The sequence below is a fragment of the Notamacropus eugenii genome, chromosome 4 (assembly GCF_028372415.1).
Source record: "Notamacropus eugenii isolate mMacEug1 chromosome 4, mMacEug1.pri_v2, whole genome shotgun sequence".
NCBI lineage: Eukaryota > Metazoa > Chordata > Mammalia > Diprotodontia > Macropodidae > Notamacropus > Notamacropus eugenii.
Window position 1 is genome coordinate 139446010 of NC_092875.1, and position 125270 is coordinate 139571279.

General features: G+C 37.5%; 1 protein-coding gene across 7 annotated transcripts; it reads left to right on the forward strand.

The window, feature by feature from the left end:
• The first annotated feature begins 8663 nt into the window (after positions 1-8663).
• Positions 8664-110199, forward strand: SYBU (syntabulin). 7 transcript variants are annotated; one of them, XM_072603255.1, is made up of 8 exons: positions 8664-8730; positions 12962-13044; positions 14755-14959; positions 49861-50058; positions 90216-90324; positions 102363-102563; positions 104718-104867; positions 107747-110199. In XM_072603255.1, the coding sequence occupies exons 2-8, from the start codon at positions 13021-13023 to the stop codon at positions 108858-108860; spliced, it is 2001 nt and encodes a 666-aa protein (XP_072459356.1). In that variant the 5' UTR covers positions 8664-8730; positions 12962-13020; the 3' UTR covers positions 108861-110199. The 7 variants fall into 7 exon arrangements, with proteins under 7 accessions (XP_072459356.1, XP_072459355.1, XP_072459362.1 ...); XM_072603254.1 differs by lacking the exon at positions 8664-8730 and adding an exon at positions 12281-12648; XM_072603261.1 differs by lacking the exon at positions 8664-8730 and adding an exon at positions 51672-51793 and having other exon boundaries at positions 12850-13044; positions 49861-50056.
• Positions 110200-125270: the final 15071 nt, after the last annotated feature.

A 125270-nucleotide genomic window follows, 5' to 3' on the forward strand; every position in this document is an offset into this window, starting at 1 on the left:
CAGCGCGAAGGACCCCCCGTGAGAGGTTTGCAGGTCTCTCCGGGACAGAAATCTCCCTCGCTCCAATATTCTGTGGTTTCTGGGTGCAGAATTCACCCTGGGTTAGTCCCCTCTGCCGTTCTGTGGTTTGTGGGTTCGGAGCTATGTGTATGTGCGTCTTTCTACTTCGCCATCTTGGCTCCGCCCCCCGTGTCTCATTTCTGATTTACTTGGAAAAACTGCAACCTCCCTTCCATTTCCTCCAATCCATCACTTGTCTTCCCCAACAAATCAATTAGTTCTGCTAAATCCCAGGGTTTCACATGCTAATTGATCGTTGAGATCAGCACTTTTAATACTGAACATCTTGATCAACACTACCTTCACCTAGCCTGAAATATGAAGCCACAAAAATCCATTGTTGTAATCAATTAACAGCAAGTTTCCCTGTCTCAGTCTACTTTTAATTGTATTTAAATGTATTCATTACCAATTCAGAATCACACAATGCCAAATTTGGAGAGGGCCAAAGAGGCTATCTAGAGCATTCCATACCTGAGAGAGGACTGCACTACAACATCCTTAAAAAATCATTATTCATCTTTTTCTTGAAGACTACAGTTAATGTGAACCTTCCACTCCTCCCATCTCACCCCCATGGGTGAATAGCTCTAATTTTTAGAAAGGTCTTCCTTTCTAAAAGAAATATCAAGAATAAATTTGCTCTTGCCAACTTCCACTGATTGTTCCTATTTCTATTTATTCAATCCACTTCCAGAAAAAATTTAATCCCATTTCCAAGTGATATCCCTTAATACCCTTTAAGATAGCTATCATGTTCACCACTTGTCTTTTCTCCTCCAGGTCAAATATCCCAAGTTCCTTAGCATAATATTCACATGGTGGCCCTGCCTTATCCTAATTGCCCTTCTCAGCATTCTCTCCAAGTTGTCAAAGTGCTTTTTAGAACCTTGTGCCCAGGAGCAAACACAGCACTCCAGATGAGATTTGGCCAGAACTTTAGCCCTTTCTAGGTGCACTCTAGGATTCCATTAGCTTTAGCCTGTCACATCACAGTGGTAAGTCACTTCAAGCTTACAGTCCATTAAAATCCCTATATTTTTTTTTCCTGAAGAACTATCATCTAGACCAGAACTTCACAGAACAAATCCCCTTAATAAAAGGATTTCTTCTGTAAAACTTAGGACTCAGTCGAAAGACTGGGGACCTAGAAGGCCACATGGTTCTCCACCCCCATCTAAACATATATCCCATAGCTTATACTATCAAAGTTGATTTTTTGAAAGCCATTTTGACTAGGTATCTATTATTAAATTTCATCTCATCAAATCAAGTGATCATGAGACAGTATTTGTAAAAATCTTATCACAGTGCATGGCATATAGTAGGTACTTAATAAAAACTTGTTCACTTTCTTCTTCCCTTCTTTTTGTCCTTATATTACTAAGCCCAAGTTTCTAACTTGTTGAGATCTGGGGGTAAGTTCTTTGGGAGATCTTACTCTATCATTCAGTTCAATACAACATACATTTATCAAGTGCTTACTATGAGTAAGATGCTATGTTAGATACTGGAGACACACAAATAAAAGTACCTGTCTCTAGGGAGCTTACATTTTACTGGAGGGATGAGATACATAAAAATCAGTAGACATGAAGTAATGCCACTAATGATTCCACAACAGCAGCATAAAGTCTTGTCCCTGTCGATGATGAAGCATTTAGTCCCTTCTGTACGTATCTTTTCTTTTGTTTTTCCCATAGAAGCCAAGGGAAGAGAGAACTTGAGGTGTGAATGACAGCAGCAAAAACTGCTGAGATGTTATATAGACTCCGAATCTAGATAAAGTAATTGGATTTAGCAGTTAAGAGATTGTTGGTAACATTACATAAAGCAGTTTCAGTCTACAGGTGGAATAGGAAACCACATTATTAGAAGGTGAGGAGTGAGAAGTGAAGAAATGGAAGTATTAAATATAGATCCTTACGCACAGAGCAAAAGAAGAATGAGAGAATACATAGATGCCTTTGGGATGTAAATTAGGGGATGAAAGAATTTATAACGAATAACCTTTTTCTCAATAAAGAATCACATAAAGTCATTTACTGAGAGGCAGGAGGCAAACACAACATACAGGGTTTGAGGAAAGAAATGTTTGGAATAGCAACCATAAAGAGTGAGTTATGTTCATCTTTCATTGCCAAAGAAGACCATGCCATCAGAGAAATAATGACATGACTTGCACTAAACTTTGTTTTGAGTGAGGAAGGGCTGTGGAGGTCACCAGCCTCACTTCTCCTCCAGAGTCATCTGAATCCAGTGACCAGATATTCATCAGGATGACTGAAGATGACCCAGGATGAGGCAATTGGGGTTAAGTGACTTGCCCAAGGTCACACAGCTAGTGAGTGTCGAGTGTCTGAGGTGAGATTTGAACTCAGGTCCTCCTCACTCCTGCACTGGTGCTCTATCCACTGTACCACCTAGCTGCCCATGAAGAGTGAGGTAGTCAAGTATTGAGTAATAATAAGAAAATACTATTCAAGAATGGGAGTCCAGTTGAGATTTGATAGCATAAATTTGCATTGGACTCAGTCTCCACAGTTACATAACTTTTTCCACCAACACACCCATAGGAGAGAGAAAGCAAATGTTAAGGGTATTCAAGGCATGGAAATTTGTAGAGTGTGACAGACATGAGAATACAGCGGCAAGGTGTTCAAAGATAGGAATATACAATTGAACTGGGCCCCAACTGAGAAGGAAGAAAAGTGAGGCCAGAAGAATGTTGACTAAATGTGAGAACAGGGAGATGTAGAGACACTGTAGGTCACAATAAAGATGTAGAATAATGTAGTACTCCTTGCAAGGCTACTTCCCCAATTACTACTCAAGTTGATGAATCAGGTCCCCAAAAGTAGCTAACTATATCCCTTATTAGGGTTCTACAGGCACCTCTAGGGGGATGAATTTTCTAGTACTTTTGCTCATGAGCCCCAACAATGTGCTTCCCATTGATTATCAGTTAGACTTAATTAGCTTTTGGAAAGGATATCTAACAAGGAAGTACAACAAGAGCAATTGTTAAAACAATTCTCACAAACAATACTCTCCCTTTTCACACATACGTCCCCTGGGCTCAAATTTGTGGGGAAACGGAGAGAAACACAGGAGAGAACCAACGGACAAAGGGTAATTCACAGCTCATTTTCATTCTTCTTGGTCCTCATGAAATTCTCTTTGAGTCACTTTCTATTCTGTTCCAAGGATCATGCCTGTGCAGACTCCAAATAGCCTGTAACTCTCTACGTACCAAAGGGTCACATTATATGAAGTTGCCATCACTGTGTCTAGTTTTTCTCATTTGCCAACACAGATGGTACCAGAAACCAGAGGCTGCTCTGGGGACATTGCTACCTACCAACAGGAACTGCGGTTCTTACAACCCTTTTAAGATTATGACCTTCAGATGAGTATGGGGAGGAAGAAAGAAAAGTTATTTCCTTTCCCTCAGCCTACCCACAAAATAAATCCCTTTCTAGGAGTTCTTCATTACTGGATTTGACCATGACCATGTCTCCAAACTATCTTTCTGGTTTATAGTGTAAATCACTGGCTGATTCACATTTTGTATGCTTAATTTTGGAGGCAGGGTAGAAGTGCGGAGTACTCTGTTTCTTTTTTAAAATTGATTAAGGACCTGTTCTTATCCAGTTCAGACTTTTGATTGACTCACTCTAGTTGCCATGGTATTAGCTGCCATAGTATTCTCTGACCTCTTTTGGATGGAAACCCAATCTTACAAAAAGTTTAGAAGGAGTAAGGAAGAGGGAAAGTTGGAAGAGTAGAGGTTACTATGATCAGGGAAAGGAATTTCAGAAATCTGGACTCAAGGGTACTAAATTTGAAGTCAGAGGACTTGGATTCAGATTCTAGCTTTACTTGCTACCTGTGTGACCTTGAGACAAAAGTCCTTGAACCTCAATTTCCTCATTTGAAAAATGTGGAGGTTGGACCAGATGACCTCTAAGTTACCTTTCAGTTTTATGAGTGATGGTCAGCTCAATGCTATGACTATCCCTATGGGCTGACTAAAGTGGAGTGAAGATGTAGGTTTGGGAATTGGCTTTGATGAATTGAAAAGTGTGGTAGTTAAGGGAACATCAATATGAATACTGAACTCCTTGAAAAGGAAAAGAATGAGCTAGAGGCTGAAATGTGATTCTGACCAGACTCTGAACCATCAAAGACTAATGGAGTGAAGCTTAAAGTTAGAGGGGTTGTTGAGTACTGGTTGCAAAGGGATGGTCTAGAAGTGGCAGAAAAAAACAGGGACCATGCATATTCATCATCCTAACTCATAGTATCAGGGAGTAAAAGAGCAGGAACCAGTACTGATAAAAGTACTTATGTATTCAGTGTCTTCCAGAGAAAGTCAGATATTTGTTAATCCAAATATGTGTATATTTAAATAAATAAACAAATAAAAATTAAATACACATATACATGTGTGTGTATGATCAAATGAAAAAAATTCAGAATGCCATGTTGAGGGAGAGGGGATGTTGTTAACAAGACAATAATTCATTGCAAAGGATATAGTGGAATGGGAAGAAGATGGAAGATATGGACTACAGAATAAGAGGGCCATAGTTGAGAGGGATGAAAGTAAGGAAGAGATAGCAAGGGGGAAAAGATTTTTGTAGACTTAAAGGTAGCAGTACCTAAGCATTTGACCATCACAATATGGGAGAATAACCAAATGATCAGGATTTCTACCTTTCAGAGTATTATGGTGACTAAGCAAGAAGTCTCTGATTGAGTAGTCAGTACCTTATGAGGTTGCCAACATTTCTTTCCCAATAATCTATGACTCATGATTGCTGATAATCATATCTGGAACAAAAAATTCCATCATTCTTTTTTTAAATTTTATTTATTTTATTCTGAACTTGAAAAAATAAAACAAGCATTTTCATAACAGTAGAAGAGGAAAAAAAGATGACTATACCTGAAATTTCAAATCTATTATGTACAACTTGCTATTCCTTTTAAATGTATAATAAAGTTGTCATGTAACTTTATCTTTTTTTCTCCCCCCCCATCATGGCTACCATTAGACACAAATGTGTGTGTGTGTGTGTGTGTGTGTGTGTGTGTGTATGAAATCATTTTATACATACTTCTATTTATCTGATCTTTCTCTGGATGCAGATAACATCTTCCTTCATGGGTCCTTTGTAGTTAACTTGGGTAGTTATAATCATCAAAATGACTTAGTCCAGAAGTAGGGCACTAACATTTGTTCTGTGAAGTTTGGATTCAGTCAAAGGGGCACATGAGACCTCAAGGCCACAGGCTTTCACTCCTGATTTAATCTCTCAAAGTTGTTTTTGAAACAATATTTTGTTGTTGTACACATTCTCTCTCCCCCCAATCTTCTAAAAAGTAAAAAAAAAGCAAAAAATCAGTTGTCTTCTATCAATACAATGAACTTTATCGCCCTAAGAAGAGCTGCCCCTCTTCGTTGACAGTATTGTCCAATCGAGGATGAAGTATCCCAATTCTCCCAATGAGAAATGCCATCCAAAGCTGATCATCTGCAAAGGTGGAGGGCTACTTCTTAAAGATCAAATCATGATGACAAAATAAAAATCCTGAATAATAAATGAAGATGCTTACAGAATAAAGGGAACACCTTTGATGAGTTGCTGCTACAAGGACCATAGTCATTTGTAAAGGTCATTCTTGATACCACATTACAAGGACAATTCTTGTAACTGTTACCCCAACCTATAATACTTTTTCCCACAGAAAAGGGGGAGAGAGCATTATCAACACTTATATCCTTGCTATAATTTGTGAGAAAGGTTCTCATTGCTAGACTAAGTCTGAGTGTGAAGAATCAGATGTGTGACCCTACAGGATTTATCATTTTCCTTTCTTGCTTCCAAACAATACAAGAACTTGGGTAGAAAAAGGATAGACAAGGAAATATAAACACATCTCATAAGATGATTTCCTGACTGCCCTCCTTGGGGAGTTGACAGTCAAGCCCACATAACACAATTCTGTGGGATGTGGGAAAGCAAACCCCAATTCACTACAGCCAACCATTGCATATGTCTTTTCCTACTCTCTAACATATCTTACTATGATTCCCGGAGACTTACTTTTTGCTCACTCAGTCCTTTGCAATGTGGCTTCTCTAGCACTCTTGAAATTGTGCTCTTGAAAGTCACCAATGTCATACCAAATCATCACATCTAATGGCATTTTCCCAGCCCTCATTCTTTTTGATCTCTGTATAACAGATGATACTGCTGACCACACCTTCCTTCTGGTTATCCTCTCTTCTCTTGGCTTCTGTTCCCATATTTCTCCTCTTAAGTATCTTAGCATACCTCTATTTCCTTTGCTGGCCCGTTGTCTTCTCCCCTTACCTCTTAAGGTAGGTGTTTTTAAAATTCTGTCTCTGGTTTTCTTCTCTCCACTATGTTTTCTTTCACAGTAATCTTCACTTCCACAGCTTCAACCTTCACATATATACATCCGTATCTCAACCAATAATCTTTCTATCAAACTCCTGATCCTCATCTTCAAATTCCTGTTGACAGGCACTACTTGGATATACTATATGACCTCAGACTCAACAAGAGTTCCTAAATTGAATTCATTTTTTCCTCCAGACCTGCTCTTCTATCTAATCTTACTATTTCTTTCTGTGATAATGCCACCATTCATTTGGTTTTCCATGTTTCAAAACAAAAGAAATAAAAACAACCTAGGGTTTATCTTTATTCTGCTTAGGCCTACATACTATACCACCTTGGAAGATGAGAAAGAAAATGGCAAGCTCATCTGAGCCTCGCCACCTGTCAACTTTATTATTTTCTTCTATATCATACCATGCTTCTTGAAAAGGATGGGCATATTAACAAATCCTGTGGATTCCACCTGCACCACATTTTTTTTTCCTGAAACTTGGACAATAAGAAAAGAAAAAGCAACATATTATAAACTTAAATTCAAAATAAGAAAAGAAAAAAAATCATGTCATGAGCAAAACATAAAAGGATTTAAAATATATAGCAATAAATTTCCATATCAAAAAAGCCTATATAATAAATACTCTGTATTATGTTGAGAACTGTCCATCTTTTCTTTGCCATCTTGTTAGTTTTCTTTTGTTTTCTGCTGTGCACATTTTACTTTGTTCTTTTTTCCTCATCCCTCCCCCTGAAGACTACAATTAAGCACACATATATTTATATATAGATATATAGTTAAATATATACATATATACAGACATACACAGTAGACATATGCTCTCCCTAACAAATTCTATTTGTACAACATCTCTTGCATTCATATACTCATCTCTTTTCCCACTACCACCACCCTAGTAAGGTCCTTATGTTCACCCACCTGGACTACTGCAATAGAGTCCATAAAAGTCTTTCTGACTGGACTTTCTTCCTGCTCCAGACCATCCTTCACACTGTGGTCAGATCTAACATTCTCATACCTAAATCTAGTTATTTTGTGTATTTCCAGTGTTGTGGGCATGCAGCAAGAGAAGCAAGAGAAGCTTCTCCCCCTCATGTGTGGAAGATTCCTGGGGCATTTAGATAAAAAGAGAGCCATTTCCATAGAACAGGAGACTTCAATAGACCAGAGTCTTAGGCAAAGAAAGAAGCTGCTAGAAGACAGTGACTTCTCTCAATAAGGACCTGAAAAATAGTCTGCACACTTGTATGAACCTAGCCCTCTGACAGTTGGAATCTCTGACTTCAAAGCCCATGCTCTTTCCACTGTAGCCTACTGACCCTCTTTTAACAGATGAGGAAAATGAGACTCAGGGAGGTTAAGTGATTTGCCTAAGGCAGCAAAGAACAGAGCTTGAATTAAAATCCCAGTCCTCTGATTCCCAAGAAAATTTCTTTTAAAATGACCTTTCAACTAATCCACACTGCCACTCCATGTGCTTTACTCCACAGTTTACTTACAGCTTTCTTCCATTCGTCTCCCTTCCACGTACCCAGTGCTCCAGCCACATGGAACTTTGTGCTCTCCTCTCATGCATTTTTCTCTTTTATTCTAGATAGTCCTTATATATAAATATACCTGGAATGCTCTCCATCCCTCTCCCTTCCACTTGTCGAATACATATGTACCCTTTAAAGCCCAGTTCAAATACAGTGCCATCCTTTCCAAGAGCCCTTCCTCATCCTCTCATTCTTAGTAGCTTCAGTTCCCTCTTGTATGTCTGCCTGTTTGTACCTCTCATACATTTATATATTGTCTTTTGCAATAGCTACTATATCCATTTCTAGCTATAGCTGCAAAGGAATAGAGGATGTATTTTATCTAAATTTTTTACCACAACCACTATCAGTCCCAAGACTATGCATACAGTTGGTGATTAGCAAATATTTGTCACATTGACTGCCAAAAGATGAAGAACGTAGTCAGAAAACAGAAAAAAAAATACAATCTACTAAAAAGAAAAAAAAAACCTGGCATGGCTTAGATTGCAATACTTTTCATGTCGATGATGTAAACCCTGTCAGCTGATCTGTGCTTCTGTGCCAACAGCAGGTTAAATACAGAGACAGGAGACACACACACACACACACACACACACACACACACACACACACACACACACACAGAGCTAGTGTTTCATCAGGGCTGAGAGAGTCCAGGAAGAGACTCCAGCACAAGCAGGTAAGATTTGATGGAGAAATATTTGTGCTTGGGTGGGGCAGGGAGGAAGGAGGAAGAGCAAGGATACATTTAAGTTTTATGATATGCAGGTTTTATTTGTTTTGCTGTACATTTTGTATTCTTTCTCCTGGAAAGTCAGGGTTCTGGGGGTATTTTATCAGTAACAGGCTTTCCTTACTCGGCTTCAAGATGCCTTCAAACTACACCTCTCAGAGTTATTGCAAGGCTCAAATAAAATACTGAATAGGAAAAAAGTGCTATGTACATGCATGGGAATGTGCTGTTAAGATTGATTGACTGACAGACCCACTGCTATCTATAAATGCACATCGAGAAGATCCTGGGATCTGGAGCTGCATTGTATTTGTCACACCCAAGTCCCAAGGTTCTACATTCCCTAAACCTTCCCAGGATTTGGTGTCAGCTATTTTTTAACTAAATTTGGCAAAATTTAAGGGAGCTAATCTTTGGCAGCAGCTGATCTTTTGTATTTTCTAAAATGAGAAATTAATCTGGCTTAAATATAATTCTTAAAATTATAACCTGTACTGTAAAAACAGCCATTGCAATCAGAAAGATTCTAGACAAGACTTCTTAAAGACATGGAAAAGATGAATCTGATTTTTGATATTGGATTATATATTTTTTTATGGTTATAGTTCTAATAACTGTTAGCCATTTTATCTAGTGACATTAAGGAACACTTGAATGAGTATAAAGACCAAAAAGCTATTATTGCTTGTCCAATTTGCACTTTAGGAAAAGAAGCAAATATAGGTTCCCAAACTACAGCACTAAGAAGGCTCTGACTACTGAATCATGTCCCTTTTCCTTGGCAGGGTTGCTATGGTGACAAGCTCGCTGCTGCAAAGCCTCTCTGATGCCTGCACTTCTGCAGTAAAAGCTTCCACTGAACACATGTTATTTGCTAGGCACATACGCCCCATCGTCAAATAGAAAGGCATATTTGATTCATTTTCAAAATGGAAATTAAGCCCGTGTGCTTTAGCATACCAATAGTCTCCTCAATTCTTCTTTCTTGGACTTTTTTACATTTTGGAGATTCTATTTAACCACTGGGGAAATTTCGGACTTCCTTTTGCATTTTGTTTTAAAACTCTTCATACAATCAAAATAACTTGTCAATGCCTCATAGATTATTAGAATTGGAAGGAACCTTAGAGATTATTTAATCTATTCTATTCTCTGTCCTGACACTGTTCTCCCCATTTCACAGATATATAAACTGAGAATATTCTGATGAAGTAGAAAGAACACTGTTATCTAAGGTCTGAGAACTTGGGTTTGAATCCTGGGTCTGCTTCTTAGAATCGGTGTGACCTTGAATAAGTCACTGTATGTAAATGACCTCTTATATTCCATTATTATTGCTGTTATTTTTTAACTCCAATTCCCTAGCATCTCCCAGCTTCAGGTGCTGATTTTCCTCAAACATGTTTATGTCACTGTGCTCATAAACTCCACCTTGGACTCTTCTCAAATTTATAGTAATTAGCTCCAGGCTTGGGAAGGACACTGTTGTATATATAGTAGATAGAGTCAGTCTCAGAAAGGAAATAAGAATTTATTAAGTGCCTACTATGTACCAGGAACTGTGCTAAGCACTTTACAAAAATTACTGTACATCCTCACAGTGACCTTGGGAGATAGATGCTATTACTACTCCTATTTTGCAGTGGAGGAAACTGACACAGAAGTTAAATGATTTGCCCAAAGTCACACAGTTAAATAAATTTCTGAGGATGGATTGGAACTCAGATCTTCCTGTCTCCAATCTGAGCCTTCTATTCACTGCACCACTTAGCTGTTTCTTACCTTGGTGTCAGTAAGATGTGGCTTCTAGTTATGCCTTTAAAGTAGTCTAGGATTTGTCTAAGGACTATAAGTTAGAGCTGAGTTATTATCTGCATTGGTGATTAAAACTTTATCAAAATATCTACAGGTTTTCATTTTTAGAAATACTGAATTATATGATTCATGATGGGCCATCATTTTTATTAAAGCATTTTCTAGCATTGTTATATCAAGTATGTATTACACCAATGGCAAAAATTCTAGACCTCACTTAAGTCATAGATTTAGATTTCATAAAGACTTTAAAGATAATCTAATCCAGTGCCCTTTTTTTACAGATGAGCAATGAGGCCCCAAAAGTAACTTGCTCAAGGTCACTCTGGCATACATGTATGCATAACAGAACCAAGATTTAAATCTACAGTGGAAAAGGCACTGACCTGGAATTAGAAGACTTGGGTTTAAATCCTAGTTCTGACAGTATCTATATGACCTTGTACAAGTATCTACTTCTCAGGGCCTCAGTTTCCTATTCCATGATATAAGACTGGCCTAGATAATCCCTCAAGTCCTTTCCAGCTCTAAATCCATGATCCAATGGCCAAAATCCATCTGTTTCTCCTTATCCATTCTTGCACCAGGAAACCCAAATATATGGGCCAGTAGAGACGTATTGCTCAGAGTTAGTGGGAAGAGATTGGACAGGGCATTCTTTTTCATTAGCTTTATTTTTTCCCCTCCTCTCCCTTTTCCCTTTCTGTTTCTCCCACAACAAATCTAATGTCCTGCGTGGTTGCCTGAAGAACTGAAAGTAGAAAGAAACATAAATTATTCCTGGGAAACACAGAAAGGCTGCAACGCTTCCAAGGACACAAGGAAGTTAAAGACCAGTTAACGTCTGTCCACTATCTATCACTAACAAAAGTCACCTGAAATTCCCAAACCATACATCAAAACAAGTATAACCAAGCCCATCCGTAAGAAATAATAACTATTATAATTCAGGAGTTTGGTAAGAGTGGAACATTTAATACCTCTGTCCTGCAAACCTATACACACACACACACACACACACACACACACACACACACTCCTCACCCCACTGTCATTTCTGGAAAAGAATTCGTTATTAACAAGATTCTACCACAACCAAACCATTACATAGTCCACAGGACTTCATTCAGTATTTCATACCTTCCTTGTTCTTCATTTAGCAGAACACTAGCTTGGAAAGGGAAATTACATCATTTTCTACTTTACCCACCTCTTAAAAATAATGTTTAAACAAAAGTGCCTGGAGTACAGTTGGACAGTTTATACTGATGTAGAAGAGAAGGCCTGGGCCTTGCCCCTGGTGATGTGGACTACATAGCTGAAGAGTTGAGTGAAAAAAGCCACTAACCCACCTCTTCATCTAGTCCTGTTTTCTCCTCTTTAGAAACTACTAGCACTTTTTCAGGAGACAATGCCAAGGAACCAAGGGCCGCTTGGTTTAAAAGGATTTGTGGGGATAGGAGAATTGAGCTGTTGTCAAGTCTGCAGCACAGATTTGGGTAGGAGCAGACTTTGGACAGGGAGAAAGATTCCTTACCCTCTCTTGGATGAAGAGATCATCCCAAGTGGATAAACAGTAAATGTCCGGGGCGGGGAGTAAGGAAAAAGGAGGGAGAGGAGAGGGACGAGGCTGGGGAGAAGACAGAAGAGAGGAGGGAGGAGACAGAGGAAGGAGCAGAAAGCAAAGGAGGCAGAGGACAGTGTGGAGGGAGAGAGAACTGAGCATTTAATCGCCTTTTCTACATTGCAAGTAGAAGTGTTGCTGAACATTTATCTCCTCCTTCTACTCGCACCCATCTTTCTCCCTCTCCCCCAAAAAGAAGTACTGAGAGACAGGAGCGAGTGAGAATAGCACCTCTTCTTAAGAGCGCTCCCTCTCCATCACACCTCCCATTTCAACTTCGGCACCGACCGCAGAGCAAGAGCGGCAGCCCTTGTAGCCTGGTTGTGCCAAATCCCCCAGTCTGGCAGCGGCGCTGGGCACGGGAACCCAGAAAGTTCCCTTGCCCTGGAAGCAGCTTTCCGGAGGAGCACCGAGCTCCCTGCCAGGTGGGGAAGAGGCTGCCCGCTGCCCTGGGCGCTGCTGGGTCCTTGGGTCCCCAGGCGGCCGCGCTGACGGCAGCTGCAGCTGTGGCTCGGGGGGAGCCGCGGTGCCTCTGGTAGGTGACGGTGGCGCCCTCAGCAGTGGCAGTGGCGGCACCACGTGTCCGAGCCGGGGCGGGCAGGCGGGGGTGGGACGGGCTGGACTCTCAATCACTCACAGGGTGAGCCAGAAGAGCGGCGGGCATCCGCCGCGGAGTCCTCTCTGCCGCAGCCCCTTGCCCGTCTCAGAGTGGCGTCTCCTCTTCTCTGATGTCCTCAGGTGTCTCCTCCTTGGCTGCAGAGACATAAGAAGCGAGGCCGGGCAGTGGCAGCGGCGGGATGGGGCCCCTCCGGGAGACCAAGGTAGGAGACATCCGAGAGAGGCGGGCCCCGGGCGGCGGGGAGTGGGCACTGAGCCAGGGGTCACCTGGCAGGGCAGGTGGGCGGGGGCCCAGGTAAGGCCCTGCAGAGTATGGGGCGGGGTTTGGGGAAGGGGCGGATAGGGAAGGTGAGAGGCACTGAGTAATGGTCAGAGATGAGAGGCAGTAGGGTTAAAGCGGATGAAGAGTGATTTTTCAGGTGATGAAATTTAAGGAAGTGAGGCCAGGTAGGATAGGAAAAGATTTGGGGCTGGACATCAGAAAAGTCTCATAGCATTGAGGAAAATTATTAGTGGCCCCAAACGGTTTTTCGAAGTCGGTAGATAACTCGTTGTAATGGTTTGTAGGAATACCTTTCTGTACATTAATAATATCACATAAATTACTGGGGAATAAGGATTTAGAACATTATTGACATTTCACGTTTATTGAGCGAGCTAGGCATCCTGCAGAACGCAAAAACACTGATTGACAAGCTGATTTGGCGCACTGATCCTGAGACCACAGAAAGTCTCAGGAGAGGATGCTTTGGCACAGGATGGGATAGCATGAGTAGGAGGAATCAGGAGCTTATTGAGGCCTGGGACTTTCCTTTGAATTCCTACTTTGTATTACGCTCCCAAGGCTGCCCCTTGTTTATCTTGGCATTGACCCTAGTTAGCCCATGTTGGAAATAAGCAGGAGGTCATGTTGTGAAATGCTGTTGATTTCCTAATCTGATTTTTTTTTTTTTTTTGCCTTTCAGTGGAATGGTTGAAGGAAATCAGTGGTTTTCCTTTTTAAAAAAATCTTTATAGGAGTATAGTGCCAGAGATGGTTGCAGGAATTTTGTACAAATGAGACTCCAGAAATATGAAACACATGAAAATGGGCTACCTCATAAGTAACTGGGGGAGAATCCAGCTGGTGCCTAGGCAACCCAAATGGGGACAGTGCTCCCAAATGCCCCAGTCTAGTTATGGTCCTGTGTAGGGTATTTGTGAAAAAACTCAGTCTTTATAATTAATGTTTTTTTAGTCATCTGTAGCTATGCATTTGATCCTATAAAGAAAGCAGAGGAGAAATTCACTTCTCATGAGCATAATATAAAGCAAATAATCCTAAAACCTGAGATAAAATGCTAAAGTAGGTATTGGATTTTTGTTTTGTTTTGTTTTCATCTTGGCCCAGAGCCTTGAGTACCAGGATATTAATGAATAATTGAAAGGTTAGCCAGAAGAAGGGGGATTTGAAAGATAATGTTGCATTATAGATCAGGTGAGGGAGGGGGTAGAAGGGTGGAGTTAGGGAAAATATATGGAGAGAAAACTGAGAAGGGAGAAAGCAGATGACACAGCTAAGGCAAGGCAAGCAAAATGAGAGGAAATTAGAATGATAAACCATTGTACAGAATTTAGGAAGAGGGAAAGCTTGAATTTCATATAAAATGACAGAATGGGAAGAGGAGGAGGGCATAAAGTTGAATGGCCTTCTTAGCAAGATGTAACAATGAAATCATTCCACATGAACAGTTAGTAGGAATGGCTGCTGGAGTAAGTCAAACTTAATGCCTTTCTTGAATAACTAACATAAGAAGAAATAATTTCCTTCTTCAGTTGATTCTGTATTCAGAAATGCCATTTCTCAAAGGGGACAAGAGCTTGTGGGGAGAAACTGTCTTCTTTTTGTTTTCATTTTTATGTCCAATTTTGAGAAGGTGCACAGAGGGCAGCATCACGAGAAGGAGATTTCCCGAAGTCGAATTCCCCGTTTGATCCTTCGGCCTCACCTGCCCCAGCAGCAGCAGAAAGTATCTCCAGCATCTGAATCTCCCTTCTCTGAGGAGGAGAGCAGAGAATTCAATCCCAGCAGCTCTGGGCGTTCAGCAAGGACCATTAGTAGCAACAGCTTCTGCTCAGGTACCCATTAGACTTTCACTTACACCCTACTAAAGCAAATATGTGTACAAGAAATGCAGACTGAATAGGCTATGAATCAGCTTGAGATATCAACTCTTTTTTCTTACTGGAATTTTGCTTTTGCTTTAATATGAATTTCTCTCCATAACAACATACTTGGGAATTTTAGAGTTACTCTTCTATGAATACTTAGATAACTGCTTTGGAGGAGTTTCCCTCAGCTATGCCTAGGAAAGATGTTAGCTTGAAATCCTTATAATTTTGTGTGTTTAAAAATTGAAGAAAGCCCTTAATCAAGAAATCCATATTCATTTAGGTCTAGATTCTGGAAGGAGACATTATGACACGTTAGTGTAAACCTGATGAAGAAAATGGTTTTTATCATTATGAAAGCAACTTGAAGTTACTTTATCACAAGTGCCTGAAGAATCTTTGTTGAATAGAGGATGATACAAGGGAAAGGATGTTAGATTTGGGGTCAGAGACCCTGTTTTCAGCTTTGGTTCTGTGACTTATAACTTGTATGATCTTGGGCAAGTCACTATCTCTCAGCCTCACTTTCCTCATTTGTGAAATGAACAAGTTGGTGTAAGTGACTACTGAGATTCCTTCCAGTTCTGAGTTGTGGTTCCATGGTTTGATTTCTAGCCAAGAAGTCATCTTTTAGAAAAACATTGTACTGAGTTGGGATGGAAGGGGTAACTTCTATATAATCCATCTCTGATTTGAGAGGAATGTTTCACTATAATTCATCTTTTAGGACTTATTTGGGGGAAACTGAATTGAAAAGATGGGCCTCTAATGAGAAGTCATGAGAATCAGTACTACATACAAAGTGTACAGCCTTAATTTGATCCTTTTAACTGGATTCAAAAATAACTTCAAAGAAGCATTTATTGAGCACCTACCATACATTCAAGGCACTGTGCTAGTCTTCCAGATTATAAGGATGAATGAGACATAGTCCCTGACCAACAGAAAATTAAAATTAGTAAGGGAGATAAGTAAAATAACTACTATACATATTAGAGCATAATAAATGTATAGGAAAGGGGCCAACCAAGTGGTGGCAGAGATCCAGAGCAGGAAGAGTGCAAAATTCTGTTCCATTGACAATAATGTCTGGTATTCATTTAGATTTACAAAATGCTTTATAGAAATGATCTCATGTGATCCTCATAACAATCCTATGGGGTAGGTACTACTATTTATCACCATTTTCCTGCTCTTAAACTAATAATATCATAGATTTAGAACTTAAGTTAACTTTAGTGACCATCTAGTCCAGCTCCCTCAATTTACAAATAAAATAACTGAGACTCAGAGAGCATTAGAGACCTGCCCAGTATTATAGAGCTAGTATAGGTTTGAGGCATGATGGAAACCCAGTTCTTCCTAACTCCAAGTTCAGCATTCTGTCCTATGGGGCAAGTTAGCTTTGTCTCTCCTCACTTTTTAGTGTGTCCCTCTTTTAACTCCACCCTCCTGTATTCATATAATGAAAATAATTTAAAAGAAGTTTGAGTGGGATATTTTGCTGGTATAGCATTAAATTAATTACATAGAATCATCTGAATTTTTTCTTTGCTCTTTATTTTAAAAAAATACTTTCTTTTCCTAGTTATTTAAGGTATGTTAATTGAGCATCTTCAGATTCCCTGTTTCATTCTAAAAATATTTTCTTTCTGAAGATTGCTTTTCTTACTTGAATATGTCTGAATTGAGATCAAAAGGAAAACCTACTGCTCAATTGACATGATGCTCCCACAGTGGGACGAGGAAAACAAAGTTCCTGGGGCCTGGGTAATATTTTCAGAATGTTAGTGTTTACTTTAACTGTGTTTTGGTCCTCAACATTCTGTGTGTGAAAGAACTCTAGAATCATCACTTCAAATCTGCAGAATGAACCCTCCTTTTCTATGACTTTATTTATATGACTAAATCTTTGGAGTGAAATTTTAAATTTATTCATGATATGTACTCTAAATAAGGCAATTTCACTAGGCTAGACTTCAGGCCTACCTTCAGCTTGAAAAGTCAGCTACATTTTCAAAAGTTAAAACAAAGGACAAACCCATAAAATGGTGAATATTATTCATTAATCATTCTACCCAGGACCCATCTCCAGAACAGCCTTGTCTTACATTAGGACTTGTCTTCTATTTACATTATAATGTTGTACAAGAAAGCCAAAAGAAGAAATTGATCCTTCTACTATTAACTAGCTGGGACTGGAGTGACAAGAGCTTACAATTATTAGCCTTGACAAACCCACTTCTCCATCTTTAGCCTTGCCTCTGTCCTCTTTATCAGATTTGCCTAATGTCTCCAAACAGAATTATTTCCCATCTCCAGGCCTAACTTTGTCTGGATCTCTCACACTGATTCCTTAAGGTTTGAGTCTTATGCTTTTTTCTTGTTCTTCTTGACTGTCCCCGCTTCTCATATGACCCAAGAAGGTTTCCAGTGCTTTTCTTACTAAAACTGACAGGAGCATATCATACTGGGACATTGTTAATAATGCTTAAGGAGGTCAGATGTTGCATAGAAAGTAAATGGGTTGAGTGTGATGGGTAACTGTAGGCAGTGAAACAGAGAATATAAAATATGTCCAGAGTAAAGGGAAAAAGTTGTTTTTTAAAAAAATTTCTTCTGCCTCAACATAGAGAAGATAAATGTCCTTATCATCTGATCATGCTAGTTCAGTCAGAAAACATGGTATGTAAAAATGAGTTTAGCAGTCACTTTTTATGAAATAACAATATTACAATTTACAAGTCATATTATCCCATAATTTAATCTACTACTTATAATGCAGCATGAACATTCTGCATTAACTTTTCAGATTTGCAAATTATTGTATTCATCAATAAAAAAAAGGGTGATTTGACTATGTTAAGGGTTGTTTTGAGGGATTTTGGAGTTTTTCTACCCAGTTTCTCCTCTGTTTTAGGCCCTCTTTGACTTGGAAATAAGCCACAGGTTCCAGAATCATACTGTATAACATCTAGGTACAAAGTTGACTACTTAAATATCCCTTGGCCATATTGTTCTTTTACTTTGTTCTTCTTTTACTTCTGATGCCTACTATGGTCATGAGACTAGTGTATGCAAGCATGCACTTGTGTATGAGTGCTGAGCACACAATGAACTTCCACACTGGTAGAAGGTACCATTCCTAAATGTTTACCTACAGAAATTGGGGCAGCTAGGTGGTACAGTGGATAGAGCATCAGTGCAGGAGTCAGGAGGACCTGAGTTCAAATCTCACCTCAGACACTCACTAGCTGTGTGACCATGGGCAAGTCATTTAACCCCAGCTGCCTCAGCCTGGGTCATCTTCAGTCATCCTGATGAATATCTGGTCACTGGATTCAGATGACTCTGGAGGAGAAGTGAGGCTGGTGACCTGCACAGCCCTCCCTCACTCAAAACAAAGTCAAGTGCAAGTCATGTCATTATTTCTCTGATGGCATGGTCTTCTTTGGCAACGAAGGAGGAACATACACACACACACACACACACACACACACACACACACACACCTATAGAAATACCTTGCTTAATAATAAGAGTTCCAGAAGAGTAGCCTACAGAATAATTTCTTACATTTGTGTCAGAGTTACTGTCTAGGATGATACATACCCCAAAGAGTTTTTTTAAGCTTTATCAATATACCTATACTATGTTAATTTCTTTGTTTTTTCTGTGCTACCCACCCCTTACTCCATTTTCCTACTTTCCTCATTGCCATCTTCAGGCTTGAAAAATGCTGTCTTGTTATAATCTTTTTTCCTGAGTTCTATATAATTCTCAGTTCCATTTTTTGCTTTTTTCCCCCAAAACCATTTTCTAAGCTATTTCTAAGGTCATTTTGTGTGCTTCCCTGAAGAGTTTTCTTTTAAAAGGCTTTCACTGTACCAAGAAGGTACATTGTTCATTGCTTTTTTAAAATTTATTTTATTCTGAATTTAAGAAATAAAACAAGCATTTCTATAATGAAGTGGGATAGAAAAACAAAGGATTGTATGTGAAATTACAGGGCCATTATGTACAACTTACTATTCCTTTAAAATATATAACAAAGTAATCACATAACTTTCTTTTTTCCCTGTCCCCATCCCAAATTTTGAGATGGCTACCATTCGACACAAATCTGTATGTGTAAATGTATATGTATATACATATGCATATGTATATATACACATACACATACATGCATGTGTGTGAGTTCTTTTTATGGATTCAAATAGCATCTTCCTTCATAGGATCTTTTCAGTTAATTTAGATCTTTATAATTGAATGACTTGGTCGCTCAAGGTTGTTTTTAAAACAATACTGTTCCTGTATACAATGTTATCTTGATTCTGCTCTCTTTGCACTTCATTATTTCATAGAAGTCTCTCTATGCTTTTCTAAAATGATTGAGCACCCCATTTCTTAAAGCAGAGTAATATTCCATTGTGAATGTATGCCACAATTTGTTTAGCCATTCCCCAATTGACAGGGATCCCAGCAATTTTCAGTTCTTTGCCACCACAAAGAGAGTTGCTCTCAATATTTTAGAACATATAGTTTCTTTTACATTTTTGATAATCACCTTGTGAAACAGATCTAATAGTGGTATGACTAGGTCACAGGTTATAGGCAGTTTAATAAATCTTTGGGCATAGTTCCAAATCTTTCTCCAAAATGATTGGATCACCAACAGATCCACCAACAATGAATTAAGGTCCTAATTTTTCCACATCCCCTCCAATAATTTCCCCTTTAATCATTTTAGCCAATTTGATAGATTTAAAATGACATCTCAAGGTTGTTTTAATTTGTAGTTCTCTAATCAATAATGATTTAGAGTTTTTTTATATGATTATAAATTGTTTTGGTTTCGTCATTCAGAAAATTGTCTGATCGTGTCCTCTGACCATTCATCAATTGGAGAATGACTTGCATTCTTAAAGATTTGGCAAAATTCTTTATATATTTGAGATATGAGACCCATTTTATCTGAGGAACTGTCTATAAAATTTTTTTGCACAGTTTTTTGCTTTCCTTCTGATCTTGGCTACATTTGTTTTATTTGTGCAAAACTTTTTTAATTTAATGTGATCAAGATTATCCATTTTATATCTCACAACACTATCTCTTGTTTGTTCATAAATTGTTCACCTATCCATAAATATGATAGGTAGTATCTTCCATGTTTTTCAAAGTTTCTTGCAATATCTCCCTTTATATCTAGGTTGTGCATCCATTTTGACCTTATTTTGGTAAATAAGATATTGATCTTTGCCCAATTTTTGCTAGACTGCTTTTCCGCTTTCTCAACAATTTTCACCAAATAATAAGTTCTTAGTCCAAAAACCTAAGTCTTTACGTTTATCAAACATTGGGTTACTATATTAGTTTGTTGCTGGAGATTGCATGTCTACTCTGTACACTGATGTACTGTCCAGGGCTTTCTTCACTAATTTAAATATCCCAGGCTCCTTTCACTTATTCAAATGTCCCGGGCTCCTTACGCTAACTCTCCCTCCCAGGGCTTCACTTGGAATCTTACCTCAAGATCTAGATCTGGATCTCTGTTGGTCTTCAGGCATCCCTGGCCCCTCCTGTGGGGGAGGGAGATAACTAGACAGAACACCCGAGTTGGCAGCTGTTCACTCTTTAATGGTTAATTCACTCCCCCCGGCATCCCCCCAATGCCCCAGTATATCTTTAGGCACCCGAGCTCCTCCCATGTTCCTCCCCATAGGCGGAGCCTATCCTGTTACTGAGGCGTTCCCAGTAGTACCTCGTAGCTTACTAGACCAGCTACGTAAGCAGGTTAACACCTCCAGGTGTCTCTACTTTCCATACAGGAGGCCACGGTCCAGAGCTGGGCCCCAACAATGTACCTTTCTATTACTTAGCCAGTACCTGTTAATTTAGATAAATATTGTCTTATAATATAGTTTAAACTCTGAAATGATAAACTTCCATGCTTTACATTTTTCCCATTAGTTCCTTAAATAATTGACTTTTTTCTTCCAAATGAATTTTATTATTTTTTCTAGTTCCACAAAATAAATTTTTGATAATTTAATTGGGATGGCACTAAATACATAGATTAATTTTGGTAAAAATTGACATTTTTATTATATTGGCCATACCTACTCATGAACAATTGATATTTTTCCATTTAATTAAATCTGATCACATTTGTGTACAGAGTTTGCTATGGTTTTATTCATATACATGCTGGGTTTACTTTGGTATATATATACCCAGGTGTTTTATACTGTCTAGAGTTATTTTAAATGGAATCCCTCTAGCTATCTCTTCCTGCAGGATCTTGTTGGTGATATATAGGAATACTGATGCTATGTGTTTACTCTATATCTTGCTACTTTGCTAGTTATTTCAACTAACTTTTTAGTTAAGTTTTTAGGATTTCCCAAGTATATCATCATATCATGTGCAAAAAAGAGATAGTTTTATCACCTCATTTCCTATTCTGATTCCTTCTATTTCTTTTTCTTCTCATTCTTATTGTTAGGATTTCCAGTACAATACTGAATAATATTGATGAGTGGGAATCATTGTTTCACACTTGGTCTTACTGGGAAGGCTTCTAACTTATCCTCATTACAAATAATGCTTGATAATGGTTTTAGATAAATGCTTCTTATCAATTTAAGAAAAAGTCCATTTATGCCTGTACTTCATGTGTTTCTACTAGAAATGACTGTCACACTTTATCAAATGCTTTTTCTCCATCTATTAATACAATCATATGATTTTTTTACTTTAATTATTTATATAATCAATTATGTTAATAGTTTTCCTTATGTTAAATCATGCCTGCATTCTTGGTATAAATCCTGCTTAGTGATAATGTTATAATCTTTGTAATATATTGTAATCTTTTACCTAGTGTTTTATTTAGGATTTTGCATCCATATTCATTAATGAAGTTGGTCTATATTTTCATTCTCTGTTTTTACTTTTCCTAGTTGAGGTATCAGGATCATAGTTGTTTCATAAAAGGAACTTGATAGGATCCCTTCTTTGCCTATTATTTCAAATAATTTGTTTAATATTGGAATTAGTTGGTCTTTAAATGTTTGATAGAATTCACTTGTAAATCTGTCTGGTCCTGCTGCTATTTTTCTTAGGAAGGTCATTTATGGTCTGTTCAGTATCTTTTTCTAAAATAGGTCTATTTAGATATTCTATTTCCCCTTCCACTAATCTAGGCAGTTTGTATTTTTGTAAATATTCCTTATTTCACTTAAGTTGTTAAATTATTGGCATATAATAGGGCAAAAAACTCCTTATAATTGCTTTGATTTTATCTTTGTTAGTGATATATTCAGCCTTTTCATTTTTGATACTAGTAATCTGGTTTTCTCTGTCTTTTTTTAAACATATTAACCAATGGTGTATCTATTTTATTGATTTTTTCATAATTTTATTTATTAATTTAATGGTTTTCTTACACTCAATTGTATTAATCTCACCTTTACTTTTTAGGATTTCCAAGTTAGTGTTTAATTGGGAATTTTAAATTTGTTGTTTTTCTAGTTTTTTTAATCGTATGCCCAGTTTGTTGGTCTGCTCTTTCTCTTTTTTACTGATATAAGCACTTAGAGATATAAATTTTCCTCTGATTACTGCCTCTGCTGCATCCCATAGGTCTTGATATATTGTTTCATTATTGTCATTTTCTTTCATGAAATTTCTGATTGTATCTATTATTTGTTCTTTAACTCATACATTCTTGAAGATTAGCTTAAGTCTGTAGTTTTTTTCTGTTTCCACGGTCTCTTATTGAATATAATTTTTTATTGCATTGTGGTCTGTAAAGGAAACATTTAATAATTCTGCTTTTCTGTTTTTACCTATAAAATTTTTTGTGCCCTGATATATGATCAATCTTTGTTAACGTACCATGTGTCTCTGAGAAAAAGCTATATTCCTTTCTATTTTCATTCATTTCTCTCCAGACATCTATCACATCTAGTTTATCTAAAATCCTATTCGCTTCCTTAGCTTCCTTCTTATTTATTATTTTGTTAGATTTGTCTAGTTCTTAAAGGGGAAAATTGACTCTCCCCACTATTATAGTACTATTATCTATTTTCACCTGTAATACATTTAGCTTTTCTTTTAAAAATTTAGATGCTGGAGTATTTGGTGCATATAAGTTTAGTATTGATATTGCTTCATTATCTATGGTACCTTTATTATCATGTAGTTTCCCCATTTATCTCTTTTGGTTAAGTCTATTTTAGCTTTGACTTTGCTATCATGATTGCTACCCCTGCTTTTTTTTTTTGCATCAGCTGAGACCTAATACCCTAGCCCTTTATGTTAACTGTGTGTGTATCTCTTATTTTTAAATGTGTTTCTTATAAACTGAATATTGTTGGGTTCTGATTTTTAATCTATCTTGCTGTTTCTGTTTTATGGGTGAATTCATCCCATTTACATTCAAAATTATAATTATATTTGTGTATTTCCCTCCATCCTATTTTTCCTCATTATTGTTCTTCTCATCCCCTCTTTTTACCCTATCCCTCCTCTAATTTACTTCTAACCAGTACCTCACTATTCCATACCCTTTTAAAAAATCTCTCCCTTATCCTCTCCCCTAACCCTCTTTTTCCTTGTTCTACCCACTCCTCTAAAGGTCTCTCCCTTATCTTCTCACCCCACCTTCCTAAATCTTCATCTATACACCTTCCTAACCACCCCTCACATTCTGTTCCCTCACCCTCTTATTTCTTTATAAATTTAGAAGACTTTTGCACTATTCTAGGTGTATATATTGTTTCCTCTTTAACCCAGATCTGATGAGAGTAGAGTTTCAGCACTACCAGCCCTCCACCCCACCTGATTCCTCTATACCAGTTCTTCCTCTTGTACCTCATTTGCATGCAATAATTGCTCTTTTTACCTTTTCCTATACAATTTTGCTTTTTAGAATCTCTACATCATATTCAGCTCATCCCAATTACTAGTGACAGCTTTAAGAACATGGGTTACATTTCTGGATGTAAAAAGTAAATAGTTTGACCCTATTGAATCCCTTGTAATTGATCTTTGATGTTTACTTTATATTTCTCCTGGATCTTATATGCCAAACTTTCCATTAAGTTCTGGTATTTTTGCAACAAAAACCTGAAAGTCTGTCAATTCATTGAATGTCTATTTTTTTTTTCATTCAGGATTATATTTAACTTTTCTGGGTAATTTATTTTTGGCCACAGCCCCAATTCTTTTGCTCTTCAATATACAGTGTTTCAAGACCTGCAGTCTTTTAGTGTAGCATCTGCTAGGTCTTGTGTGATTCTAATTGTGTATCCACAGTATTTGATTTTTTTTCTTGTTGCATGTTATATATTCTCCTTCACCTGGAGGTTTTAAAATTTGGCTTTGAAATTCCTGTAGGTTTTCCTCCTGGAATTTCTTTCAAGTGGTGATGGGTGGGGTTTTTTCCTATTTCTGTTTTCCCCTCTTATTATAAAACTTCAGGGCAATTTTCTTTTATTCTTTTTTTTTAATCATAGCTTTCAAGTAGTTCAATAATTCTTACATTTTCTCTTCTTGATCCATTCTCCAGAGCAATTGTTTTGCTTATGTTTCATATTCTCTTCTATTTTTTTCATTCTTTTTATTTTGTTTTATTATTTCTTGGCATCTTATAATGCCATTCACTTCCCCTTGCTCAATTCTAGTTTTCAAGGAGTGTTTTTTTCCTTAAGATTCTAGATCTCTTTCCATAATTTTCTTGGTTTTCTTGGATTGTCCTTTTTTTTCCTAATTTTTCCTCAATCTCTCTTACTTGATTTTTAAAGTACTTTTTAACTTCTTCCAAGACCTCTTTTTGGGCATGTGACCATTTGACATTATTCTTTATAGTAGAAAAGACATTTTTTTTGCTTTTGTATCCTCCTCTGAAAATGAATCCAGGTTTTCTCTATCCCTATAGTAACTGTCTGTGGTTGGGTTCTTTCTCCTTTGCTTACTCATTTTCATTTTTTTTTTTATATATTTAGCAGCTTGTTATCATAACCACCTCTAGTCCAGGGGTGTGGGGGATGGTACCTCTGACCTCAGGTCCTTCTTACTTTTATTTTCTGAGCTTTATCTGGGGGCTCAACCTAGGCACTCATTTCCCCCTCCAAGCCACACCTAGGGTCCCCAGCCACACTATGCTGGAAAAAACTCTTGCTTCCTGAGAACCCTCCAGTGGCTGTAACCTTCATTTCTCCCCTCTGGCCTAGAACTCAAACCAGGAGCCCAGCTTTCCTGTAAGTGCCTGTATCCATTAGCATCCCCACCCACTGCTTCTGCATTCACCATGCGTAAGCTCCATCAGCAGCAGCCTGGGACCATGTCTTGAAAGCATAGCTAGGCCTGGTGTCACTTGGCAGCAGAGTGTCCTTCAGTCTTCCCTCCCCCATCCCCTCTCCTCAGATGTCTGTGAGATGAGAATTCCTGTGACTGTGACTGAGGCTGAGGCTCCCAACCCAGCTAACCCCACAGCTTGTTGTTTGTGGTTTCTGGTGGGGTTTGCACTTTCCTCAGGCTGAATCCCTGTCCCTGGGGTCTTTTCTCAGGTCTTCTCCAGTTGTCTCAGGAGAATCACTGATCTGTCCCAACTCTTATTTATTTTTGCCTTTCTATGTTCACCCTGAGGTTCTATTTTATCTTGTTTGTGAAGAAGAGCTTGAAATTTCCTGACCTACTCTGCCATCTTCCCAGAAATCTCCCTCAGCTTTGTTCGTTTCATTAATTTATTTGGTGTCTTTTGTACTTTGGCTTCATTTCATCTTGAAATGATTTTGATCTTTACAATGTATATTTCGCATGCAGTTACTGATACTACCAGCAGTGCAGAAATAATGATTATCTGCTCAGAAGAAGACATTTAAATTTGTGTTGATTTGGAAGCCTTTGTTGTCTGTCTAAGAAAATGTGCACATAGCACCTAATGCATTATCAGCACTTAGTACATGACAAATAAATCCTTTGGGGACCAAAGATTCTCAATGATTAATAAAAAGAGGACCAACTGCTTTAATGGTAAATGGTTTTACAGGAACTTTTAAAAATATATTCATGCTTTTAAAATTCTAATTTTTCTGTACAAAGTCTTTTCACTCTTTTTTCTGTCTTCTTCCTGCATTTAGTATATCCATAAGAAGTACTGACATTTTTTGGGTTGACTTTATAACCTATGGCATATGGGGCTCTGGTCCTCATTTATTAAGGATCATTTTCTGTTGTTTAAATTTCTTTATTGCCCTGTCTTTAGAACAGCTACAAATGATGGAAGCTGATGACCTGTTCGCATTTGGAGGATACGTATCATCATTCATCCGATACAATTTACAACATGCTGTGCATTCCTCCTTCCTTACTATGGAAAATAATTACTCCTTAGAACAATGAGGCATATGGATTGTTGAGAATTAGCTAGTTCTCCTTGGAGGTGCTTTGTAAACATGACAGGCGAAACAAATCTCTTACAATGGAATTTGGTTTTCTTACGACAGATAATTTGAAAGGAGTGTTTGGGATATGTTGGTAAATTCTTCCCTTTCACAAATGATTTATTTTTACTTTCAAGACCTTAATGGCAAAAGAGTTAAGATGAGAAGTATCCTTCCATTCCTAACAGTTACATATATGGGTCTATGATCATTTTTGTTGTTGTTTCAAGTTCTTCCATTTGGGATTTTCTTGGCAAAGATACTAGAGTAGTTTGCTGCTATTTCCTTCTCCCACTGATTTTACAGATGAAAAAACTGAGGCAAATAGGGGTAAGTGACTTTCCCAGAGTCACACAGCTAGTAAGTCTCTGAGGCCAAATTTGAACTCAGAGAGACAGGACTTTCTGACTTCTGGCTGGACACTCTATCCACTGCGCCATTCAGCTATCTTTAAGATCACTAGATTAGGAGTTTGAGGACCAAGGTTTAGATACCGGCTCTGTCACTAAATAAATGTATGACCCTAAGCCAGTCACTTAAACTCTGACTCTCAGTTTTCTCTTCTGCAAAATGGAGATAGTAATGCCTGCCTCACCTATCTCATAGTTTTTATACAGGGGACAAAGGAGATAATATATACGGAAGTATTCTGTAAGAACATTTTTACCATAAAGCTTGGTAAAAATGAAAGATCTCAGTATTCTGGCAATAATGAATGCTTTTTAAAAAGGCACCAAATCAATAAAGAGTATATAGAGCAGTGGAGATTCTGTAAAGTCTCTACAATAAAAGGCTTTATGTGGCATGATCTCAGGGAGTATTTTGATTTTTATATTGTACGTTTAATGGCAGGAAAGATTTTTCTTTCCTTCAGTTTGTGCCAGCACCCTGGAGGGAAGGCCAATTAAAGGAAATTAAAGCTTAATTGGTGACATGCCATGACATGATGATGCCTACAAAAATTTGCCAAGCACATGCCCACCAAAAGTATTCTCGGTATGTTTTTCCTTTTGTCCAGTTGAAGAAGTGGGACATTGGATTGTAATAAACATCTGAATGTGATGTTAGAATTGAGCTAAGCAGCTGAAAGTAAGCTACCTGGCAGGATTCTACTGTAATTAAAAGAATGGCAACTTATTTGTAAGGGGTGGGTGGTCAAAGAATTGTTTTGCTAAGGCTTTTGTGCTATTTTTGGATAGTGATATTTATACACTGTTGCCAAGCATCTACTGTGTGTGTGTGTGTGTGTGTGTGTGTGTGTGTGTATGATCACATACCACAGTCGTAGAAATATCTATCTAACCGGAAAAGTTATAGATAAATAAGAAATATGAAAACAAGTAGTATGTGTGTGCATAATATTTGTGGGAATGTGGCAACAACAGACAGAGAGATGATGGTGATTTTAATTCAGGTTATTTTGGGGTCCTGATCTATGATTTCATTCCCATAAAGAGTGTCTTCACAACCTTCTTTGCAACTTAGAGTTGTCTAGAGGTAATGATCTTCTTAGTGCTATATCACAGAGAGACAGTGAAGGTGGTTAAAGCAATAAGTAACCATTTCAGAAGGTACATTATCATAGCTGATGTTTTCTGTGGTCTGTAAATAGGAAGACTGGTTCATATTTCCACTGTGTAAAGAGATCAAGTACAGATATAAAACTGAGGTAATACCTTCACTCAAGAAGCTTACATTTATTGTGGAGAATACCATATTCCACAGATAAAAAAATACAGGATATATACAAAATTAAGTTATTTGGGGACATATGATAACTAACAACTTGGAGAATAAGGAAAAGCCTCATGAAGGAGGTGATCCTCAAGATTGATCTTGAGGAAAAAGGAATTAGTTGTTCCAAGAGATGGAAGAGAGAAGAGAAAGCATTCTAAACATGAACAGCTTGTGCAAAGAAAAAGGATGGTACATGAGGATAAAAATTAAGACAGTTTGGTCATGAGCAATCAACCTGGAGATGTAGGCCAGAACCAAATTGTGAAGATCTCTAAATGCCAGAAGAAGTGTATTTTATCTTAAAAGTAAAAGGGAGCTACTGAAACTTCTTGAGTAAGAGAGTGACATGATCAGATCTGTGCCTTAAGAATATCAATTTAGCAGCTATTTGGAGGATAAATGCAAGAGGAGAGAGATTGATTTCAAGAACAATTAGGAAGCTATTTCAATTTATTGTGCCAATTAAGAGGCGATGACAGCCTGAAATAGGGTAATTATAGTGTGGGCAGAAAAGAGACAGATCCAAGAAATGTTAAGAAACAGAAGTCAACAATACTTAGCAAATGATTGATTATGGGAGAAGGGTGATTGAGAGCGAAGTCCTAGATTCTGAACCTCAGTGGCTGGAAGAATATGATGCCTTTGACAGAAATAGGGAAGTTAGGAGGAAGGGCAAAAGGTGATTTTATCTTTGGGCATTTTGAATTTGAGATGCCTATGGGATGTCCAGGTGGAGATGTCCAGAAAGATACAGGACTAGATCTCAGGAAAGATTTGAAAACTTTCTATGTAGATTCTGGAGTCATCTGAACAACAGTGATAATTGAATCCATGGGAGAGGATGTAGTGTAGATATAGGAGAGGAAAGGGTATGGTATGGAGCTCTTCAGGATGCTCATGAATGGGGTTGGGACATGGATGGTAACCCTGCAGAAGAAACTGAAAAGGATCAGTTAGACAGGTAGGAGAACCATGAGAGATCAGTCATGAAAACCCATGGAGGAGAGAGTAGGCAGGAGAGGATTATCAAGTGTCAAATAGTTCAGAGAGGTCAAAAAAGAAAGAGAACTGAGGAAAGTACATTAGATTTTTCAATAAGGAGATCACTATTGACTTTGGAAAGAGAAGATTAATTGAGTAGTGAGGACAAACCATATTTCAAGGGACTGAGAAGCAAGTGGCTGATGCAACAATAAAGACAGCTTTTTTCTAAGAGTTGTGCTATGAAAGTGATAAAAGATAAATAGCCTTTGTTTGATACTTACTATGTACCAAAGACCAGAAAAGTGCTGATGATATTAAAATAAACAAAAAGAAAAGCACCCTTTGCCCTCAAGGAACTTGCATTATACTTGAGGAAGGTGACTTATAAAAGGCAGTTTGAAGGAGGGGAGTGAAGAAAGGTGGTACTGCTCAGCGGAAGTGATGGCAAAGTCCTTAAGAATCAGAAGCACAGCTGGGAAGGGAATGAAGCATGGCCAGCCTGAACAGATGTTCAAAATGGAGGAAACCACCAGTGAGAGGACAAGGCCAACATGGTGCAAGGATAGAGCAGGATTAAAAAGCGTCATGTGCTAAGGGAAGTTCCAGAGTGATAGGGCAGCTGAATCTAAAGAGACATAGGATAATAAATTAAGGACATAGTAAGATCAAATAAAGCATGGGGGAAAATCTGGACATGTCTATATGTGGCACAAAAAAAGGAACAAGTAATTATAAAGAGAGATTGAACATTACAGAGTTGTATTTCCTCAAAACCTTTTCTGGTTACTCTTTCCACACCCTCTGGAGTACCCACTCATTTAATAAGCTACCCTTTATCTTTGATCTCTTTTTATATTCTTTGTACCTTTCACTCATGAAAACCTAGCTTTCTTCAAGATAATGCATTTCTAGATACTCTCTTGTATCAGTAAGCACCCCAACATATACAGGGGGTCCTGCTACCACAGGTTCTTAGATCTGCATTCATGAAAAGAAAGCAACTTTCAAGGAGTTAACAATCATTTTAATGAAGCACAGATATTAGAGAAAATCAAAGTCAAAATTACAGAGAAATCAAAACTCCACAGACATGCTTCCAAAATGGCTGACCATCACATACACATAGCTATCAGAGAGGGAAGCATCAACTTCTGGATTTTAAGGCGGGGAGGTGGGCTCCTTAGCGGCTTCCCAGAATCTCTCTGGCCAAAGAAACATTTTCAGTAAGCAAGCCCCAAAGAAACCCCAAAGTAAAACCTCACCCTCAGAGTATTTATAAACTTTTTAGAGCCAGAGGGCATAACCCTGTGACCCAGTGCTTCAATACAAAAAACAAGAGGTACCTGGGATCCTCCCTCTTACCTAACAACTCCCCTAATCAAGCTTTTTTATTTCATTCAGTCTTTATCTTTGTTGCATGATCTACCAGCCTACAGGTCACTCTACCTGCTTTTCTTGGAGTTCCGTCCCTGGCTCAGTCTTTCTCTCCAGCTCAATTACTGCTATCATGCTCAGGGACTCAAAGCACATATTGATGTCCTCTCAAATCATGCTCAGGGACTCAAAGTACACATTGATGTCCCCTCAAGCACACTGTCCTCACAGTTTATTAAATTCCTCGATTCTCATGCCCTACAACTTTATTTTCCTGCCTCTCACACACACACAAAGATGGCTATACCTTGACCTCATGTATTACCTATGTACCAGTTTGAGTATTTTAAATAATGAAGCTCTTCCCTTCTCTGATAATTGCCAGTCATTCCATGTCTCTGGGTTTCACTTCTCCTAACCTAATCTTTGCTTGTTTCTAATTTCTTTGTCATAAAAAACCCCTAAATTGCCTATCCTTTCCCATTCTCCTTAGTCCATCCTCACTTTTCTGCTGTAAGTCTTGACCTTAGTCCCTTAATAGTTAGCAATTCAATTATGTATTGTCCTTTTCCTAATACTACCAATATACAGCCAATTCTCAATTCCAGGCCATCTGCCTTCTCCACACATGCCCCTGAGCTACCACACACCGCTGGAGGAAATGACACAAGCATCCACCTGAGTCCTCTTCAGATTTACACCATCCAGTCTTAAGTGGGCCTTTATTGTTAGGTGGCAAAAAAAAAAAAGTAAAACAAGAAAACCACTTCATTCTTCCCTTATTGACTATCCTTTACTCTTTAGTAACTATTCCAAAACTCCTTTTCTCTCCCTACATCCTCAAGTGCTTCCTCACACCTCCTTCACCACAGAAACCCTTGCCTTCTGTTGAACAGGAAAAGGAGACAATCTCCCTCCTCTCCCCTACTCCATACTTTAGAAATCCTCAAGGTCTTTTCCCATATTCATCTTCTTTGAAGTGAAAATCTCTGAAAAATAGGAGCCATTCTCAAGGTCAATCTCTCTTCCTACGTCCTTAATCTCATCCTCTTCTGCTCTCCTCTGGGAGTGTGCTCCATGGATTATTCCCTTTCCCTCTCTCTCATTTTCATTTTTTATTGTCAAACTCATAAAAAGACTCACCTAAACTCACTGACTCTACTTCCTCAACATCTGCTCCTCAAGTCCTTGCAATCTGACTTCTAACTTCATCATTTAATGGAAACTCATCTGTCCAAGTTAACTTAGAATCTCACTGCTGAGTTCCATGACTTCTTCTCAGTTCTCCTCCTCTGTGACTTTTCTGCAGATTTTGATGACAATGACTAGCCCTTCCCTCCTAGATACTCTGTCCTCCCTAGGCTTCTGTGACACAGCTCTATCCTAGTTTTCTTCCTAGCTGACTAGTTCTCAGCCTCCTTTGCTGTTTTTATTTTCTATCTTTTGCCCCCAATTCTGAGTGTCTCTAAAGGCTCTCCTCTGGGCTCTCTCCTTTCTCATTCTCTCCCCTTTTGTTACTTCCTTTATGCTCTCTCCTCTCTCTCCTTGAAATATTTTCATTGTACAGATGACTCACAATTTGTACAATAGCCCTAATCTCTCTTTAACTCCAGCCTATGTGACCAGCTGCCTAATGGTCCACCTCCACTTGAATATCCTATAGCAGGGGAGTGATGTGGACAATCTTGTGCCTTATTTTGAGAATCTCATATACAACATGTTCAAAACAGAACTTATTATCTCCCTCAAAGCTTGTCCTTCCTCCAAACTTCCTATTCCTGTTGAGCAGTATACTTTTATTAAAGTATTTTTATAATCTCAGAGTAATCTTTAGTACTTCTTTTCCTTTCACTTATCATATCTAATCAGATACCAAAGTCTGACTGATTCTATGACCAGATCTGTCATACACCTCTTTCTCTCCAATCATAGAGCCACCACTCTTGCAGGCCCTTATCATGTCTCACCTGGACTACTATAATAGCCTTCTAATTCATCTCCCTGTTTCCAGCCTCTCCCCTATCCAATTTTTCCTCCATTTGGCTGCAAAAATCATCTTCCTAAGGCACAAGATTGACCATATCACTCCCTTGTTCAAAAAAAAAAAAACAGCACTCCATGTTGCCTATAGGACAAAAATGTAAATTCCTGCTGTATTTCTGGCTCTCTTCAATCTGACTCCCAATTACCTTTACAATTCTATTTTGTATTTCTCCCTGTTGTGAATGTTTCTTACTATTCCTTTTCATTCCAGCCAAACTACACTACAAGCTATTACCTGAATTTAACACTATAACTCCTCCTATCATATGATCACACAAGCCCCATGTCTGGAATGTATTGCCTCCTCCTTGATAGTTGCCAGACCTAGAGGCCTGTGTGGGCTACCCAAGTCTTCTTACCTCACCTCCGAGGTCTTCGGTTGGCCAAAACCGGATGCTCATATGAGAGAAAGGACGTTCCAGAGTCGAACAAGGGTTGAGCTTTATTTCAGGGTCTAGGTTACAAGTGCAGGGGGTCTTCCTTAGGAGGAAGAGGGGGAGATTTCCTAAGGAGGCTAAGATCTTAAGGGATTGGAAGTAGAAGTACAAGCGGGGAGAGAGGGGGAGGGGAGAGAGGAAAGAAGAAAGTGGAGCCTACTGTCCTCTTGGCTCCTCACGTGCTAAGAGAGCTTTCAGGCTTCCTCAATCCTACTTAACCTTCAGCCGCATAGTTTGCATCTGAATACCGTGCTGTTAGGTAACTAGGTGTGCCCAGATCTGGGACAATCTCGAGGGCAGGGAGATCTCTCTCCCATCACGTTTCTCACGGGAAGAGGCGGAATTACTCGAGATAGCTCGGTTCACCTCGATCCCCTGCCGTTTCCTGGGGGGGTCTCGTGAGAGCTCTAAGATTTAGAAGCTCCCACCTTTACCCGCCCGAGACTGTCCACACGGAATTGAGCTTCCAATCCCAACAGATAGTCTCAGAATCTTGCTTTCTTTCAAAGTTGTATCCCAGGGTTAATACAATGCCTTACACAAAGGTCTTCCCACCTTTTTTTTAACTTGTAAAATTGCAAACAAGGAAATACTATCCGGTCATAAAGGTAGGATAACTAATCAGTAAAAAAAAGAGTGAGGCTATTGTTTGTTTTAGCTTAATGTTTTACTTGTGGCCTTTGGCACCTGTCTTTAATTCCAGAATCTCCTTAATTTAACTTTTGTTTCTGTAGAGCACTTCCTTGTCTTTTAGTGGCTCACATTATAAGTAATGGTACAATTGAAAACTCTCCTCTTTTTAGTTTGGTGAGGGATGTTTTCTCATTTGTTTCATGGTTGTTGAAGGTGGTTATCTGTTTTCATAGTGGTTTAAGAAGACAGAGCTGTGTGCTCTAAGAAAATTATTGGACTTTGGTAATTTTTCCTACATATCTATATTTTTTCAAAGGAACAAAATTTTAAGTTGTGTTTTCATCTTGATATAGTACTATTTCCTGTAAATAACCAAAATTTTGATATTATATTAATAACAGCAATAGTATACATGTGTTATTTATATATATGTATATTTACATACATATACATTTTCAGGGATTTACAGTTACAAGATACTTTTTATATATTGCAATATAATTTTTTGGAAATGGTGAATGAGGGAATTTGTTTTGCCTGATTATGCATATTATGCAAATTTGTTACAAGTGTTTTATTTTCCTTTTTTTCTCCCAATGGGAAAGAGAGGTTGGAGGGAGAGAAAATTGATTTTTGCTAGTTGAAAAAAAATAAGAAATATTGAAAAATTTGAATATTTAAAAAAATAAATTTGCATTTTATAAAATCATAAATAATGCCATTGATACTCAAAACAATTTCATGATTGGGAAGTAGATCAGTGTTCTTACCCTTGCTTTAAGAAGAAACTGAGGCTCAAAGAATATAACTGACTTGTTTAAGTTAATATAGCTCATAAATAGTAGAGTTAGGATTTGAACCCAAATCATATCAGGCCTTTAATCATATGATTCACATGCTGTTGTTTTCTTACCCCTTTTCACTTCTTATCTTGATTCTGTCCTCATGTTCTCCAGATTCAGAGTTTCAGAAAAAAAGGAAGCAGTGTACCCATCTGCGATATCACTTTATGAGAGGTATCAAGGATAATAGACATAGTACTGACCTTGGTCAGAAGACCTCAGTTCAAAATCCAGCTCTATTTGTTTCTTACCCCTGAGGAAAGTCATTTCCACTTTCTGGACCATAAGTTAATTTCTGTAAAATGAGAAGTTTGGACTATGTTCCCTAAGGTCCCTTCCTGTCCTAGTTCCTGTGGTGCTATGTACATTTTCCAGAGGCAGAACTAAGGTAAATGAGGACCTGGAGACTAATCTAACCTCACTCACCATTTTTTAGTGAATCTTAGCTTGATGACTTTAAACCAAGCATAGAAGCCTTGAATAAAATTCAGGAAACACGAGAATGTATGCAGATGATTATCTCTTCTTCAAGGAACAAGATAGTAATCCACCTAATAATTGTTCAGTTAAACATCACTGGTGTAGACACAGCCCAAGAGAGAAATGTGTATTTAGTATAATGAGAATTCAGTCTCTATACTTCATTTTTGTCCATTGCTTTCATAATTCTATATTGATAGAAGAGCCTTGTCAGAGGACCAAAGATTTAGAGCAGGAAATGACCTTAGAGGCCACCAAGATCAACACACTCATTTTGTATTTGATGGCACTGCATCCCTAGAGGTTAAGTGTTCAAGGACACATAGGTAGCATGTAGCAAAGCTAGGATTCAAAGCCAAGTCCTCTGTCCATAGATTCGCCACACTTTCCTCTGTGATTATCAGTTTGTTACTGTTCATGACTGAAAAAAGAAATGATGCATTCGGGTGCAAAGACATAAGCTGAGAACTTTTGCAGTGATGTTCTAGAATCCAAAGGTATCAGAATAGTGAGCATTTCATAACTACAAATGTTGACTTAGGAGTATGAATGGATAAAGAAAGAGCTAGAATCTAAATTGCTGAAAGTTTTCTTTTTCCTCCTCCAAAATGTTTACAATTTCCTCAAGGATTCCTTTTGATGGTTTTAAATTTTGGAATTTCAAAATGGCTGCTGCTTCCTGTTTTGTTGAGCAACTAGCCAAGACTTTTAGGAGGTTTTTAGTGGTATGCTCTGTGAATTGGAAAGAAACTCCATAGATCAGATGTTTGGCTGCTGGGTCTTTTCCTTTTCCCAGTGAACAGCAGCCATCATTAGCCTTCAGGGTGCATATATCTAGGGTGGTATGGGTATAGTCCTCATGCAGCAACTGTCTGTACCAAATGTTCCAACAACAGCTCAGCTGACATAAATAAGAGCCAATGAACTTCAAATGAAGCATGTTTTTTTCACATGTACACACATACCAAGTTATGCTTTTGCTAAAATGGTTTTCAATGTTCATCTCCGTGTTTTTTTTTTAAATCAAGTATTTCAACATCTAGCCATAACTGACTGTTTCAAGATTTTCTGGCCAAGGGGGAAAAAAAAGTTTTTTTCCTCAGTTCCATGTGCTATGGAGAGTAGATAGTGAATTCTATTGTTATTATCTCGTTCCCATCTTAACACGATCTTATGGAAAACCTGTTGAACTCTTAAGTTTGGCATGTGAGTTTTATTCATAAATATAACTAGGTTTCTGAAGAAATGTGAAGCAATTTTTTTGAAGTCTAATATATTATATTATTAAATGACTACATGGGGTAAAAGAATACTACTTCACATCATAAAATTGACTTCAGCAAACAGGACCCACTGTTAATACAGGATGGTTTGGTTCCCAGGAAGTTTCATAGCATCAACAAAATGCATATTACTTTAAACAACTTTCATATATGAAAATGACAATTTATTTAATGGCTAGAATTTATATAGCAATTTAAGGTTGGCAAAGGCTTCTATATATTGTTATCTCATTGGACGTGGGAACAAATCCATGGAAGTTTAAGGACTTGCCCCAGGCTTAGTAACCATCTGCACACCATGTGATATGCCATGTGTACAATAGTTATACTACCAAGCACAGTATAAACATTCGGTAATAGAGATACCCAGTGCAAAGGGAGCTCTGAAGAGGAAGGAGGGAATTCTTGTCTGGAATCAAGGAAGGCTTCACAGACAAAATGCCATTTGAATTGGGGTCTGAAAAATGGGTTAGAGTTGGAAAAGTGTGGGAAAGTAGGAGAAAGAAGGATTTTCTTTATAGCAGAAACAGCTGAAGTAAAAGATTCTGAGGTAGAAAGCCTGGGGTGTGTTCTGGAAACAGTAAGTAATCTGTTTTGACTAAAGCTTAATGTTTATAAAGGGGAGTAGCGGAAGATAGTGCTAGAAATGGGAGTTGGGACCAAATGATAGTGCCTTAAATGACAGAGAGGAGAGAGTTCAGATTTAATTCCAAATATAAGAACAAGTCTTGTTTTTTTTAAAATAAGAGAATGACATGATCATTCTTTAAAAAGATTAATCTGTGTAAGGTAGATTGAAAACTTGGTCAGAGTAGGAAACTATTAAAGTAGTCCAAGTGAGGATGAAAAGAATAGGATGGGGCAGCTATTTTAGAGGAAGGAACAACACCACCCAATGACATGTTAAATGTAGCATGGGGTAGAGTGGAGGAAGAGTAGGCAAAGTGAATTACAACGCTTCAAGGGAGAGAGATTGGGAGAGTGCGGGTGGTGTCATGGCCAGAAACAAGGAGATTTTGATAAATTCAGTTTTGAACATGGTAACCTTGAGATGCTTGTGGGACATTCATGTAGACATAAAAAGGGAGAGTTAAAACTTGCTGGTTTAGCTTTCAGTAGAGTGGTCAGAGTTAAAAATTTAGATTTGATATATTACTCCAAGTTCAAACCATGAGAATGGATGAGATCCAAAAGGGAAAAAAAGAGAAAAAAGAAGGAAGAAACATTTCAAGGTAGAAAGAGTGTCCACTTAGGAGGGATCTAATGGGGAAGTCACTAGAGGATCTGGGGGCTTTTCTAAGGGCAAGTACAAATAATTATATAACTAAATTAGGTCTAAATAGTTGATATAAGGACAGTAAGAAGTGATTTATTAAAAGAATGCTTATTTGATTTTTAAAATTATTTGTTCTGAAGCAGAATAGAAATATTTGTGGAGAAATAGTCACTGAACCACTATTGACAAAGTTGTTTTGTGGTCTCCAGTATTTAGGGCAGCCAGAAAAGCAGAAGTAGAACAAACACAGCCAAGTATTCTGGAAGCCAAGGGAAGAGAAACTCTCAGAAAAGGAGGGGTATGGGCCAGTTGCTCAGCACTTTAGATACTGAAGAGAGATCAAATTGGATTGGGCTAAGAAAGGGCCATTAAATTTAGAGGTCATTGATGACCATATGAGAGACCATTTTCAATGGTTTGCAAAGAGATGGAAGTTAGATTATAAAGGATTAAAGAATGACTGAGGGGAAGGAAAACAAAGGCAATGAGTTCAGATAACTCTTCAGAAATTCAGCAATAAGATAAACAAAGAAAATAGTAATGTAAAGGAAAGAACAGTTTTAGTATAGGTGAGTCCAAAGCATGTTTATAGGTAGAGAGTAAAAAGGTCAGTCAAAACTTGACGATACAAGAGAAGACAATAATTACTCTTCACTGATCTAGCTATGGGAAATCCTTGAGGTCTCTACATGTTCTTTGTAGGGAAAAAAATCATATGTATATATGTTATACATACAGTAAGTGTGTATAAAATTTTTGGAGAGAGAGACCAAAACAGTGAAATAGCAAGGTACAATCAGGAAAGAGATGTCCTTGGCATCAGAGTTGATTTCAAGTTCAGCCTCTCTCAGCTACTCGCCATGTGACCAATGGGCAAGTCATTTAGCAAAACACTCAATACCTCAGGAAACCCTCTAAGACAATAAATTGCAAAACAGATACAGTTTTCATTGGTCAAGAAAGTTTACTAACTGGAACCTTGGACAAGTCAATCTCTCAGGCAACTTCCTGAATTGTCACAGTAAATTTCCAACAGATCTCCATACCATGAAATCATAAGCTTTGGCCCTTTCTATCAAGGACTCTGAAGACAATCCTAAACACACCATTCCCCTACCACCACTCTATTTTAGTCTCTGCTCTTTTTCCTTTCTGTAATCTCATTTAATTTACAACTGATTTTATAAACCCAGGATTATAAAAATCAGAGACTATGAGAGGTAAAAGTTTGCCTAGAGCTATCACCTAGACCAGTTCTCCCATTTTACACATGAGAAAACTGAGGCCCAGAGAGATGATAGGATTTGTCTAAACTGAGACATGCAGTTAGTGGCTAAGGTGGCACTTGAACTCAGGTCTCCTGACTCGAGTCCTTTTTACAACTCTTCTGCTAAATCAGCCAGACTCTACTGATTACCAGAAAACAAGAAAAAATTCTGAAAGGAGGTAAATAGGCTGATTTATAGAAGGTAGTGAATATCAGACCTCTCACTTATAAGAGTTGACCTCTGGGGAAAGGTTACTTTTTAAATGAATGTTGTGATAACCTAGATTTTGCTGGGTGCTAGCCTCATTGCTGTAGCCCAGGGCTAGAAAAAGGAAAGGATTCTAATATGGGCAGAGCGTCAAATCCTTGACCCAGGAAGGAGCACATGCTTACTTTCAAGTGGATTGCACCAAGCAACATGCTTCAAAACATTTAGAGACTGGGAATGTAACCAGCCACAGAATCGTTTGGTGGGGGGAGGGATGGGGAAGGTGGAGAGAGAAAGGAGCCCTATTGCTTTTGTTTCATTTTGTTTTAATTCTACCCTGTTTCTCCTAAGAATAAAATGGAATCAGAGTCTTTAGCAAACCACTTAGTGCCCTTGGCAGAAGAGAAGGAGCTATAAATGTAACTTGATGGCAGGAAAATCCTTAGCTTTGGGAGTTTTTTAAAGAAACTGTACCCTCCCTTTCCTTTAGACTGACAAGTCCCACACACCCTTTTCCTAAGGTCTTGGAACCTTTCTTTATGTCAAATTCAGCTGAAATTTTCTTTTCCAGGCATTCCTCTAGAAATTAGAAGCATCACACCCAATTTTTGTTTCTCAAGTTAGACCTTTCAGCATATCTATAGAATTTTGATATGTCTGACATTTTCTGACCAGGAACAATTTCCTCACAGTGTCATTAAAATGATTTCTCCTTGGCATTCATTCATAACATGATCTGTTAAAAACTAGAGCTGCACGAATTGGGGTAATAAATCTGACAGGGTTTGCTTTTTTTTATGCTATGAAGTTTTTCCTCAATCCATTCGAAACTATTCTTGTGGAGGGAAATATACCACAAAACATCAAAGCTGAAGTGAGCAGAATGTTTTCATTTCCACAGCCCATGAATGTTGTGTACTGCATAGATTTTAGGACCTCGAGGTTTGAGGTCACTCTGTATAATTCCTTCAGGTATGAAGTTATGCAGAATGATGGAGCTTCGTAAATAATTGCTGGCATTACCATTGTTTGAATTTGAATCTCACACCCACATGTCTGAGGTTCTGTGAGTAGAGGATAGATATATTCTCTTTCTCCACACTATATATATATGTGTGTGTGTATGTGTGTGTGTATGTGTGTATGTGTGTGTGTTTTAATATATACATATATAGTGATATATTTTTAAATCTGAATTGTCTATACCTATAATTTAAATGGGGGGGATCTTACCAGAGTGTTTTTCTTCTGTATGAAAAAGGGGAACTGCAAAGGGCCATACCTTTAAAATGTGCCCACTCTTTTTAGTGCAAAAGGAAGACTGGCACTTGCTTATAGGCAAAGCCATAACTAAGCATTTTGATGCCTGGGGTAAATTCCACTGGAGGAAAGGGGAGTATTAGGAAAAAGAAGTAGTAAGAAAGAGAGGAGAAAGCAGAGGACAATCTGCTTCAACCTGGTCTCAGACACTGCAGCACCACTAATGATCCCCAATCTCAAGGATAAAAATGGTAAAGACAGCAAACAAGGGACCTGGAGTTGAAGGAAGGTATTATGAGAGAAGGGTAACACAAGGTACTTACTTTGCAGAATAGTATAACAGAAACAATTATATTCCTTAAATGCTGATGCCCTTGGGCCCCAAACCCTTTGCTCCATCCTTTTTATGGCTCTGTTTTTAACCATTATTTTCAGTTAATATGTATTGAGTGGTTATTTTGTTCATAGCAAATTAGAATTATAGTAAGGCTTTTTTTGTGCCAAAGGAAAGTACCACAACATACATCCTGTATTCCCTATATTATATTAGTTAAAAATTCTCCATGGTCAGTTTACAAGACTGTTTGTTATTTCATGCAATATGTGAAGACCTTGTAATTTGTCTATGGGCTATTTGACATGGCATCAGATTACTTGTGGTTAACCTAACTGCCTCAGAACTCCATAGAGAACCATTCCAGCATCAGCATAACCTGAGGACATTTCATGTAAGGTTTCAAGACCCTGGAAACTATGCCGTATTGAATCAGAACATTCCCTGGTCCATCTGGTCTGACATTCTGCTTCCAGCAATGGTACCGGATGCTGATGAAAAGCCAACTGACAGGCAAAGCTCAACTGAGCCAATTGTTCAAAACTACACAGAAGGAAGCCACACCAAGCACACGACTGGGTGACACCCTGATGAAATTGGCCTCTTTTCCTTTACTGTGGCTTTAGCTTACATACACTCAGATATTCTCCTAGTACAAGGAAAACTGGCATCTTTGCCGTTTCTGGAGCTGGATTGTTTTTTGCAAGTTGAGCTGTGGCCAAAACAGGCAAATGTCACAAGGCTCTGTGAGTAATGGTCTCGACAGATCCTCTTTGGCAAGCAATGTGTTGCTATGCCATCATTGTTGGCATGGTAGTGAGGATTGACTTAAGGACTGAATCACAAAACCAGTAAATCACCAAACCCTTGTTTGTGATCCATTCCTTCCTTTATCTCCTCCCCAGTATCTGGGTACAGTACAGTACTAGACAGCTCTTAAGGGCTCAATAAATGACATTCAAAATTGATTGATTTGAGATAGAGAAGCTCTGATGTGGAAATTAGTTTAACATGACTTCCCGTAAGTAAATATGCGTGCTGATGGTAGGTAATGTGAAACACAGGTAAAAAACTTGTGGAAAAAATTACTATTGAACCTCTATAGACAAGAAAGCATCTTTGTGGTGCTTTTGAGTCTCTTGGCTCAAAGGGGTATTTGAGGGGTAGCCATTCAAGGATGCTAGTTTTCCTAAGAGTATAGGTAAATAACTAAATTAGGTCTAAAGAGGTGATGACATTTTATTTTCCAACAGAAAACTTAGTTTCATTCTATTGAAGAAGTAACAGTGAACAATAAGCCCCAAAATAGAAGTGTAGAAGTGGCCTTGTTTGTTTTTCATTGCATAGAAGACTACGGAAGAAAAAGCTATACTGGAGGCTCAAATCCTATTTCTGCCACTGTCCTTTATGGGACCTTAGACAATTTGCTTGATCCTTATCTTTGCTTGACCCTAAGGCAATGAGTAGATAGAATGCTTGGGCCTGGAGTTAGAAAGACCTGTGTTCACATCCTGCCTACTTATTAGCTGTGTGACCCTGAACAAGTCACTTAAACTTTCTGCCTCACTTTCCCTCAATTATAAAATTAGATTAATTTTATTAATTAATTAATACTTCCCAGGGTAGTTGTCAGGATAAAAGAGAAATGAAATATTAATAAAGCACTGAGCAAAGTGCCTGGCACATAGTAGACACTTAATAAATGCTTGTTTCTTTCTTCTTTTAAAGTAGCTTATAAGAATAATCAGAGTGAAGGCAATAAGTAATTCATTTTCTATTTTAGTTTGTAGATTTGTTCTTTACTAAAGAGTTTAGAGGTATAAAAAAAGGAATTAATAGAAAAATTCCATTTATATTGGTTCCAGGGTCACCTTGTTCCCATAATAAATATTTCATAATAAAAATAGAGTTTATGGTTACTTATTTAGTGTAAATTAAACCAATGAATCAATAATAATCCTTTATTTTAATGGATTCTTATTATACATGTACTTTTGTCAATCCATGGTTTCACTAAATAGGAATTCCCATTTATCCTTTGAAATTCTTGCTTCTTATGGTTGTCAATTTTTTAAACCACAATTCCCCCATTAAGCAACTACCTAATATATCCTAGAAATTTTCCTCTTCTTTTAAAAAAAACAATGGGGTACCAGTGTACCACTAGCTCTGTCCCTCTGTTTGGCAAGAATGTCTACGACAATAAATACCTAACTTATTTTCTTTTCCCGTCATCTGTATCCTCAATTGCAGCTTTTATGCCACTTCTCACATTGATGTTAATATGTTACACATTGTAATCAACCATGTGACTTAATGCTTTCAGCCATTTGTAATTTTAATTCTTCTGAGATCATGATATTCTATGATTCACAGTCATAGCATCACTAGAATAGTGATATTAAATAAAAGAGTTTTTTCAATAGAACACTATTTGGAATCTTTTAAAACTCTGAACAATTTGCTATCAAGTGTCAAACAGGGTGATATATTTTTCCCTGTGTTCAGATATGGAACATATCTTCAGATGGAAGATATCTTTCACAGAAATCTTTTTAAAAAATAAAGAAAAGGTTTTTATTTGGATGATAAGTTTATTCAAATGTTTTTCTTCTCAAACTATGTCATACAGGTTCATGGAACATTTCAACATCTCCTTAGTGAAATCCACTGTAATTTGAAATAGATTGGACTAACCATCCACATGGAAAAAACAAAAGGGATGGAAGCATTTATGTTCCTAACTAGGCAGATACCTTATTGACTCGTGTGTGTGTGTGTGTGTGTGTGTGTGTGTGTGTGTGTGTGTGTGTGTGTGTGTGTGTGTGAGAGAGAGAGAGAGAGAGAGAGAGAGAGAGAGAGAGAGAGAGAGAGAGAGAGAAAGAGAGAAAGAGAGAAAGAGAGTTTGAATGACAGGTTGATTGATAATTAGTTCTAGCCAAAGTTTCAAAATGTTCGCATACTAACAACTGTAACCATCCATGAATTCATTCCTTTCTATCTGGGGCTATCTTGAGATCTCTTTTATTACTTAACCATCTGAGTGGAGTGAAGTCCATTGTTTGGCCACCAGATGACACTCCAGCTATCTTTGAGTAGTTTCCTTCCTCCCCCTCTACTCCATCACTGCTAGCAGCTCTAGCCTTCTTGGCTAGCTAGTGACTGATCTAGTTAGTCCCCAAGTTCAATGGGAATCTAGAAGACATAGCCTGAAATGTACTCAAAATTATCCCACATACAAAATTCTCTCATCAACTTTTTTTTTTTAATTGCCCACAGGCTGAATTCACCTCCTTAGTCATTATCTCCTATAGGATTTGAAAAGTCACCATTAGCAGTCATGAACTCATATTTCAAGGGAGACAGAACACATGAAAATAAGGTTTGGTTTCACTGTATACGGAAAGATCCTAAAAGGGCAGTTATGATACAGATGACAAGGCCCAGGCATCCTTGCATTGTTACATCCTCTGATCAGATGACCGCGCTAAGGAGCTGGAGGACTTAGAAGACTCTGGGAAATTACCCTAGTCTTTTTGGATGGTCTTGTTACCACTGGAGAGAGATAGAGAGACATACAGACATACTATCTATAAAGATAAATATACCTAGCTATATATATGGTACTTTGAGGTTTTCAAAGTGCTTTGCAAATATTATCTCATTTCATCTTCATAACCACTCTAGGAGGTAAGTGCTATCATTATCCCCATTTTACAGATGAGGAAACTGAGGCAGACAGGTTAAGTGACTTGCCCAGAGTCACACAGCTAGTATCTGAGGCTAGATTTGAACTCAGCTTTTATTATAGATAGATCTTAAACAGACATTACATGAGATCAGAATGAATCACATTTGAGAAATTGTGATTTTTTTGTTCAACATTATTATAAATAGAACTGTTTTCATCCAGGTTAATTTCTGGTTTTATGCTTTTCATAAAGAAAATTGTTATTCAACCTCAATTTTTAAAAATAGTTCTTTTTGAATAGATCTTAACTTTTAGGAAGTGTTTTAACTCTCTATTATGAAAATCATGACATCTTATTTGGCTCAAGATTCTATGTAGTCTGAATAGTTAGTGGAAATGAATGTAACTTTTAAAAATGAAATTCTGATAATCATCTTATATAGTTGAACTTCTTAATTAAGTTTCATCTTTTGGTGCTACAGTAAAAGTTTTCAAGAAGAGAATTAGAATGTAGAAGGAAGTCTAGAAAGTTAGTTTGGAAACAGATTGTGGAAAACTGAATGCTATGCTCAGATGTTTGAACTTTAGTAGAAAATGAGGACTCATTGATAATTTTTGGACAAGGCAGTAATAAGAGCTGTGTATTGCACAGTTTACTCTGGTGGTAGTAGAACGGAATGAAACAGGGAAAGAGAAAAGGTAGGAAGATCACCTAAAAGTGTTGTAATAGCCCAGTTAAGTTGAAATTAGAGAATTAATTAATCATGGCCTGAACCATAGAAATGGAACGAAAATGAGGGATTCAAGTCATATTTTAGAGATAAAATCTACAAGAGTTAGTATTTTGGGTGAAACGGGTAGGAAGAAAATGAGAATGTTATGGAGGTTTCAAAAGTTTGAGTTGGGGGAAATAGGATGTTAATCCTGCTTCAGATACATACTAACTATATGACCATGACAAGTCATTCAACTTTTCAGTCTCAGTTTACTCATCTGTGAAATGTGCCTAACAACGCTTCACAGGAATGGTATAATAATCAAATGTGCTAATATGTATGATGTACTGTGCAACTTTAAGGTTCTATATAAATGTTAGTTATTATCATTATTATTATGGGGAGGGGGGAGGTGAGCATTATTTGAAATGGAAAGTTAGGATCCTAAGTATTTTTATTATAACCGTGCCCTTGTTAGCTATTACTGTATTTTTTAAAGAAATCTCTTGGGCACATAAACCAAATCTTACTGTACATGTTCATATTAGAATATGTAATTTCTACCAAATTGGTGCATAGAACAATAGATATAAATTATATGTTCAAGATATTGCAACAAGAAACTTACCTGGTATACTTGTATACTTACTATACAAAGTATACTTGTTTACTTTTTAAGTTGGGTATATTTACTGCACTTTTCCATGGATAAGGACAGTATTCATAAAAAAGATAAAATGATAGCGTTTAAGAGCTAGAAGGGATCTTGGAGAAAATCTAATCCAAACCCTTCTTTATTGAAACCTCTACAGATATTTGAAACATTTGTAAGACATTTTGCTTTAGAACATGCATTTTAAAAACATATCTGAAGGGTCACCATTTTTTCAAAAAAGTTCATTTTCTTTAAATTATATTTTAAAATAGTATGGTTTTTATAACACATGAAAACATTTTTTAAAATGTTCTTTAGTTTAGAAGTATAAAAATTCAGATGCTATCATAGAAAAATGACAGTATAGAATTTGAGGCTTCTGCTGTAATACAGCTCACACAGAAGGAAATCAATTTACTACAGTAAATATTTGACAGAGGACTAATCAAAATGAATAATGCATAATTTAAGCATTTATAATGTTGTTTGTTAAAGACAAGGTATAAAGTTATACCATGTTTTATGCTGGTAGTTTCCAACTTTTTTGAGTATAAAAGCCCCTGTTTCTCATGCCTGCTGCCTAGCACGGAGATGGCACTTAATACATGCTTGTTGATTGTTTGATTGATTGATTAAATAATTTTCCATGCCTTCACACGGTAATGGCTGAACTATTAGTATACATTCAATGAAAAAAAAATAGAGACTTTTGGAACCCTTGCAAAATAACTTCAGTAGCTCAGGTGCACACGACCTTCAGGTCAAGAATTACTGTTTTATACAAGAGAGATGTATTCAAGTTGAAAATATTTAACTAAAATATTATATTAAATCCAGTAGAAGGACTCAATGTTTGAAGGAATTCTATGGAATAAATAGACTTTTTTAGAACAAATAGCCCTTTTCTAACAAAAGTTACCATTCTCCTATGTTCTGTTTTGTAAGCTATTTTAAAATACCCTGCTTTATCAAAATATAAATACAGGACTGTACCATCACGAATACAGTTAAGTGAGTAACCTATGCAGAAGGCATTTACAGGATACAGATGTAAACCTTCTTTTGACTTTGTGTTTGAAAAGGTCTTTACTCATTATATGCGTTAATTTCCAATCGTGAATGTGGTAATAACATACAACTGAGAAAATAAGAAAAGCTTTTTAGTTGAATATAAGCTTCATCATGCTTGTTTACTCCAGATGGCGCTGTGCCTGGTTTTGTGTGTGTGTGTGTGTGTGTGTGTGTGTGTGTGTGTGTGTGTGTGTGTGTGTGTGTGTATGTGTGTGTGTGTGTGTGTGTGTGTGTGTGTGTGTGTGTGTACATATGCATGAGGCAGACATGGGGCTACTTTTTCTTATAAGCAAAAGAAGCAGCTGCCCTGTGTTCTGCAGAGGATTCAGTATGCTTAGTCTAAAAAAGAGCAGGGGATTTAAAAGCAATGCCTTTCAAGCACTAGTAATGAACAGATGACTAAATCTTCTGTTGGCTCACCTAGATTGATAGAGATGGCTAGGTAGTGTGGTGGATAGAACCCAGGGATAAATCTCAGGAAGACTAACATTCAGATTCTTCCCCCAGACACATATGCAATCTCAAGCAAGTTTCTCATTCTATTTCCTTATCTGTAAATAAATAAAAAGCAGCATCTCTCTCTTACGAGGTAAATGTAAGTCAGTGACCATTTATTAAGTGCTTACTATGTACCAGATACTGGGGACACAAAGACAGGCGAAAGACAGTCTCTGGCCTCCAGAAACTCAGTCTAAAGATCAAAAAATCAAAAGAAAGAATATGCCTGACATGCTTTATAAACCGTCAAGCATTATATAAATTTGCCCTATTATGATGACTGTTTGAGTAACGTTGTCTAATGTAGAAATTGCTATGAAGACTTCTCGAAAATTGTTATCGGTTGCTTTAAAACAAACAAAGAAACTTCAACAAGAATGCATTAAGTACTCACTATGTGCCAGAAACTATGTAGTGTGATCAAAGTACAAAGAAACAATTCCCTCCCTTTCTGTGAGTTTCATTTTACTGGGGAAGACAACATGTATCCAAAATAAATACAAGGTAATCTGTGGAGGGATCCCGGAGAAAAGACACTAGCAGTCAGCTAACTAACATTTATTAGGAATCTACTATGTGCCAAGTACTGTGCTCATGGCTGGGGGTGGGGCAGGGAGGGATGGGGGAGGTGCCCCTCTTCATAAAAGCCAGCCTCATCATATCCCAAAGAAATTCATCTTCCTGCAAGATCTCACAGAACCTTTGATATTTACACTCCTCAGTACCCTCTGCTTGGAGGGCAGAATTTCCATGTAACTTCATTTCCTATCCAGCTGCATTTCCTTGTCCTCCTCCACCCTGACTAAGCCAGTTGCCTTCCATCCCCTTCTCCCCACTCCTTCCTTTAATGTGTTCCCTTCTCCCATTAAATTTGTCCCATTAGATTGTAAACTTGAGGGCAGGGACTTTCTTTTTCTTTTTGTATCCCCAGCCCTTAACACAGTGCCTGACACATAGCAGATACTTAATAAAAGTTTATTGCATGAATGAATGAATATAGAAGGTAGTACTTGGACAGTTTTAAGAGTTTTAAGAGAAATCAAGGATTCTAAGAGACTAAGGAGAGGAAAAAGTATATTCAAAGCATGAGGGACAGCTTGTGGCAGGAAAGATAATCGAAAACTTACAAAAGGGAAATTAACCCAAATGGTCTCACATATCATGTGATGAAGGCTAAAATCCAGGGTGTGTTGCTGTTTAGTAGTTCTCGATCATGTCCAATGCTTTGTTAACCCCTTTTGGGGTATTCTTGGTAAAGATCCTGGAGTGGTTTGCTATTACCTTCTCTAGCTCATTTTACAGATGAGGAAACTGAGGCAAACAGGGTTAAGTGACTTGCCCAGGGTCACACAACTAGTAAGAGTTTGAGGCCAGATTTGATCTCAGGTCTTCCTGACTACAGGCCTGCTAGCTGTCCTCAGGGATGTGTTGGTAAATGCTTAACAACTGGCTCTCCAAAAAAAAATACCACGTACTTTTAAGTTAAAGTTGAATTATTAACATTTTCTCCATCACTTAAGTATAGGTAATCAACAAAGCAATTATTAACTTCCAAGCTACAAATGCTCACACTGAAAATTTGATAGCTAAGGCCATATCAGCAATCTCTGACCTAAGGAGATATATGAAAGACTTTACTGTATAGAATAATTAATTATTTGTATGCCAAGAAACCCAGCAAAGAGTTCTTTCAAATACTTTTTAATAATGTATACATTTTCTTTCTAACTTTAGTGGGCTGTTGCTGCTTTATTATAAATTTTTACTTTGTTTCTTGCCTGCTGACATCTCCTTCTACATAACCACAGTTCCAAATCTTTTCTTGTCTCCTGCTCTCCTTTTGTCCTACCTTGACTCCTACTCTATTGAAAATAACAAATGCCAGCATTTTTTATAATGGTCAGCAGGGGTGGGGAACCTGCAGGCTTTAGCCCCCACACATGGCTTTCTAAGTTCTTCTAGTCTAGCCTTTTGACTGAGTCCAAGTTTTACAGAACATATCCTTTTATTAAAGAAATTTGTTCTATGAAGGATGGATTCCATCTAAGGGTTTCACTTGAGGACCTAGAGGGCCACATGTGGCTTCGAGACTTCAGGTTCTCTATTCCTCTAAGATTTTCATGGAAAGCAAGGAAGAAAATATTTTAAAAGAAAATAAAACAAAGATGATCATTCTACAAAATGTGTCCAAGGCTACAATAAGGCTGTATACACATTCACCCATGTGTATCTATACCTCATCTCATTGTGTACTGTTTCCACCGGGGCAGCTAGGTGGTGCAGTGGATAGAACACCAGTGCAAGAGTCAGGAGGACCTGAGTTCAAATATCACCTCAGACACTTGACACTCACTAGCTGTATGACCTTGGGCAAGTCACTTAACCCCAGTTGCCTTATCCTGAGTCATCTCCAGTCATCCTGATGAATATCTGGTCACTGGATTCAGATGGCTCTGGAGGAGAAGTGAGGCTGGTGACCTGCACAGCCCTCCTTCACTCAAAAAACAAAGTCAAGTGCAAGTCATGTCAACATTTCTCTGATGGCATGATCTTCAGCAACAAAGGACTAACATACTGTTTCCACTGTATTCCTTGATTAACTGTCAGCACTTTTTTCTTCTTCTTGTAGATGACACTGGGTGCCCAAGTAGTCAGTCAGTATCTCCTGTGAAGACTCCTTCAGATGCTGGAAATAGTCCAATCAGCTTTTGTCCTGGAAGTGATGAAGATTTTACCAGAAAGAAATTTAATATTGGAATGGTTGTTGAAGGAAATACCCAGTCATCCCGCTATAAGAAGGAACCAAAGACATGCCTCACCAAGCCAGGTATGTGTACACTATGTTATACATTCATAAATGCACAATACATACATATGTATATTTTTTGTGTGTATCTATGTATATGTGTGTATGAATATGTACATACATATATTTCACCATCAAGGCATGACAATTAATTCTAATTAAGCAGTAAACACACATTTTTCTCCCAAGTAATAGAAAATATGTAGGGATCATAAATGATTTCTTTTCTCTTAGAGAAGGAGAATTCAGTGTTAAATTTCCATACTTGCTCCCTGAGGATGAAGTGGGGAAAACAAGATCTAAGGAGCTAAAACTAAATAATACATGAAAGTGACAATGCCATTGAGTCCAGACTTAACTACCCTAAGGTGCCTCATGGCATCATGTAAAATGGATATAATCAGTTATCTGGATGTACATCAGCAGATCAGAATGTACTTGCTATCTGATTAATTTCTCTGTTAATTGAAGTTACAAGATTGTGACAGAGGAGAAAATGAAGAAAGTGAGATGCGGTAACTACCCAAAAAAGCCAATTATCAGCAATAGTTTTTTTTAAAATTTCATTAATTAATACATAGAATGTCAAAATATATAATAATTCTAATTTAAAGGTAGAGGATATCATTAATATTAAAATCTAAAGATCACGTTAGGATTCAGAGGTACAGATCAAATATTTTAGGCATCATTGTGTTTGGTGTCCAAAATGACTTGCATTACCAGTTTGCTTCTCAGCTATGAAAAGTTGATCTATGGTTTGCATGTATCTTCATCAGTTATGGACCATCTCCTGATTTCTGGTTAATGATGATGCTACTGTCTCTGACTATACCTATTTTTGGTTTAAACTCCAAGCATCATTATTTTATTAGGGTCAAAGTAAAATATTATCTGTGGTATATAGTCTTTGCTATCTGCTTCAGTCATTTCCTGAGTAACTGATATTCATGCAAAACTGACTTTCAATTCTCCTTCAAAATCCTTTTGGATACTCAGAAAAAAAGGTAATTTAGTATCATGTATGAAACTTTGCTTGTTCTTTCAATATTTGGATGAAGGCAATTGTTGAAAAAATGTGCAGCTTCTAGCACAGAGATAGGAGTGCTTTAAGGGAGGGCTCAATAATTGTTAATTGAAATGAATTGATTAAAATCAGATGTTTGCAAAGATATAAAATGGAAACGAACATTTGTATAATGGATGTTTGAAAAGAAAAAAGTGTTATTTACATGTAACTGGAGGAAACTAAATACTAAATAAATACACAAAAAAGAAAAATGTAAATGTGACAGGACTATTGGTTAAAACAGTTGAGGAAGTTTATAATCTTCAGGTAGAACAGTGGGAATGAGTTAGGAAGATAAATGAAATAATACCAGAAAGGGAAAGAGTGTCATAGGGGTGGGGGTACAGAGAAAGGTTGGGGGGAATATGTGTTCAATGAAGAAATCAAGGTAGATTACCTAAAAGGAATTGAATGTTACTACTCACATCATTTCTCTACTCAGAAATACTCAGTGGCTCCCTATCACATACTAAATTAGGTTCAAACTCCTTTGTCTGGCAGTGGAGATCCTCTCTAATCTGCCAGAACCCCACATTTCCCTCTTTATCTCAAATTATTCCCCTTGGGCTTTCTATATTCCACCCAAACTGGAATACTGTCTGACCCTGGAATATGCATTGTACTCTCACACTTCCATACCTTTGATCAGTTTCCTGTGCCTGGAACCCCCTCCACTTTGGAAAAATAGTGTATTGTAATAGAAAGAACAGTGGATTACAAGGCAGAAAGATTATTATGAGTCCTAAATTCTCTCCTTTTTTACCATTGTGAACTTGGGCAAATCATTTGACTTCTGTGAGCTTCAGTTTCTTTGCATATAAAATAAGTGGGGTAGGACTAGAAGATCTATAAGATTCTTTCCATATCTGGAGGAAATAATTGGAAGAATATAAGGGCTTAGCACAAAAAGGAGAAAAACAGACTCCATGAAAAAAAAATAGTCCAAGTTAAAATTAATGACTTTCTGAGACAACAAAAAATATTAGAATAAAATCAAAAAGTTGGAAAAACAGAAGAGAATGTAAGGTATGTACCATTAAAAACAAGAAATAAATTAAGAATCACTAGACTCCCTATGGCCATGCCAAAAGCTAAATACCACCTTTCAAGAAGTCATAAATGAAAACTACACAGACCTATTAACAACAAACATAAATAGTAAAAATGGAAAGAATTCACCATTCCCCTTCCTCCAAAATGGGGAAGAGAAAGGAGGGAATAAACATTTATATAGTGTCTGCTATATTTCAAGCTTGCTAAGTGCTTTATAAATATTATCTCATTTAGTCTTCATAACAACCCTGAGTAGTAGGTACTGTTATTACCCTCACTTTGCAATTGAGGAGGCTGACACAGATAGAGATTAAGTGACTTCTCCAAGGTCACATAGCTAGTAAGTGTCTAAGATCAAATTTGAAATCAGGTCTTCTTGACTTCAGACCCATGACGCTATACACTGCAATACCTCACTGCCTAAGGAATAAATTCAATACTCTAAAATTTCCAGGAATGTTACAGTCAATATTTGGAGCTTCCAAGTCAAAGGAAAATACTAAAAACAACCAGATAGAATTTAGATACCAGAGAATGCAGTTGGGGTCACATAAATCTTGGCAGCTGCTATAATAAAAGATATAATGATAATAATAATAATATAATGATAATCATAATAATAATAATAAAAGCTATATGACATGAGGGAGTCATTTAACCTCTGTCTGCCTCAGGTCCTTCATCTATAAAATGAGGTTAATAATAGCACCTACCTCCCAGGGTTCATGAGAGACCAAAAACTTCCTAAAGGAGTTTGTAAATCTTAAAGCAATATACAAATGAGTTAAAGAAAAGTAATATTGTCATCTACAAGTCCTATAGTCAAAAAACAAAATTGTTTCCTTTTGTTGATCATGTATAGAATAAGAAAGAAAGCTTTTTATTGTTGTGTTTTGTGTGGGGAGTGGCGAATGTTGTGAGCTAAAATAAGTACCGTGCCAGCTGCACAGAGATCTCACATTTGGATTTCCTCCCCCACCTGTCTACATACACAGTCCTCCTACCCTGCCAATGAGCCATCTGAAATTTTGGTGTCTGTAATTTTGGCATCCTGTAGCGTTCATAAAAAAAAAATCATCCCCAAAACAAAAATGCAAACAATTTTGCAGTCCCCTAATGTTTGCATATTTTCTGTCTGTTCTCCTGCTTTCAAAACTCCTGTTTGGTTTATGAAGAAGTCACAGATCCATGATGAATTTTTTAAAATATAGAAATTAATAACCTAACTATTGCTACTTTAGTACATTAAGTAATATTCCAGTGTTAGGTTTCACAATGTTAGGCTTCCTTAAGCAACTACTTACTACCCAGAAGTGTCTTATCCCCAGAGACCCTAGTACTCAATACAGTTTAACCAAAACATGTATTATATCAGATATCTACTGGCTCAGTTATACAAAGAGGTGGAAGCAGGCACTAAAGTTAATAAACAAATATTTAGGAAAGGTGGGAAGGAAACAGGTGAAAAGTAAGTACTTTTGCTTAGGCCCACTGTAATTTAAAACACTGCTGCTGCTTTAAAAAAAACATTCAGAAACAAATGTTGAAATCTCCACTTAAATATCAATATTCTAACTCCTTACCATTTAAGCTAAGTCCGTATTTCCCAGTCATCAGATACCACTGCTCTTACTGAAACTGGAGACGGTGCCTAACCCAACATCACCTAGCTTACAACAATAGCTCAAGATATAATCCTTTCACGTTATTTCCCACATTTCACAGGGCATTTGCAAGAAATCTCAGAAAGTCCTCACTAATGATATGATTCATCAACCTCATTTCCTTAAATAGATACAAGCAATTTCACACACTGCAAAAGAATGAGCAGTGATCCTAGTGTCCATATGCTGGGCTTCTATCACTAAAATCTTTGCCACTTCAGTCAGGGCTGATTCATGTGAAATTAAAGTAATGATGCTTCAATTAACGCAGATGCCACTTATCCAACAGCTTCAACTATCCAGAACAGAGCAGCTTGAGCAGGAAGTAAAAAGACATCTAAACAACTAAAATAGAAGTCACAAAGCACTGGTGTCTATGCATATTATTCATGAGAGAGATTTTCAAACCCTCATATAGAGTCTAGTTATACTTTTATTAAATCCAGTTCAGTCAGACTTGGTTATCTGGCTCCTCAGGCCACAGTACATCAGAAGTAAATCTGAAGAAAGAAGAGAACTATGGGAGGCTGAGATCAAGCCCACTGACAAGTAGCTAAGAAGAGAGAGCTAGCTTTCATTCTGAAAAGAAATAGAGACAAAAAATAAAAATAAAAAAACCATTAGAAGTCATTGTACCAAAGGGCCTGTTTGATTTGTATCCCCAGTACATAGTCCTTGCCCCATGATATGCATATAGTAAATATTTGTTGATCTGAATTGAAAAGCAAACATCACAATTCAAAAAGCTGAGAACTCAAGTGCCATTTAGTATCTTACTGTCTTTGATAGCCCAGTAGACCTCAGTAGCCACTAAAGTCACCTATATGACCATGATTATTATAAGCCTGAACTCTCCAAGAAAGGTTCCATACTTTTAGTGTAGCCATTCAGTCAACAAGCATTTATTAAGTACTTAACAATGTGCTAGGAGGCTAAGCACTCCAATCTACCTCTACTGCTTTGCCCAATTTCAATCTCATGGAACAAAATGTCTCCAGTCTGGGTATCCCTAATAGTCCCCCTTCCCTGCTTTTCTGACTCCTTTTGTATGTTATCTCCTCCTATTAAATTGTAAGCTCCCTCAGGGCAGGCACTGTCTTTTTTATTCATTGTATACTTAGCAGAGTTCCTGGCGCATAGTAGGTGCTTAATAAAAAGTTTATTGGATTGGATAGAAACTAAGGCAAAAACACAAGTTTCTGCCCTCAAGAGGGAAGAGAGAAAGAGAGGGAGGGAGAGAAGGAGAGAGAGAGAGAGAGAGAGAGAGAGAGAGAGAGAGAGAGAGAGAGAGAGAGAGAGATCTAGACAGAGAAAACAGATAACCAAACAGATAACCAAGCTTGATTGAATTAGATTTAATAAAAATAATAACCAGGTTCCATGTGAGGGCTTGAGGGATTTGTGTGTGTGTGTACATGTGTACATATATATTGTATACATATGCATGTTAAAGGAGGGAGGTAATATCAGAGGGACTGGAGGGGGACCGAAAAAAAATCTCTAGTAAAAGGAGTAATTTGAGATGTGTCTTAAAGCAAGCCAGGGAAACTAGGTGTCCAAAAAGATGAGGGAGAACGTTCTATATATGTAGGACAGCCAGTGAAAATGCACAATCAGGAGATGGAATGTCCCTTGTGAGGAACAGCAAATCAGCCAGTGTCACTTAATCATAACAGAGTGCATGGATGGGAAAGCAGGATATTGTAGAATACACCTTAGAAATATTTTCACCAAAAGAAATTAAAATAAAGTCTTGATGCCTAAAGGGATAAACTTTAGTTATCTGGAAAGTTCACTTATGCAGACTACCCTGTTCTCTTAATGATGCTGAATAAATGGGGGTATTGCTGTGTTTTCATTCATTGCTATTGATTGGGAGTATCCAGTGTGGTATAAAAATGTAGGCAATCATGTGCTTACAAGAACAGTGCCTGGCACATAGTAGTCACTTAATAATTATGTTTAATTGTAATTGTATTGTAGTATTTACTTTGGATATGAAAAAACTAATGAAAATATTTGTCAAGCAGTATTCCAGTATGTATTTATAGGAAGCTATTGGTAGACCTAGACAAAACGCTTCAATCAAATATTAATAAGCATGTCCTCATTGCAATTAGTAAAGTTATGGCCCACCTCCAAAGGAGAGATTTATAATCCCCAAAGGAAACTATGACAATTAAGAAAGAATAATTTATTTAACAGGTCTTATTTTATGTTTGGAGAGCACAGAGTATCCTGAGATTTATGTATGAAGCTGATGCCATCCATGTTCGAGTTGCTTGCATGCTTCTGACTATGCTATGTTGTTAAATCCCACATATCGTAGAAAATCAGGACTATATGACTGTTAGGACACAAAACAAGTCATATAATGAGCCTAATTGATTTGGGAACAGAGGGGAAGAATTGGCAAGAGCTCTGGTGTTTTCAGTCAGCCTGTCAACAAACATTTGTTCTTACTATGGGCCAGGTACTGTGTTAAGTGCTAGGGATACAAGAGCAAAAACTGGGTCCTGGCCCCGCGAAATTCATAATCTAATGGGAGCAACATGAAAAAAATTATGCTTCTAAGACGTATATGCAGTATAAATGGATGGTGCTGGGGTTAGGTGATTAGGAAGGGCCTCCATAAGAAGGGAGAGAGCTTGAGCTGAGTCTTGAAGGAAGCCAGACAATCCAGGAGGTAGAGGTGAGGAAGGAGACCATTATAGGTCTGGGAGCAGGCAGTAAAAAGGCACAGTCTGAGGTGGTATGTGGTATTCAAGCAACAGCCCAGTGTTGCTGGATCTTAGAGTATATGGAAGGAAGTAAAGTGTACAAATAAGAACACTGGAAAGGTAGATAAAGACTAATTTGTAAAGAGCTTTAAAAGCCAAACAGAGAATTTTATATTTGATTGTGGAAGTGATAGGGAGCCATTAGAGTATACTGAGTGGGGCCTGAGGTGGCATGAGCAGAGCTGAGCTTTAAGAAAATCACATGGTAGTTGAGTTGGGAGTGTCTGGGAGCATGGAGAAGGCTGGAGCAGGGAGAAAATTATTACATGGTAATTTTTCTGTTCATTTTCTGTTTGGGACCAACAGTATTTTGTATGCTTCTCATACATATCGGTAATATTCTTTGACATAGGCTCATTATGCATTTTCACTAATGTTAAGGAGTAGTTTTACATTCCCATTCATATTGATCCCTAAAACTTCAATGCTTTCCTTCTGAGGCATGAAAGTGGTTACTCATTTAATAGTTTTCTCCAGTCGTTTACTTTACAATTTATCACTTGTCTACAAATCTAGGAAATAAGGAACAATTACGGTCTAGAGACCAAATCTACACAATAAGGTGCAATTATGATTTGTGGAACATGGTGTCACAGTTGATCAGCTTACAGTTTTCAGTATCTGATCCCAAGCCATTTTCCTTGTATCTGTAAAGCTCCCAATCAATTTAATGGGTACAAAAGGTACTGTAATAGCTTTTACATAGGAATAAGTATTTCTCAATTCTCATGTCCCTAGAGGTAGAAATCTTTAAAATTCCAGAACTTTGGGGATATATTACATGTATTCTAAAGCACCAAATTGGAGACCTGCAAAATGCTTGTTAAGGGAATTAATGTTTTAAGGACTGAGTAGTACAGGCTACCTGTATATAAGCAGTATACCTCTGCCTGTATGTAAGTCAAGCAGAGGTATACTATATTCAGAAGTAATACAGTGGATTTATCTACTGTCAGCACCCTAGATTATCCTGAAAGGGCCCAAGTCTGCACTTTTACACACCACTCATTTGTTAATACCTATTATTAGCAGGGTTGGTGTGAAGTTGCAGTTTTCTAGGTCATACAGTTTGGGGAGAAGGTTCTTTTAGGAATTTTTTTTTTTGCAAATGCTGTTATTTTTGGAATATTAAGCTCTTCTGTAAGAAAAGGACTGAATCTGTTCTATAGTTCCTGACACAGCAAAATAAATACTTAGATATTTAATGAGGTAATTCTCCCCAGTGTCATTTAAGCAACTACCTATTAGCATTAGGCATCTTTGCAAGTCATGGTAATTCAGGTTGCTGTTTATTAAGTTAATACTTTAGGTAACAAGGTTCTTGTCGCCAGTGACATTTGCCTTTATGTAATGGATGCTGTCTTCCATAACCCCACAGAATTTGTTAATATAGCCCCAAAGAGTTTGACATCCAAACAAAGAGTTATTTGGATTCCGGAAAAATATAGCTTAACAAAAGAAGCAGAGGACAGGTTGTTTGGAGTCATGAGACCTGGGTTCAGATACTGGCTCTGCTAGTTAGTACCTAAGTGACCTTGGACAGGTAACTTAAGTCTTAGTTTCCTTATCTGTAAACTGGAGAGGGGGAAGGGGTTGGACTTTTTTATAAAGCTAATTTTATTTAATTTTCAATATTTACTCTCCCACCCACCCCAACTCTCCATTGGAAAAGAAAAGAAAGGAAAACCATTCCCCCTTGACCATGTCCAAAAACGTACATCTCATTCTTCATCTTGTATCCTTCACCTCTTTATAAAGTGAGTAGTAGGTTTTATCACTGATTCTCTGAAATTGTGGTTAGTTATTGCATTGATCAAAGGTTTTAAGTCTTTCAGAGTTATTTTTCTTTATAATGTTATTTTTTATGTATTAATTGTTCTCCTGGTATGCTTACTTCACTCTGTACCAGTTCATATAACTCAGCCCAGAGTTCTCTGAGACTATCCCTTTCAACACTTATTATGACACAATAATATTTTATTATTGTGACAGATTAATGTGCAATCATTTATTCAGCCATCCTCTAACTGATAAGCACCACCTTTGCCACCACAAAAAGAGCTGCTATAAGTATTTTTGTGCAAATGGGTCCTTTAACTATTTCTTTGATCTCTACTAGACCAAAGGACTTCTAAGATCACTTTTTGCTATAAATCTGTGATAATATTTAAAGATTAAAAATACCTCAAACACATTGTTTTGTCCAGCTGTTTACACCTGTCTAATTAAACAAGTTAACTAGCCAATTAGATAAAGCAAAAAGGTCACATTAGGGAGTAATAAAAAATCAGGAATTAAGTGATGAGGGGCTAGACTATTATTGGCGATGGTGAGAATTGAAAGAATAGGATGATGCTGAGATATAGTGTGATGGAAGAATTTGTAGCACACAAGGTGAATTCAATGTTAGGATTAAGGTAAAGATGAAATTAAAAGTTAACTTGAAGATTTTGAAAATTTCATGGTATTGCCAATGGCAGTAATGAGAAAGGTGTTGGGACAGGGGTTGTAGGTATATACAGATCACTTTTTATTTTTGACCTTGACTTAGTTTTTGTTTCTGTGTCTTCATTTTTGTTTCTTATTTGCTATACTACATACATATGTTCCTTACAAGCAAGATGATTACTATATGTAGATACATGGAAGTAGTGGAATCTTTTTTGACCACCTAATTGGGAAAGACTTCCCAGCTGAAATAATTTAGAAAGTAAGAGAGTAAACTCCTTGAGGGCAGGGACTGGTTTTTCATACTGCCTTTGTATCCCCAGTGCCTGCTACATAATAGGTGCTTAATAAGAGCTTGTTGATTAATTGCATCTTTTCTGTACTGTTTGGGTTTTAGTGTATATGCCACTGAAGTGAAAATACTGGCAAACCACAAGTGGTAGTGACCATGCAACTGGGGAGGAGTAATTTAGGAGCTATCCTAAATAATTAATCAACAAGCATTTTTAAGTGCTTAGTATGTGCTGGTACATAGTGTACTGGTATTAGGTCCTACAAGACAAATGCAAAAAATAAGGCAATCCCTACTCTCAAAAAACTACTGAGCTATTAAGCGATCTTAGTGGTAATCTATTCATGATGAAATGGCCAATTGGGAAAGACTTCTTTCCTGATCTTGCCTAATCTTTCCCATGATACATGGTCAATCCATGCATGAAAAAAAGTCTTCTCTGTAGTATGTTCGACAAGTGGTCATCCAGCCTCTGTGAGGATACTTCTAATGAGGCTGGGGGCGAAGACCTACTGTCTCCCTACACAGCCCTTCCCACTTTTGCATAGCTATTATTGCTAACGATTTTTCCCCCTAACATTCAACCTACATTTACCTCTTTGAAATACAACAGCTAACAACAAGCATTTATTAAGGGCTTATTATATGCCAGTCATTGTACTAAGCATTGGGAAAACAAATATAAGCACAAAGTCAGTTCATACTTTCAAGGAACTCACTTCCATGCTAATTAGGGAGGACAGTATGTAAAAGGAAGTCCTGCTCTTGAGCAGGAAGAAGTTGGGAGAGGAGACGTGAAGATGCTCTGTCATAGAGACATCATAGAGAAAGTCCAGAGAGTCAGAAAGGCAACCTAGGAAGGAATTAAGACATGGTTGGTCTGGACATCCCCCTTAAAATGGGGGTTTGGGAAGGAATCAGTCCATAAGAGGTAAAGGCTGCTTGGGTGAGAGTACATCCAGCATGTAAATGGGATGGATTGAGCTTCCAGGTTAAAGAGGTATTTACAGCATAGAGAAGAAAGTTTAGAAAGTCAGAAATCCATCCTAGAGAGTAATGAATGAATATGGACAGGTTCCTAGCTTTTTGTCAAATAGTAGAAAGAAAATATCGAATTGTCTAAGAGGTTCCTGTACTATTTGTTATCTCCCTTTAAAATTTCCCATCTCTCTTTCTTGAACCATAACTAAACCACTGTAATTCAGATTACAATAGCAATCATCTCTTAACTGATTTCCTTGCCTCTACTCTCACAGTGCTTTTATCCATTCTACATTTTTGGTGTAGTACGTTGGTGGCTTTATTAGTATGGGGACCTCTCAGTGTGCAAGTTCCCTTCACAAAAACAGATTGGCAACTTCTCCATAATTTAGGGTACTAGAGAGCTGCCAAAGCACTGAGAAGTCCCTTCCAGTTCTAAATCTATGATCCTGTGACCGTCTTGCAAAATATTTCCAGATTAATTTTCCCAGTGCATAGCTCAAATAGCAAAACTCCAGTGCTTTAAAATCCCCAGTGCATAGCTCAAATAGCAAAACTCCAGTGCTTTAAAATCTTGAATAACTCACTAGTGCCTCCTGAATAAAGTCCAACCTCCTAAGATTGGTATTCAAGGATTGCCATGATCTCACTCTCATGAATCCTAAAAGCCACATTTTACACCACTGTCCTTTAATATACTCTACATTCTATCTAAATCATGCTCTTCTTCCTCAACAGTTTTGGTTTAATGCCTAGAAGTTTCTCTCCCATATCACTCAATTGAAATCCTACCTATGCTCCAGGACTTGGCTGAAATGCTACCTCTAACCTTGAAGCTTTCTCTGATTCTCCCCGTCAGAAGTTATTGTTCTCCCCACTGAATTCTGATACTGCTTAGTTTCTTTCGTACTTAGGACACTGTTTTGTATTATGTTTCTCTATATAAGTAAATTGTCTCTCTTTAACTTGCCTCCTCCACCCCAACCCCACCCCACCCAAATTAGAGTTTCCTTGAGGTGAGGGATCCTATCCTGATTTTAACTTTTTTTACTTCACTTGTTACTTGATACTTGATTTACTGGATACTTGATAAATGCTTATACAATGAATGAATCAGCTTCTCCTGGTCATTGAATGAGATTCTTTAAGGACATGAAGATGAAAATCATTATGCGAACTAAGGAGCGGCATTAAAAATGCAACCAACTCACTATAGGATTTCAAAGGGTTTTGTTCTTTGGTGTACTCTTACCCTTGTTTATTGTGACTTCTGCTCCAGCTGTCAGGCTGGAAAAACATCCCGCCCCAAATCAGGAAAAAGGTTTGTCTCTCTCTTGGCCAATGCAGCATTTGCTTTCTAGCGCTTTGTTAGAAAATGGTTGGTCTCCATTCATGAAAGCAAACGGTTCATACAGAATACTGCATTCTCCTGGGCGGGTCGGAGAGAATGCACTTTTTACTGATAGGCCCAATCTTACTCTGCCTCCTGTTGCTATGGTGCCGGGCAGATTTGCTTACTTGACCTGCAAATGCAAGGAGGCTCTGTCTCCATGGATACACCACTATGAAACTCCACTCCACTGAGAGATGAAAATGCACATGGTCTATCCCTGCAAAGACAAAGCACCAGAGGTGGCCACAAGGACTTGTTTGCAGTGACCATGTTTGCATTGACAGTCTCTGAAGCTCACCTTTTAAGTAAGTAATGATGCTTGTCGCAAAGTATTCATGTCTGTGGGCAACACCCTGGGTTAAAATCCATACCTGGTAGGGGAAGAATGGAGCTTACAAAGCCAGTTTCTCACTTGTCTTTCAGGAAAGCCCTTTAGCAAGATTCCATATCCGACTTTAAATTCTGGAAATGGTTTTTTTTTTAACCACTTGGGAATATCTTTTGTGTAATTCTAATCTTTTTTTTTTTTTAAAGGAGAGTTTATAAGTGCTTAACATTTTCTAACACTATTTCTGACAATTGTACCTCATGTGTTTGTAGAACCAAAGCCAGCCAAAACCAAACCCAGTGGTACGCGTGCCATGGGGACTACGAGAGCACAGCCATAAAGGATTCTCTTTGGCATTATGTGTGCAAATAATTCACCTAAGGGAAATGGGCCCCTGAGTTGGTTGAGAAGCTACACACCCATTATTAGAGAATAGCCAAGTCATGTGATGGTCTTCAGTTCCGTAGGAAAATTATTCAAAGCAAAATTATCCTGACATCTTCTTGGCTGGTTTTAATTCTAATGTCCTGCCAATCTTCTGGTACAGCCAGTAGAATCTCTGAAAGCCTTTTATGGCCCATGGGATTCACTTACTGATTTGATGTATTGCATTCAATAGCACACTTCCTCTTTGACTATTCACTTCTCTGGCCTGGCTCTTCCAAGTGTGTGAGGTTGGATTGCAAATGTTGTCTAAAACAAATGAGTCATCATAAAGTGTTTTTCATCTGGTAGGCAAATGTCGAATCCCTGAGGCATTCAAATTCATTAATAGAAACAAAAGAAAACGCTGAGGTCCTAGCCTGCTCGTCTATTTTAGAATTTTATGATAAAATGTTTGGATTTAGCCTGTCTATGAAAGATACTTAGTATCTTATAATAAAGAAATAAAATATGCAGCATCTTTTCTGACATTTTCTACTAGATTGTAGGATACATGAGGGCAGGAACCATGTATTACCTAAACTCCATCTCCCTTAGTGCCCAACCCAGTGCTCTTCACACTGTAGGAGCCTGGTAATTGTTTGTTGAATTGAATTGTATGTGAGAGAACATTATTTCAGTAGCATTGGCAAAAACTGGGAATGGAGCTGTTTTTCAGATTGAATTTTTTATAAATATGTATAACCACAGCCATACAAAAGAGAATAAGACTATAGTATGATGTCATCTTTTTTACCCCTGCATTAATTTCCTGCAGTGGAGACAAGGAACAAAACTTTGATTTTGGCAATAGAATTATATTGATAATCAATCTAATTCTGACTTGGTGAGGGGTAATATGGCTTTGTTGTTCAGTCACTTTTAATTGTGTCCCACTCTTCATGACCCCATTTGGAGTTTTCTTGGCAAGGATAGTGGAGTGATTTGTCTTTTCCTTCTCCAGCTTATTTTACAGATGAGGAAACTGAGGCAAACAAGGTTAAGTGACTTGCCCAGAGTCACAGAGCTAGGTAAATGTCTGAGGTCAAATTTGAACTCAGGAAGATGATTCTTCCAGACTCCATGTCTGGCACTCTCCACTGTGCCACCTACTTGCCTTGTATGGCCTAGTAGATAATATACTGGACTTGCAGTCAGGAAGACCCAAGTTTTAATCCATCAAATGTTTACTAGCTATGGGACTTCGGACAATTCACTTGACTCTCTCAGCCTCAATTTCCTTACAATAATGATGATAACAGAGTTGTTGTGGGGAAAAAATGTGTGTATGTATGAATGTATGTATTGTGTATATGTGTGTGTATTATGCATGTCACTTTGAAAACCTTAAAGCTGTATATAAATGTTATGTTGGAACAAATTCTGAGTAAGCAGTTTAAAAATGTGATATTGTCTATACAGGTGACAGAAAGAGTGCTAGGCCTGGAATCAGGAGAGGTTTGGGTTCCAATCCTTCCTCTCTCAATAGTGTTGTATGCCTGAACAAAGCACCTCTCTGAGAATCAATTTCCTCGTCTCTAAAATGGGGATAATAGTGCCTGCCCTGTTGTGAGGATCAAGTATATTATACACATACACACACACACACACACATACACATATATATACAAAGAGAGAATATGAATATATATATATATATAGATGTATATTCTATAATTCTTACAGTACTACATGGTTATTGATCGGTCATTTTTTTCAGTCACATCCAACTCTTCATGACCCCATTAGGGATTTTCTTGGCAAAAATGCTGGAGTGGTTTGTCATTTCCTTTTCCAGCTCATTTTATGGATGAGAAAACTGAGGCAAACAGGGTTAAAGTGCTTTGCCCAGGGTCACACAGCTCATAAGTGACCAAGGTCAAATTTGAACTCACAAAGATGGATCTCCCTGAGCCCAGGCTCCATGCTGTGCCACCTACCAGCCCCCAAAGTGATATATTGATTGCTAGCAATTATTATTTCTAATCAGAATCTTCAATGATAGATGAGGAGGAAAAGGAAGGGAGACTGGATCCCTTTCTTCCACATAGGGCTTAAACCTAGAGGCCCAGGAAACTTGTTAATTGCCTTTACCAGTGTTTCTTGCTTATTTCCTTATTATGTTTCACTATAGTATTTGATATCTATATCATATGCCCTACCAGGATTGACTCTCCTACTGACAAGGAAACTGAGTCAGTTTTTTCTGGCTTTTCCTGAAAAGAAAAAAAAGCATTTAACACTGGTTTATGCCCTCACAACTTTGTGTAGTGGAAAGAATACTAGACTTGGAGAGATACACATCCTGGACTCAAATCTTGGCTCCACAACTTACCTGTTATATGACTTCAGATAGGTCATTTCACCTTAGTGCTGAGTTCCCTCATCTGCAAAATGGATATAATAGGACTCAAAACAGACTACACAGGGTTATTGTGAGGAATGAATGGAATTATGAATCTAAAATGCTTCGTAATCACAAAAGGATTACATGAATAGGGGTTATTGGGACTTATTCACTTGTAGAAGCATGGCTGCAACCCCTAAAATTGGTCCAGCAATTCACTTTACCAAAACATTTTTCCCCTGCTCTTCAGTCACTTTCACTAATATCTGACTCTTTGTGACCCCATTTGGGGTTTCTTGGCAAAGATACTGAAGTGGTTTACCATTTCCTTCTCTATCTCATTTTACAGATAAGGAAACTGAAGCAAACAAGGTTAAATGATTTGTGCAGGGTTACAGAGCTAGTAAGTGTCTGAGGTTAGATGTGAACTCAGGACGATGAGTCTTTCTCACTCCAGGCTATACCAACATTAAGACATGAATACATAGAAAAGGTGAACAGGCAGAGCTTATGATATGTCTCTTTCCCCTTATGTGTGTGACTTCATGGTTTGGTAAATATCCCCTTAATACACTGATCCTACAAGTATAATCCACATTTAATAAAATGTTTGCCCTTATATGATCTTCCTAGAATGATCTTTCAGTGGATTAAAAAAAAGATAAAAAGGGGTTTAAGTCATAACATAGCATGTGCTTAATGTTATTAACTTGCCCTCATAATGTGACAGCTGGATTCTCAATTAAACTTTTAAGCTTACTTCCTCTCCAGAAAGGATTTCTGCCATCAGAGATACTAAAAGCCATGTTGTAAAGGAGTATCACTTTGATTAAGTAAAAAGTCTGTGACAGAACAGGAGATGAAAAATGAGAAGGGATAATTATCAATTGGTGAAACACCATTGCCTCACACAGCCACCCCCAGCCTTCTGAGCCCTCTGCATTTGCATCCATCCAGGATGACATCTGATCCCAGAAAAAATATGAAATCCACACCATATGCACAGACCCTGCTGGTGTTGGTTTAAAAATGCATGAAGAGTTGACCTAGATTATCTTTTGCAATTTTTTTCAAACTTCATTTCCATTTCCCATTTCTCCCTCCTGGCATCATCTGTGCCTTCCATCTGCCTGCCTTGGGATGAGGAACACAGAGCTTGAAGTATCCAGGGTTGCATTGGCTCTGAGACACCAAAGGCATTTTAGCACTGTGGTTTAAATTAAAGCCCTACCACTTGGAAACTTGGATTAGGTTTATTCTCTGTATAGGCCATCTATCTATCCTCTATCTGTCATCTGTCTACAGATATATAGATATAGGTAACTGTACATAGATACAAACATATATAGCACATGGGTGTATATGTATGTGCATATGTATATATTTTCTGCTAAGCATAATTACATATAAAAATAACTTTCAGATCATCTAGTTGGAATACAGCCACTGTAATATTTTAGAAAAAAGCTTAAATATATATCGCATTCCTTCCCTGGCACCTTGACCTTTGGGGCTCATACAACAGGTTTGTGACTAAGCACAACTCAATCTTGTTTGTATTGTAATTACATTGCATATATGTATGATGTCAGTAATGTAATCGGTTATGTGTCATTTGTCACATGCTTGTTGAAGTTTTGGTGTTGCCATTAAGTGGTATTTTTCCTCTCCTTTGTGATGTTGTATGGGCACAATTTTGAGGAATCAATAAATGATTTTACTGGTAATCAGTCCTTATCACTTGAAGGAGCTGGCAGCTGCTACAGTAGGGAGGGTCATCCTGCTTGTATTGTTAACAGAGACACTGTTCTGGGAAACTGGGCCATCTCTTTTGGCCCTTTCTGCACCATTGTGTGACTGATCAATGGTGGAGTAGGCACTTGCCCAATTCTTTGGAAGACTTCATTACTGCATAGGCCACAGATATGTTAGCCTCTTTCATGGTATAGCCTGACCTGGACATCGGGTGACTTGGATCCAACTGCTGACTCTGTGCCTAGTTTATGGCCTAATATTGGAAACTACTGTGCTGTAAGAGATATTCTTTCATTTGTTTTGGGGGGTATTTTTGTGTGTGCTGTAGGAAGATTGTGTTTGAAAAATGACTGGGATTCATTGGCCTGAGATCCTGCCTCATGATCAGATTTTTTTCTGATTTTGTGATTCTCATTAGAAATTGTGGGAGGAAGAAGCAAAGCTGTATGTCACAGACTTAAATACTAGTTCATAAAAGTCATTAGGAAGTACAATTCTATACTATAGAAATCTTGGTACAATGGAAAGATTGGAGATATTTGGTTTCAGATGCTAGCACTAGTACTTTAAGCATCTAGGTGACACCAGAAAACCTTTGAGCTCATTGTGATTCATTTTCCTTTTCTGTAAAATAAGGATAATTATATCTTGCACTACTGTCACACTTTGTAAGCTTTTAAGTGACATATAAATGTGAGCTATTGCCTCATTCATCTTTCATCATCATCATCACCATCCTCATTATTAATGAGGATGATGATGATGACTTGCAGGGATTTGGATGGTAATTTTGAGATTGCTAAGGAGTCAAATTACTTAGCTTCTCCGCCCCTCCAATTCTTCTAACCTCAGCCATTAATAGGTATTAACCCAACTTAAAGCAGTGATCCTGGAGATTTAACTTCTTCATTACTATCACACCTGCTCAAGAGAAGGCCCAGGTAACTGAAAGGTCTACTAAAATGGGTGTACAGGGGGAGAAACATGGCAGATGCCTAATATATTTATATTAAAATTTTAAGATAACTCATTTCACTTTTCTGTTGTCTTTTGGATTTCATGAAGGGACTTGGACCAAAAGATACCTGAGATTCCCTTCAACTCTTAGAATTCTATAATTCTGTGGAATCTGTATTTGACTCTGTGTGTGTGTGTGTGTGTGTGTGTGTGTGTGTGTTTTACAGGTGGATTGGAATATTCTCTTCCTTTGGAGGTATAGAAAACTTAAAAAACTTAAAAACACATTTTTACTATATGTTATACTATACTGTATTGCTGTATCCTACAAAGGATATAGAGTAACATGGAGAAAATAGTTATGTGGAAGGAACAAAAAGTGCCTTTTATGTGCTGCACACCGTATTAAGTGCTTTACAAATATTGTCTCATTTGATCTTTGCAAAAACCCTGGGAGATAGCTACTTTTTTTTAATCCCCATTTTATAATTACAGGCAGAGTTTAAGTGACTTGCCCAGATCACAATGTGCCTGAGGCAGAATTTTAAGTCATCTTCCTGATTCCAGACTCAGCTTTCTATCTACTGAGTCACCTGAGTCACCTAAGTTGCCTCTAGATAGAAGGATGTTGTGGGCCTCATATGTTCAGTAGGATATATGTAACATATGAGATGCAGTGCTGTTTACTGTGTAGAAATCTGGACTTGGAGGCAGGAAGGTCTGAGGTCGTATACCTTCAATATTACCAGCTATGGGACCCAGGGCAGGTCACTTAAGCTCTCTGTCTCTATAAAATGAGAGACTATATGGACTATATGATCTCTAATGTCCCTTTGGGTTCTAAATATACGATCCTATGATATGGATTCGATTAGATGGCCTCTGAGGGCCCTTCTAATTCCCAAATTCTATGACCCCTTATACTTTTTGGTAAGCTTCCTTAGATAAGATACTCAGCCCCTGATGAAAAAGTTCCAAAGGGCAAAGTATTATTCATTTGATCAAGTACTTAGATAGATATACATGGCATGTTTATCAAGGCTATTGATAAGACCACCATACTTTTAGTAACCCATGGTTGGCTGTCAGCCAGACTTGGCACACTCTCCCTTTTCACTTACAAATTTTGGAGTCCCTACCTACCTCCAGTGCTCAACCTGCCTCTTTCCTGACTCTCCCAATTGTCAGCCCTCCCCCAACTCCAGTCACTTTGTGCTATTTATACAGATCCTATATTTATCTATGAGTGAATGTGTCTCTCTCCAGTAGGATGTAAACTTTTTAAGGGTAGGTGGAACAAGGGGTAGCTAAGTGGTATAGCAGATAGAGTGCTAGTTCTGGAGTCAGGAAGACCTGAGTTCAAATTTGGCTTCAGACAGTAATTGTGTGACCCTGGCCAAGCCACTTAACCAGTTTGCCTCAATTTCCTTATTTGTAAAATGGCAATTATAATGATAGGGTCTACCTCCTAAGGTTATTGTGAAGATCCAATAGGATAATAATTATAAAGCACTTAGTACACTACCTGGCACATAGTAAGGACTATATAAATGTGTTACTTTTGATTTTGTATTCTTATACCTAACACTTAGTACCTTGTCTGACACATAGTAGGGACTTAATAAATGCTTTTTAATTAATTTTATTTTAGGATTCTGTAGTGACAAAATTCTGTGAATATTTTATCCTATTTGGGTCTCAGGACAAACCTATGAGGTAATACAGGCAACTAGATGGTATAAATAGAGTTCTTACCCTGGAAACTGGAGGACCTGTATTCAAATCTGGACTCAGACACTTACTAGCTGTTTCTGCCTTAGTTTTCTCATTTGTAAAATAGGTATAATGATATCACCTACCTCTCAGGGTTGTTGTGAAGATAAAATGAAATAATATTTGTAATGAAATTTTTTCATCTTAAGGTACTTTATAGATACTAGCTATTATTATTAATATTATTTGGGTATTAACCTCTTTTAATTATAAGAAAATTGAGACTTAAGAGGGGTTGTGACTTGTAACACAGAACCTATATGTGGCAGAAACAGGAATTAAATCCTAGTCTTCTAACTCCAAGTCACAAATTAAACCTTATTTATGCCATGATCCTACACTGCTTCTCAAAAGGATCTTGACAGTTTAGAACAATGAACCAAATTTATTAAGCTAAAATGAATTAAATGTTAAGTCCTTTAACAGAGGTTCAAAAATTAACTTTCTAGATATGATATCATCAACAGGCATTTATTACACATGCTAAACACATACTATAATATGCCAATTTGATATATGTAATACAATATACCAATATATGTATTATTATATATTAAATTATAATATAGTGTATATATTTAGTATACAGGGGAGAACTGGATGGGTTCTGAGAGATCATCCGATCTAATCTCTTCATTTCACAAATAAAAAAACTGAGAAATCACATCTAGAAAATGGCAAAACAACATCCTGAAGTTCAAAAAGTCTTTGAACTTTAAGTCCAGTTCCATGCTGCCTCTCAAATACTGGACAATGGCTAGACAAATAGATTGCATCAGTGGATCAAATTTAACATTATGAAAATGAATAGGTAAAAATGTAAAAATGTAACTGGAAAAATACTAAGCTCAGTGTATCAACAATGTGGCGTGGTCACCAAAAAACCAAAACATACAAAGAAAAAACATATTTGTATAGACTACATTAGTAGAAATCTACATCCACAATGTAAAGGTGATAGTCCCACTCTCCTCAGACCTGATCAGATTATATCTGGAATACTATGCTCAGTCCTGGAGTACATGTTTTAAGAAGCATGTTAACAATTTGTAATCATCCTGAGCACAGTGGCTGATATGATAATAAAATCCTTGTCATATAAAGAATCATTGAAGTATGATGGACCATTTGTGGAATTTGTTAGGGTACCTGGATTCAAAACCTGGTTCTGCTATACCCCCTTGACCTGAGATCACTTAACTTCTCAGGCTCTCATTTTCTTGCATCTAAAATGAGTTGGAGTAGAAAGCTTCTAAGATCCTTCTAACTCTGAACTGTTTTCCTATAAGGGGAATGCTTAGTTTAGAGAAGTAGTCTGGAATAACTCATGTGAAAATAACCTAGGGGGAGAAACTATTTTTTAAAAAACGTGAAATACAGATGAGATTTATTCGATATAGCTTCAAAGGAAAGAATTAGGAGCTATAGGTGGAAATGATATGCAGGCAGAATTCATTTCAATAAAAGGAGTAATTCCTAACTAAAGCAGCTAAGAAAGGGAATGGGCCACCTTGTCAGTTAGTGACCTTCCTATCAAAAGAGGCTTAGGACTTGGATAACCTCTTGTTGGGGATTCCTATCTCAGATGTTGGACTAGATGACCTCTCAGGTCTTTTCCGTTGCTAAGATATTTTACATTTCATGATTAGACTTCAATGCCAAAGACAAACTTTTTTTTTCCTAAAAGACCCTAACCTTTTGATTTTTCAATTTAGAATTTGAGGAGGGTCAAATTTGGGATGAAGAGATAAAAAAAATTCTAATCCAAGTTGTCGAGCAGAAAACCTTGCAGAATTCTAGCCCTTCTTGTCTCTCTTCCAGCATTCCATTCACTCCAGTCCCCAGCCCCACAATCCTACTTGTACTCATTGTTCCAGGTGAACATTCTTCTGAGTTTGGTCTGTGCTTTCCCACTTTTGTACATAATGTTCAAATTAGACATTATACTACAGTACAATATATTGTTTTATAACTGCTTTTCTGGGAGTTGAGCACTCAATCAAACCCCATTGTTTCCCAGCTACCTGGCATTCTTGCTGTTGAGCATTTTACCTGACATTGTTTCCTTATCCTCTTGTAGCTTAAGTCCCCTGAATGTATATCTGATTTAAAACATATCAATTTAATTCAATTCAATACACCTTTTTAAAGTTCTTTTATGAGCAAGGCACTATACTTGACACTGGAAATATAGATAGAAACAAAAGCAATCCTTGTGCCAACCCCCCCACCTCCCATTGGCTATTGCCTCTCCCCTGCACTTCCCAAATATTTTTAATTTATTTTGTATATACTTATAGGTGTTTCACCCCTCCCACCAGAATCTCCTTAAGTCTAGGAACTATTTGTTCCATTTTTCTTGTATTCCCAAGTACCTACTGGCAATTAATAGGTATTAATAAATGCTTGTTGACTGACAATTTTTCCATAATTAGGGTGCTGTGCTTTTGGGGATTTTTATTCATAGCTGGACGAAGGCATAGGTAGCATGCTCATCAAATTTGCAGATGGGAAAAACCTCAGGCACAAATAGAAAGACACTATAACTTAGAGACAGGATCATAGATTTAGAGCTGGAAGGGATCTTGGAGATCATTTAATTCTCTTAACACAGATGAAGAAAGAAATTAAGGAAGAAAATGGAAGTGGAACGGGAGTGTGATTGATCCCTGTCTCACTAGAGGAAAGTCTTCCAATAAAGAACAATTTATCAGTGATCATAGGATCATAAATCATTGATTTAGAGCTAGAAGAATCTCTAAGATTATCTAGGTCAAATTCTTCCTTTTAGGAATGAAGAACTGGGATTAAGTGATTTGTCCAAATTCATGCAAGTGATAAGTAACTGACACAAGATCTGAATTTAGGTATTCCATCCCCAAATCCTGAATTCTTTCTACTGTGTCAATGTTGGAGAAGTGATTCTTATTTGGAGTTGGTGGCCTCTAAGGCTCCTTCTAACTCTAAGACTGTATTATCATGTTTTCTGTTTTTCTGATTTGTCAAAATAGGTTTGATATTTGTCATGTAAATCCTGACAACTGACAAGATTATCAAATTTATTCAAAGCAACTGTTAGTTTTGTGAAGGGCAATGAATATAATGGGCATGAGCAAACTCCAACATATCACATATGAGGAATTGTTACATAGAAGTGGTAGAAAATATATTACTGCAGAAATACATGACAAAAATTTTAAAAGTGGAGCAGCACATAGCCAGAGCAAAGGTTTGTGTAGAGTCTCTGTGTGTGCTTCATTGGTATCCTCAAAATATCAGGATTATTATTATTAATAGTGATGATGGTGATGATGGCTAGCATTTATATAGAAACTACTATTTGATAGGTACTGTGCTAAGCACTTAACGTATTATTTCATTATTTCATATCTCATGAGAATGCAATTTGGGGTAGACCATCCTTTTCCTTCCATGACAGACTTAGTGAGGACATATATGAGAGTTGTACAGATTAGGTAGACTTGGATAGATTGTGTTCCTGAGTAGTGGAAAGAATTCCCATAGATCTTTTGGTGACAGTCTATTTGTAGCTTAGTGTAAATGAAATAATATTTATGAAACACATAGTAGGTGTTCAATAAATACCTCCTCCCTTCCCTTCTGTGCATGGCAACCACTCTGAGAGAATTTTGAAATTTTCACAAAAGTCATGTTAAGAATAATAATCTTTTATTATGAGTGAATTTTACCTTGAATAAGAGAAAACACAACGTTAGATACTAAATCAGAGATAGGGAGATGAAGAAAAGAGGACAAGAGAGGGGGATGAAGATACATCAAGATCACTTTCACACAAAAGGATATATCTTTGGGGAATATCCAGGTCTTGGGTGAGATAATCATCAGGTCATGAGTGAAAAATCATTTATTAATTATGTACTATGTGCAGAGGCCTTGGAATATAGATAGAAAAACAGAACACTCCCTATTCACAAGGACCACACATTTTAATAATGGAAACAGAACACAAAGCAGAGTTCAGCTACGGGGCAAATGGAAAGCCTTGATGGTCCACAGGTCACAACAGTAAGGTAAATATGTATGTGTATGTGTGTGTGTTTATGTGTGTGTACTGGATTACTTGTACTACATACATACATATGTATGTTTGTATATGTGTGTGTATCCATTTCTGATATTGAACCATTTGGTAGCAACAAGGAATTTGACACTGAGAATTTTTATTTCTTGGCCCTTGGGGCCAACAGAAAAAGCCACATATCCCTATATTCAGTGAGGTTATTTTCCCAGATGGTATTAGAGTACATATGGCTTGGGTGGCATTGCTATTCATTAGTAATTTATTCTTGGGATCCTAGACAATTGCCTCATGGTATAAGTTGGATCCTTAGGCTTATACTGTACTAGAATGACCTTGGTTTTAGTATCATTTCTGAGTATGTATTCATCGGTTAATATTTTGAACAGCAATAAAATAAGAGATTATAATCTACTTGTAGCTACTTAGCTCTTCTGAAACTCGATTAGTGGTTTCAGAATGCTTTTTGCAAGAGCATGACAGTAAACATCTCTGGGGAAAATGAAATGTTGTTTTCCCACATCCTTGGAATTCTATGCTGGCTTAGTTTATTTGCTTCTAAGACATATTACCCATTGTAGAGCTTTTCTTCCATCTTATTTACTGAAATAAGCCATAGACTTTATAATCATAACTTGTTCATGTACTAATATATGTAGTCATTTGTTAAAGTTTTGTTTTTAAAATATTTAGTAACCATTGTCTTCAAAGAAAAAATAGGGTAGACCCAATTTCTTAAGTTTTCATGGATGTCAATGCTTAAAAAGTAAACAGCATAAGATATTTGGTTTGATCTCCATAAGGTCATGGATTTAGAGCTGAAAAGACCCTAGAAACCAAGTATTCTAAACCTTTTTATAGATAAAGCAGCTCAGACTCAGAAAGATTAAATGACTTGATAAAATTTATATTATCCTTAATCAGTTAACAAATATTTATTCAGCCCCTGCTATGTGCCATGTATTCTACTGGACACTGGAGGTACACAAAGAAAGAATAAAACAATTCCTCCCCTCAGTGAGCTGGTATGTTATCCTGAGAAACAAGTACATATAAAAGTATACAGGATAAAAATAACATAGTTAAATACAAGGTAGTCAGAGAGCAGTGGGTAGGGCTTTCCTTGAAAGTAGAGATTTGTTATTTTAATTTTGCACCAAACAGTGCCTAACACTGGCAAATGGTAGGTAGTTAATAAATTCTTATTGATTGTTTGCCCTAGGTCACATAGATAATAGATCACTGAGAAAGGAGTTGAACCCCAGTTCTCTGATGTTAAATTCAGTTTTTCTTTCCATTGTACTGTGCTACCTCTCTATCTCCATCTGAAATGTCTTGACTTATAAATTTACCACCAAAGTACTACTCCACTGTTTTATTGTGGAATGGAGCTAACCCTAATGAAAGGTCTGAAAGGTCCTTCCAAGCTGAAAAAGCTTCCAGTATGAACCCAACAATGGTCCGTGTTTATTTTTCAAGAACTAACCCTGTTAAGTATGGAAGGGCTCATCCTCAAAGGGCTGACTACCCAGCGTTGATTTTTTTTCAGTTACAGCTGCTCATGAAAACTGTTAAGACATGAATTTAGCATCAGAAAGGGAGGGCCTATGCCAGTGAAATCATGGGGCCTTGAACTATTGAAAGATCAGTCTGGACACATCATGCGTAGACTGATTTGCCTCCTAAGTAAAGATTTGCTTGCAATTTCAGCTCCTTGAGGGTGGAGATTGTTTGAATTTTGCCTTTTTTATCTTTAGAGCCTAGCATTCTGCCTTGTACATAGAGGTCATTAAATAAATGTTAATTGAATTGAATCTGACTGTCCTTTCTTGGTTCGCTAATGAGAAGACTAGTGGCATGGCTCGATTTTATAAATTCCTCAAAAGTTCATAACTTGTACTTGCTGAAACCCATATGGTAAAACTAAAAATCTGTTTATATCAGTCTTTTCTATTATAATTACATCTTCAGTAGTGGTCTGGCATCTGACATTCCAAAAGCAAAGATGATGATTAGGTATCCTAGAGAGGATTGATACATGAAAATGCATGATTAATATTTCACCTAATATTATGCCATGTATATTAAACAGAGGACTCTACCTTACATTAGAAATATGCCAACTAAGACTCAAGCCTCCAGAAGGTATGCTATGATGTGTGTTCATGTGTTTCTGATCATAATCAAATCCAACAGTATTGAAGTCTGGAAGGCAACCAGCCCCAAAGCTGAGTTGAGCCTTTTAGTCAGACTGTGAAGGATGAGTGAGAACATGGGATGGTAAATTTAGGAAGCAAAGGGACATGTAAACTAGCTTACAGTGGCATTTTGACCTGAGCTGAGTTTTTCTACTTCTCAACTACTGGCTGAAGTGAAAAAGCCAACTGTAAAATAAATGTTTTCACGAAAGCCATAAAAACACCTCCTTTTCTTTTTATTTCACTGTCTCTCTAGATAAGGACTTTTGCATTGTCAAATTCTTTCAGTGAGACTTAATCCTCTTCAGATGTGGCAGGCGCCTACCTTAGGATTCAGCTTATTTCCTTCACTCTTTCGATCAACCCTGTATTTTAAGTTTGGGGGTCTGTACATGACATTGTAAATGGGACATAGGAACACAACCTAGAGGTCACCAAGGCCAACCATTCCATTTAAGAAATGAGAAAATTGATAAAATAATAACTAACACTTATTTACTATGTGCCAGGCACTGTTCTAAGTGTTTTACAATTTTTATCTCATTTGATCCTCATAATAACCCTGGGAGGTAAGTGCTATTATTATCCTCATTTTACAATGAAGAAACTGAGGCAAACAGGGAATTGAGTGGTTTGTTCAGGGTCACACAGTTAGTAAGTATCTGAGATGTAATTTGAACTCAGGTATTTCTGCCTCAGGAGTAACACTGGGCCATCTAGCTGACTTCTGAAGCAAGCAAGCATCCTTACCCTGAGCCCACTTAGAAGTCACTTCGAGCCATGTCGTTCTTTTCTTGGACAATTTACTTATGTTCTCTGAGCTTCAGTTTCCTCATCTATAAAATGGGAATAACATTTGCACTACATATCTCCTACAGCTGCTGTTTATTTATATGTTCATATTTGTATCTCTTTGAGGTTGGGTTTATTATGTTTTTTACTGGACTTGTGCTTTCCTTAGTAGTGTAGGAAATGGCTGATTGAGGAAACTCTCAGTGCCAAATGCAGATCTTTACATGCTTAACAATTTATAGTCTTAGAGAGTTTCCTGGAGGCATAAAAAGGGTACACAACTTATCAGGATCACACACTTCTTGACTTTCTGGGCTCCTTCTTCAGGGGTTATCTCCCCCAAAACTTAACAAAGTGATGTACACCCAAAATGTGCTTAATGATTTTTGAATTGAATTGAAGGGGAAGGCAATTCTAGGGTATGATAGACAACAGTTCCCAGTAGGGAAGTACTGGTTCAGAGTTTAAAACTGAACTGAAAATATTTTCTTCCTGTTCCCTTTGTATAGTAAATTATCAAGCAAATCCTTGGAAAGTCCTTTCATTGATGTTGCATAAAGTTTCCAACCTAGTCTGAAAACCCTGCAGAACAGACAGCCAGGAAAGAAAAGCATATGTGCCAGCAGTTCCTTTTGTGTAGAAGTTGTGAGGAAGGCAGATTAGATGAACAGTAGGAAGATATACTTCCAAGAAAATCAGGGGGAAATTGGAGAAAATATCCCTTTGAGTTATAGAAGGGCTCTGTTCCTCTCTAGTGAAGAAATGAGTTCATGGTGGACTACCATACTATAATATGTTTCTCAAACTATCCGATGCCTCTTTACAAATGGCAGTGCTCTAAGGATCTTGCTTCTTTTACTCCAAGGTCAGGGGATCTTAACCTTTTTGTATGTCCTAGATTCTTCTGGCAATCTGATGAAACCTATGGACTCCTTCTCAGAATAATGTTTTAAATGTTTATAAAATTAAATATATAGGATTAAAAAGGAAACCAATTAGATTGAAATGCAGTTAGCAAAATGTTTTTAAAAATAAGTTCATGGACTAAAACCCCATAGTGTAAGTTGAGCATTAGACAAAATCATAAATTTCCTATAGCACAAACTTATAAAGTTGCCTAGTTTTTGCCTTAAAACAGTTATATTTCCTTCTCTCTGCTATGGATTATTCTAACAACTATCTAGTGTGGAGGTAAGCAGAGATAAGTGTGTAGTTAGTTTAGGAGAATCTTTAAGATTGATAATCATGAAGTTTTGAAGCATGGACCTAGACAGGGTTTTAGATCAGCACTTAACCTACCACTCTTACCCACGTGGAAATCATATTTACCAAAGTGATAGCTTTTCTTTGACTGAGATTCACAAAGCCCTCTAGGTAAATTTTAGATATCCTATCTCCATTATTTAGTATACCTCAGGGTCTTCCCACTGAGTTGGGAACCTTATGTGATATCAATCAATAAGCATGCTAAAGATTTACTTGCTGATATATATTCCAAAGGGATTGGAGGGTAAGAAATGACCACCTTTTCTCCAAGATATTCTCTACTTAAAGTTTAAACACGACAAGTTGTTCTTTGATGTGGCCTAGGGATATCTGCCATTATTGACTTCTGATGGATGTTAGTTCTGATTTCTTCTCCAGTCCTAAATATGTTTCAGCTTTGTTGAGGGCCTGGCTTCACTGGAGAGTTTCTCTTATTTCCCTAGAATGATTCTGTAGTCTGAGAGATCTTGCCAATTAGTATGCTATTTCATTAATATTTTATGAATTCATTCATTCATTTGACAAACATTTATGGAGTATCTACTCTCCACAGGGTACTGTGTTAAGCACAGCAGCTAGTACAAAGGTTTATAATGAACAGTCTTTATCCTTCAGATAATTATAATCTAATACGGGAGAATAATCGGGGAGATCTATCCCCAAGTAACAACACATTCAAGGTAGAATGTAATAAATGTCCTGTACCTTTATACAACTGAAGTACTACAGGAGTTTAGAGGAAAGAGTGAACACTTCTGGATGAGATGATCAAGGATGACTGTAGAAAAAGTGACATTTAAACTGGTTCTTGAGTTATGGGCAGATGTCAAATTATGGTGGACTCCTATATTGTAATATGGTAGAGATAGTATTTGTATTATGTGAAAAGAATTACATAGAGGTAGTAAGAAGGAGAGAAAAGGACTTCTTGGAGGAGGGAATAGTATAACCAAAGGAAAGAAAGTAGGAAAAAACCAAGTGCTTCTGAAAACAGTAAGTACTATAGTTTTCCTAGATAACTGAGAGGCAAAGATAACTTGGGTGTAGGGGTCCTTAAATGCTGCTTTATTTGGTAAATAATAGGAAACTATTAAAGTTTTCCCAACAAAAGAGATAATAATCAAAGGAGTGCTTTAAGAAGAATGAATTATCATGTGTGTAGGATGGACAGAGTATGTGTATTGGGGTGGGGAGCAGTCTGGAGGCATGGATACCACTATAATCATTCAGGCTTGGAACTAGAACAGTGGTGGTAGGGTAGGTATGAGAGAATCATAAAAGTTGAAAGAAGAGACTTTGGTGGTCATCCAGTCCAACATCCCACTCCATGAGGAATCCTCTCCTCATTTTCCCCCAAGAGATCATCTCTTGTACTTGCTGTACTTGCTGACAGTAGTCAGCAAGAGCTCACTACTTTACAAAATAGTCCATTCCCTTTTAGGATTGCTAGTTATTAGAATTTCATTACTTTGTTTCCCTATAGTATCTGCCTATTGGTCCTAGTTCTGATCTCCTCAGTTATACAGAATAGATCTAGTCTTTCCCTAAAAGCATCCAGTTTTAAAAGACTTCTATCACTCTTTCCATTCCTCCTCTTCCTTCCCTTTCTCCCTCAGCTTACTTCTCTCTGACTTCCTCTCCTCTTTACTCCCCAAACATGTAAAAGTCTCCCAGTATCCCAGTTCCTTTAAATTCCTCATATGACCTATTCTCAATCACTTCCCCCTGGATATATTCCAGTTTGTCATTGTTCCTTTTAAAGGGTGGAACCTAGAATAAAGCTCAGAACTGCAGCCTTTGTCTGACCAGTGAAGGGTACATTGAGAAGTACTACAGTTCTAAGAGGAGAACTGGGTATGTTTGTAGGCAGAGCAAAAGAGGCCAGTGGAGAGGCAATGGAAAATGCCAGAGAAGGGAAATACAAATGATGGGAAAGGGTCAGGGGGGGAAAGATTAAGGAGAGGTGAAAAAGTTAGCTTTGGGAAGAGAATGGACACTTCTTTCCCCTGTGTTTCTTTATTCCAAAAACCTTTCCTCCACCCTGAAGTTCCTTGATGCTATTGTCCTGGAACAGCTGCAAAAAGGTAGGAAATGCTGGAGAATTTCCATTTCTAAATTAAGCTGATCGTCTTAACAGCCTGTTTTTGCTCCTGTGTCTGCATCCTGCAACTTGATTAAGACTGGGGAGAGAATTAGGAGTGTTATTTTGTACCTTCAAGTCATCATTATAAAACTTATCACCAATCTTTGATTATTTGGAGTTTGTCTAGTTTGTCAATAACCAAGCCTTTTGTTTTTTCCTTCTGTCAGTTTTGACCCTAAATATTTGCGAGTGTGTATGGGTGGTGTGTGTGTGTGTGTGTGTGTGTGTGTGTGTGTGTGTGTGTGTATTCTTCACTCCACTATGAAGGAAAAGCCCAATAATTTTTTTTTAATTTTTGAGATAAAATCAGACATAACAGAAGTTTCCAATGTTTCCTCAAGTCAATATATACTAAACCCCACTCCTGTATCTTTTATATTACATGATGAGATTTAATGTACAAAATTATGGTTCTGAGTCAGCCCAGAAAGATAAGATTAAATTATGTTCATCATAAAGTATATATATTTGGGAAACTAAGGGGCATCATGAAGAAAAACAAAGGCAGGGCAATGTCTGTCTAAAAACCATTTCAATAACTTCATAGAGGTCCCTTTGAGATTATAGTGGAAAGGGGTCTGTCTTGGAAGTTAGAAAATCTAGTCTCAGTTTTGCTATTGCTTGTCTGTGTGATCATATGCAAATCCCTTCTCCTCGGTCAGCCTCATTTCCTCCATGTGTAAATGAGTCAAAACCAAATTCTCTTTAAGGACCTTTCCCATCCCCAAATTCTGTTATTCTATTAATTGGTCACAGACATCCCCCTTCTACAAACAGGAATTAAAAGTTATTCATTTTTTTAAATTGTTAGAGGAAACCATCAACAACAGAAATCAAATAAGTATGCACACCAAGGAGTAATAAAGTAAATCAAATGAATTAATAGACAACAGACAAGATACATTTTCTGGGTCTCGTTTTAAGTGCCATTATTATCTTTGGTTCTCTTTCTTTTTTATATACAGTTGTAGCAACTTTTTTAAACAACCACAAGGGCTATTACATTAGTTGTCAGTTTGTATATAGTGATCCCACGTTGTATTTAGTAGAATATTAGCAATTTGAGGACAGGAACCATCTCACTTTTTTACTTAGATCGCAGTACCTTGCACAGTACCTGGTACATAGTAGGCACTTAATAAATGCTTGTTGATTGATTGACTTCAAGCTGATCAATTTCCATGTTTCCATGTATTCTTCATATTTTATCATTCTTATAGTACCATAATATTCCAGAGTGGTTAGAGAGTTAGAAGCCAGGAGGACCTGAGAGCCAGTCATTTAACGTCTTAATGCTCTAGTCCAGGCAACTCTGGTAGCCTTTTGAGTTGCAGAAAAGGTGTTGAGCAACATTGGTAGTGGGAGTTCTCTCTACAATTAAGATCGAAGGTTCACTTCCTATTTTAATATTCCAATAATATTGTGCCTTTAGCTATTTTTCATTTATTAGACATGTAAGCAGTTATCTTGTAAGCAAGAAAATAAATTTCTTATTATAAGATGGAAATGATTATTATGAAGTCATATGTGCTTAATCTACCTTCTCTAGGCAAGGGAAAAACTAGAAAATTAACTTTCTGCATATATCAATTCAGGGAAAGTTATTTCCATTTTTTTTAAAGGGTACCTTTAAATACTTGAAATAGGACATCCTCCTTTGTTTTCTAGCATTTATTTGCAGATTAGGGATTCTCCAGATAAACTTCAAGCTAAAGGGTTTATAGTGTCTATCAATTAAATATCAATTCAGTCCAACAAACTTTTATTAAACACCTCCTATGTTCAGGACTTTGGTGCTAAGGTTTTAAGGAGATTTGGAAATTAATAAAAGAGTGTCCATCTTTGAGGATTTTATACTCTAGTAAAGGAGACAGGAAGAAGTAGCCTGGCATAGGGGATGAACAACCCATCTCCAAGGCAGGATAACTTGTGTTCAAGTCCTGTCTGTGACTTCTAGTCCCTTCTCTAACTCATAGTGGTTGTGTGACAACTTCTCAGGGTCTCAGGAAATGTTCTAACACTGTAGGTTAGTTGCAGAGCAGGTGTTGACATGAATCAGTAGAACTGGCATTCATTATTCCAATGATATCACAGGCCCAGTGTTCGTATGTGTGTAACAGACAGAAACAGAAAGCAAGGCACACACAAAAAGAGACTGACAGAGTCGGAGAATAAACACAAATAATTTTAATACAAAGTGAGTGTAACTAGGTCATGAATGAAATGCAAAGTTCTGTGTGTCCAAGGAAGGAAAAAGGCAATGGGTAAAGTGTGGGGCCTGGAGTTCAAATCTAGTGCAGACACTTATTAGCTCTGTGACCTTGGGCAAGTCACTTAACCTTGTTTACACCAATTTCCTCACCTGTAAAATAATCTGAAGAAGAAAATGGCAAACCACTCCAGTATCTTTACCAAGAAAACTTCAAATGAGGTCATGAAGAGTCAGATATAACTAAAAAAAGTAAACAACACCAAAAGGAAAGAAAAAGTAATTTCTGATTGATGGGAACAAGGACTTTACCTGCGCCAAAGCTTGAAACATAGGTAGGATTTTATCAAGTGGAGATATGAGGAGGCAGAAAGGGCATTCCTGGGCATGAACACAGGAAAGCTCAAGCTATAGAGGAGGACTGGGGAGGATCAATGTGAAGTAAAGTATCTAATATGCTCATGTAAGTGAAAGGAAAATATTTAGCTATGCACACAGTTTTTCAGGAAAGTATATCTGTTCCCTAGAGCAAAGTATACCTCTACGCCTTTATTTAATGATCTTTCTCTTCCTACTTTTCACTGATCTTTTGTTCAAATATTCCCTTTCAAGTCTGTATCCATAAAGAGAGAATTCACTGAGAGACTTTGCAAATAACAGCTCTTTATGCTTTGAAACATTAATCAGAATGTCAGAATGCTTCCCAGAATCCTTTGTAGCTAAGAGTGACTATTGAATCTACATTAAAGCCAAATTATTTTAGCAGCATCCACTGATAATTACGAGTCTGACCACCACTGCAGCTGCTCCTTAATGGTTACTCTTGACTCCTGCAATGCAAATGGGTCCTATCTCTTCCCTAGAGACCTTTAAATAAGGGATGAGCAGAAAACTGGATTGTTTTATGTTCTTTCTTCCTGAAGTTGTATGGCTAGCTTAGATGAATTTGATGGCCTTACTAAGACCTTGGGAAAGGAAGGGTTTAGAATTTTTTGTAAAGGATTATAAAGCACTTTAATTACTTAGGAGATTGATGAGCAAGATTCAGGGTCTTCTGTTCTCCAGACAGAATATAAAGTGGCAGTTGCATACAAAGACTAAATAATATCCAGATGCAAATGGATGTGATAATATTCTCATGGGGAAGCCTCTCCAACCTACAAATTGAATTTATAGTCCATGTATTATTTGTCTAACGTATCATGCAGACCGGTAAGCAACAATCATTTAAATATCTACTGTGTGTCAAACACTACAACACAGTGTTTCATATTCTAGAATCATTTTATTTATTTGTTGACTTCTTTATCTTCCACTAAGATCCCAAAGGGAAGCTCCTAAAGAGGGGAATGCCTGCCTTGATTCTCTAGAGCACCAGCAAGTGTTCCTCTCTATGTTTTAGAAAGCACTTTATATTAGCAGTATACTCAGTGCAAAAGGAACCATACAGTTGAAAGGGACCTTAGAGATCGTGTAGACAAGTACTTCTCAGTGCAAATTATACTGTACCTTAGATAAGCAAACTGTCTAAGTTTTCCACTATGAACTCTTGAATGTGTTAACACTCATTGACTCAGAGTGTGAGATGAGAAACTCTAGAGAAAAAAAAAGGCCAGGAAGAGAAAAATGCAATTTGTTGGACACCCCACAGAGCTGGTCCATATATCTTGGGCAGATAGTGTACATTTTTTGTTTTTGTCATTCAGTCATTTCAGTTGCATCACACTCTTTGTGACCCCATTTTGGAGGCTTTCTTGTCAAAGATACTAGAGCAGTTTGCCATTTCCTTTGCTTTTCCAGCTCATTTTATAGATGTGGAATTGAGACAAACAGGGTTAAATTACTTGCCTAGGGTCACGTTGCTAGTAAGTATCTGAGGTCAGCTTTGAACTAAAAAAGATGAGTCTTCCCAACTCTACGTTTAGAGCTCTGTCCTCTGTGTCACCTAGCTGCCCGAGATAGTGTACATGAATAATGAATAACAGAACTGAACGGGCGGAAGAGAAGGGCTTGGAACACCTTTGGGAAATGATGTATTGCTTTGAATGACCCCAACTTTTTCCCATGAATAAAAAGACCTATTTTTTGCCATTAATATTTGTGAGATGTTTATGATCGTGTAAGGTAAATGTGTCCCATGGATTATCTAAATATGTAGAAACAGTTCATGGGTAGCACAAATAGATATCTCTGGAATCTGGCCCATTCCTCTCCAGAGGAGACTGTAATTTCCACCTTAAGAGGACTACGTGAAAGGCCATAGCTGGACACTTGCTCTTTCTTTCACCTCTTTCCCAAAAGATTATCAAGCCAAGATTTTATGTGTCTGCCTCCTCAAATATTGCTGATCTAGTCTAGGGACATGAATCTGATTCAGAAGGTAAACCACTTCCCTGATTAATCTTAAGAGAAATGGTAGATTATATCCTTCAGCTTAATTCTTTTCCACCAAATTCTAATTACATAGAGGACCATCACAGATAACAGATAGCTAGGAAACCCATTTAACCAAAAAAACAGCAAATAGAAATCAGAGAAGTTATGCAAATTAAAATGTGCCAATGAATATACAAGACTGTATAAGCATTTTAACCAGGAGTGAGATGAGATCTCAGCTCAAATTGAGAGAAAGAGCCAGCTCTCCATTTTGCAGTCTAGTGGAGGATAGAGGGAGAGCTGGAAAGCAAGTATATGTTGAGTAGTCTATTACTACTATCTGTCTACCACTTCAGCTGTTCCTTAATGACTGTTTGGCTCCTTCAATACAAATGGGTTCTCTCTCCTCCTTAAAGACCTTTAAACAAGAGATCAGCAGAAAACTGGACTGTTTTAAGTTCTTTTGTCCTGGAGTTCTATGGCTAACCTAGATGAATTCAATAGCTACTTCTTTCTTCTTGTGTGTCCGTTCTAAAGAGTCTTTAGAACTACATATGTCTTGCCTAGGATACTCTGGCACTAACTGCATTCCTTACACAGATACATTGCATTCAGCATTCTCTCTTTCAGTCCAGAGGCATGTCGTCTTCTGTGTGCATAGTAGCACACAAAATGCTTCAGACTTGGTTGGAAACCTAGTTTCCATATTACATATTCCTAGTTACATATTCTTTTGTGGTACAATGGAAGAAAATGCTGGATTTGGAGCCAGAAGGTCTGGGTTCTTATCCTGGTTTTGCTATTTATTATCTTATTATTATTATTAAACATTATGTTTATTATTAAAACATTTATTCTATTATTATTAAATATACCATATTTAATAAATATTATTATTAAAATATTATTGTTATTATTATTAAACAAATCACTTTACCTCTTTATGCCTCAATTTTCTTAAATGGAAAATAAAGATATTGAAAGAGACTCTAAAGTCCCTTACAACTCAAAAGTTAGGATTCTATAATACTATATGGCATAGAGCCCTGGAATGCCACAGTCCCTGAAGAATTAAAGCTGACAGTCATCCAAAGGACAATGGAGAGGTGCATGGTAGGGATAAGGGTGTTGTAACACATGAACTTCTGTAACCTAGAATTATGCAAGAGAAGTTGTGAAAGGATGTCATTAGAGAAGTGCATGATCAGAAATGTAACTAGACCAGTATGGAAAGAATGAGGCATGACCAATACATTACATATGCTGCATTAATATACGTGAAAAGTCAAGAGATCTAAAGAAAGACTTACCAACACTTTTCAGTGCAGAATATCTGCAAGAGGACATAGACAAGAGTTGTACAGATTTCACAGGAATGGAGGGGTTTGCAACCTATACTGTTTGAGGAAAAACATATCAGTGAGATCACAGGTCCATCAAAGTAAGGTTTTAAAAAATAAAGACTTTCCTTATTTAAAACTGTATGGACCAGTTAAATTAGTTTCACACTGGTGCTGATCCACAGACCAGTGATTGGGGGAGAAAAAAACAACTAACCTCATCTTCCCTGACAGTGCAGAAATCACCTTACATAAATGCCTGATAATTATCAGGTGAAGGGTAGGCTAGTGGGTCATAGTTAGGGGAATGGGCAAAGGCCTAATGCAGCAAATGAATGCAGATTCACTGTGATATCATGCAGATTCACTGTGATATCATGCATATTGTGTTTTACTCATTCACTGACAAATCAGCAAATGTTGCTCACTTAGTTCATTGTTTTGTTTAGTAAATCAAGATAGTGAATTAGTTGCCATATTAAAACATCTTCTCCAGTATTCTTTTAAAATGAGATTATGAAATGCCAGGCAGGGAGGCAATATGGAAGATGCAGTATAGTCTACAACTAGTTTGTCTCTAGGAGGTCTGAGTGTCTTTGGACAAATCATTGACTCTCTCTGCACATCATTTTCTCCATTTGTGCAATGGGGGTAACAAGACCTGCCCTAGCCACTTTATAGAATTGTTTTGAGGATCAAATAAGATGACGCTTGTGATGTTAAGGATTTATATCAGGTGTTACATAAATGTAAAAAATTATTGTCATCTAAACTAGAAATGTTTCATGTATTCTAATACAAGAGGCTAAAGTAGCTTAAAATTAGCATAATGTTTCCCCACCCATTTACCAAGCCACAGCAAAATTAGTTGCTGGTCTATCGACTGATTTTTGTTACAAATCTCTTTCAGATGTGCTGAGGATAAACTAGAAAAGTACTAGTACAACATGATCTTGAACTCAGAAAAGATGACAGGCTATGTTGAGTTCCAGTAATAATATAGATATAGAGCCAATTTATACCCTCAGGGCTTGCAGTTGATGGCAGATCGGGGGCATGATGAGGTAATAATGGATTTTCAGGACTTGTCTATTCCTGTGCTGGGTTTCTCATTTTCTTGCAGACGTTTAAATTATGGTATTTGGGCTTCTGTTTACTTACATTAAGGATGTAAGCAATGTTCAGGCCCTGATTACCTCTCAGCCTGAGCCATTCCCTCCTTACCAGACTCTCCCTGCTTCCAGTGGCTCACTCCTCCTATTCATTGTCCATGCCCCACAAATGAACCTTCCTGACACATAGCTCTGGTCATATTGCCCATTGCTCAGAAACTTATCATGGTCCCAGACTACCTATTAAATAAGAATTTAGCTTGGCATTCAAGGCCTTCCAGAATCCTTATCTCACATTATCTAGCCTTCTCACATACTACATATAGTAATACTGAGGTGTCAAACGCATTGCCATGGGGTCATGCATCTGCAAAACTGCTGAGCACAAATGCTGCCCCAGAACCAAATTAAAATGTAATGGAGAAATGTTCAACAAAATAAAGAAAAATACAGTAAAATATAAGTAATTTGTGATTTTCTAAGAGATACTTATTTACCTTTTCGTGACCTGTTTTCTATTTGAGTTTCTATCATTATTCCTATTTTTTAGAAAAGGAAGCTGAGGCTAAGGTACTAAAAAAAACAAACCATTAATTAACTGATCTAGCCAAACCAGAAGGCCCCTGTTTTCCCACTCTATGCTAACCTCCATGATTATAATGTTTTCTTGCCTTCCCTACCTACCTTTTGAAATCTTACTTTTCCTTCATGAAGTTTTCCCTGATCCTTCCCCATTTTTACCCCTTCCTTTGCCCACCAGTAGTGGTCCCCCTTTGTCTTCTAAGCACATAGCATTCTTTAGTTTTCTAATGCACTTAACATATTTCAATTTGTATTATAGTTATTGGCTTTTTCTTACCTATTAGATTATGAGTTTTTTGAGGGCAAGAACCAATAACTGTATCTTTGTATCTGTCCCAGGCTTAACATAGCAGACTATACATAACTGAACATTAATAAATGTTTGGTGAATGCCATCTCTTAATCTACATGCCTAAAAGAAACAATAGCAATCCTGCTTCTTAGCTATACCTACAGAATTTGCTTTAGACAAATGGGCCAATACAATACAATATACAATATACAATAAAGTACAATACAAATGGGTCATTTAATAAATCCATCTAGTAATAGGATCTGAGACATGGCAGGTTTAATTCAATTAGAGTACATTGCTGGATTTCTGTCAATGCTATAAACCTTTAATCATTAGACTTGTAAGATTTTCCACTTTTGCCAAGGCATTACTCATAGGTAAATGATAAATTAAGTCTTCATCTCATCTAGATATCTCAACTTTAGAGCAGGGCCCTTGCCAGACATTTTACAAAACTAGAGTACACGATCTTTGGGAGATAAGAGGAATGCCAGTCTTTGTAATCTCCCACTTTATTGTTTTTTTTTTTCCTTACTAAGAAATGGGAGGAGAGTTGATGAGCATCATCATGATGTGGTAGGGGGAAGTACATTGGACTTGGGACCCCAATATCATAGAACTAGAGCTGAAAGGGGCCATTTGGTCCAACTGCCTCATTTAAAGATAAAGAAAATGAGGCCCAAAGATCATCTAGGTAGCAAGTTTCAGGGGCATATAAACTATACTCAGAAAAACTGAGTTCAAGCCCTTGTCTGACCCTTCCAATCAAACCATTTAAAATATGCAAGCTACATTTTCCTTACCTGTAAATGAGGCTAATAATCTCTGCACTACCTATTTCCCAGGGTTGATGAGGCAACCTGAAAGCCTCATCAAAATATGAGCTATGATTATCACTTTAACCTCTGCTTAAGTCTGCTCTTGATCTTTTCCCCTACAGTGTGTTTAGACCTATCAAGAGATACTGAAGGGGGAAAAAAATCTCTCTTTCTCCTGCTCCAATGCAGCCCCCTTCAGTTTGGTTTTCAGAGTCAAAGACAGCCCTAGACCTTTGGGCTTGTCTAACTATAACTTTTCCCCACCTAACTCTTGGTTATTCAGGAACTGGTTAGTTATTTTGTGGATTATCAGAGCCATTATTTTTGTTTCTTTCTCTCCTGTTGCCTAACTTCCTACTAACAAGCCACCCCATCTCCCCCCACTCAGATTACTATGGACAGTTGAATACAGCATTGTAAAATTTGCAAAAACACTTTACATGCATTATGTATGACACTGGCTACAACAACCCTGTGGGGTAGGTGGTACTATCATTATTCCTGTTTTTCAGAAAAGGAAGCTGAGGCCAAGGTACTAAAAAAATGTTCATTAGCTCAGTATTTCAGTTTATCTACCTTTGAAAGAGACAAGGTTTGTTGGTTTCACTGTTTTTGTACGTCAATTGCATTTGCTGCTCAACATGTCTCTGTATCTCTTCCCTAGCTCTTAGAGAGATTTTCTATTAAAAATTATTATGATGATGATTTCAAAATATTTCTGTGTTCTACATGGACTCTAAATTTTCATTATTGTGCCATACAGCTTGTTTGCATCACAAGAAGACATCTATAACCCCAACTAGTTCAGTAATCAGAAAAAGGAATTTTTAAACTAAAAAAAAAAAACTCAGCCAACTAATCTTTCCCTCATCCCCCTCCCCCCTCCCCCTAATGCCATCACTACCACCACTAACAAAAACAACTTACCAACTTCACTTTTATTTTATGGGCTTATTTATCCCAGTTCTAAACTTTACGTTCATTCTAGTAGGTTGGGCGGAATAGTAGCAGTTTTCCTTTAAAGAACTGAACCCAGAAAAAAAAAGACGCTACCAGTCAGGGAAAGTCATAATCAGATAGTGCTGTTTCGGGACTAACAACCGAGGAGCTATCTGGAGTCCAGGCATTGTTACTGGCTTGCTTTTTAACTGTTTGCATTATGTCCAAATCCTCACGTTCCAGATTAAAGTATGGCCCGGTGGCTCTAACAGCCTGAAGAGAAATTATCTAGGGGGAAACCCTTACTCTTTGACTGATAAGTATGTTTTTCATTTTAGTTAAAGGGAGGGGAGGCAATTTATTGCTGGCAGCGAGAAAGATTCTAACACTTGCTGGGGAGGGTGGGAGGGTGGTAGAAGAAAAGAAATTCTTATTTCATTGGTGAGAGTGTTGGAAGATTGATATGTGCAGGACATGAGTTGAGCTGTCTTCTTTTAAGCTATGCCTTATGCAGTGAAATCTTCTTGTGCCCGCTTCTTGACTTGTCTGCTTTCTGCAGAATGCTGAAAGACTGGAAGGGGTTGGATTCTTGCCACTTGCCTGTGTTTGCACTTTGAAAACACAGAGAAACAGAAACAGCGAAAGAAAGAAAGGACTGCCGGACTGCCCATTGACAGGGCTCGGCAGAGGCAGCCCTGGGGAGTTGTTTCTTTGGCCAAGCCCAGCCTGAGTATGCTCACTTTGCCATTTCCTTCTTCTTCTCCCTGTTCCCTTTTGTTTTTCAGGTAGCGAGGCTGACTTTAGCTCTTCGGGCAGCACTGGCAGCATCTCGGCTCCCGAGGTCCATATGTCCTCCTCCACTGCTGGAAATAAGCGAGCCTCTTTTCCGCGCAAGTAGGCACCATCCTTTGCTTCTTTCAGTTCCTAAATGACTTTCCTCAGTTTGCTCACCTGTAGCATCGACTGTGTCTCTGAAACTATCAGGACAAGTTTCTTCTTGCAACTTTGGCTTTTTTTCCTTCTGATCACTGAGGTTTCTAAGGGCTTTTTAAAAATAATAAATGCATTTCACTACACCCTGTGATTTCTGACTCAGTCCTTCCTATCTATGGACTGTAACTGTCTTCTATCCACTCGCTCAGTGGCTGTCTGCCATGTAGTTCTGTGTTCTTTCTCTCTCTCATCTGTGTATTCCTCTACTTAACTCCACCTGGACTCTCATCCATTGTCTCCCACCCACCTTGTTTTAGTCATGGATACAATTTTTTACTCTCTTCATATGCTTCATTTCCTTTAGTCCCTAACTGGAATTTCCTGTCTCAAACTTTCACCTATATAACTTTGTAAGTCAAGGTGGGGGAAGGGGAGACTGGGTGGGGAGGGAAGTAGGAGGAAGGGTATGAGTGTGTGAATAAGGATATCAATGTTGACCTCTTGTAGAGGGATCAGGTAAGTAGTTTGGGAGTAGGGCTAAGGGAGAGGCTCTTAATCATTTAGAAGCAGCTAGGTGGCACAGTGAATAGAGCACTGGGCCTAGTTTCAGGAAGACCTGAGTTCAAATATAGCCTTAGACACTTAGTAGCTATGTGATCCTGGGAAAATCACTTAACCCTCTGTCTGCCTCAGTTTCCGCATCTAGTAAAATGGAGATGATAATAATAGCACCTACTTCCCTGGGTTGTTAGGAGGATCAAATGAGATCATATTTGTAAAGTGCCTAACAAAGGGATTTTTAAACTTGTTTTGTGTCATGAACAACACCCCTAAGCCCTCTTTTCTGTCCCCTCCCCTCCACTCCCACCACTAGCTGTCTGGTAAAGTCTATGCATTACTTCTCAGAATAATATTTTAAGAATTCACAAACAAAATACAAAGATTAAGTCTAAAGTCAAGTCAACAAGAATTTATTAAGTTTCATCTACGTGCCAGGCACTGTGCTAAGTGCTGGGGATGCAAAGAAAAGTAAAAATAATCCGTGCTTCCAAGGAGCTCACAGTCTAATGCAAACAACTATGTATAAATCAGATATGTTAAATTGAAAATAAAGTGGAGATAATTTCAAAGGGAAGACACTAGCATTGAGGGAACATCTTATTGCAGAAGATGGGATTTTATCTGAGACTTGAAGGAAGCCAGGGAAGCCAAGAGACAGAATGGAGGAGAGGGAGCATTCTAGGTATGAGGCACAGCCAGTGAAAAGATAGGGAATCTGGAAATGGAATGTTGTGTAAAAGGTCAGTTAGTCAGTCAATAAGTATTTATTAAGCACTTACAATGTTCCAGGCACTGTACTAAACCTTAGGGATACAAAGGAAGGAAAAGACAGACCCTGTCCTTGAAGAGCTCATAATCCAGTGGGGGAGACAACATGCAAACAATTATGTACAAACAAGCTAGGTGAAAGACGAATAGGAAATAATCAACATAGGCAAAACACTAGAATTGGAGGAATTAGGAAAGGTTTCCTGTAAAAGGTGGAATATTTTCTGGGACTATAAGAAAACCAGGAAAGCCAAGAGGCAGAGATAAGAAGGAAGCGTATTGTAGGCATAAAGGACAGACAGAGAAAATGCCCAGAGTGGAAGATAGAAGCCTTGTTCAAGGAATGGTAAGGACGCCATTGTTGCTAGATTTACAGGTACAGGGAGGAGAGCAGGGTAGGATAACTGGAAAGCTAGAAAGGGGTCATGAATTTTGCATTTGATCCTAGTGCTAATAAGGAGCCACTGGAGTTTATTGAATAGAAATAATGTGGTATGGCTAGACCTGTGCTTTAGGAAAATCACTTTGACAGCTCAGTGGAGGATAAAAGTAGAGAAGGGGTAAGAGAGAGTTAGGATAATACTTAGCTTTTGATCTTATGTAACAGGGAATATGGTGGTAATAGGAAATATAGAAAGAGAGGAGTGCAATTTTGAACATGTTGAATTTAAGATGACTAATAAACAGAGAAGAGAAACTAGAGGTCAGGAGACAGGGAGGTTACAAGGGATTGCCATGTGAGATTGGGAGAAGAAGGTCTAGAGCGTAGAGGAACAATCCATAATCAAGATCCCTGGAGAAACAAAAATGTCAGGGAGAGGATGATCAACAGGGTCTAAGGCTTCAGAGAGATCAAGAAAGATGAAGATTAAGGAAAGGCCATTAGATCTGACAATTAAGAAATCATTGGTAACTTTGGAGAGAGTGGTTTTGGTTGAATGATGAGATCAGAAACCAGACTGCAGAGAATTTAGGAGAAAGTGAAAGGAGAAAAAATGGAGGTGCTGACTGTAGACAACTTTCTTGAGGAGTTTAGGAACAAAAGGGAGAAAAATGTAGGAGGTTAGCCAGTGGAGATGGATGGACCATGTGAAGGTTTTTTAATGATAAGTGGAGACATGGGTATGTTTATGGGAAACAATCTGTAGATGGAGTTTGAAGACTAACATGAGAGTGGGAATTGTAGGAAGGGCAATTTGTTAGAGAAGATAAGATAGAATTTGATTAAAGTTTAGAGAAGGGCCACCTCTTGGTGTGAGACACAATTGAAGCTTAGAAGGTTGGGAAAGGGAAGTGCCTCTGGGGGTTTCAGCAGAGACAAAAAGGCTTGGAAAAGTCATTGTGATCAATGGAAGGTATTTTTAAAAATTGCCTTTCTGCAGTGAGGGTTCAGTTGAGATTATGTAATACATTTGTGGTGGACCTAATCAACATGATTTCACAATTTTCTCCAGCTTTGTTCAGCAGTTTATGGATAGGAGCAAAGGCAGTGGAGGGTGAGAGTAATCCAAGGCTGGGGCTTGCCAAGGCATGATCACACAATTGTGGGTAAGGGACTAAAGTGCAGAGGATATGGTAGAGTTGAAAAGGTTCACCAAGCAGTCAAGATGAGAAAGGGAGGAGAGTGCAGTCAAAGATAGCAGTAATGACCTGGAAAATAACTGAGAGGTGGGGGGATTGTGTTACAAATCTATTTCTATTGAAATAAGTATATATATATTTTACCACCTAAGTTCAATGGCTTCTTGAGGGTTTATAGACCCCAGAGTAAAAATCTGTGTTATAGAAGTAATTCATGCCTAGCGTTAGATTTGAACTAAAAGCCCTCTGACATCCCTTCGATTTCTGAGATTTCCTGATTGTAGAGCATAGGAGTCCATAGTCACTATTATCACCATCTGGACGCTTGAAGGAAATGATGAAATAATGAGTGGAGAAAAATAGGGATTTGTCCTAGGGTTCTCATATACTGTGATGTATAAAGAGAAAGGCATCATAATGCAATGAAAAAATATATCAGACAGTGAGCCAGATCTGGATTTGCTATCAATTACTTACATGAACTTAAGCTTATTCCTTTGAATTTTAGTGTCCTCTCTGTAATGATAATGACAGTAATAATAATAATGTATAACAATAATATTAATATGATTTAATTAATGTGAGTAATGTGATTTCATTGATAATAGGAATCTTCTAGGTGAAGAGACATCCCCTGCCAAGTACATGTTGGTACCTTCTGTGTAACTCACAGCCTTAGAGAGTTGCATAGAACAGTGAGAGATTTTTTTTAAATCCTTTTATTAAGGGGATTTGTTCTGTGAAGTTTGGAGTCAGTCAAGGGGCCGCACTTGAGAACCTAGAGGGCCACAGGTTCCCCACCCCAGGATTAAGTGATTTGTCTAAGGTCAAACAGTCAGAGAGACAAGGATTAGTTTTAATATTCAGTGATTCTAGATATAAGGCATTAGAAACATAAAGGCATCATTTCTGGCTAACAGTCATCCAGAAGATATGGACCACCAGAAAGAATGAGATGGCAATATACTGTAGAAGGGAGTGCCAGGCTAAAGGGGTAGTGGGGGTATGGGTGGAGGGAAGATGATGAGACCAAAGCAAGAGACTGATTGATTGTAATGACTTTATGCATGAATGTCATATTTCAAGAGGAATGTCATCTAGAAGAATTTGAAGGATTTCCTTCCAGCCCTGGGTTTCTGTGACTGTCATCCTAATGTTTCTACTTAATATAGAGAAATAATTTAACTTCTCAGAAATTCATTTTCCAGAGCCCAGCAAGAAAATAATGTCTATTATATTTTCCAATGATAAGTATGAAATTTGGTTAATTTTTTTAAAAGGGGGTTGAGATCTGAAGTGCAGGGTATTATTATTCAAAACAAAGCTGGGAACAGACAAAACCTGTAACAGGAGATTGTAGCCTTCCAGAGAAGAGAACATTATCTCACTGCCCCAAACACCCTATGCTTTTGAAATAGTCTCTCTGAGGTCACAGGACAGAAATATAAACTTTTCTGTGTGTCACTTACCAATCAGGCTTATTCTTAAACCGTAACATTCAATTTTAACCTGTTCTAGAAATTAGCACATATCCATGAGACCAGGAACACAGAGAAAGGACAGTTAATAAATATTATTGACTTCTCTTACTTCCTTTGTTGTTTCTGTTGTTACTATTCTTTCTTTTAAAATTTACAAATGAACCTGTATTTTGGATTGTGTCAAGGTGACGTCAGCCAAATGAAGCATCCATGGGATTGTCTTAACTGGCAAACTCTGTTCTCGTTCATTCCATCTCCCATCTCTGAGCCTCTAGACTGCTTCCCCCCTCCCCCCGCCCCTGCCCCATATCTGACTTACCTAGTTTCCCTGGCTTCCTTTAAGTCTCAGCTACTCCCATCTTCTGTAAGAAGCCTTTCCCAGGCCTCTTTTATCTTAATGTGATCTGAAACTATCCTCAATTTATCCTGTATACATTCTGTTTGAACATAGTTATTGGCATGCTATCTCCACCATAAGAACCCCTTGAGAGCATGAGCTAGTCGTTGCCTTTATATACCCAGGACTCAGCACAATGCTTGGCACGTAGTAGGCTCTTAGTAAATACTAGCTGATTTACTGACTTACTGATTGACTGATTTTTTTGTGGTTAAACGATTAAAACATAGCTGAATTCATCTCTCCTTTGAAGAATTGCTGCCTTTCATTAGGTTGCAGAGGACTGTGTTTTCTTAGTCTAGGGCCAGGGGAAAGAATTAGCTAGAGAGGTAAATGGAACAGAAAGAAGTGAAAGTGGCAAGTACGAGTAGATTCAATGAGGATATTTTAGGAAAGGGATTTTTTTTTTTTGAGCTGATGTATACCTCTTCCTGTATGTAAGCTATCTTCAAACATATATCATAAGATCATACATAGCTTTAGAGCTAGACCCCGGGACCTTAGAGGTTATCATGTCCAACTCACATTTTGCAGTTGTGGAACCTGAGGTACAGAGAAGTTAAATGACTTTCCTAGGGTCACACATCTAGTAACTGTCAGATGCACATTTTAGACTTGGGTCTTCTCTATTCCCAAGTGCAGTGTTCTATCCCATATGCCACCCAGCTACCCCTAAGCAGCTCTTTTTCCCAGCTTTCAAGTATACTAAGAGTGTGCTCTCAGGTTATAAATATATATATATATACATATATATATATACACACACACACATACACATACATATATGTATGTATACATACATATATACATATATATACCTATATATATATACATATATATGAAAATGTGTGTGTGTATTTTTTCCCCTGGGGAATGAATGGAAGGCAGATTTTTTAACAATAGAATTGGGGGTTCCAGAAAGCATAGTGAAAGAGGACAATAGACTGGGATAGGAGCATTCAGGAAGCATGGAGTTGACATAGATGGGTATGAGAGAGTGGAGAGCAGTGTCCAGGGAAGTGTCATCCTATATGACCTCTAACTTAGGAGCTCAAGTAATAAAATATATGCACTACATATATATGTATATATGTGTGAATATGTATTTATACATATATGCATATATATGTAAACAGATTAGAGTATGATAAATATGAGAGAACAGATCAAAGAAAAAGGACTTCAGGGAAAGAAGCATGTGAGGAAAGAGGGTAGGGATGCATTTCAGGTATGAGGGACTGTATAAGCAAATGTGCAAGAGTGGGCCCTTCTCAGTCCTCATTCTTCTTGACCTCTCTGTAGAATTTGGCCTTGTTAACTACCCCTCCCTCCTGTACACTCATTCTCTCCTCCTCTGTTTCTCCTTCCAGTTGTCTTCTGGTTTGCCTCCTGCCTATCTACTCTTTTTCTGCTTCCTTTGCTAGATCAAACTACACGTCCCACCCCAAACCACAAGTTAGGGCAGGCCTGTCCTCTGCCTGGGGCCCTCTTGTTTTCATATTTTATGGTCTCTTACTTAGTGACCTCATCATAGTGACCTTGGTGACCTCATAGGTTCAATTATCACCTCTATGCAGTGAGTCCCAAATCTTTATATCTTGCTCTAATCTTTCTCCTGAGAGAAAGTTAAAAGAACTGAATGAATTTGAAAGATGAGAGGTTAGAAGTGATAAGAGTAGGCAAATAATTATATGGAGATAGTGAAGGAGAGAGAAGGATAAAAAATAAGTGGACTCTCCCTCAGCACATACATATATACATATATAAACGTACACAATTCGAGAAGTTGCAGTGAGCTACAATACACATAGAAGGAATAAATATAAAAGATTTTAGTGTACTTATTTGAAGACAAGTGGTAAAAGCAACATTTTAAAACAACTCATTGCTCCACCAGTCATTACAAATGCACCTAGTGACAATTCTTGAAATTTCTATCAAGGCAGCTAGGTAGTATAGTAGACTTAGAATCAGGAAGTGCTTAGTGTTAACTATTTGACTCTGAGTAAATCAAGGTCATAACCTTAAAAATAAAACTCACTTTGCCTCAGTTTCCCCACCTGTATTATTGTTCAGTTCTATCCAGCTCTTCATGACCCACAGGCCATATTATGCATGGTGTTTCTATGGCAAAGATACTAGAGTGATTTGCCATTTCTTTCTCCAGTGGATTAAGGTAAACAGAGGTTAAATGACTTGCCAGGATCATACAGGTAGTAAGTGTCTCAGGCCAAATTTGAAACCAATCTTCCTGACCCCAGATCCAGCATTCTATCCACTGAACCATCCAGCTGCACCAACAAGTTGTATGTCAATCTAATTTTTTTGTGCAGGTAATCATCACAAAGTATAGCTAGAAAGTAGCTTGCCTGAAAAAGATCTGGGGATTTTAAGGAAGCTGAAGCTCAATACGAACTTTAAAGACAAGAATTACTTTCTACTTCTTTTTGTATCCTTAGCATTCAGCAGAGTGCCTGACACAAAGAAGACACTTTATAAATACTTATTGACTTACTGATTGATTATTGTGTGGCTGCTAAGAAAAGTAATGTAGTCTTGGGCCAGAGAGGCCTAGTGCCTGGTAATGAAGTGTCCTGGTATGACCATATCTGAAGTATTGAGCTGGGTTCTGCATTTTAGAAAGGACATTGATTAGCTGGAGAATCTCCAAAGAGACTTAAGTTCATACTGCATGAGCATAAGCTGAAGAAATTAGCAATAGTCAGCCTAAAAGAACAAATTTAGTGGAAACTTGATACTTGCTCCTCTGAGATTTGAAAAGCTGTATGGAATCAGTCAATCCCCAAGCATTTATCGAGTGTATACCAACACTGGCTACACATTATGGACACAAGTCCAAAGAATGAAATAATCCCTATTCAGGAGGAGTTTACGTTCTACTTGGGGAGACAAGTACATTTATAAATTTATATAGAATAAACATAAGGTAATACAAAGTCCTTTCAAACCAGGTAGTTTGGAAGGTGGACAGGCACTCGCAATTGAGAGAATCAGAAAAAAAACTTAATGCAGAGGACAGTGAGTTCTTGAGAGAGGGACCTTATGAAGTAGAATTAAGGAGGATATACATTTTAGAAATATGAGATGGCCAATGGAAAGGCATAGAGGTGGTAAGTGGATGTTATGAATGTTAGTTTGGATGGATCACAGAGAACAGAAAGGGAGTAATATACAAGTAGCAAAGGGCTTTAAAAGCTAAACAGAAAAGTTTACATTTTATTTTAGAAGCACTAGGAAGTCATTGGAGTTAATTGAAAAGGGAGTAATGGGCAGATCTATGCTTAAGAAAAGTCACTTTGGCAGCAATGCATAAGATGGAACAGAATGGAATGGTGAGAGACTTGAGGCAAAGAGGCTAATTAGGAAGCTGTTGCAGTATTAGAGGTGATGAAGGCCTGAACTAAGTTGATAAGTATGAGAGTGGAGAAAAGGGGCTAGATGCAAGAAATTTTGTGAAATCAGAAATGGTAAGACTTAGCAACCCATCAGATATGTGGGGGTGAGGGAAAGTGAAGAACCAAAAGTACTGCTAAGGTTATGAACTCCAAAGATTGAACTTCAATAGAAATAGAGAAATTTGGAAGAGGAATGGGTTTAGAGGGAAAGAAAATTAGTTCAGTTTTGAACATGTTGAGTTTGAGATGGGATATTCAATCTGAAATGCCCATTAGGCAATTAAGGATGCCTTTCTTTGTATCCCCAGAACTTAGCACAGTGCCTGGCATAAATAGGTGCTTAATAAATGTTGGTTGAATGACTGACAGATGCATGACAGAAGCCTACGGAAGGGATTAGGCTGGAAAGATTGAAGGTGGGTTACATTTGTTCTTTTTGGACTCAGAGAACCGGAGGAAGATGTTCAAAGAGAAAAATTTTTGGCTTGATTTAAAGAAAATCTTCCTAATAATTCAAACTATCCAGAAATGGAAAGGGCTGAATCAGAAAATAGTACATTCTTTCTCATTGACGGTTTTCAAGTAAAGGCTAGACAATCATTTGTCAGGCATAATGATAACAGAAGCTAACATTAAGGTTAGCCAAGTGCTTTTCATTCATTATCTCATTTGATCCTCACAACAGCCTTCTGAGATAGAAGATATTATTATCCCAGTTTTATGAGGATATAATGAAACTGAAGCTTAGAGTGGTTAAACGACTTGCCCAGGTTTCAATGTCTGAGTTGGGATTTTAGGAAAGGAATCCAAACCAGGTCTTTCTTACTAAGCCTAATGTCCTGTCTGTAGATTTATTAATATAAATTGAAATAAATGTTTGTTCATTCCTCTTCCAACTCTGAAATTCATGTTTGAACTTCACTAAAGCAGTTTGTTATGCTAAATCCTTTAGTGATGGCATGCAATATTTCTGTAATAAGCCCCTAACTTACCCTTTTAACTCAGGACCACATCTACATCTTCCATTTGGCTTAATGTTGTGTTGCCCAGAGCCCTAAGTCACAGTATTCATCAGCTTTCCTAAATTTAAATGATTTTGCCTGGAAACTTGTCCTGCTTGTGTTAAGAAAGAGCTAGGCTTATTTATGCCAAAATGTAACTGAAACAGGGGGATAATAACCTAAGCCAGAGTGTGCTTTCCTTTTCCTCTCTGCTACTTATAAAGAGCACTTCCCACCATCAGACTCTTAAAGTTGGTTTGTAGAAAAGCCATCAGGCCATCTGTTACAGATAAAGTGTCCCTTCTCACGAGAGGGAGGGGCATGTTCAGGCTGATTTCAAGACAGAGCTTTTTTTGTTTTCCTTTTTGGTGCTGTTTCCATTTATGTGTATTATTATGCATTGCTAGCTAGTTGAATATATTATTGTTTTGTTTTGTTTTTTTTAACACATTTATTTCTGGACTTCCATAGAAACCATATTATGAACATAGGGAAATTTGTGACCAAGATGGTAAAGATAATTGTGAAGCAATAAGCAAGCTAGAATGAAGTTTCCATGAAGTTACTGTAACTCCCTCATTCACATGATGGCATCTTGGAGAGTCAGTACTATAATAAGAATTAGTTTGGTATATAACATAGTGCAAATGGTACTGTGTATGGAGTGAGGAACCCTGAGTTGAAATCTGCCACTTCATTATCTGGATGGCTGTGGACAAGTAGTTTAAACTTTCTAGACCTCAGTTTTCTCACCTATAAAATGAGGGAGTTGAACTACTTTAGTGTTCCCCAACTACTTTGCGTACTTGAAATCCTTTCTTGCAAAAAAATAATTTCACATATCTTTCTTCTGCACCTCCCCCCACATACTTTTTTAATAGTTGTGATATTACTATATACTGATTGAGAAAATTGGTAATGGCAAAAAAAAAACCTTATAAATTCAGTAATGTTTTAAATAAACTTGATTTTTAAAATCAAACATTATCTCTATCTTCTTAAAGACTATAAGTTATCTAGAAACTGTCAATCGGCATTGTTAGAGGGAGTCTCTACATTGGGAATTCTCTGTATCATTGGAAACATAGGTTTGGACTGAGAAAATTTACAAACACAGAAGTGTATGATATGCTTCTCCAATTCACCCAAAGATGTTTGATTATTTATAGATCTGTGTATGGATTCATGGAACCCTTTTCAAAAATTCAGGGGCCATAAGCCCCTAGATTGGGAACCACTGGGCAAAGATATATTCTATAAGGTTCCTTCCAACTCTTAACTTTCTGTGACCTAGGAGATGTTTTCTAGAATAGATTCTTAGAATTTCAACATTATAGAAAGGACCACAGCGGTTGGCAAGAATTGCTCCTTATAGAACAAAAGAATACTAAGATCATCACCTTAGAAGATTAGAAAATGCCAAAATAGAACTTCTTGAGTGTTGGGCACTAAAAACTATACTCATTGGATCAATACAGATATGTTCTAGGACTCCTAGAGCTCATTTAATCAAACGACGGCAACAGAGAAGTACATCAGCATGAACTTTGTCTTATGAGTTAATAAAGAACCATGGGGTTTTACCCAAAGCTTTGTTGTCAACCAAGCCATAATAGCATCAACTGTCTCCCAGTGTTGTCCCAGCCCCCTCCTCGCTGCTCCTGGCTGTTTCTGGGGTAAACTTGTAAAGGTGGGGCACAGTCCTATTTTAAAAAGAAAGATTAGCAGATTTAGCAGTTTTCCTTGGCCAGGGGTCAGTTTGAAACCACCAGGTGTTAAAGAGAGATTAGAAGCTAATAGAGGTTCTCTCCCTGATTATCATAGGAATTGGAAGATTATTGCAAAAGGGATAGCTTTGGGGAGAAGTGTAAGCAGCAGTCCTAAGTATTTTGTGCAGGAATAATCCCACTTTATGCATAAGTCTTTATCATCTGAACAGTGTTTTCAGATTTCCCTATTCAAGGAGAGCTCTGACTATAAACCACATGAATGTGGAGGATATTCTTTATTGCATTGTACTTTGGTTTGGGAGATAAAAAGAATGTATATTTTAAAGAAAAGAAACAAAAACAAGAGAAATTATCTTAAGTCTTTGTCTATCAATAAACAGAAAGTTGAAAAAAATAGGTGATTCAGGATTTGTGCAAGGAATTGAACAAAATTATGACCCTTAAACTAAAATGAATCCCATTAATTTTCCATATCTTTCATTGAGCCATCCCAGATATAAATTGTTTGCTTTTACTGAAACTACTGAATTGGAACAAAATCCCAATATCAATATATTCTTTAGATGGAACCATGGCATTCATTTTGTTAGAGGCCCTGGACTGGGGGGAGATATACTTTAGTTTCTTGGAGGTAGCAGAATTTAAGTCACTATATCACAGATAATTAGTTTACAGATTTACAGATAGGAGGGAATCTTATCTAGTCTCACTCCCCCATTTTATAGTCAAGCAAACAGAGGCACAGAGGGATGACTATATTTCCCATAGGTAGTTAAAGTGGTAGAGCAGGATTTGAAACCAGGCCCTTTGACTTCAAATCTAGCATTCTTTCCACTACTCTGATCTCAAGGAGGCATAGACAATAAATAGTTCCTTGAAGTAAGACTCAGGGACAAAGGAAAATGGGTGAAGGGACCCTGAGAAGGCCTGTTTGACTTGACAGATATATATCCCCTATGCATTGTTAGCAGTTGTTTTTTCTAGTGATAACCAATTTAGTGGAAGAATTAAACAACAGAATTTCATTCAAGTAGCTTGACATTTTTTATAATTGTTCTTTGCAGTCGTGGTCCTCATGGACGGAATAATGGATCTTCATCTTACAAGTCTGGCAACAGCCCACCTTCACGTGAGAAAGACCTCATGTCTGTATTGTGTAGGAATCAACAGAGCCCTGTTAATGTCCATCCAAATTATGGGCCTTCGTCCCCCAGTAGCAGTAACTCTGGCTCATATAAAGGAAGTGATAGCAGCCCAATCATGAGGTGAGCTCTGTTGTCTTTGTTCTAATTCCTTGGTATCCTATTTAGTGCTTTAGTCCTTTTTCTTTTCTTTTCTTCCTTATTCCTTTAAAAAAAAAAAAAAGATACTCTATATTAACCAAATAGCTGCATAATCACAACTCATGCCTTCTGCATGATTAAATATTTTGGGGGTCAGCCAATGAAAATGGGTAGAAAATATGGGTAGAAACATGAGTAGAAAAATGTTCAAGAACATAATGAAAAGGGAAGTCATCTGAAGGTGGGCATTGGGAAAGTCAATCAATTAACAGGCATTTAGCAAGCACCTTAAAAGGAATACAATTAAGAATGAAACAATCCTTATTTTGAGGGGCTTACACTCTAATGGAAGATAAAGTAAATTACATATAAAAGTATATACAAAAGAAATGTAAAGAAAATAAATATAAAGTAGTTGAGTAAAGTGTAAATATTAAATAATAATTGTTTCTCTTTTACCAAGAAACCCTGAGAGTCTTCCCTTCCTAGTTTGATTTTTTTTATTATTATTATTAAAGGGGCCATCCCTTGAGGTCTTTTCATTGAATAAACGTGTCTCATTCAAAGTGAGAATCTTATAAGACCTTAGCCTAAAATGATCTGGGTCTCCCACTGCGTCCTGGGCCATCTCCAGTCATCCTGATGAATATCTGGCCACTGGACCCAGATGGCACAGGAGAAGAAAGTGAGACTGGTGACCTTGCACAGCCCTCCTTCACTCAAATCAAAGTCAGCTGCAAATCATGTCATCATCTCCCTAATGTCATGAACCTCTTCGAGAACAAAGAACAAACTCAACAAATTTGTAAGGGAGGGCACTAATGGTTGAGGGAATCAGGAAAGGATCCCTTCAACGTAAAAGGTGGTGCTAGAGTCAGTCAAAAGTTAATAAGCATTTATTAAGTACCTGCTATGTACCAGGCACCGTGCTAAGTGCTGGAATTGGGTTTTGAAGGAAAACAGGATTCTGTGAGGCAGAGGTAAGGAAAGAGTATATTCCAGGTATACAGGCAGATAGCCAGTGCAAAAGTACAGACAGAGTGTCATGGGTGAAGAACAGAGGTCATATTGAAGGTTTTAAAAGCTAAATAAAAGTTTATATTTTATTGTAGAAACAATAGGGAACCATTGGAATTAAGTAAAGGATTGATAAGGTCAGATCTGCACTTCAGTAAATCCTTTTGGCAGTACTATATAGAAAAGGACTGATGTGAGGAAAGACTTGAGGCAGAGAAACTGCATTCTTTTCCATCTAAGTACGGTAGTCTGTACCTACTTTGTCTCCCAGAGGTAGAATGGGTAGGATCCAAGAGCCCAAATGTCTCTCTCTCTCTCTGAGATTCCCCATTCTGATCAGTGGGCACTCTGCTCACAAAGGAAATATTCAGCTTTGTGCTGGCTCTGGGATCTAGGCTCTGAATTCACCCACGGCTGTCCCACAAGTCAGTGGTGAAGACAGGAACATAGTTGAGGACTCTTGGCTTTCAGTCCACAGATGCATCATAGGACACTCCATGCCTCCCTTTTAAAATTAAACCATTGTGAGAGGGAAATAGCATTTCTGTCCTTCAGAATAAAGGGACTTTCACATGGTAGAAGGAAAAAAAAAATTGTAGCAGAAACCAGTTCTGACCACAGCATGTACCCAGCCCAAGGAACAGTTTCTGAATAATTGGAATTTAGTCCATTAAAAATAGGATCTTTAAAGCAGTGACACTAAGCACTCAGGTCATTCCTTCTCCATCCTCCTCTTTACCCCCCCCCCCCTTTCTTCTCTATTTCATTGTCCTCTTACTATAATAGCATATTGCTTAGCACAGCTGATAGTACTAGCATGGAGACAATTGTACATTATTTTGGATGAGATAATTTCTTGGTATTAGAAAAGCCTATTTTTGCCCCTTAAACCTTAATTTAGTGGATACTGACCAAGGGAGTAGAAAGATTTTTTTGTCCCAAGACTTGCAAATGCATAAACTGTATGCCACCTTTTCAGATAAAGTCATCCATTGTTACAATGCAAGAGGCAAACACAGTAAATCTGTTTTCTTCAAGCTCACATTTTTGTGTTGAAATATTTTTTTACAGGAAAGTAAATAGGACAAAACTAACATTTTTTTACTTGGTTTATTTCAGGCGACCTGGGAGATATATGTCTTGTGGTGAAAATCATGGTGTTAAACCTCCAAACCCAGAGCAATATTTGACTCCCCTACAGCAGAAAGAAGTTACAGTGAGACACCTCAAAACCAAACTGAAAGAATCTGAGAGCAGACTTCAAGAAAGGTATAGTAGGAATATCATTACTGTATTGCCAAGTGTTCGATAGTCATCAATTTTCCTTTAAAAATAAGGCAAATGGAAAAAATAAAAATAGAAGAAAGCCATTTTTTCTTTTATTGAAATATCAAGATTAGCTTTAATTTCTTCATCGTTTCTTTCAAAAATGAGTTACTGCATAATTTGCATGATTCCACTTTTAAAAGTTAAATTTATTAGAGAAAATCCTCAGTTCTTTCTGGGTATGTGCAACTGAGTAATATTGCCAAACCTCAAATTATAGGTTAGCGTAAAGCTATTTTTAAAGTGAATGAATGCTGCAGAGAACAGTCCTGTACTAGGAAATAACAGGCTGAGCACATTATGGTCCAACTAAAGCCCTATTCCCATCTCTGGGGGACTCCTCATTACGTATTTGTATATAATTTGGACAAGTGATATCTTTCTCTGATTTCTGTGCTAAAGGGTAGAAGGTCATTATTTTTGACCAAGCTTCTGATTTAAAAAATATTAAGAGATTTAATTAAGAGAAAGTTAAAAAAAAAAAGATGTTAGACTGATTTTCCCACTTGAGTAGTTTTTTTTTTTTCCCTGAAACATTTAGGAAAGGACTCGGTGGAACTGTGAACCAGAGAGGTAGTTTAGAGTTAAGGTAATTTTAAACAGGATTCAAGGGCCCAAGTCACGTTTTTAACTTTGAAGACACCACCTCTTTCCCCTTTATATAGAAGACCTAAGTATCTTGATTGTATTTGGAATGACTTTAATAATATGAAAACTGTTCTGTCTTGGGCTAGACTCCCTACTTGGTTGCCTCAATGTAGTCCCGAGAGAACTGACTGGATTTGTTAAAATCTTGCATGTGATGGGACCTACTCCAATAGGAGGTTGGGCAAATCATTTGCCCTGGTCTTCAGTTTCCTGGTCCTCAGTTTCCTTATCTGTAAAATGTAAAGGGGTTGAATTGGATGACCTTTGAGATCCTGTCCAGTCCTAGATCTATGATACTATGATCCATAGAAGCTGAGGGATAGGTACAGTTTTCTAGAAATATTCATCTCATAGCAAATTTAATTAAAGATAAAAAGTAAAACCTGTGAGGAAGGATTTGAGGTACCTACGCTCAGGATTATTTAGCCTGAAAAAGAGAAGGCTCAGGACTGTTTAAGAAAATCTTCATATATAAGAAAGGTACTTACAAGAAGATTGAGGCCAGGTGTGTGCTTAAACTGAAGCATGAGGAATTTAGGTTAGGTGTTAAGAAAATTTTCTTCATAATTAAGGAGATAGTTCTGTTCTGTGGGAAGAACACTTGGCTCTAAAATCAGATGCTCTTGGTTCAACTCCTACACTTGACAGCCTTCATGACTTTGGGCAAGTCTCTTACTCTGGGCCTCAGTTTCCTTACCTGTAAAATAAGGGCTAGATGGCCTCTAAGAACTTTTCCAACTCTGTACCTATGATCCTAAGAAGGAAAACTGTGCTATCTCCTGCTCTGAAATTAACATATGTCAGTACTACAAGAATCTGTGATTTCAATGTTATGACACCCCACCAACCCAGTCTAGAGAGATCACAATTCTTTTCTACTGTACTAGATCTCTGGAAGCTACCGTATCCCTAAAATTTATAACAGCCAACATTGTGCTAAGTCTCTCTGAATTTGGCCAGGTGGGTCCTCATCCAATAGACATATGTCCATCATTGGGATTGTACTCAGTCTTTCTACTTCGGTAAACCCTCAAGAACCTGTATGATGAATTAGTGCAGCAGGACTTTGGTGAAGGTTGCTATATTGGATTGAGCGTAGGCTGTACTTTGCCATGTGAAACCTTGGTTCAGAGTATAATTTTTCATTGTATGCCTTTGTTTTTGAAAGGCACTTCTAGAGAGTTGGTGACCATAAAATGATTTTTCAGCTATAGCCATCAATGAAGCCTGTCTCCCAGGAATGGAAGGATTTGCAATCTGTATCAGTGAAGGGAGGGCCCATTCTGATCAAGTCATAGATCTTTGTAATGTAGAAGAACCTGCATTCTTCATTCCCACATGTCAGAGAGATTAGACATGTTCTATTTGGCCATGGAGGATAGGGTTAGGAGCAGTAGGTTCTCGCTTATATTCAATATAAGGGGGAAATATATATATCTGGAGCTGTTCAAAACTGGAACGTACTGCCCAGGGAAAATAATAAGTTCTCTGTCATTGAAATCTTCAATCAGAGATGTTGGAAAACCACTTGGCAGGGATGCTGAAGAAAGGATTCATGCTTTGGGCAGGGTTTTAATTCAGTGGCTTCTTTAGTTCTGTTCAATTCAGCATTTCTTGAACATAAATTTTTTTTCTTTTTTTTTTTCTTTTTTGCTTTTTTGGCAAGGCATTTGGGATTAAGTGACTTGTCCAGGGTCACACAGCTAGTAAGTGTCAAGTGTCTGAGGCTGGATTTGAACTCAAGTCCTCCTGACTCCAGGCTGGTGCTCTAGTCACTGTGACACCAAGCTGCTCCCATATTTTTTTTCCTTTTAAAAAGACCTCATTTTAGAATCGTAGCCTACTTATTCAGGCCAATTTGTTATAGAGAAATAGGATAGTTTCCCATGCTTTAAATGGTTTTCTGCCTAAGAGTTTGAAAGATGGAATAAGTAACCTCTTGTTTCTCTTTACGTTATGTAAATTCAACCTTAACATCTTATAATCATTTCCAAAGTACATCCATAATTTTTCAGTGAGAATTTCAATTTTTTTAAAGGAAGCCTAAAAGTATTAGTCATTGTGTGAATAAAAGGAAGGTAAAAGACTAAGAAAGTGTAACATCTAAGAAGTCGAACTTCAGATATTTGATTTTACCTTGTTGATTTGTTGTTGTTGTTTTTAATTTTGAATAGGGAAACAGAAATTGCAGAACTCAAATCTCAGTTGGCCCGTATGCGAGAGGACTGGATTGAAGAGGAGTGCCATCGAGTGGAAGCTCAGTTGGCCTTAAAGGAGGCAAGAAAAGAGATTAAGCAGCTGAAGCAGGTCATTGAGACCATGAGGAGCAGCCTGGCTGATAAAGACAAGGGAATACAGAAGTACTTTGTAGACATAAACATCCAAAATAAGAAACTAGAATCCTTACTTCAGAGTATGGAGATGGCCCAGAATGGATCTCTGAGGGATGAACAATGTCTAGACTATCTCTGTGATTCCCCAGAGAAAAGTTTACCTCCCAGCACTGCCTATGGAAAAATAGTGGATGCACAGGCTTTGGAAGACCAAACCACAGAAGAAGGAGCTGAGAGTGAGTTACTGGCCATTGAAAGCACAGAGAATAGCACAGATTTGTTTGAAGAGATTATTATGGCTACTACTACAGAGTCTGGTGACCTGTCCCTCTTACAATCCACATCCATTTCCTCACCACTTAAAACAAAGGCATTTGAAATGGCCCCAGTCAGTCAGGAGGAGTGCAGTGTGGTGATAGAACAGGCCATTCAGACTGATGTGGTGCCATATAGTCCTGATGTAGAGCAGCTCATTCAGAATATGCTCAAGTTGCAAGACCCTCTTCCCTCAAGCCCATCATCCCTCGATGAGTCTGAGGCTGACCTGATAGAAGGCTTCCCGGAGGCCACTTCTACTTTGATGATTGATCTCACACCAAGTGATCCAAACTCTGCCATTCTTCTGTCTCCTATGGAGACACCATACAGCAAGATGGAAGTTGGAAGTCATGAAAACCGGGTCATGAGGGAACTGGATTTCATGGCCTACCCTGAAGAAAGATTTGGCAATGTCATTCATCTCTCTCAGGCAGGAATTGTGAAGCAGTACTGGAGCAACAATTTCCTGGTGGATCTTTTGGCTGTAGCAGCCCCTATAATCCCCACGGTCATGTGGGCATTTAGTACTCAAAGAGGCGGCATTGATCCAGTCTATAATATCGGAGCATTGCTCCGGGGCTGTTGTCTGGTCGCCCTGCATTCTCTCCGCCGAACCCCATTCCATATTCAAACCTAAACAAAGGTTGCCATCATTCTGTGCCAGTTTGTTTTGTGTGGTGTTGTGCCAGGTAGAAGAGCAGCATCTCCTGTGATGCTCTGTCCAAGAATGTGTCTTATCTAATGACAGTCTCTGTCCTGTCGTTTGCTTCTTGGTATTTGATTTGCACTATATATAGTTGAATGCCTATTCACTGTTTAAAAACCGGAGGTATCTTCAAAAGGCATGGAGACCTGACCTGGTTTAAGTCAATGTCCCTTAACTGTGGTATGGAAAGCATGCTAATGATCCTGCGGTGTTGTCTGAGGTACCAGCTCTTATACTAGTGGTTCAGGAAGAGGAAAAAATAAATAAAAGTTTGCACTTTCAAGGCAGCTTACATAAGGCTGGCATGTGTCTCCTCGCTTTGCTTTGTGCCGTTTTAAAGTGTGTGATTGTCCCAGCATTTCAATGGTCTTGTGCATAGCAGGGGATTGTAACCAAAAATAAAAACACATTCTTATAATTGGTTTGGAGAAGTCTTGATAGCTCTTTTGGTGTTTTACTTAGATCTGAAAAGGTATGAGTGTTGGACAAAGTTTATATATTAAATGTAGTTCCAGAGTCTTAAATGAACTGTTTGTTCTTAAACCTGTTAATTAATGAAGTTGTACTCAAGTTTACCATGTATTAACTTATTTTTGCTTATTATATATAGTGTTTTATTGGAAACTATGTTTGTAATCACAAATTAAAAGCATGTTGAAAATGCAAATTAGCGTTTTAATTTAGTAAAATGTCTTTCCTCCTGATCTACTTAGGAGGGTGGATCTAGCACAGTATATGAGATTTAACTGCTAAGGCTGACAGAAAACAGGCTGAATTCATGGTCTTTTCTTCCAGGGAGCTTCTCTTTGCTCAGAGAACTCCCTAAAATAGCAACTCATGGTAAAAAAAACTTTACCCTGTCTTAAAGCAAACTTGCAAACAGCTTGAATGAGAATAATGATGGCTGATATTTATATACAACTTTAAGGTTTGCAAAGCAGTTTTGTTGTCTTCCTTCCAACTAGATTCTCCCACTCCTCACCTCTGCCTCCTGGCTTCCCTGGCCTTCCTCAAGACCCAGCTCTGCTCAAATCCCCAAGAGGCTTCTTCCACCCTCATCCCCTGTGCCTTCCCTTTGAGATTACATTCTATTTTTTGCTGTAAATGTCTTGTGTGTACATAGACGTTTGCATATTGTCTTTCCCATTAAAATGTGAGCTTCTTGAAGGCAGGGACCATGTTTTTGCCTTTCTTTGTATCCCTAGAACTTAACATAGTGCCTGGCACATAGTAAATATCTAATAAATGCTTGTTGACTGAATGACCTGTACTCCCTTGTACAATGACTTGTGCTACCCCTTCTCTGGAATCCCATATCTGAAACACCATAACATATTTGACACATTCCAGGTTAAAATAGTGTCTTTTTTCCCGTGACCTCAGGGAACAGAAAATTAATTAGGGGGAGTCTTGCTCAGGAAGACCCTCTCCTTCCTATAAAACACCTGTCTCTGATCTGGTATTGGAACAGACCTGATCTAAGGGTTGCCTCAATGGCTGTGACCCCTGAACTACCCTGAAGAATAAACCAAGGAGTCCCTGAGTGTAAAGGCCTCCTTGTTCCTGCCATGTCCTGAAGACCATGCTCCCTGAGGCTACCTTGCACATTCACATTTGCATCTCTTCCCTTTCCAGTCCCATATTGATGCTGATGGTCCTGATCCCAATGAGAGGGAGTTTGATGGTTTGCCCTGTTTGGGAGGTGTCAGATGTGGCCCTATTTTTAAAGTAGGGAAACGTGAGTTGCCCTAGTTCCTTATTTCTTCCTCTTATTTCTTTGGATGCCACATGGACTTCCGTTAAACACATATAAAAACACAAATGGGAATTCTGTGAAGCTCTTTTGTTCCCAGTAAAGCACTTTGACAGTCTTACATACTATCCTTAATCTCATTTACTCTTCACAATTTTGTGAAGAAGGCTATATTATTATTCCCATGTTTAGATGAGAAGACTGTCTCAGAGAAGCTGAGTATCTTACCCAAGGTCACCTAGTTAGTCAGTATTGGAAACAGTATTCACAGTGAAGCCTTCTTGATACTAAGCTGAGCATTTTATCTACAATGTTCGATGCATACAACCACCTGTGCCCTGGTGAGAGAAGTTAGGTTTTTTTTGTTTGTTTTTTATGTGGGCTGGCTAATTTTCTAGACTTATTTACAAGACATCAAAAGAAACTCATTCCATAAGTGAAAAAGAAAGCATGATTATTAGAAAAGTAAAACGGGCCATTGGCCTATCCACTTAGATGCTAGGCCAAGGACTTCTAGATAGAGAAATAGGTAAAATAGATTTCCAAAAATATTCATATCAAAACAGACACTCATCTTGGGAAAGTTAATCAGATAAATAATCAATGGAAGTGGCAATTGCATTCTGGGACTACAAATACCATAAATATATAAACCACCAAATATTTTGAACCTGCTATAGGGCCAATGTGATATTCACAGTGCTCACAGTGGCCATGAATATCCCAGCACAATTCTGAATCATAAAATGTCACAGACTTTCCACATGGAAAGCAGAACCAAAACATTTATTCAGACACCAGAAAGTCAAATCCATCATAGCAACAAAAATCTACACACAATAACAATGCAGAGGACAACACCAGCTCCAAGCCTTCCCCCTACTGGGCTTCCCACAAACCAGCTCCATTAGACAAATTACAAGCAGGCCCCCTTAAACAAAATCACATATAATCATAAAATCACCCATGCTAGCCAAAAACCTGCATCCTTCCTAGTTCTGTCTGCTCTCAAGACTAACCTCCTTTCAGCTCTGCTCTAGCTCTGCCTCTTCCTGTTCCACCCATTCAGCAAACTCCTCTCACCACAGGCTACTCAGGCTTTCATGTGACCCAGGCAGGCCACATGGGCCTATTAATGAAAATATGAAAGATTTTCCATTTACATTACCATTATACCTGCAAAAGGGAAAGTGCTTTGGGTCCTATGACAAGAAATAACTATTAACAATGAGTCCATTACTGAACACCTACAAAATGAAAAGTATACTACTGGGGTTTTTAATTTAATCAAACAGTTCATTACCTTCCAGCCAACTGGTTATAAGTCTTTCTGAATTTAGCTGGCATTCAGACAGAACAGACCCCAGACATGTCACTGGATTTGTACTTGAAACTTGTGCTACATTGACAATTGCCTATGAGAACTCACCTCAATAAGGTATAAACAAGGTTTGATAAAAGGTACCACAGACAATGAAGTAATATCAATACTGAACCACATACTATAGCACCTAAATTTTTAAAAGAAAAGCTAAATTAGGTACAAGTGTCAGTATAGAATAGTAATATAGTAGTGGGGGACTTTAATCTTCCCCTCTCAGAACTAGATAAAGCTAACCAAAGATAAAAAAGAAAACAAGGAAGTGAAGAGAACTTTAGATAAGCTAGATAGAATAGAATTTTAGATAAGCTAGATATAATAGATATCTGGAAAGAATTGAATGGAAATAGGAATGCACCTTTTTCTCAGTGGCTCATGGTAACTCTAACAAAGATTGACCATATATTAGGACATAAAAATTTTAAAGTTAAAAGCAGAAAATCAAAAATATTAAAAGTATCCTTTTTCAGATCATGATGCAATAAAAATTATATTTAATAAGGGATCATAGAAATATAAATTAAAAACTAATTGGAGATTAAACAACCTAATCATAAAGAATGAATGGATTAAAAAACAAATCACAGAAATAATTTCATTAAAGAGAATGACAATAAAGATACAACATATCAAAGCCTATGGGATACAATAAAAGCAGTGATTAGAGGAAAATTTATATCTCTAGATACCTACATCAATAAAAACAGAGAAAGAGTAGATCAATGAATTGGGTATGAATTAAAAAAACTAGAAAAAGAACAAATTAAAAATCCTCAATTAAACACTAAATTGGAAATACTAAAAATCAAAGGTGAGAGTAATAAAATTTAGTGGGGAAAAACCACTTAGTTAATAAAACTAGAGTTGGTTTTATGAAAAAGCTAATAAAATAGATAAACCATTGGTTAAGGTGATTTTAAAAAAGAGAATAAAACCACATCACTAGTATTAAAAATGAAAAGGGTGAATATGCCACTAACAAAGATGAAATTAAAACAATTATAAGGAGTTATTTTGTCCAATTATATGGCTGTAAGTTTAACAATCTAAGTGAATTAGACAAATATTAACAAAAATATAAATTGCCTAGATTAGTAGAAGAGGAAATAGAATATCTAAATAGGCCTATTTTAGAAAAGGAAATTGAACAGTCCATAAATGAGCTTCCTAAGAAAAAAAAAGCACCAGAACCAGATGGATTCTATTAAACATTTAAAGATCAACTAATTCCAATATTAAATAAGTCATTAGGAATAATAGGCAAAGAGGAGATCTTACTAAACTCCTTTTATGAAACAAATATAATACTAACACCTAAACCAGGGAGAATTAAAAACAGAGAAAAAAATTATAATCAATTTCTTTAATGAACATGGATGGAAAAACCCTGAATAAAATACTAGCTAAGAAATTGCAATATATTACAAAGATTATATATTATGACCAAATGGGATTTATACCAGGAGTGAAGGGATGGTTTGACACAAGGAAAACTATTAGCACAACTAATTATATCAGTAATAAAAGTTTTAAAAATCATATATTAATACATTCAGAAAAAGCTTTTGATAAAGTACAACTCTCACTTCTACTTAAAAAGACTTGAAAGTATAGGTATAAATGGACTTTTCCTTAAATTGATTGAAAAAAAAAAAAAAGGATTACTCTAAAGCTATCAGCAAGTATTTGTAATAGGGATAAGCTACATGCCTTCCCAGTAAGATAAGATGTGAAAAAAGGATGCTCAGTCATCAATATTATTCAATAATGTATTAGAAATCCTGTAATAAAAATGAGAATTAAAAGAAATAGAATCAAAATAGGGAATGAGGTAATAAAACTATCTCTTTTTGTAGATGATATTGGAAAATCCCAAAGACTTAACTAACTTAACTAGCTGAAACAATAATGTTAGCAAAGTGGCGGGTTATAAAGTAAATCTATATAAATCATCAGCATTCCTATACATCACAAACAAAATCCTCAGTGAAGAGACAGCTTACTCCATTTAAAATAACTCTAGCCAGTATGAAATACCCAGGAGTAAATCTGCCAAAACAAACACAGGAATTATATAAACAAAATTATTTTTAAAATATGCAAATAAAATCAGATTTAAATAATTGGAGAAATATTAAATGTTCATTAGTAGGCAGGATAAATATAATAAAAAATTACAATTTCACCTAAACTACTTTATATATTCAATGCTATCCCAATTAAATTACCAAGCTGTTGTTGTTGTTTTGTTGTTGTTTTTTTTTTTACTGAATTAAGAAATATTATAACAAAATTCATTTGGAAGAACGAAAAGTCAAGAATATCAAATGAACTAATAAAAAATGTAAAGGAAGGAGATTTAATAGGATCACATCTTACTATTTTATAAAGCAGTAATTATTGAAACTATCTGGTACTGGCTAAGAAATAGAAAGATACATCAAAGGAACAGAGTAGACATACGTACAATTTACAGCAGCATATAAATATATTAATCTTGTATTTAACAAGTATAAAGACTTGGGATTAGAATTCATTATTTGGTAAAAAATTGTTGGGAAAACTAGAAAGCAGTATGGCAGAAAATGGGCATAGATCAATATCTTACACCATTTACCAAGATAAGATCAAAATGGATATCTGACCTAGATATGAAGAGAGATATTACAAAAAAATTTGAAGAACATGGAAGGTATTAATTATCAGACTTATGGATAGGCGAACAATTTATGAATAAAGAGAGAGCAGCATGAGGTGTAAAATAAATAATTCTGATTACATTAAATTAAAAAGATTTGCACAAATAAAACAAATATAGCCAAGATCAGGACAGTTTCTCAGAAAAAGGTCTCATATCTCAAATATATAAAGAACTTTGTAAAATTTATAAGAATGTGATTCATTTCCCCAATTGACAAATGGTCAAAGGATACTAATAGATAGTTTTCAGATGAAGAAATCAAAATAATTTCTAGTCATATGAAAAAATGCCCTAAATCATTACTGATTAGAGAAATGCATAATAAAATAACCTTGACATATCACTTTACACCTAAAATATTGAAGGGGAAAAGTGACAAATGTTGGAGGGGATGTGGAAGAATTGGGACACAATCATTTTTGGTGGAATTGTGAACTAATCTAACCATTTTGGAGAGCAATCTGGAATTATGCCCAAAGAGTTATTAAAATACCTAAACCATTTAATCCAGCAATATCACTACCAGGTCTATATTCAAAGATGACTGGGGGAAGAAGGAAAGAACCTAAATATTTTGAAATATTTATAGCAGGTCTCTTTGTGATGGCAAAGAACTGGATATTGTGGGGATGCCCATCAATTGGGGAATGACTGAATAAGTTGTATAGGATTGTGATGGAATACTGTGCTATAAGAAATGAAGAGCTCGATGATCTTAGAAAAACATGGATAAACTTGCATGAAATAATGAAGAGCAAAATGAACAGAAACAAGAGAATGCTGTATACTGCAACAACAATATTGTTCTAGGAATGACTGTGAGTGAATAAGTTATTTTCACTATTCTAAATACCCAAATTAACTATAAAGAACACATGAAGGAAGATGCCCAGTCTGATGTTCTGGCAGTGCATGCTGGAGACATGTTATTATCCACTTACCAAGATCCAAGCTTAGAACATCCCTTATATCACCAATATTAAAATGGTAGGACCAACCTGGCTATTGATTAATTATGCTTCATTTTTTTTATTGGAGGAAGAAGCAGGTGAAAGCTGAGGAGAGGGAAAGGAATGATCCTTGCCCCATTTCTTTTTCCCTTAGACTAAGAAGTCCAAAATATTCCAGATGTCTGTTTCTTCTTACCCGTGCAGATTCTCCCTGGATTCAAGTTTAGAAAATGACTCATACCATTAAATGTAGGGCACCAAACATAAAATTGGAAGATCAAAGGACTGACTGCTTAAGCACTACAGACAGTTTAGAGATTCCATCTCCTTCCTGCTTTGTGGCCTAGCTTAGATTGAAATGTATATAGACTACCATGACTACCCTCCCCTAAAGCTGTTCTTGCCACTGAAAGTACCATTTAAGATTCTCTCTTTAGCTAGAAGCCCCAAAGAATTTACTTTATAAAAGTATAAAGCATTAGCTTCCCAGTAGCATTAGGGCATATAAAAACACATTAAAACTGCCCTGGAAATTAATTTTCCCCACATGAAAGGAGTTTCACACTGAATTCAACCATGCCAATGAAATTGTGGGTCCAGATCTCCCTCAAAAGTAATCATATTTCAAATCAGCCAGTGAAGAACTTAATCTTTGGATGAGAGAGACAAAATAGGAAAGCTATGGATGGGGATTGCCACAAAATTCTAGAGCTCTTCCATCAGGGCCAGAAGTCCTGGGGTTTCCTGCTGCACATTAATTGTTACTCTTTGAGAGAAAGAGGTATATAGGCTTCCTTCTTGGAAGATTTAGTATTTCCTTTTTCCAACTTTAGTGACTGTCAGCAGGAAGCAAAAGACCTGAACAGTCACTTTGTCAGGACATTACAGTTCACCGAGGACAAGGCCTTCCTAAAGCATGAATCCTTGACAAGTGGCTATCTAAGTTCTTTTCGAATTTCTCCAGTGACCCATAACTTGCTTTCCCAAGACAGCCTACTGCATACATAGACTATGCTAATTGCCAGGAAACTTCTCTCTCCTTATGTTACATTGAAAAATTCTGTGCTCTTAGCCCAACCAGAAATCAGCCTCTTCCTCATGACAATTGTTCAATTATTTCAACACAATGAAGATTTAATCTTTAGTCAAAACTTCCCTGTTTCTTCAATCAATCCTCATATAGCATCATGCCCAGTCTTCTCACCATCCTAGTTACCTGGCTCTGGGTATGCCCAAGCTTGTTATTGTCTTTGAGTTCTAAAAAAACTTTTAATTCACAAATAAGAGCTTCACAACACAAATGGTAGCAGGAATACATTCCCTCGTATCTTGTTAGAATCTGGACTTCACAGATGGTTAGCTCAACTTTTCTTGGAATGCCTAAGGACTATAATTTCAAATGAGTCCATCTCTGTTCACATACACATACATTTACACCCGTACCTCCCATTAACAGATTTAACCTACAAAGTTGTATTTAGAGCAAGGCAAAAAGGTATTTTTTTGTCTCAGTGTGCTGATATGGAAGGTAAGGGTGTTCTTCCTTCTTCCACCAGCACAACTACCTGGTTCCTCTCCCTCTCTCCCCCATAAAGGATTCCATTACTATAGCATTCTTTCCTTGGGGTATGCTCCCTTTTCCAACTCCATGGGAGTCAAAGGCTGGGCTGTGGATAGGTGTCCCCTCCTTCAGAATGACTCTACCTATAGGTCACTCCCCCTAACCTTATTCAGTTTTTGTGCCTCCAGGAAAAAGAATTGCAACTTCAGATTGTAAGCTTTGGAAGGATCTGTCTCTTTACAGGAGGCTTTTTGGTGTCAGCCTCTCTTTCCATAAAACTGGGTGGTTCTGGGAGTATCCCAAGAATGAGTCATTCTTCTTCCTAAAGGAGGAGTAATATGGATCTACAGAGGGGTACCTAAAATACTGTTCTTCATATTTCCTCTCATGAAATTATTTTTAGCCAATTCTGAATCAGAGCTTTTTTCTTTTTTCCCCTAAGACCTCTGTTTAGCAAAATAGCATGAGAACCATTGTAACAATCCATGTTGAGAATTGACCCTCACTGAAAAGGAAGATGGGCTCTGTTGGGGAAGAATTCTCTTTAAATCACGAGAGGGAAAGCAGTCAGTTACGAAAGGTCCCTATTTTTCTCTTCCTAATACATTGCAACCTTGTCAATGTAAACAAACAGATGGATACAAATCACCTAAAAGAGGTTTGGCAGCTTCATGTCTTATCCAGACTCGATTCAAAACTGCACAAAGGTAAGAAGATACGATATCTTGGACCAGTTATCACTATTCCCTTTTTTTGGAGCTCCACAGATTGTCTTACAACCCTTGGAAAACTAAAGTTTTGAGTCAGAACAAAGGTTGCTATAAATAAATCCCATAGAGGAAATAAGGAATGGAACACAGACTTCCCTTCCTTCAGAAACTCAAGGCGTTGCCTGGTTTTGATCAGATGATTTGGTCCCTCTATCAGTACTCTTCTCTGGTTGCTCTCTCACAGATTTCAGCACTGGTAATCTACAAACAGGCAAGAGGATGAAAAATATTGAATTCAGCAGTACTTAAGAATCTGTCACCCCATCAAAAAAAAATGTTTTAAATGTTTCCTGAGCTGTATGTGTGCAAACATTCTAATTTATAAGTGAGTTTTCCCAAAGGGATGTGCTGACCTTTTCACACTGAGCTGCTTGGGGGGAAAAAAAGGCAAAAATCTCAGCAATCCACTCAGATGCCAAGCCTTTCTGACATTTGAAGGCAGGGAAGGGAAAGGAGACTGGGGGAGGTGAGGGGAAAGTCTGGGATTTGCATTTATCATATGCCCAGTCTAAGTAGCACTTGGGTGTATTCTCTCTGTCTTGGGGGTTTTCATTTAGAAAGATTTGGAATCATTTCCAAGGCCTTTTAAAGGCAGGAATCTTTTCCCCGGATATTCATTTCTTGAGGCTTTTAAAAGAACAATTGCATACTGAGTCAGATCAGCCTCAATGATGAACAATAGACTAAAGGATTTGACTGAGCAAACAAATCAGAGTTCCCATTTATCCAGAATACAAATAACTGGAAAGGTTATTTGTTTTGTTTTAATCTATGCCAGTTTTAAGGAGAGACAAATGAATAGAAGCCTAGTAAGTTATTTATTTCTTTAAAGCTGCTTTGGGGATATGACCTGGGCTCAGAACCTATTCTACCCTATCTCCTATACCCTTGACATCTACAATCTACATTATGATATTCATAATGTTGCTGCTGAAGCACCGAAAGATCCCCAAGGACCTTCTGGCTCACTAAAAGATTAAATTACGTTCAATGTAGTTTTAGTGTTAAATGATGGACATAAGGTATCTTCTGGGTATGAGATTCCATGATTCAAAGTACATTTTATTGGATTTTTAGTTCTTTGACTATTGTCAGTTCATGGATGGTACACATAGTGATTAGAATGTTCAGTTAATCAGAAAACCAAACCACCATTCTAGATAAATGGAAATATATTGTCATTACTTTCTAGTCCTTTTGTATGCAAATCTATTTACTCATGCTTTATTGTTATACAAACTGAGTAGAGATTTTTAACTTTTTTGGTGTCATGGATCCCATTGGTAGTCTGGTGAAGTGTGTGGATGGAACTCTTCTCAGAATATTGTGCTTAAATGTAGAAAATCAAATACACAGAATTGCGAAAATAAATTATGTCAAAATACTATTTTCAGTATTTCAACCAAATTATTGGGGGGGGAATGAGAACCTCTGATTTAGAGGGCATACTAAAGCTTGCATCCTTTATTTCTACAAAACATTTTACTTTTGTATGGCACTTTATGGTTTATGAAGTGCTATACATATGTGCGTGTAGATATATATATGTTCATGTACATGATATATGTATATGAATCTGTACATGTGTATGTATATATACATACATAAAATCTGATCCTCAAAATATTTTGATAGTGAATCAATCTATTGATCAAAAAGTATTTGTTCCAGGCATTGCTTTAGTACTCAAGATTAAGTCCAGAGAATGAGACAGTTCCTAATATAAAGGAGGTTACAGTCTAAATGGAGACACCACATACAAATATACACAAATTAAATACAAGGTAGTTTGAGAGTGGGTGGCACTGTTGAGGTTTTGGGGTGATGTGGGAACCCCAAAATATCAACACTCCAGGTCCTGCTCGAATGAATTTGACACAGCCTTCTTAAAACCAAAGAAAAACAAAATTTATTAAAGATTCACCATACTGGGTTGACTCTTAAGGAGCCTAAGCATTTGTAATGCTTGTATTTTTATTATTATTATTATTTTGTTTTCAGTGTTCTACAATCACTTTCATATATTTTAGATTTTTTTCCCCTCTCTATCTCCCTTCCCCCTACCTCCCCTACTCCCTCCCTGAGATGGCATAGTTGTATATAGGTTCTACACACACATTCCTATTAAATACATTTTCACCTTAGTTATGTTGCATAAAAGAATTAAGATGAATGAGAGAAATCATAAAACAAACCAAAATGTAATACAAAAGAAAATTATCTGCTTCACTCTGTGACTGAATTCCATAGTTCTTTCTCTGAATGTGGAAGGCATTTTGCCTTAAGAGGCCACTGGGAATTATTTAAGTCCTTGCATTGCAATGTACTAAGTCTACCAGAAAAAAACCTCACGCACTATGGTTGTTGCTATCTACCAAGTTTTCCTGGTTCTGCTCCTTTCACTCAGCAACCATTCATATAAATCTTTCCAGGTCTCTCTGAAGTCTTCCTGTTTATCATTTCTTATAGCACAATAGTATTCCATTACATTCATATACCACAGTTTGTTCAGCCATTCCCCAGTTGGTGGGCATCCCCTTGATTTCCAGTTTTTGGCCACCACAAAGAGAGCTGCTATAAATATTTCTGTACATGTGGGACGCTTTCCCATTTTTATGATCTCTTGGGGATACAGTCCTGGAAGTGTAACGCTTGTATTAAAAAGTGGGCCAGATAGAATCTCAGCTAGACAGTCTGAACTGCATAGAATCTCAGCACCTTCATGGAGGCGACATGGAACTTAAATACAGAAAAAAACTGAGGGAAGAATTCAGGTGTCCCCAAGCAGTCTTGGTCTAGACAAGGTTTAGATGGTCTAGGTAAGGGAAGTAGATCAAACCCAGGGAGGATCCTGACGGGAGTGGCTGGTAGTCCAGACAATCCACAATCCTGGCTGGGTAACTTGGACCTCAAAAGATGCTAAGTAAGTGGCCAGTAATAGGATCAAAGGCAGGAATATCAAAAGAATGCTAAATTAAGTAAGGTCAATCCAAGGAGCCCCCAAGACCAAGCTTCCTGGGGCCCTTCGGACAAATGGGGCCAAAAACCCCCAGTCTGGGCTTGGGCTTGTACCCCATCAGTACTAGCAACTGGGGGATTAGGAAAAGGTTTAATGCAGAAGATCATGTTTAACCTGCATCTTAAAGAAAGAGAGGAATTCCTGGGCAAAGGTTAAAAAGAGAAGAAAAGAAAGTGCTTTCTAGCTACGGGAATAGCAAGTGCATACAGATGAGATGGAATAATGTTGGGATTGGAAGCTCAATTCCGTGTGGACGGTCTCGGGCAGGTAAAAGTGGGACTTCTAAATCTTAGAGTCTTACGAGGCCCTCCATGAACAGCGGGGATTCGAGAAGGTTAGACTGAGCTAGCTCGGCTAGCTCGGGTATTTCCGCCTCTCCCCGGGAGATACGTGATGGGTGGAGTCTCCCTGCCCTCGAGGTCGTCCCGGATTGGAGCACACCTAGTTACCTAACAGCACGGTATTGAGATGCAAACTGTGTGGCTGAAGGTTAAGTAGGATTGAGGAAGCCTGAAAGCTCGCTCTTAGCACGTGAGGAGCCAAAGATGACAGTAGGCTCCGCTCCTCTTCTTTCCTCTCTCCCCTCCCCCTCTCTCCCCGCTTGTACTTCTACTTCCAATCCCTTAAGCTTAGCCTCCTTAGGAAATCTCCCCCTCTTCCTCCTAAGGAAGACCCCCCTGTACTTGTAACCGAGACCCTGAAATAAAGTTCAACCCCTGTTTGACTCTGGAATGTCCTTTCTCTCATACGTTTATCCGGTTTGGCCAACTGAAGACCTGGGACAGGTAAGAAAGACTCGGGTAGCCCAATACAGGCCTCTAGGTCTGGCAGAATAATACCATGTTTGAAAAACTGAGATAACACCAATATGACTGTATCACTTCACAAATGCAGAAAGGGGAATAATGTCCATTGATGCTAGGGCTAGTTTGCTTAGGGGTTTAAAGTCTAAATAGAGGAATATATATATCTTTTATTCTAGAGTCAATAGGAAGTCAAGTAGGCAACTCATATTGTCAGAGTTCCGCTTAAGAGAAAATTCTTCTAGTCGTAGAATACAGGATGCCCTAGACTGGTAAGAGTTGAGGCTGTTGCAATAATTTAGCTGAGAGGTAATGAGAGCCTGAATTAGAGTGGTAGTTGTGTGAATAAGAGTAAGCAGTGAGAGATAATGTGAAAGTAGAAATGTCAAGATTATTTTTATTCATGAAAGGAAAGAAACAAGCATTTATTTTAAGTGCCCACTAGGTGTCAGGCATGATGTTAACTGCTTTACATTTAATTTGATCCTCACAATGACCTTGTAAGGTAGATGCTGTCATCATCCCCATTACAGTTAAGAAAACTGAGTCGGACAAATGTTGTGACTTGCCTAATATAACAGTTAGAAAGTATCTGAGGCTGAATTTGAACTCAGGTCTAACTCCAGGCCCACTGTTATATCTAACCAAACCACATAGCTGGATGAAAGATATCTATATAGATCACATAACTATTAAGTGTAGGAGCCAGCTCAGCTCTTCTGGCCCTAGGGCCAGTGCAAAATCCCACTGCTGAATGAGTGAAAGGCATAAATTAATTAATTTTAAAATAGCACAGTCATTGTAAATCATCAACCAATAATTTATTAAGTACCTGCTTGGTTGCAGACTCAGTGGTAAATCCTGGGGATATAAAGACAAAAATGGAACAATCTTGTGTCCTCAAAGAGCTTCTGTTCTAATAGAGAAGACATAACACACACATAAAAGTACATGCATAACGATAATGTTTCAAGTTTTGCCCCTCCTAATTTCAGTACTTTATAACAAAATGTTGCTCTAATTATTCCTGGGTCCTAAACCTCTCAATATCTTTTCCCATCTTCTCCTTTCTCCCTTCAATCTTAGAAGGAAAGGTGTTTGTTTGTTTTTTTTAACAGTGAGAAAATGGGGTTAAATTACTTGCCCAGGGTCACACAGCTATTAAGTGTCAAATGTTTGGGGTCTGATTCCATGTTCTCCCTTCCTTGCTAACGATATTTCCTTCATCAGTTTTAAAAGTTTCCTCTCTTTAGAGGAATGGCAGGGTAGTGAATGATGAGTGAAGGGATCAATTACTGATGGTTTTCCCAAAGGATTTACCCAGGAAGCCAAGCAGAGATAGAGGATGATAGCTAACAGGGATAGTAGTCAAGCAAGGATATTTTTTTAAAGGATGAGAAAAACATGGGCATATTTTTAGGCAGTAGGAAAGGAGATTTCAGGGAGCAGAGGAGATCAAGTAAGTTAGTGCTTGAACTAAATCTTGAAGGAAGAGAGGGAATCTGTAAGGTAGAAGCAAGGAGGGAGTATATTCCAGACATTGGGTGCAACTAGCCTCTCCCATCTTAGAAAAAAAAACAAAAAGCCTCTCCCAAGATCCTGTCATCCCCTTCAGCTACCATTCTGTATTTTACCCCTTCCTTTGCCCTCCCCTTTTCCTCATTAAACTCCTTGAAAAAGTCATCTAAACTTACTCCTCACCTTCATTTCCTCTGCTCTCACTCTACTCTGAAATGACTGGCTTCCACCCTACTCTTTCAACTAAAACTGCTCTCTCCAGAGTTATTGGTGATCATTTGACTGCCTAATCCAATGGCCTTGGCTTAAGCCTGATCCTTCTAGACATTTCAGCAGCTTTCTACACTGTTGATACCCTCCTCTTCTTGTAATGCTGCCTTCCCTTTGGTTCGTTTCCTGTTTCTCCAACCACTCCTTAGATTCTTTTGTGGAGTCCTCATCCCTGTCATACCCACAAACTGTGGGAGTCCCCTGAGGCACTGTCCAGGAACCTCTACTCTTTTCATTGTATGTTACTTCCCTTCATGTTCTCATCAGTTCCCATGGGTTTATCTACATGCAGATTTCAAAAAAATTATTTGAAAGCACAAAATTACACCAAAAGATACATGAAAAAATATCCCCAGGTATTGAAAGACATGGTACATTGAAATGCATGAAAAGACAAATGAGAGAAGATTCTTTCACGACTCAAGGCTACCTTTCACGAGTCCTCTCTTAATCCAATGAGCTTTACCATCACTCTATAACAATTTTAAAATGTACTTTTTATATGTGCATGTCTTCTTCCCTGTAAGTTCCTTGAGGGTACAGAATACTGTTTTTAATATTTTCTGTAATTAGCACAAATAGTACATTGTCAGTCACTAAATATATATTGATGGATTAATTTAAACAGAAAACTTAAAACTAGAGAAACCTTGGCAATGTACACAATCTATACATACATACCTGAGTTAAAAGAGGAGAGGAGATGGAATAAACAGAAAGATGACTGGAGAGAACTGAGATTCTAAAACATGAAATTCAATGGCAGATAAACTTCTCCAGATACTTCATTTGACCTTAGCTAGGTGCTCTTTGGGACTTCAACAAAAAGAATTTTATTTTTTAATGTCAACTTTGTGTAAAAGCAATAACCACATATACAGGTGTTAGAAACTTAACAGATCATTGACAGATACACCTCTTTGATGTGACTTTACAATTACACTATAGAATATAACTTTTTTTTTAACTAGCATTTTTTTTTAAGGCTGTTTATGTTTGGAAGTGAGAAACAGAGTTGAGAGAAAAAAATGCATTTAAAAATTCCTAGGATTTAGAATGGATAGATTACCCTGGGTATTACATTTTAGCTCTTGAGTACAGAAGCCAAGGGATCTTTAGCAATCACTCAAATTTTTTAATTCAAAAAAAGTAAAATTTTTCAATCAAAATGCTATTTGGGATTCAGAATAAGTTAATTCAGAAGGATATTTAAATCCTATGCGGTAAAAGTTATTCCTGTCTTGATTTACTTTATAAATAATTTAATGAATCAATAATATTTTTAGAGTTAACATAGGAAACTTGTATTATATCAAATGTATGAAGCTAACACTAAAAACCCATTATTATGCTTCAAAATATTAGAACTAAAGGCCTTCTGCTTCTGTAAAGGTTAAATTGATGGATTTGGGGGACTAAAGTAATCAAGACACATTATCTTTAAAAACCTAAAGAGAAATTTCACTAGAGATTTGTTGAACTATATTTCAGATGTAAAAATGCCTACCACAACTGAAGGTGACTTGCTATTTGTTCATATGTTACACATGCAATATAAATTTAATGAAACTGAAAAATATAGCTTACAGGAAACTCCACAGAAATTTAGCTATAT

Coding starts and splice junctions, on each gene's coding strand:
- SYBU (XM_072603261.1), top strand. CDS start 13,021: ATGGGGCCCCTCCGGGAGACCAAG. Junction 13,045..14,754: donor GGCCCCTCCGGGAGACCAAG/GTAGGAGACATC, acceptor TCCAATTTTGAG/AAGGTGCACAGAGGGCAGCA. Junction 14,960..49,860: donor TAGCAACAGCTTCTGCTCAG/GTACCCATTAGA, acceptor TTCTTCTTGTAG/ATGACACTGGGTGCCCAAGT.